At 40.9% G+C, this 133,732-nt stretch overlaps 1 protein-coding gene and 1 long non-coding RNA gene across 3 annotated transcripts; both read right to left on the bottom strand.

The window, feature by feature from the left end:
* Positions 1-21,808: 21,808 nt before the first annotated feature.
* On the bottom strand, positions 21,809-55,197 carry LOC115893183. The gene is made up of 3 exons (XR_004053122.1): positions 55,137-55,197; positions 39,937-40,076; positions 21,809-21,914 (listed from the first exon to the last, which is right to left on the bottom strand). It is a non-coding gene; the product is annotated as an uncharacterized LOC115893183 (long non-coding RNA).
* Positions 55,198-63,104: 7,907 nt separating this feature from the next.
* CTLA4 (cytotoxic T-lymphocyte associated protein 4) lies at positions 63,105-69,757 on the bottom strand. Of its 2 annotated transcripts, XM_010352634.2 has the most exons (4): positions 68,985-69,753; positions 66,062-66,409; positions 65,508-65,617; positions 63,105-64,298 (listed from the first exon to the last, which is right to left on the bottom strand). In XM_010352634.2, the coding sequence occupies exons 1-4, from the start codon at positions 69,091-69,093 to the stop codon at positions 64,194-64,196; spliced, it is 672 nt and encodes a 223-aa protein (XP_010350936.1). In that variant the 5' UTR covers positions 69,094-69,753; the 3' UTR covers positions 63,105-64,193. The 2 variants fall into 2 exon arrangements, with proteins under 2 accessions (XP_010350936.1, XP_010350938.1); XM_010352636.2 differs by lacking the exon at positions 65,508-65,617 and having other exon boundaries at positions 68,985-69,757.
* Positions 69,758-133,732: the final 63,975 nt, after the last annotated feature.

Raw genomic sequence — 133,732 nt, 5'->3', positions numbered from 1 at the left:
TCACCATACTTCTCTGAATCAATAGTTATTGGGGATAACAGGACCCACAGATACCCATATGATGAATAAAACATACATTTTGACACATTTCTATCTTATGCTAGGTGCTCCAGAGATAAGAAAGCCTTTGAAATAGGATCAGAAACAAACAAAATTATTATAGAAATTGAAATGAAAAGATCTGAAAGAAGAGCATCATAGGAATCTGAGAGATGGTATTTATGTGGCATTCATTGTAGATTGCAATGTTTCAAATGATGCGGTCAGTTTTAAACTAACTTACACCCTGCTCCTCATATTACAGCAGTCTGTAGGAACCAGGGATTCCTCACCTAGGGCTCAGTGAGACCAAGAACGTTTAAAAGCCTGCCGTGGTCTCTCTATCCCTGCAGGGAGGTAAAGTAGACAATAACAACAACAAAAGTAATAATTACATAAATAATGATATGTATATGTACTTAAATGTTTTATATGAAATAATATATCTTAATCCAAAATGTAAAAAATTAAATGTAAAATAATATATTTATATATAAAATATTCATATATACATATTTTTATATATGAATACAGCTAATATTACATTTATATTATGTTTTACATGCATGCAAATGGTTACTGTTTATATACATATTTACATTATAACTATAGTTTATACATATATTAACTTATTTAATCTTCTTAATCATCCCAATGGTGACCACTAACCTCCCATTTTACAGATGAGGAAAACTGAGGCACAGAGAGGAAAAGAACCTGGCCCAAGTCATACAGTAAGTGTCAGTGCTAGGATTTGGAGAGTCTGGCCCTTAACCAAAGCAGGTAGAACCATCCATACCACGGCATGCTGATCCCTCCATCCGGAGATCTGAATGGGCTTCCAGGATGCTAGATCCAGACTGGACTTCCCTTAGCCTGGAGAGATGACATTTAGATGAGAAGCTCAAATCAGCTGGCCAGGGAAAACAAGGTGTGAGTCCAAAAGGTCCAGGCTGTGAAACAGATTCCAGGTTTGGCACTAGGAATGCCAGACCACAGCCAAGGGGTCTGCAAGGTAAGGAGGAGGCTGATCCTGCCGGGATCCCCCTTGCTGCTGAAGTTTCCCCTAGCTACCTTCTACAGGGCTCCTGGGTCTCAGCAGTTGGTGTGAAGGAAGCTGTTTGAGGGACTGAGCTAGCCTGAGCAGTAAAGCCTGGGCTGCCAGGACCCCTGGGACCTTGCTACCCCAATCTCCTCCCTTTTCACTGAACTCCCCGTGGCATCATGAGGAGAGGCTTCCAGCCCCACCGGCACTGTACTGGAGCCCTTTTCCAGCACACAGGCAGGCAGTGGAGAACAATTGACTTCTTCCAACCTAGTTGAGGCCTAGCTCTGGAACTGAGTATGGGGAGCTTAAACTTCACTTGAGCAAAGCTGTCATAAGTTCTAGAGCTCAGGGTTGCACAGAGAAAAATACAAGGCAGGAACCTAATAATAAACGTGCAGTGAGGACATAGTGTGTGCCAGACACCGGGCTCCACGTGCATTGTCTGATTCTGTTCTCAAACAACTCAATGAGGGAGAGTCTGCTATTACTTTCATTTCATAGATGAGGAAACTGAGAGTTAGAAAGATTCAGTCATTTGCCCGGGGTCACAGAGCTGATGAGCAACGGAGCCTGTTCAAATCCAGACGGTGAAACTCTGGATTCCAAACTCTTAACTACCCCACCACACTCACATGCTTATCCTCATTTATTTGGCTAGAAATTACTGCAAGCATTACTTTTTTTGGTCTCCTATTTTCACGGTGGAAGGATGCTTAGGTCCTAAAGGAAATTTCGAGATAATTTGAATGCAAAAAAAAGATGTCCTGGTCAATTGGAGGTATAACGTTTCTACCTCAAGGGGAGAAAAGTCGCACAAGTTATGGTTAAATTCAGCTTTAGTTCAACTGGATATGTGCGGTTTTGTATGATATGAATCTGTTTGCTTTTTCCCAACCCTCTCGCTTCTCAGTTTGTCAGACACTGGGTGGTAAACTGATCCCACAGTGGAGCAGAGCTCGCTTCTATGTAAACGATGTTTTATGTCAAAGTCCTGTTTCAATGATCCTCCCCATGCCTCGCCTTCTCAAAAATCTTGGTTAAGAATACAAGTACTTGTAGTTTTAAATATTCAGAACTGCTTTCACGTGCCTGGAAAATTAACCAGGCAAAAATTTCCATTCACCTCACAGGAAGTGCTTTTTGTTTGCTTTTAAAATTTTTTTCATTCCATGACTTAAGAGGGTTTTGATTTGTGTATGCAGATGCCTGGGGTGAGGGTGGGGCATGGAAAGTTGGTTACATAAAAGTGTTTTTTATTTCTTGCCTCCTGGGCACCAGAGTTCATCACGCAGCATGCTTGCTCTTCTGAACGGCTGTAGGTGAATGTCTTTCTTTTGCTTTGCTTGAAACTTACCGAAAGCAACATTTGTCTGAGCAAAGAAGCTCAGACACCAGCATGATTGAGTCCAAGCAATAGGGTTAGAAAGCACCCCCTAAATGTCTGTGCTTCATCTAAGTTTGGTTTGCCATTCTGAAAGGGACAAGCATCAAAAGTGAGAGGTCCTTCGTAATCACAATTGCTTCTCCTCCTACCTTGCTATATTGTTGGGTGGTACCACCAACCAGACTTCTCCTTTTTCCTGCTGATTCACCAATAAACCCCAATTACTCTACTTCTTAACTGTCTCTCAAGTATTTTTTCCTCCTCACTTGCCAAGGTCACTGACTTCGAGTCTGTCATTTCTGTTCCCACTCTTGTCCCATTTCAGTCCATCTTCATGCTACAACCAGAGTAATCTTTGTAAAATTTAAATAGAATTCATATGTGTCCCCACCCCTCCCAGGATCCTCCACTGGCTTCCTCTCTTAGATAAGGCCCACAGCCCTTCAAGACTCCTTATGAAGGGCAGCTCCTTCTCCAATTCAGCCTCATCTCTTGCCACATTTGTTCTTTCTTCCTTCTGTACCAAATGTTTCCGTCACATTGAATGACATGAAGCTCTCCAAATTCCCCCAAACTAACTCTTCCTTCGACTACCAGGAGCCATAATTTTGTCTGTACTTCCCCTCCTCACCACCCTAGCCTACCTTCTTTGGCAGATATTCCACCATCCTTCAGGCCTTTGCTTCCATACCCATCAATTCATCAAAGAAATCTTCCCTGACCAATGTCATTCACTCCCAACCACCCCCATAACTAGTGTCCATTTAGTGGCTTTTCTGCATCCTCCCAACGCTCCTCTGTGTCCCCCATCCTAGAAATCATTATGTTACGGGTGGAAAGTATCCGAGTTATCGGCAGAAAATCCGTACAGGAACCTCATTTCTTGCCTCTTCAGAAAAAAGAATTCGACTGAGAAGCATAAGGCGGAAAAAGAGACCGAGGCAAGTTTCAGAGCAGGAATGGAAGTTTATTTTAAAAAGCTTTAGAACAGAGAAAAAAGGAGAATATGCTTGGAAGAGGCCCAAGGTCAAGTGCGGTGTTTAACCTTGATTTGAGGACTTTATAGGCTGGCCCCTTTCACAGGATTCTTCCCTTAGGGTGGGCTGCGCGCATGTGCAGTGCCCTCCTTACCCTTAGGAGGTGAGCACGTGCAGTGTGTTTAGGAAACTGTAGTCCTGCTCACCTGAGGCTTTCTTCCCTTTTCTGGTGGTGTGCCTCTGCAAAGGTCATACTCTGCCATTTTGTCTCTTAATGCATAGGCCCAGGAAGTTGCTTCTACCTGGTACCTGCATTCAATGAACACTTCAGTGCAATAGGTGTGGACCATCAAGAAATGACCGCTCCCTGGCACCAGCTGCCAATCTGTCACTTTTAGAGAGGCGATGTGATCATTGCCAAACCACCACCCAGCATTCCTATGAGTGGGGGAATTGCCCTCTCCTGCCCAGCTCATGCTTGTCTAACTACCTGTAACAATTGTTAACAATTATACCACTGTAACGGCCTGTTTGCTTTCTGACAGCTTCTACTCAACTGTGAGAAACATCAGAACAAGAACTGAAGATGCCTTCGGGTTTTTATTGTTGTTGTTTTTGTTTGTTTGTTTGTTTGTTTGAGACGGAGTCTCACTCTGTCACCAGGCTGGAGTACAGTGGCACCGTCTCGGCTCACTGCAACCTCCGCCTCCCCGGTTCAAGCGATTCTCCTGCCTCAGCCTCCTGAGTAGCTGGGGCTACAGGTGTGCACCATCACGCCTGGCTAACTTTTGTATTTTTAGTAGAGACGGGGTTTCACCATGTGGGCCAGGATAGTCTTGATCTCTTGACCTCATGATCTGCCCACCTCAGCCTAAAGATGCCTTCTTTGCAAGTTTGTTTGCAATGCTCCACAACTATTTATTGAATGAACAAGTGTTTGAAGAATCCTTGACTTTTGGAGGAACCATATGACCTTGGGAATTCTCACCAATGACAATTCTTCACTCTGAATCATAATGTGAGAGCAGAAAATTATCAAAATGTGTTTGTATTTCACATTGAAATTAATTGAATAAATATATAATTCATCATCCTGATTCATCTCTCATCTGATCACTTGCCCATCTCTAATCATAAAACAAAAGTATATTCCATTTTGACAGCCAAATATTTTCTCATTTAAAGTTATTAATTAATCCATAAAGCCCAGAAAACTAATTATATATTTCCATGAGGGGTGAAAAAAAATCAGCATGAGATGTGACCGCTAAATGATATGATTGATATTTTTAACAAATATACTGCAACTTATTCATGTTGGCCTTCATTCCAATGATAATATGATTCCTCAAAACATCAGCAAGGCACCTCTCTGGATCCCGTTCCTTCCAGCCTCTGCAGAGTTCAGACTCCATTAGTTCTGTCTTTGGCTCCTGAATCACCATTCTACAGCTCTGTATTCATCTGTTCTCACGCTGCTATGAAGAAATACCTGAGACTGGGTAATTTACAAAGATAAGACATTTACTTGACTCACAGTTTCGCATGGCTGGGGAGGTCTAAGAAAACTTACCTCATGGCAGAAGGTACCTCTTCATAGGGCAGCAGGAGAGAGAATGAGTGCCAGCAAGGGAAATGCCAGATGCTTTTAAAACCATCAGATCTCATGAGAACTCACTCACTATCATAAGAACAACATGGGGGAAACCGCCCTCATGATTCAATTACCTCCCATCAGGTCCTTCCCATGACACACAGGGATTCTGGGGATTACAATTCAAGATGAGATTTGGGTGGGGATACAGCCAAACCATACAGCCAAAGCTGCCCCTGCCTCCTCCCAAATCTCACGTCCTCACATTTCAAAACACCGTCATGTCTTCCCAACAGTCCCCCAAAGACTTAGCTCATTCCGGCATTAACCCAAAGTCCAAGTCCAAAGTCTCACCTGAAACAAGGCAAGGCCCTTCCACCTATGAGCTGTAAAGTCAAAAGCAAGTTACTTACTTCCTACATACAATGGAAGTGGTATGGTTTGGGTGTGTCCCCACCCAAATCTCACCTTGAATTGTAATAATTCCCATATGTCAAGGGCAGGGCCAGGTCGAGATAACCGAATCGTGGAGGTGGTTTCCCCCATACTGTTCTCATGGTAGTGAATAAGTCTCATGAGATCTGATGGTTTTACAAACAGGAGTTCCCCTGCACAAGCCCTCTTGCCACCAGGTAAGACATGACTTCACTTCTCCTTTGCCTTCCGCCATGATTGTGAGGCCTTCCCAGCCATGTGGAACTGTGAGTCCATCAAACCTGTTTCCTTTATAAATTACCCAGTCTCAGGTATGTCTTTAGTAGCAGTGTGAGAACAGACAAATGCAGGGGGTACAGGCATTAGGTAAATACACCCATTCCAAATGGCAGAAATTGGCCAAAATGAAGGGGATACAGGCCCCATGCAAGTCCGAAATCCAATAAAGCAGTCATTAAACCTTAAAGTTCTGAAATGATCTCCTTTGACTCCATGTCTCACATCCAGGGTCTGCTGATGCAAGAGGTGGGCTTATAAAACCATTAGATCTCATGAGAATTCATTTACTATCATGAGAACAGCATGGGGGAAACTGCCCCCACGATTCAATTATCTCCCACTGGGTCCTTCCCATGACACATGGGATTATGGAGATTAAAATTCAAGATGAGATTTGCGTGGGGCACAGCCACACCATGTCAAGTTCCTTCCTTACAGTTTATAACCAGCTAGAATCTCTCCAATCATTCACACACACTCTCTCTCTCTTCCTCAGACTCTGCAAACCCTGCCATCTACTTCTCTCTCTTCTTTCTTAGTAAAGAGAAGTCCATAGTCAGCCTCTATTCTTTGTTTTTTCTAGTTCTTCCTCAACCCACTGTAGATTGGTTTCTGTCTCTGAAGCTGTTTTTCCTAAGCTCACCATTAGCTCCACACTGCAAAACTCCAATGAACACTCTCGATCCTTACCATCCTTGACCTGTCTGAATTGTTTGATGCTATACTTCATGTTTGATGTTACACTTATACTTGACCTTGAAATGGTACCACCCATTCCTGGTTAGTTATCAGAACTAAGCTATCCTGTTAATCGCAGGTTAATCTTCATGCTTCTACTCTAATTTATTCTGTATTAAATTTAAAGTCTAACTCTCTGAAGGAAACCTTATCCTCCTAATTTCACACAACACCTCATTGAAGCCCCTGCATGATCCCCAGAAAAGGTCAGAATCATTGTTCTCCTTTTCTTTTTTTCCATCTCTCAGACCCCTCTCTCCTCTTGGGCTCCTTTGATGGTTCTCTAATTCCTTTCTCCTCTGACATGTTGATGTTGCTGTTCCCCAGATCTCGAGCTTCAGTTCTCTGCTCTCCTCATTCTATGTACTCCTCCCAAGTACTCAAGTAGATGATGCCACTTGTTAACTAAACAATTAAATAGGCTAAAATATTGACACCACTTTTCTGGTGTGACTCTTAACGCTATCCAAAAGTGTTTTGAGCCATAATAGCATAATTGAAACGAGTATATAACCATTCCCCCAAAAAACTGCAACCCCAAAGACTCACAAACTTATATGCACACAGGGCCAGGTACATAGAACAAGTGGATGACATGGACCAAGTGTAAGGCAGTAAGGAGCAGTGGACAGTGGGGCCAAATGGATAGCATACAGGAGACTCCACCAAGAAGCTCCAGCTATACATCGCCGCTAGGGAATATGAATCCAGCGTAACCATCTCTTCTGATTTTTTCCAAAGATACACGAAATTCTAGTCTTTGTGGGAAATATCCCCATTTTTAAATTTAGGAGCTTATTCAAAAAATTTAAAATACATTGTGAGCCAACATTATGGGAAGCAAACAAAACATATCTAAAGACCCAGTTTGGCCCATGGACTATTCATTTTTAACTTCTGCTTTAAAGGATGACACTCAATTGGCAGTACATACATATATATATATGCACATAAAATTCAAATACCTTTGTTTTAGACCTAACTCTGTCACTTACCAAATGTGTGGTCTTGAAAAAGATGCCTAACCTCTCTGAGCGAAAGTTCACTCATTTGTAATCACAGAGAATCCTTGTGAGGACCAAAAGGTAATGTATATGAAAGTTCTTAAAAACTATTACATAATGCCAAAAATATAGTTATTATGATTTTAAATTTTCATGACTTTTTAACCATCATTTGATTTTTTAAAATATTTTATTATGTTTGGACTCATCTCAACTTTTTGTACACAGGATTATGACTGGTGACCCTCTTTCAGAAAATCATGAAAATAGTAACATTGGTCTTCTTTGAGTGGCTATTCAGAGTAGTATTTTAAGATTTTAAAAACCTCCTTCCAGTAATTGATGTATTTTTACAATATAAAATGATAACTTCAAACTATGCAATGCATTCCATTTCGAAACTGCTCTCTTTTTTTCTTTCTTTGCAAGCACCTTAAATGGCAAAAATAACCTTTTCTCCAAATTCAATTGAAAGCTAAATGGCCTTCACCCAAGGAGCTTAGATAGGCTGGAACACTATACTAGAATTTGGTAGAAATTATAGAGATTAAGTCCAATTATATTAGGTTTCTTGGGTTATGCTTTGTGTGAATGGATGACACCTACTGGTATAAACTGAAAATTGGCTTTCTCTTTTCAAAAAGAAAAATGACTGCTCATCGCTCAGATCAAGAAGGGAAAAAAATCACCTCCAGCAGAGTCCAACACTGTTAAAAGTGTAATCACCAGATGTACAAGCCAAGGATTTTGTGAAATCATGAGAAAACGTTCATAGTACAGTATATTAAAAAAGCAAGCTACATGTACAACCTATATATAAGCTTAATGTTTAAAATTTTATATAAAAATCTATAAAGAAAAATACATAAAAACAATACGTAGAAAAAGGGACAGGATAGGCACCAGAATGTTAATTTTTATTACATTACATTACATATTACTAATTAATATGCTAAGTATAACTAATGATTATTTTTCCTTTATGTTTTCTGCACTTTCAAAACCTTCTCCTATGCCCATGTAGCAATTCAGCAAACAAAAGTCACATGTAATTTTGTTTCCATCAACCAGATGTGCCAATACCTCACTTGCTTGTGGAACTGCATTAATGGCAGAGAAGTGGTAGACATCTATTTTGCTAGCACAAATGGTCACAACAGGATAGTCTTATAGCCAGTTGATTCGAGACATGGCAGCCTCTAACAGTGGTCATGACAGCTTTTATGATTATGACAAAAACCATGTAAGTCTGGGGGCTGGGAATTATTTCTAAAAGCTAAGACCAAGAATCTGCTTCTCTAGGCCTTCCAAATATTTTGTAATATCTGGTAACAAATCCTTTTCTGGTTAAACTAGAGAGAATGGTTTTAGGTTTCTTGGGTTTTGTATTAATTTATTATAACAGCAATAAACATATACTCTATGTGTGAGTGTGTGTGTGTGTGATTGTTTTCTCTTCCATAAAGTTTTACAAAATTACCTTATGTATGAGGAAGCAGAATACCTAAAGCACAGAGAATGAAAGTGATAAAATAACTCAATAAATTATAGCCAGGCAATGCCCTTGTTGGTGGTGTTTTTTAAAAAATATCTATTGTCACCTAATTTTTTTTCCAAATGAACATGAAAATCATGTTTAAATTTTCACAAGTTCTCCCTGCCCAATCTTTCTGCTCTCCGCATCCCACTGGAATTTTGATTCCATACAGTGCTGAGTGCCTAGACCTCTACATTACGACTTGGAGATCCCAACAGCATCCCACAGCCTAGTAATTCATAGCATTTACAAGCCATTTTATTTTAAAAGTTAGATGAAGGTTTAACAGATGCCATTATGAGTGCTATGAGAATGTGCATATGTGAAACTAACCTCATACATTTTATCAGTGTCCACCTTTATTTCTTAATCACTAGTTCATATCTTGAATAGACTTTGGTGTCTTTAAGAAATTAACATATAACAAGAATTGTCCCAGCCGGGCGCGGTGGCTCACGCCTGTAGTTACAGCACTTTGGGAGGCCAAGGCAGGAAGATCACTTGAGGTCAGGAGTTTGAGATCAGCCTGGACAACATGGTGAAACCCTGTCTCTACTAAAAATACAGAAACTATCCGGGCATGGTGGCAAGCGCCTGTAATCCCAGTTACTCGGGAGGCTGAGGCAGGAGAATCACTTGAATCTGGGAGGCAGAGGTTGCAGTGAGCCAAGATTGCATCACTGCACTCCAGCCTGAGCAACAGAGCAAGAGACTCCATCCCCCCCTCCCCCACAAAAAAAAGAATTGTCCCCATTCTTAAGATTGAACCACTTGAGAAGAGGGGCAAGGATCTCACAGACACTAGCAGGGTTTGATAGGGAATTATAAGAAATGACGACTGAGGTAAGTAACTGTCCAAAAAAAATAGAAATGGTTGAAAAGTTTAATGGAGAAGATGGAGTGACAGATCACAGTGGCTTGGTGATTAAGGCAGGTAAAAGAGATAATAAAGACAGAAAATATATTAACTCACATTTGTATGGGATGGTACAGTGTGCCTAACACCTATACACATTATATGTTTAAAACCAATGACTTGCACAGAATGGATATTATCACCTGCATCTTGTTGGAATGGAAACCTAAGTCTCAAAGAAGTTAAATCGTTTGCCCAAATTAGCTAAGCCAGGACCAGAACTCATATATACTCACTTCTAGATCAGTGCTGTTACAAGTGTCCAGAAAGAAAAAGAGAAACAAAGGTGTTAGATTTGCTGAAGTTTATCCTGGAGGCTTGGTTCTATCTCAGACATGTAAAAACTACTAGACACAGTCTCCCGTCTGTTGGTCATTGATCATTTCCCAAATTAGAGATGCACTGAAGTGTCCAGACCTCTCTTATTTTACCTTTTAATAAGTCATTTGATATAAAAAATAAAAACAGTTTTGGTAGATGTGGTTATAAAGCCATGAAAATTAACATCACACTCTATTATCCAAACCCCCACCTTAAATCTCTAGAATTATTTTATGACAGGTACACTAGATTTACTATCAAGACAGTGTACACCCAATCTGGACCTCTAGCCCAGAGGATGAGCAGTTTCCTCATACAGCATACTGAATCAAAATCTCCAAGGGACACAGGTCGAGTGAGAATCGTCAGAGTGAAATTAAAGTTCATCCAAAAGAGAACTTTTTTTTAGGAAAAAGGAGTAAAGACGATTACTAGGTCTGCCACACATTAAACCATATTATAAAGTTATAATAATTCAGTCATTTTAGGCTGGAATAAAGACAGACAATTCAACAGAATAGACTATATATCCAGAACTAGGTATTTGTGTATATAAGAATTTAATGTTTGATACCATCATTGCACTGGATGGGGTTCAGTTGCAGATAACAGAAACCATTCTCTCCAGTTTAACCAGAAAAGGATTTGTTACCAGATATTACAAAATATTTGGAAGGCCTAGAGAAGCAGATTCTTGGGCTGAGCCTCTAGAAATAACTCCCAGCCCCCAGACTTACATGGTTTTTGTCATAATCATAAAAGCTGTCATGACCACTATTAGAGGCTGCCATGTCTCAAATCAACTGGCTGTAAGACTATCCTGCTGTGACCATTTGTGCTAGCAAAATAGATGTCTACCACTTCTCTGCCATTAATGCAGTTCCACAAGCAAGTGAGGTATTGGCACATCTGATTAGTGGAAAAAAAATTACATCTGAAACATAGCTGCAAGGAACCCCAGGAAGGGTCGTTTTCAAATTTTCAGCCTCTATAATATAGAAAGGCTCACTTGGACGTTAGAGTGGAATTTGAGCAAGCGAATTCCAGTATCTACCAAAAATAGCATTTCACATCAGCTAGAAGAGTTATTTAATAAATGATGACAAAGCATTTGGGTAGCTAGTTGAAAAAAGATGTATTTAGATCTATACCTTACACTCTACATCAAAATTAATTGCATATAAATTAAAAAGTTAAATTATAAAAATTCACATTAATAAATGAAAGAACATAAAGAAATATGTTCTATGTACAAAAGAAACCTTGTAGAGAAATGTTAATAGACTGGATCCAAAAGGAATTTTGTACACAACACACAATGATTATAATCAAGACATTCAAGACAATACTTACAGGAAAGAGGCAAAGGATTAATATTTGTCATATTTTAAATCCTCATGCAAATTGACTTTCAAATATTAAGACCCCATAGATAAATATGCAAAGCACTTGAATGTTACATTGACAAAAAAGGGAAAAATGTAAAAAGATGTACATGAATATAATAGTTAAAAATAGAAAGAAAAATGGGTCAAAAGATAATATCAAGGAAAAATTCAAGAAAAAATGATTTTATATTAATAAAAAGCATAATTCACAATGAAGCTTTACTAGCTTCATTTATATTTGTATAATACATCATTGAAATCTCTGAAGTAAAACTACCAGAAATATATGTAAAACTGATGGAAACACAATCATTATGAGAGATTGCATTAAGTCTGATAATTTGCATAAGCAAAATGTACAGAGAATTTGAATAAAAACGCAAAAATTTGATTTATTAGATACATATTAAAATTCTAGTTTATTAGAAAATATATCTGCTTTTCCAATACATGGAACATTTATGGAAAGCAATTATGTATTAGAACTCAAAGAAACCCTCAATATGAATTCAAAGGCAGGAAATTTATATCTTTATTGATCACTATGCAATAAACCTAAATGTTAGGAAGAAACATTTAAGTGTTAAAACATAGCTACTTGAAAATTTCAAATATCCCTCTTTAACTCTGTGATCAAGAGTAAATTGGCTGGGAGTGGTGGTGCACACCTGTAATCCCAGCACTTTGGGAGGCTGAGGCGGGCATATCACTTAAGGTCAGGAGTTCGACACCAGCCTGGCCAACATAGTGAAACCCCATCTCTACTAAAAATACAAAAATTAGCTGGGCTTGGTGGGGCACGCTTGTAATTCAAGCTACTTGGAAGGCTGAGGCAGGAGCATCAACTGAACCTGGGAGGTGGCGCTTGCAGTGAGCCAAAATAGGGCCACCACACTCCAGCCTGGAAAACAGTGACACTCCACCTCAAAAAAAAAAAAAAAAAAAAAAAAAAAAAAAAAAAAAAAAATAGTAAATTGCAATTACAGACTACTTGGAGAAAGTAGGATAGTGAAATATAACTTACCAAAACAAATTAGATGTGGCCAGTCCAAGTTATAATTGGGAAAAAAATGTATTCATACACCTTTGGTTCTTTATATTATTTAACAAGAATGAAATGACACTCATGAGCCAATCATTTAAATCAAGAGATACAAAAAAAAAAAAAAAAAACTAAGTAAGCCTTTAAAAAGTAGAAACATAGAATTAATATATATTCAGAAATGGAAAAAATACTGAGTTAGGAAATAGAAAAAATGTAACTAATAAACCAAAATTCCTGTTTTCACTTTTAAAAACATTAATTTGAACAAGACTCTCTTAGCATGAGGAAAAGGAAAATATATATGTGCAATATTAAAAGAGAAGGAAATAATACAGATACTGATGAGATTTTTAAAATTTTAAAGAAAATACAACACAAAATACCATGTAACTTTTAAAAACATGGTTGAAACGGCCAATGCTTTGGGACACAGGAAACTGACACAAAAATAAAAAACTGAACAGAGTCATAACCTTGGAAGAAAATAGGAATAGAACTAAGAAACTAACTCATACAAAAGGGCTGAACCCTGACTATTCTACAAGTGAGTTATTTAATGACTCAAAAAGTAGAAAATTCCTGTGCTATTTAGACTAGTCTGGAGCACTAGAGGTAAAAATGGAAATTCTTCAGGTTATTGTGCGAAGTTAATATAATGTCAATGACAAAATCTAACAAGTTTAACTCAAAAAAGATTAACAAAAAAACTCACTTATTAATATAGATACATTCTAAATTAAATACTAAAAAACTAGTCCAGTGGTTTCTTAAGGAAATAATTCACTGATAGGATTTACTCCCAACATGCAAGGATTGCTTAAAAATAAAATGTCTATATCTCAGTAACTTTGCATGATTTTTAAGAAGAAAAATCTGTGAATACATCAGAACTAGAAGGATATTTCCTAGCCTGATGAAAAGTCATACCACACATCACCAGACATTGTCATGTTTACTTATGAAACACTGAAGGGATCCCCTGAAGTTAGAAGGAAGGCACTACCCCTGTTGTTTTTCAAGATCCAGAAAGATATTTAAAAGAAATAATTGTTATACCTTTTTAAAAAGAGAAGAGACAATTATCAGATGTTTGCTCTGATGTCACTGATTACCAAGAAAATCCAAGAGAATGAACTGGAAGGGGGTTAATAAGAAAGTTTAGTAAGGCAGCCAAGGACAAAGTAAATATAAGAAAAGCCACAGCTTTTTATATGTCAGGGGGAAAATGAATGGTTAGAAAATTATAAGGGGGAAAATAACAATAAACAGGCACAGTTTATATCAAGAAAGCTATGAAACTTTCAGAGGGACATTAACAGAAGATTTCAATAAATGTAAAGGCATACAATGCTTCTCAATGAGAAGATGCAATGTTATAAAAATATTAATTCTCTCCAAATTATTTTATAAATATAATATTTTTAAAACCAAAATTCCAGTTGTATTTATCACATTTGGGAGTCTGACAAAATGATCCAGGAATTCTTCAGAAGAATGAAGTTGAGAATCACCAAGACAATTAATGGGCTAGAAGAAGAAGTGATGAGTGGTTGAGCCTACGAATAGGCATAAGAATTAGACTGAACACAAAATCCAAAACCAAATCCTAATAATATTCAGTATTCAGTAAAATGACAGATGCATAGAATTTCAAGTCTGTGGGAAAAATATGTATTTCTCATTAAACAAAGTGTTAGGAATAATTAGCTAACCTTTTGGGGAAAAATGGAATTAGATCTCTACCTCATATAATTCAGCAAAATAAATTCATGAATCAAGATGTAAAAAACTGAAATCCTAAATAAATTTGAAGAAAATTTAGATTAGAAAGTATTCCCTAGCTGCTTGGAATGATGAACTCCTTCCTCGCTATTTCTCAACATTTTCCTTACCTGTATTGATAGCATCTTTTTTTTTAAGCCATAATCATGTGCCCAAAAAAGGCATATTTAAGAAAATATATTGATAAATACTTCATCTATATATTTAGAAAGGTATTTTGAAACCTAAAAACAAAGGAAATTTGAAAGAAAAACCTTGATATACTTACTTCCTAAAAACTCTCACATTTTCCTGCATCAAAAAAATTAAAACTAAAAGTAAAATGGTGAAGGGAGAAAAAATATTTGCAACTTATATGATGGCCAAAGACCAATGTGATCAATACTTAAAAATTCTTACAAATTATTAATAAGATGAAAAAATTTTTTAAATTAAAGTCTAAATAGGCAATTCACCCACATGCATAAAAAGCCTAAGTCAGCCATTCACAAAAACAGAAAGGCAGAAGTCCAGAATATACATTAAGACAAAGAAATTTCAAGCTCACTAGTCAGCAAAAATGAATGAGATACATGAAACTACAAGGTTCATTTTTTCCTACCAATTTTGGAAAAAATTAGACATTTAAATGACATTTAAAAGATATTCAATGATATTCCAAGGATAGTAAATAAAATCTAATGTTCCGTTTTAGTAAGGAGATAAGTAATGGACATTTTTATCCATAGCTAGCAGGAGTGAACATTGATGCAACCTTCTAAACAGCCATTTGGTAACAAATATCAGAAGTCTTAAATCACATCGCCTGATCTCCTGACCAAGCAGCACCCTCCCAGGATGCCTGATCCATCACTTCTTCAAACATTTCCAAGCAGGCCAGGGTCCCCATTAAAGTTCTAGTTAGGACTCCAACCCCATATACATACATGCATCTATATCTATAGTATAAATTATCTTTACAGACGTTTCCGATTTACAATGCGGTTACACCCAAATAAACCCATTGTAAGTTGAAAATATCCCAAGCTGAAAATACATTTAATACACCTAACCTAACCAGGCATTGTAGCTTAGCCTAGCCTACCTTAAACATGCTCAGAACACTTATATTAAGCCTACAGTTGAGCAAAGCTGTCCAGCACAAAGCCTGTTTTATAATAAAGTGTTGACTATCTCATTAAATTTGTTGCATACCGCACTGAAAGTGAAAAACAGAATGTTTGTATATAGGTACGCACCATTAACATACACAGCTGCAAGCACACTGGGACCTGAAGGAGATTTGAGGCACTGAACTAGTTAATTGCTGGATGGTAAGGATGCTACAGGGACAGGTTATCAATTCCTCTCTCTTCTGCTGAGCCTCTGTAGAAGGCAGTGGGGCATTGACACTTGTTGATGGTTTAGTAGGCACAGTGTTTTTCAGAAAGGTGTCAAGAATCGGCTGCTTATCCTTGAGACAGCGTGGCTGACTGGGAGTTGAGAACTGCAGCCTCTGCAAAGCATCACGAAAGAGTATCGTACCACATGTGGCTGGCTCCAGAAAAGATCAAAATTCAAAATTTGAAGTTTCTACTAAATGAGTATGGGTTTTGCACCATCATAAAGTCAAAAAATCCTAAGTCAAACCATCCTGAGTCAGGGACCATCTGTGTAAACATCAGACATCCATATGTTGTCTTACCTCCCTCACAGCCATGTGGAAGGTACCTTCCAAATGACTGAATAATTTTTTTTTTTTTTTTTTTTTTTTTTTTTTTTTTTTTTTTTTTTTGGAGACAGTCTTGCTCTATCCCCTAGGCTGGAGTGCAGTGGCATGATCTCGGCTCACCGCAACCTCCACCTCCCAGGTTCAAGTGATTCTCATGCCTCAGCCTCCCAAGTAGTTGGGATTACAGGTGTGTACCACCACGCCTGGCTAATTTTTGTATTTTTAGTAGAGACAGGGTTTCACCATGTTGACCAGGCTGGTCTCGAACTCCTGACCTCAAGCGATCCACCAGCCTCAGCTTCCCAAAGTGCTGAGATTACAGGCATGAGCCACTGCACCCGGCTAAATTTTATTTTTGTTAAGTGTTTCGTGTCAGATGGACAAAGCCTGAACAGTATGTGCCAGAGTACATACCTATTCCAGCTTTGAACATTTGTCCTGGAAGTACCCTTAGAAACATATTGATAACCTGAAAGAGAATAACAGAAAAACAAACAGAAAATGTAATTGGAACTATTCTACCTATCCTTCCTAGACTGAGGTAAAGAGATCCTGAAATATATTTAAAATAAAGATGTATAAGAAACAATAGGAACTTCTAAATGTGCTATATTTGTCATTGCTCTAGTAGCTTTGTTGCTATTATATAAAAACTAAAAAATTAATGTTGTGTGTTCCTATGGATGGGGATGGCCTGTGTCTGCATTTTGCATTATTTTATCAAACGAGTGATTTTTTTCTAATTTTTTTTTGACACAAGATTTCACTCTGTTGACCAGGCTGGAGTAAAGTGGCACAATCTTGGCTCACTGCAACCTCTGCCCCTGGGGCTCAGGCAATCCTCCCACCTCAGTCTCCCAAGTAGCTGGGACTACAGGCATATACCACCACACTCGGTGAATTTTTTTTTTTTTTTTTTTTTTTTTTTTTGGTAGAGACAGGGTTTGGCCATGTTGTCCAGGCTGGTCTTGAACTCCTGGGCTCAAGCAATTTGTGCACCTTGGCCTCCCACAGTACTGGGATTTCAGGCATGAGCCACTGAACCTGGCCAACAAGTCATGTTCTTTACAATTGATAGATGGCTTCAATTCCCTCCTAAAAGATGCCAGTTGACAGCTTAGAAAGCATTTTATTTTTCTGCTAATGAATGTATTTTCAATGATGCTAATTCTCATCATGCAACACAAAAGCACCTACTGAATCAAGGCTACATAATGATAAACAAGATGTGTAGAACCCAACATAAAGCAATACTGACTTTAAGATCACAGAGAATATATTAGTTACAGATTTCCATTGTAAGTGATCAAAACCCAACTGGCTTAAGAAAATGAATTATTTACTCATGAAACTTAAACTCAGGAAAATCTATCTTCAGGTACAGCTAGATCCAGAAATCTATCTTTCCTTGTATCTCTTTTTTGCTGTTTTTTGTGTTGACTTCATTCTGAAGCAGGTTCTTCCAAGAATCTCTATGCTTCTCTCCTCCCAGCTTTGCAAGCTCAACAGCTAATAAAGAGTATAGCATGCCGGGCACGGTGGCTCATGCCTGTAATCCCAGCACATTGGTAGGCCAAGGTAGGCAGATCAAATGAGGTCAGGAGTTCAAGACCAGCTTGGTAAACATGGCAAAACCCTGTCTCTACTAAAATTGCAAAAATTAGCCAGGCATGGTAACAGGTACTTGTAATCCCACGTACTCAGGAGGCTGAGGCAGGGGAATCACTCGAACCCGGGAGGCGCAGGTTGCTGTGAGCCAAGATTATGTCACTGCACTCCAGTCCGGGTGACAGAGTGAGACTCAGTCTCAAAAAAAAAAAAAAAACAGTATAGCATTGGCTAAAGGCCTAGGTGTGATGCATTGGACAGACACAGTTCACATGCCTGTTTTTGAAATAATTATAGTAGCAAAAGAGATGCAGAGCTCTGTTCAGCTAGGCCTGTCCCTGGAGCCCAGGAGTGAGGTCTGCTCTAAGCCAACCACATGAACTAAGAGATGGGAATAGTGGCCCCTAAAGGAAAATCTAGGTGCTATTACCAGAAAAGAAGGAAAGAAATGTTGAGCAGACAAAAACAGCAGAGGTCTGCACAGATGGGAAGATGCTTTCTTTATGTTGACACTGAGGATAAAATAAATGCTCAAAGAAGGCACGGTACAAAAACTTACTGAGGTAGGATATATAGTGAAGGTTTTAGACTAAGTCACGCCAGTGACTAACATAAGCTTTCTCTTAGTCATTTCATCTTTCAAAATAGAGGGGAAACGGAGTCTGGAATGAGCACTCATTGTTTGACTGTTCAAAGGCCTGGTATAGTGCGATGCTCAGGTGCCTCATATTCAACAAGAAATGAAAACCTTGGGGTAAGAAGGACCCTCTTTCACCCTCCTCTGTGCTGTGGGATGCCGAGGCTTACAGAGCACCTCAACTCCCCCAGCCTCTGGCTTCCGCTTGCTCTCAGCTGCTGGAGTTCTGGCTGGAAACAGGAGGGCAGGAGGAAAGTGAGGCTGGAGTGTTTGTTCCCAAGGCGACCTCCCTGCAAAACCACAGCTCCTCTCAGGGGCCTTCTCGCACAGCTACGGTGACCCTTGCAGCTCTGCCTGGGTTCTGGTAAGCATTCTCTCCCCCACCTTCAGATCTAGAGGTGGGAATGGCTTCCTGCTGTTGCTTGCCCTGGGATGCTTCTGCACCTTCTGTTGATTTTCTTTAGCCCTGCTCACACCTTGGTTAATCATCATTGATTATACTCTCCTCAGTCACCCGAACTTGAGTTTACTGCCTGTTTCCTTGGAGGGGGAGAGTGGCCCAACTGAGTCATAGACCAATTTTGTAAAGATAAATATAGTAAGTGCCTGCCTATCTATTGTTATTTCAGGGATGAGGCAAGACAAAGGTCTTAGCTCACTGGCCTTCTCACCTATTGATCTACTCACTAATACGTGAATTTCCTTTAAGTGGAAACAAAGCCTTTCATTACACTGCATTTACATAGAGTGTAAATTTTCCTGACTTCAAATTGCTGCACTATAGAAATGACTGATAACGGATTCTTTCTTGAGGAATAGCATTCACCATAAAGGGAGATAGAACAGTGAGGCTCAGAGTCTGATAATGACAAACAAGATGGTGATGACCAGGCACGGTGGCTTACTCCTGTAATCCCAGCACTTTGGGAGGCCGAGGCAGGAGGGTTGCTAGAGCCCAGGAGTTTGAGACAAGTCTGGGCAACATAGGGAGACTCTGTCCTTACCAAAAATCTAAAAATTAGCTGGGTATGGTGAGGTGCTCCTGTGGTTCCGGCTACGTGGGAGGCTGAAGTGGGAGGATTGCTTGAACCTGAGAGCCATGCTTACACCACTGCACCCAGCCTAGGTGACAAAGCAAGAGCCTGTCTAAAAAAAAAAAAAAAAAAAAAAAGATAGTGACAACACAGTGAAGAAAGGACCCAGAAAAAAACCTACAAGACTATGCATACCAAAGAAAGACTATGTGTACCAAAGACAGACTTTTTCAACTCCTAAGTTTGAAGGCTGGCTCTAAAGCTAAGCATCTCTTCTTTACCAACCTAGAACAAATTAGGTTACCCAAGATATGGGCTGAATCCTGTCCCCCTCAAAATTCCTATGCTGAAATTACAAGTCCCAGTACCTCAGAATGTGACTGTATTTGGAGATAAGGCCTTTAAAGAGATAATGAAGGTAAAATGTGATCATATGGGTGGGATCTAGTCCAATATGACTGGCGTCCTTATAAGAAAAAATTAGTACACACACACACACACACACACACACACACAGAGACCATGTAAAGAACACAGAGAGAAGACGACCATGTATAGCCAAGAAGAAAGGCCTAGAACAAATCTTTCCCTCCTGACCCTCAGAAAATCCAACCTGACAACACCTTGATCTTCAACTTCTAGGCTCCAGCATTGTGAGAACTTTCTGTCGTTTAAGACACCCAGTCTGTAATACTTTGTTGTGGCAGCCTAACAAATTAATACACCCACTCCCAAAGTTCCCAAGATAAAGACTTACTCAAAGAGAAAGAAAAAGCTGAATTTCTCCGCCAGACCAAGAAAACCAAAGCAATTCACTGTGTCAGCATCCTGAAGCTGCAACTTGTGTATATCAACCTAAGGTGAAGTCATGGCCACTTTCTTTGCCCATCCATCAATAGATGCCATCAGATGCATCTTTTGGGACAACAAAATAATTAGCACATTTATTTGTCAGCCATATGGGGGAACTGACATATGGTTGGACCACTGACTCTTCTACCAACTATTGGGACAAAGCTTCGTTTATAAGCAAGGACTTGGCATTTTAGAACTCGATATGTCATCTCATCTTGCACAATGATACTGTATTAAGGTCTACTTACTGGGTAAAGAGGTATGGAAAGTCACTAATAAACTCAACTGATTGTAAAAGAATAAGAACTCAAATTACAACATAAGGTAAGACAAGATCCCTGAATCACAGAGGTCAGTTCCTTACCTGACTACTAGGTGTTACTATGCCAACAAAAGTTATTGCTAGATCCTTACTAGGGACAGCTGGGTTTCTTTGAAGCCGTAGCCTGACCTAACCCAACCACTTTAATTTGCAGGATCTGCCCACTAAGGTTTAGCCTATTCAGTTTGTTGTTGGTCACTGCCCTATAGGAACAGGGGAAGTTTAAAAAGTAGTGGAGAGCAAAGCAAAGAAAGAGCCCCAGACAATCATATTTATTATTTTTCTCTCCATAGGAATAAATACTATCCAGATATTCCCTGTTTCCATTGCAATTACTAAAAGGTAGTGGAATCTTTTGTGAAATTTGTGCTTGGGAACCCACTGCCTTAGAATAAAAGCATCGAGTAGGCTTGGGAGTAAATCTAAAAAATAAACTTAAGAAGGAAAATCACGCCGGGTGCAGTGGCTCACGCCCACAATTCCAAAACTTTGGGAGGCCGAGGCGGCCGGATCACCCAAGGTCAGGAGTTGGAGACCAACCTGGTCAACATGGTGAAACCCCGTCTCTACTAAAAATACAAAACTTAGCCAGGCGTGGTGACGGGCACCTGTGTCCCAGCTACTTGGGAGGCTGAGGCAGGAGAACTGCTTGAACCCAAGAGGTGGAGGTTTCGGTGGCCAGGATCATGCCGCTGCACTCCAGCCGGGGTGACAGAGCAAGACTCAGTCTCAAAAAAAAAAAAAAAAAAAAAAAATCAAAACCAAAATTGTTGAAGTTCTAGAGATCTCAGACTCAACAATAAAAAGTCCTGGGTAATAAAAGCCCTGTTAATGGAGTCATTTGTTTTATATTGTCTCATTTTAGTTTCAAGTTCCAAAGATGTTCATTTTTACTTAACTCACTGAGGAACTGTGTTCCTAACCATTATGGATACAAAGGAGTTTTTCCTTCAACTATATAAACTGAGAAGTTTTCCTGCATCCTTACATGTGATTTTTATTAGACCCAGTGCCCAGGAATTCTTCCAGTGAAATCCAACTTGATTTCAAAATAGAAAAACTGGATTCCCTTCACAGACTCTTGCTTGGCTACAAACTGTTGAAGCAGCTGTGCTTCCTTCAGAAAGGCCGGCTGTCCAGTGCAGAGATGAAGAGCTGGCTGCAGAGACAGGCCTTTCAGGTTTGAATCAGGCTTTGCAGTCCCTCGAGCTGCAGGTTCGTGGGCAAGTGAGGGAACCGCTCAGGGTTCAACGTTCTCATCTGTAAAATGAAGATCATGACAGTCCCTATCTCCTGTTAGTCTGTTGTGGGAACTGTGTTAAATAAGTTAACATAGTAAAGCATTTCAACTAATGTGCTAACATAAACCTAGTATGACATAAAAGCTAATGTTTTATGTTCCAATAAGTACTAGCTGCTGCTGCTGCTGTTGTTGTAATAGAAAAATAACACCTAATTTCTCGCCTCTTATCCAGCAAAGATGCCTCAGCTCTGTTGTCTACGCCATTCAAACAAACAATGGACTTGTAATCAAAGTGTGAATCAAAGGGTGGCCTGTGTGGTTAGTTGGTAAACAGCTCGAGCTGTCTGTCAGGGTCCCTGAGCTGGGGCTGTGGTGGTAGTGAGGTTTTGTGGCACAAGTTTTCTCAGTGGGTTTTGCTCTGAAGATGCAGAGGTTGTTTACCTTTAAAAAAAAAAAAAAATCTTTTTCTTGCTCTACTTGTAACATTTAGTAAAAACTTGAAACTATTTGTGACTTTGTGTGCTCCAAAAGCTAAATATAGAAAGAAGACAACTAATATTATGAAATGTGAGGACGGAGAAGAGGTGTGATGAAGCTTAATGCAGAACTTGCCATTATTTTCAGGTTTGAGGTCAAAAAAGTTTGCTTATATTATCTCCTAGTGAGCTAAACTCCCCTAAACCTTTCCTTCCTATCAAACTCCATCCGTAACGATGGTGGGAGAGAAGGAAACCGAGTAATTACTTTCCCTCAAATCGTTTCCAAATTGCTGTGTTGGATATATTTATTTAGAGTTTCAGTGGCAGTGTTTTTCCTAAATGCCCTCAGAATTTAATGCAATAATATCAGCCTTTCAAAGGCATAAATTACTCAAGCCAGATTTTGGAAGTTTCATTTACTGCCTCATCAGTGCATAAAATAGCGAGAACCGTAGGCACCTGGAACTCCACCTATCTGGTCCAAGAGAGTCAAGGGTAGAATGACATGGGAAAGTTTCCTTCAATAGAGAATAGTACCCTCCAATTGCCCAGAATTTGACCCAAAAATTGTTAAAGAAATCGTGAAGGGATTCCAAAATATCCAGGCAAATGTCCTGTGTGTACATGGGTCCTGTGAAAACAGCCGCAAGCCCAGGAGGTGTCAGATGCTGCACTCTGATTGGTCAGACGCAGAATGCCCAAAGTTAGAGGCCAGCAGTGATTGGTGAGTGAGGAGAGCCGAATGTTGGCCAGAGGTAGGGAGGTGAAAGAGGAAATAGTGAAAGGAAGCAGAGAAAGGACAAGAGGGACAAAAATAAAGTAAAAGGAGAAGAGAGACAAAGGAAGGAGAAGGAAGGACTGTGAGAAGAAATGCAGTCTTACTAGGGAAAGATTTAACGAGGGAGAATAGGTGTATTGAGAACACCCAGGCTTGTTTTCTTAGAGGCTTCTGTAAGGGGACATTTCTGAAACTGAGAATTGATCTCCCCAAGTTGCAAACACTGTCATAGTCCCTGAATGATTTTACTTTCTTTGTTTTTTGGTGTTATTTGTTTTTCCTATTTTCCAGTGCCACTTGGACTATGATTATCTTAATAATTATATTTTTAATAAATGTGTCCTTATATTTATATTTTATTTTAAATAAATTTTAAAACTTTCATATCAGTAATTGAATGGAAAGCCAATATTATTTGCCATGAATAAAAGGTGATGACAACAAAAAATTAGAAACAAACAATACCTTAAATTCTATCCAGATCCTAATTACAGACAGAGAAGAGACAGATATATATCTATATATAGATATATATATATAGATATATCCTAGTGTGTTAGGGAGGCATTAAATGAGTCTTGGTCTTTAATATAATCAAAAGGAAAAAAAGAGAATCTAAATGAGAAAAAAATATTTTCACTTGGTAAGTGAATGTTATTTAATGCCCATCCCAGTAACACCTGAAGTCATTTTTCTTCGACCTCCAAAACAGGTGTTATCCATTTCACATTTTAGAAACTGTTGGGTCTGTGAGCATTTTATTTCATAGAAAACACCATGCTCTTAATAAATTAAGCCATTTTTTTCATAGACCAGTCACCAGTGTTACTGGAATTTAGTTAATCTAAGCACCCCCTCCAAGAGGATAATCCCCTCTGGGCACACTAAGGCTTTGTGGGGGGAGGACCAGAACCAGAGCCAGGAAAGGAGTCAACCCAGAAAAATGCTGTCAAAGAGTCACTGGGTCCCTGGATGAGATCCTCACCACTGCATCTGCCCCTGGGACACACGTGGCTTCTGGGTACTTGCAAGTGGCTAGTTCAAACTGAGATGCACAATGTAAAATATGCACCAGATTTTTGAAGACAGTACAAAAATTTTAAATCTCTTATTAATAATTTATGCTGATTTTATATTAAAACAATTTTTAGATATATTGCATTAAATATTAAAATTAAATTCACATTTCATTTTACCTTTCAAATTATTTTATTTTGAACCAATTTTCAACTTAAAGAAAAAATGCAAAATTGTATAAGTTCCCATATAGTCTTCACCTAGCTTCCCCTTAAGTTAATATCTTACATAACTGCAGTACAATGACCAAAACCAATAAATTAACATTGATACATTAGTATAAACTACAAAGTGTACTCAAATTTCACCAATTTTTCCACTGATGTCCTTTTTTCCCCAGGATCCAACACAAGATACCACGTTTTATGTAGTTGTCATGTCCCCTTAGTTTTTTCCAATCTATGATTGTTCCTCAGTCTTTCCTTGCATTCACGACCTTGACCCTTTTGAAGAGCACTGATCTGTTATCTTGTAACATGTCCCTCAGTTTAGGTTTGTGTAGTGTTTTCTCATGATTGGAATGAGTGTGTGTGTTTTTGGCAACAGAAATCACAGACAGAAGTGCCCTTCTCAGTGCATTCTAGCAAAGGGCTCATGATGTCAATGTGTCTTGTTACTAGTGATTTTTACTTTTATTTAATGTGGCTACTACAAAAATTTTAATTACATGTGTGCCTCACATTGTAATTCAATTGGACAGTGTTGGTTGACACCATACACAGGTAAAATAATAAGTATGTGACTTAAAAGAACATATTCATAACAAAATATATGGGTTTAATCATCAATATTTTCCAGACCCTTTTCATGTATTTCAAAACCTTTTAATACTAATGACACCAAATGTTTACTGAGAACTTACTCTATGTCAGACTCTTGTCTAAACACTTTGCATGTGCTGGGTCATTTAATCCTCACACAACCTGATAAAGTAGATGTTCCTATCATCCCTGCTTTGCAGCTGGGGAACCTGAGATGCTAAAGAGGGTTTAAGTGGCATAAGGCCCTCACACAGCTTGCTAAATGGCAGATCTAGAATTTAAACACAGGAGGAGAATTCCAGAGCCCAGGCTTATAACCACTACATTTTTAAAAGGTACAGCATCGGTTAATTCAGGGGACCCCAACTCCAGGTACCATTCTGAGACCTATTAGGAACCGGGCACACAGCAGGAGGTGAGCAGCCTTGCACTCTGCCTGCTGTCAGATCATCAGCAGCATTAGATTCTCATAAGAGCAGCAACCCTATTGGGAACTGCACATGCAAGGAATCTAGGTTGTGCGCTCCTTAGGAGAATCCAGTGCTTGATGATCTGAGGCAGAACAGTTTCTTCCTAAAACTATCCCTCCCCCAACCTCTTACATTCGTGGAAAATTTGTCTTCCATGAAAACTGGTCCCTGGTGCCAAAAAGATTGGGGACTGCTGAGTTAATTCGAATTCCACAGCTCAAGCTTTGTAATTCAAATTCCACAACTCGAGCTTTGTCAACTGTAAACTCTCTGTTTCAACTTTTCTCTCTTTTCCTGCATTACACAGAGGGGGAGAACTGATGTTTATTAAGTAAGCTTCTATACACTGTACTAAGAATTTAACATACATCATGTCATTTAATCCTCATAGCAGTTCCATTTTACAGATAAGAAATCTAAGGCTTAAAAAGTAGCGAGTGGCAGAGGCTGAAATCCATTTATTTGACTCCCTAGTTTTCCATTATATGCACGTGCTCTCCAATTGTCCCAACTGCATAAGTGTTTTTAATGTTTACTAATTTTGAAAAATCAGTGTTCTGCTCTGGGGATTCCATCAATCAGCAACACTTCGGCCCATTATAGAAAAACATTATCAGTTTTCCTAAAGAAATTGATAATGACCCCGATGTGCCTTTTCAGACACCAAAGGAAGAAAACAATATCACCTTAGTACAAATTACAAAATTGGTTAGGTTCCAGGTATGGGAAGCCCGGTCATTTATGTAAGGGACATAAGATAACACTTAATTACTCAGAATATCTGATAGAGAAAACAGAGCATTTGACCTCCTTGAAGTTAGCCAACTTAATTCCTTTCACACGTACTACAAATGCTTAGTATCCATAGCCTGGAAAAACTGCCTGTGGTTGAACGCAGAACCAGTTCTGTTAATCGATACTCACTCCAGTCGATAAATGACAGAATCTTCTTCAATAAAAGAGTAGAACTGGGCACCACTTCCTGGAATTGTGCCACCTAAATGCCCCGGATGGAATATTCCAATGACTCCGGAGACCATGCTCAGAAATGCAGTTGTTTATTTGTTCACTTGGGTTGCCAAAATTGTTTTTAAAAAGTAATGGGATGATTACAATTTATTGAAATATGGAGAAATGTTCCATGAAACTAAACATCCTTGAATAAGGTAGGAGTGAGATATCTCATATTATTATGGATTACAAAGAAAAGAAACCAATTATTTCTAAGGGTTTCCTGCTCTGAAATCCCGATTCCTTCGCCTCAGAGCTTTCTACAGTTCCCAAACATGCCAGCAGAGGGTGCTGCTGAATCATACTTAATTCCCCAAACCCACAGCTGTACAAATGCTTTTGCTTCTTTTCTGAAAAAATAAAAATAAATCATGAACTGGTCCCATAGGCATGCGTGCAATGCACTGTAAGGGACAAGGTTTTTTTAAATTCTTTTTTTTAACAGTTTTATGCACAGGCTTAGAGCAAACGTAGTAAACGTAGTAAATTACTGTATTGCCAACAGTAGCAAGTAAGTCTCAGCAAGAAGAGATGGACAAATTGTCTGATGTGATGATGTCTGCCCCATGAATTGTTCTCTTGAGAGAATTTTGTGTTTGCATTGAAGGAGGCGCCTGCCTGGAAAGCTGCATTTTTATTTTTTAACGTGCATGTGTGTGTGTAGCTTTGCTTTAGAAGGAAGGAAGTGAGAGAGTTTCCATGCAGAGATTTGAAAAGGAAACCGATGTCCTTGGAGGATTGCAATATCCTGGAGAGGGCAAGAAAGTCAGCTGGAATTGATATACATCATCTCATCTTGGTCCCATTCCCACTTCCTAACTGTAAACACACATCACAGTCATCCTACAAAGCCTACTGAACTAGCAATAGATCCACGCCCCAGGGAGCAAGATGAGTAACTTTTAAATAAAATATGCATTCCCCTTTACAGGAAAGAAACAAAATGAGGTGGCAATGGCTGTTGACAGCAAAGCATGACCGACCCCAGCACCTGAAGAGAATGGACAGACAAGATGCAGGCATGTTCCAATTCACAGCGAACTTGGGTTCTGAACATTTGTTGGCAGGCCCATGTTTGGAATTGAGAGAATTATGAAGGCTGGGTACAGTCCTGGGACAGCCAAGCACATTCAGTCCATTGGCTGGACTATAACCCTGGCAGGGAAGCAGCCTGCTCTGAGCACCACCCTCATTCACTCTCAAAGGAGTGCTTGAAAGTGGAGATTAACCCCATTTCACCCATGAAGACTGGGATCTAGTCAGTTTGTGGGATGTTGGTGCAAAAGTAGTTGCGGTTTTTGCAATTACTTTTGATGGCAATAATAACTTGCTCAAAGTCCAACACCCAGCAAATGGTGGCACTCAGTCAATTGATTTCAGAACTTGTGCCCTGTCACTTCACTCACGTATACTCACTGAGGGCTTTCAGTGTATCAGGCACTGCACCAAGTGTGTCACATGCATCATTTCATTACACCCACAATAGAAGTAACAGACAGGTACTCTTACTCCCATTTTACAGATGAGGAAGCGGAAGCACAGAGAGGTTTAGGAAGTTGTCCATGCTAGGAAGTGATGACGCATGGTTTAAAAACCAGGTCATGGGGCTCCAAAACTGTTGCTCTGAACCAAACCAACACCCAGGGGATCCTCCCAGACCCTCCACAGGTGCTCAGGCATTTACAGAGTTACAAATCTTCAGCCCGGAGGCCATAACTGCCAAAGGGGAAAGGACAAAGGTTTACCCTCCCTGTACTGAACATGAGATTGGGTAACACTTGCTTAGAGCCTACGATTCGCCAGGTTCCATGTTTAGTGCTTTATATATATGATATAATTTGGTTCTCACAGTTGTCCTGGGAGAAAGGAATAGTTGTCCTCGTGTTTAAGTAGAGAAACTTGTGCTAGAAGTTACTTAACCTACCCAAGGACATGCAGTTAATAAATAGCAGGGTGGGACTAAAATGTAACATCTGTTTAACTTGGAGGTATTTCCATGAAATATTGTGGGTTTTTTTGTGTTTTTTTTTTTTTGTTTTTTTTTTGTTTTTTGAGACGGAGTCTTGCTCTGCCGCCCAGGCTGGAGTGCAGTGGCCGGCTCTCAGCTCATCGCAAACTCCGCCTCCCGGGTTCACGCCATTCTCCTGTCTCAGCCTCCCGAGTAGCTGGGACTACAGGCGCCCGCCTCGTCGCCCGGCTAGTTTTTTTTGTATTTTTTAGTAGAGACGGGGTTTCACCGTATTAGCCAGGATGGTCTCGATCTCCTGACCTCGTGATCCGCCCGTCTCGGCCTCCCAAAGTGCTGGGATTACAGGCTCGAGCCACCGCGCCCGGCCTCTATGAAATATTGTTAAAGGAGAAAAGCAAAATGCAAAAATGTGCATACAATATACATATATATAAAGAAATACATTATTATCAGAAAGGTACAGAAGGATACATTTAAGGCTGTTAATCAGGGATATGGGAGAAGGTGGGGTAAAGATGTAAAAAGTACATACATCACACATTTATGCATCTGTGAAAACTATGCATGTGTGTAATTATATGTACATATAAAAAGTTATGAAATTTATGCAAAAGTTATAATAAATAGAAATAAATTAATTTTGACTAATTAATAAACATTTGATGAAATTCAATAGCCATTTCTAATAAAAGTTCTTAGTATACTTTATTGTTATGGGTGTGTTGTTCTAATCCTGGATTATTAACAGAAATCAAAAGTAAGCATTATATTTAACATTAAAACTCTGGGCATGTTCACCTTAAAATCAGTACAAGGCTAGGAATCCAACTATGATTCTCTGTTATTCAACATTACTGTAGAAGTTCTGGTTCATACAATACAAGAAAAGGAAGTATGAGGTGAAAACTTTAGAAAGGAAGACACAAAATTACCCATGTGAATAATAATGTTATTAAAAACATATCTATACACACAGTTACATATATCAGCACAGTGCTGCTTTCATACAACATAGGACCAACCGTGGGTGTGTCAGTTAGGGTTCCCTGGAGAAACAAAACCAATAGGATATACGTAGATATACAAAAGGAGATTTATAATAGGAATTGGCTCACACAATTATGAAGGCTGCAAAATCTCAGTATGCCATCTGCAAGCTGGAAAACCAGGAGAGCTGAAGGTATATTTCCAGCTCAAACCTGGAGGCCTGAGGGCCAGGGGAACCAATGGTATAAGTCCCAGTCTAAGTACACAAAGGCTGAAGAACCAGGAGCACTGATGTCTAAGGGCAGAAGAACATAGATGCCCCAGCTCAGAGAGAGCAAATTTGCCTTTCCTTGTTCTCCTCCTGCCCTCAATGGATTGAATGACACCTACCTGCACTGGTGAGGGTGACCTTTCCTATTCAGTCTACCAATCCAAATGCTAATCTCTTCTAGAAACATCCTACAGAGACACCTAGAAATAATGGTTTACCAGCTATCTGGCCATCCCTTAACCCAATCAAGTAGACACGTAAAATTAACCAGTACACTTGGATATCATTTTTAAACTGGCAAAAATTATTGGTACCGTTTTACCTTCTTTACTATCCACCACCTACTAGTTTCTACCTCCCCAAGTTTAGTGCTATTACATTCCCTGAAACACTAAAATTACCATATTCCTCTTTTTTCTACCTGTAATCAAAGCTATTTTCCCTCTAGGTAAAGAAAAAATGACCCATCCAAACTTTTGCACAAGAAAGTGTGAATAGCCATTAAGATCTTCTTACTTTCCTAAATGTTTCTGTATATTTGGTTTTTTATTAATAATAAGTTTTATTTTTAGAGCAGTTTTAGGTTCACAGTAATATTGAGTGAAAAGTACAGACAGTGGCCAAATACCCCTGTCCCCACACATACACAACCTACCCTACTATCAAGATTCCCCACCAAAGTGGTACATTTGTTACAATCAATGCACCTTTATTTGACACATCATTATCACTCAGAGTTCATGGTTTACATTAGGGTTCACTTGGTTTACATTCGATGGGTTGGGACAAGTGTATAATGACATATCTCTACCACTGCAGTTTTATGCAGAATAGTTTAACCGCCCTAAAAAGTATCTATGCTCTCCCTATCCATCTCTCCCTCCTCCAACCCCTGGAGACTACTCATCTTTTTACTGTCTCTATAATTTTGCCTTTTCCAGGATGTCACATAGTTGGAAGCACACAGTAGGTAGACTTTTCAGATTGTCTTCTTCCATTTAGTCATATGCATTAACTTTTCCACCATGTCTTTTCATAGCTTGATAGCTCATTTATTGTTAGCACTGAATAATATTCTACTGTCTGTTTCCCAATAAGAGCAAAAAAATAAAAACATCTCATTGTCTGAATGTACTATAGTTTATTTATCCATTCATGTAAAGAAAATCTGGTTGCTTCCGAGTTTTGGCAATTATGAAGTAAGCTGCTATAAACATTCATGTGCATGTTTTTGTGTGAACGTAAGTTTTCAATTCATTTGGTAAATACTAAGGAGCATGATTGCTGGATCATATGGTGAAAGTGTGTGTAGTTTTGTAAGAAACCTCCAAAATGTCTTCCAAAGTGGCTGTACGCATTTTGCATTCCTACCAGCAATGAATGAGAATTCCTGGTGTTCTACATTCTCACAGCATTTGGTGTTAGCAATGTTTTGGATTTTGGCCATTCTAGTAGGGATGTCACGGTACCTCATTGTTGTTTTAATTTGCTGCTTCCTAACAACAGATAATGTTAAATATCTTTTCACATGCTTACTTACCATCCATGTACGGTCTTTTGTGAGATACTGTTCAAGTATTTCATACAATTTTAATTGGGTTGTTTATTTTCTCATTGTCACATTTTAAGAGCTCTTTTGGATAACAGTCCTTTATCACATGTGTCTTTTGTCAATATTTCTCCCAGTCTGTGGCTTGTCTTCTCATGCTCGTAACATTTTTTTTTCCACAGATAAGTTTTGAATTTTAATGAAGTTCAGCTTTTCAATTATTTCTTTCATAGATTGTGCCTTTGGTGTTGTATCTTAAAAAGCCATAGTCATACCCAAGGTCGTCTAAATTTTCTCCAGTGTTATCTTCTAAGAGTTTTATAGTTTGTGTTTTGCATTTAGGTCTATTATCCATTTGAAGTTAATTTTTGTGATGGGGGAGACCTGTGTCTGGCTTCAGTTTTTGGTGTTTGGTTCTTGTTTTTTGCATGTGGATGTCCAGTCTTTCCAGCACTATTTATTGAGAAGACCATCTTTGATTTGTTAGATTATCTTTGCTCCTGTTAAAAGAAGAACTTTGACAACTTAAACTTAACAGAGTTAATCGGGCAAAGGATGATTTGTGAACAAGAGAATAAAAGAACACTTCAGACTCTATAAAACTTTTACTGGCTTGCCTGGTGAATGTTTACCAGCTTTTATCATTATGAACAAGATAATCATGAAGTAAGTGAAGTCAACAGAGCATTGAAAATAAACACTTGTCCAAACTCATAGAATATATAACACCAAAAGTGAATTACCTTAATATAAACTATGAACTTTGGGAGTTAATGATATATCAATGTAGGTTCATCAATGGTAACAAATGTACCCCTCTGGTGGGGGATGTGGATTGTGGGTAGGAGATTGTATGCATAGGAACAAGGGGAATACGGAAACTCTCTGTACTTCCCACTCCATTTTTCTGTGAACATAAAACTGCTCTAAAAAATACAGTTTATTAGGAGTATATATATATATATATATATTTTTTTTTTTTTTGAGACAGTGTCTCACACTGTCTCCCAGGCTGGAGTGCAGTGGTGCAATCTCAGCTCTCTGCAACCTCTGCCTCCCAGGTTCAAGCAATTCTCATGCCTCAGCCTCCAGAGTAGCTGGGACTACAGGTGCCCACCACCACACCCAGCTAATTTTTTGTATTTTTAGTAGAGATGGGGTTTCACCATGTTAGCCAGGATGGTCTCAATCTCCTGACCTTGTGATCTCCCCACCTCAGCCTCCCAAAGTGCTGGGATTACAGGCGTGAGCCCCCACTCCCGGCCAGGAATAATATTTTAAAGTGGCACATAGAAGGAATGGTAAAATAAAATAAAATAATTTTTTAAATGAAGTTGTTTAAACTATGAGCATTGTTCTTTCTTGTCACATTTTTGTTGGTTGAAGCACATTTTTCAGGCCTATGGGTCAGTACTGATTTATAGACCTTACTTGATAACTTGGAACATTTAAGAGCACACACACAGTGATGTAAAAATCACAGGAGACTTGTGGGTAGGTCATCAAAATGTTTTGTAATCAGATAGCTGGAATGACTACACAAAGATTACCAGGTCCAGCCTCAAAACTTGGGCAGATGTGCGTTGACATGGCCAGCATTCTATGGGGATGGAAACTCCAAGCTGGATCTGGGTAGACTGTTCCAAGGTTAATAACTGCTCCATTTTATGAATTCTTTATTGTTGCTCAACCAAATGCTCAGCAGCTATAACCCAATTCTTTCTATTTTGACAACTAAAAGTATTTATGGTTCATGCTCTTCACATTACAACCTCTCGATTTTTGAGGAATGATATCAGGGCTCCAAGTAAAGCAATCCAAATCATGCAAACTATTTTCTAGTTCTTCCCCACCACAACATTTTTCTAGTTCATAACAAATAAAAGAGTTAAGGACACAAGCTGAAAAGAAAACGAGAAAAAGGAAGATAAGACTAGGAAGTAGTAAAGATATAGGTAAGGTGACTCTGCAGAGCCCTAAAGGTGTAGTAAACACAGCTAACATAGCTTCTACTTGTACTTCCTAGACTCTTGAATTTCACAAAGTAAACTTTCAAAAATAAATAAATCCATCAGTAGAAAGCTTTGTTAGCTTTTCACTTTACCAAGTAATGGCATTAAAATAAGTAAATTTTTAAAAATAACAGAGATCTTAATATAAACTACCATGATAAATTTATAGAAAGAAGGAACATGTTTAATATCAAAAAGTAGGATGAATCTATTCTCAAAAGAATGATTGTTCTTTACATTGAATTAAAAGGGCACCACATCCACTTTCATCACTACATTAAAATGTTTTTCTCATTTTACTACAGATGAATGAAGCACTGTCAAAGAAAAGCACTTCTCCTCCAGGGTCTGGTATTTAAATGCCCCTAGGCTACTCCATTACAAGCATGAAATGAAACAGAAAAGACCAAGGTGTTACAAGCAGGAGATGGTTTCATAATGCTATGCAGGAAACGTTCTGGCATGTGTAGCTCTGCACTGTGGGCAGACTCTTCTTCATTTAAACTCCCATCAGAAAGTCAAACTACCAACCTTCGCCAAGCTTTGAGTAGACACAACTGATTTTTGTATATTGTTCTTGTATCCTGCAACCTTGCAAAACTCATCTCTTAGTGCTAACAGTTTTGTGTGTGGATTTTTTTTTTTTAAGACAGAGTCTTGCTCTTGTCTCCCAGGCTGGAGAGCAATGGCACAATCTTTGCTTCCTGCAACCTCAGCCTCCCGAGTAGCTGGGATTACAGGCATCTGCCACCACATCCAGCTAATTTTTGTATTTTTTTAGTAGAGACGGGTTTTCACCATGTCAGCTAGGCTGGTCTTGAACTCCTGACCTCATGATCCACCCTGCCTTGGCCCCCCCAATGTGTGTGGATTCTTTTGGGTTCTCTGTATATACTATCATGTCCTCTGCAAATAGAAAGTTTTATTTCTTCCTTTCTAATCTGGATGCCTTTATTTCTTTTTCTTGCCCTGGCTAAAACCTTCAGTACCATGTTGATTAGAAATGGCAAAAAGACATATCCTTGTATTGTTCCTATTTTTAGAGGAAAAGCTTTTATACTTTCACAATTATTAGCTATAAATTTTTTATATATGACCTTCATCATATTCAGAAAGTTCCATTCTATTCCTAGTTTGTTGAGGGTTTTTAATAATGAAAAATGTTAAATTCTATCAAATATTTTTTTCTGCACCTATTGAGATGATCTTTTATTTTATTAATATGGTGCATTACATTGACTGACTTTCGTACATTGAACCAACCTTGCATTCCTGGGATAAATCTCATTTGGTCCTGTATAATCCTTCTTAATGTGTATAATCCTTCTTATATGCTGCTGGATTTAGTTTAGTATTTTACTGAAGATTTTTGCACCTATATTCACAGGGGATATTGACTTGTAGTTTTCTTTTCTTGTGATATTTTTGTCTGCTTTTGGTGTAGGGTAACACTGGCCTAACAGAATGAGTTAGAAAGTGTTCTTTGGGGAGAAACCACAGCACAAAACAGTGAATAAACAACAGAAAGCTCTCAAAATGAGTCAGAAAAATCAAGAGAAGTTGTGTCTTGTTTAAAAAGTAACAGCATCGGCATTTTGTAGGCTATATTGTAAACAGATGCATTTGCAGGCAATAAGAATTTTACTCAATTGTTAGATACAAGATATAAGCTAGACACAAGGAAATGACCATAGTAACACAGAAAACAACCAGTATGGCCCGAAAGCTAATTCCTAATGGGGAAAACTGAAGTTCAATTTAAAAACCTCACTGTAGATTATTCATTATTTGTTTAATGTAATTATCCTTGGAGTAAAGCATAATTATAAAAATGTATAACATTTTTATTTCATAGTCACAGTTTAGTTGTTCTCAATGAAACTTTGTGACAGAAATTGTGAACTGCTTCTCCATTGTCTCCTCTCTTTTTCTTCTTTAGTAATAGGAAGACTTAGCTGGACACATAACTATTCAGTCAAAGACTACATTTCTCAGTCACCCTTGCAGATATGTGTGAGTAGGTTCTGGCCAGTAGGAAGTGGGAAAACATTATATGCAACTTTCAGGTCATGTCCTTAAAGGACAGGAATTTGCTCTTCCCTCTGCCCAGTCCCTGCTTGTGAGAATGTGGAAGTCATAGTGGAAGTTAGAGCAGCCATCTTAGATCACAAGATGGAAGCCATGTGTTGAGCATGGCAGAGCAAAAAGGATCCAAACCCCCAACGTCACTAGTCTCCTTCAATCCTTTCACTCAAGTAGTCACTAAGTAAGACAGAAATAAATTTCCATCTTGTTGACTGCCAATTTGGCCTTTGTTACAGCAGCAAAATTATTAATAGCATCATAACTAACACAACCTCTGTCTAAAATTGCAGGTTAAAAAAATAAAACCTGGAGATACTGTTGAAGTCTAATATTTTTTATATAACAGGCTGTAGCTTTCAACTATAGTCACAATTTTGTATTGTAAAACAAATGAGCAAAAACATTAGATAATTAATATTCTTTTTCTGTAATTTATTTTTCTCTTCTCAATCTTTCTTGAACATACTTTAGTCAAGTCTCTTCTTCACAGCCCTCCACCAAAATTACTCTTGTCAGGATCAACAGTGACCTCCAAATTATGAAATTCAATCATTAACTCTCAACCCAGTTTATATTTGACCTGTCAGCGTGGACACATGTGTATTCTCTCCTCTTTGAAACACTTAATTTTGTTTGCAGAGCACCTTGCTTTCCTGGACTCCCTCCATCCTCACTAACTGTTCCTTTTTAGCCTCTTCCTCATCCCCGCTTCTGCACAGAGTGCTTCTCAGCTCCTAGAACTCTCTTTCCTATCTGCATTCACTTCCTTGGTGATCATATATAGTCTCATATCTTTAAATATCATATAGACTGTGCAACTCCAAAACTTTATGTTCCACCTACTACAGTGTAAACCCTCTGAGGACAGGGATCCTTGTCTGCTTCTTCCCAGAGATAGCTTGTATCTTCAGTGCCTAGAACTGGGCCTGCCACAGACAGGTGCAGCAAGTAAGCTAATTGTGGAATGAATGAATAAGTAACTAGAATCTGGTTTGCTTCCTAACTAATCTCTTTAAAGTGCTTAATATTTACTTTCCCCCTTGAAAGTTTTACTAGACGGCAAGGAAATCCCATATCCTTGCTTGGCATATTGAACATATGCAGCATAAATTTCAACTCTGAATTCCTGGGGGCACAGACAAGCTGTGTATCACTCTCACTGCTCTTACCAGCTATGCAGAGAGGGTGATGACGATGTTCTGTGTTGGTTTGAAGAATTTATAGCACTGCAGAATATGGAAAGATATGCCAAAGTCAATAACAGGCTTAAAGAAAATGAGTGCTTATTAGTATTCAGTTCTTCACGTCTGTGAATTCTAATCCTCAATACAGATTCTTTTAGGATCATAAACAAACCTCAAAGACGAGCACTTTTAAAGGGCGTTTACAGGGTCTGCTTTGTTTCTGGCTGTAGTTAACCACCAATTATACTCAGTGAGATACTAGGGCACTCAGAAAAGAGCACGTGTGTCTAATTAGAAGTATTATCAGTTAAATGCAGGCTCAGTTAGTCCCAGTACAACCTGTGCTTACCCAAAACTGAGCCCAGGGACTGCAACAAGCTCTTCCCTTTAAAAGCCATGCTAATAGCATGCACAAGTTTAATCTCTTGGATTCTGAGGGGTCTCTGGGTGAGCAGCTTGGTGTAGGTGTCTCTCCGTCTATGTGTCCGTGTGCTTATTTGTGTATTTAAGTCTGTGCCCAAGAAAGTATGTCTGTGTCTATGTTCTGAAAATATTCTGCTCAGGTCTCCTGGGTAAAAAAGAAGAGCTATTAGCTGAAAATCTGTCTGTGAATAGATAAAGCAGAATGCTCAGGAGAAAAAAATATTTCCCCTCTGGGAACCTAGATTCTCAGAAAAGGTATCCTCGAGCTTATACTTGACAGATCATTGCCAATGTTTCGATTTGGCAAAGTAGACCTACCTCCTATATCTTAGAGAAATGGAGAAGGTAAGAAGAGGTAGTGTTGTGTGCCATGGTAGTTTGCTGCACCTGTCAACCCATCACCTAGCTATTAAGGTCCACATGCATTAGCTATTTCTCCTGATGCTCTCCCTCCCCTGCCCCACCAACAGACCCCAGTGTGTGTTGTTCCTCTCCATGTGTCCATGTGTTCTCGTTGTTCAGCTCCCACTTATAAGTGAGAACATGCAGCATTTGGTTTTCAGTTCCTGTGTTAGTTTGCTGAGGATAATGGCTTCCAGCTCCATCCATGTCCCTGCAAAGGACATGATCTCATTCTTACTTAAAAAATTTAAATCCCTAGGATTTTAGAAGTGCAAAAAACCACTGGGGATAATCTACTGTGATCCTTCTCATAGGGATGAGAAAATGGAGCACAGAGAGGGGAAGTAATTTGTCCCTAATCACATAGCCACCTGGTAACAGAAATGGGATTAGAAACTGGGTCTCGGGTTCAAGTCTATACACTAGACCACGTGATCCAAAAAGATCTATAGATGAAGATTCATGGTCTCTCAAAGTGCTTATTATGAAAACGTGGAAATCAAGATCTCCCTTTCAACATCAAGAGATTTTGTGATGTTCAAGTGTAAAATTATTATATCCATGTATTAGTCAGGGTTCTTTGGGGAAACAGAACCGAGAGAGAGGGATTGAGAGACAGATTTATTATACAGAATTGGCTCATGCACTTATAGAGGCTGAAAATTTCCCAGATCTACAACTGAAAAAACTGCAGACCCAGGAAAGCCAATGGTATAATTCTAATCTTAGAGTCCAAAGGCCTGAGAATCAGGAGAGCCAACGGTGTAATTTCTGTCTGAAGACCGGCAGGCTGAAGACACAGGAAGAGGTGATGTTTCATTTTGAATCCAGAAGCAGGAAAACAGAAACAAAAACAAAAACCTATCCCCAATTCGAAGACAGTCAGCCTTTGAATTGAAATAGTCCCCTTTGACTCATTGAAAGGGCCATGTTTTTGTTCTATTCAGGCCTTTAACTGATGGGTTGAGGCCCACCCAAGTTTAGAGAGGGCCATCTGCTTTATTCAGTCTACTGATTTAAATGTTAATCTCATCCAGAACCTCACAGACACACTTAGATTAATGTTTGACCAAATATCTGTGCACCTTATGGCCCAAACTGACACATAAATCTAACCATCACAAATTGTTATCATGAGATTCCTGGGTCTCAGTAACATCAGAGAAGCAGAGTTGCACACACAGCCTCCAATACAGCTATCTTTGATAATCACTCTGCCCAGCCACTAGGGAAGGTTGTGACGCTGGGGAAAAAGAGGTATCAAGACCTCCTTGCTGAACCTGTTCTTTTGGAGTTGGGCAAGAAGGCGGATAAATTAGAGCTACATATGATAATTAATAGTAGTACTTGAAATGTAAATCCTGATATTTTAGAATCAAATGGAAAAAAGAATAAAAAGGTAACATATAGCTTAGACATTTTTACTCTTAAACTATAACGAGGATTTTGAAAAGAACAGAAAGGTTTATGAGAATGGCACTATCTCTTGAGGTTTCTCTAGAAAGCAGGGGTCCTCAAGTTTTGGTGACAAGCAACCACTTTTCATTCCCCCAAAGCTTTATGCTCACAAATGTAGTAGAGCAAGGAGAGAAAAGATCACAATAAAAACAGTGTGGAGGGGGCTACTCTTCCTTATAATTGGAATTTTGGCAAATCACAGAGCTCTTTGTTGGTAGTTATAAAGATTTTGGAGCCCCACCATGAAAAGATTAAAGACTATAGTTGGGGTTCATCGTCATTGACAGCTAACACCCTGTAAATGTTCAAAAGTAAAAATAACAGGAAGAAAAAATAAGAAGGAGCTCTATAGAAGTCACATAGAGTAATAAGATTACAGAAAATCAGAATGTCAGCACTTTCTAATGGGAAGTGAAAGACAGATAAGGAACTCACTATTTCAAGAAATTAAAAAGAAAGAAAGAAAGAAAGAAATTAAGAGAGTCCACATGAAAATGATGGCTCTATTCATTGACTTAAATACCATTTTATCTGGACCTTTGAGGGGACAAAACATAATTAGTTTTACATAAAGCACGTTTTGCAATTTCATTGCCCTGGCTGCATATTTAGTACATTTTCAGGCCATCAACTGGATTACAGAGCCTTGAAAGTCCAATCAGAGGCAGGAAGGAGGCTTAGCTACTATTTGAGAATGTGATTCTATGGCTCATGCTGGCACCAATATCAAGGAGAATACCCCAAAATATCACAGGTGTAACATATCTGGGCAACAATATCCTGTTTTTTAAAAAATCAAAGTCAGTTAATCACCACCATTCTTGGTAGATCAAATCTGGTTACATCCATCTAGGCTGGCAATCCTCCTCCTACCACCTGGAAACCTTCCTACAGCATGCATATAACCCCCATCCTACCTGAGAATTTATCCCTTCATCTTCTGCCAGATTAAAGAAAGGGGAACCAGGATCTGATTCTCAAGGTCACAAAAATGGCATCTTTTTTGTTGACCCCCTTCAGAACTGGGGCAAGGAGTAGAAAGATTGAAAGCAAAATATTTGGAATTGGGCTATAAATCAAATGAAAGAAACAAAAATTCTAAAAATGTTCAATATCTGCTTACTGTCCAGGCCATCATCAAGGAACTTAATTATGATCAGCTCAGCAGGCTTCCTCTCTCAAGCTCCTTCCTCTGGAGTACCTTCTCTCCACCTGCATAACTGGCACACGCTTCTAGGGACCACCAGGAACAATCCATAGGCCCTAAGGAAAGGAGATAACGGAAAGGGAGATCAGGAAGCTTGGCTGATGGCTTTCCAAGCCAGGTTATTACATGAAACTAGATATACTATAGATTTTAACCTCAGAGAATAAGGTTTTTGTTTTGGGGGGTTGGGTTATTTTTTTTCCAAGAAGAATTAAATGTTACAGAATTTGGAGGCATGATTGTACAGATACTATATGAGGAAAAAAATCTTTTATGCCACAACTGCTTAAAATTCTTTAAATTGCTAAGCCCAAAGATACTGAAACCTCACAGCAATATTGAGTGACAGATACACTAATCTTCTTTCTATCCTTTTTATAAGAAAAGAAGGTGGGACTCACAGAAATAAAGCAGAGTGGGTGACAGCAATTTAGAAGCCTGGCTGGGAGCTATGCCTGTCCTTCTGACTTCAGAATGTTTGTCTTTTTTTTTTTTTTTTTTTTTTTTTTTTAACTTTAAGTTCTGGGATACATGTGCAGAAAGTTCTGGGATACATGTGCAGAATGTGCAGGTTTGTTACATAGATATACATGTGCCATGGTGGTTTGCTGCACCTGTCAACCCATCATCTAGGTTTTAAGCCCTGCATGCATTAGGTGTTTGTCCTAGTGCTCTCCCTCCCCTTGTCCCCGTGACAGGTCCCAGTGTGTGATGTTCCCCTCCCTGTGTCCATGTGTTCTCATTGTTCAGCTTCCACTTATGAGTGGGAACATGTGGTGTTTGGTTTTCTGTTCCTGTGTTAGTTTGCTGACAATGATGGACTCCAACTTCATCCATGTCCCTGCAAAGGACATGAACTCATTCTTTTTTATGGCTGCATAGTATTCCATGGTGTATATGTGCCACATTTTCTTTATCCAGCCTATCATTGAAGGGCATTTGGGTTGGTCCCAAGTCTTCACTATTGTAAATAGTGCTGCAATAAACATACATGTGCGTATGTTAAAATGTTTTTTCCAGTGACCATAATACTTTCCTTCAGCATTCAAAAAGGGGAGAGGAGAGAGAGAAAAAAAAGATAGAAAAACATAAAAAGTCTTTTTATTCTTTTTTTCTGTTTTCTCTCTCTCTTTTTTTTTTTTTTTTTTTTTTTTTTCTGAATCACCTTGAAGCACCTGAGTACCTGAGTACCTGAGTTTTCTTTCCTGGCTCACTGTCATCAGACTTCCCCTAACCAATATAACCAATAAATTTTTTTTCTTGGGCTTCCCCTGAATCCAAGTGTTCATTCCTTATACTCTGCATCCCTCTTTGATAGGTCCCATTTGTAAAGCCTGGGAAACTGGAACTGTAATGTCCCATTCCACCAGATCACATCATAATAGAATTCCTAAAGAAGTCCTTGTGCCCAGAGTTCCTAGTACTCTGAAGATAATAATGAGATTATTATCTTCTTTTATTATTATCATTTTTTTAGAGACAGAGTCTCATTCTGTCACCCAGGCTGTAGTGCAGTGACACAATTATAGCTCACTGTAGCCTCGAACTCCTGGGCTCAAGCAATCCACCTGCCTCAGCCTCCCAAGTAGCTGGGACTACAGGCACATGTCACTACAACCGGCTCATTTTTTGCTTTAAAATTCACCAAGTTCATCGGCCAGAACCAACAGGTCAAAGAAAAACCACTTGCCAAGTTCAAATTCTAAATTCTAATGAATTACTTTAAGAGGGATTCTTGAAACATGAAGGGGGAAAACAGAAGTGTTTCCCTTTCCTAGTTTTATCCCAGTTGGCAATGACAAGAAGGGTTCAATTGTACATAAAACTTGTTCTGATGTAGCACTTTATCTGCAATTGGTAACTCTGGCTGCACATTAGAATCACCTGGGGAGTTTTTTTAAAAATAAAGTCTAAGTCCCAGCACTGGTGGTTCTAATTCAATTGGTCCTTGTTGGGACCCAAGCAGCAGTTTTTTGTGTTGTTGTTGCAGGTGTGTGTGTGTGTGTGTGTGTGTGTGTGTGTGTGTGTGTGTGTTTTGAGACAGGGTCTCACTCTGTCACCCAGACAAGAGTGCAGTGATGCAATTATAGCTCATTGCACCCTCGAACTCCCAGACTCAAGCAATCCTCCTGCCTCAGACTCCTGCGTAGCTGGGACTACAGGTGCGCACCACAACACCCAGCTAATTTTTAACTTTTTTGTAGAGACAGGTCTCACTTTCTTGCCCAGGCTAGTCTTGAACTCCTGGGCTCAAGCAGTCCTCTGCTTCAGACTCTCAAAGTGCTGGAATTACAGGTGTGAGCCCCCGTACCCACCCCTAAGCAAGGGTAATTTTAAGAAGATTCCCCAGGTATTTGTAATGAACACCTCAGGTGGGGAACCACTGCTAACTTCATAAATAGGGCCTCCCTGTATCCATTTGTAAAATTAGAATCCTGCGCTCATCTCCAAGGAAAGTGGCTCAGAGGTGTTTCCTGCTCTTGCATGTCATGTACATATTCTTCGTAGTTAACTTAGAATGGTCCAATGACTCATTTCACAAGTCAAAAAGCCCAAATTCCATTTTAGGTAGATCTGAACAATGACAATTATCAGCCCCTTGCATTTGAAAAGTGCATTATGTCATTTTGCTGATGAAGTATCTCATTTGATCCTCACCACAGCCCTGCAACAAGCAAGTCAGATATTTTTCCCATTTTAAAGATGAGGAAATCAGTGCTTCAAGACGGGGGGTGATTTCCCAGGGTCACACAAACGGAAGTGGTAGAATTGGGTCTAGAACCCAGGTCTCCTATCTCAATCTGGTCTTCTTGGCATCACCCAATGCTGGCCACCACTGAGTTTTCCATCCAATCCTATTGGCCCAGTCCTATGCCCTGTCATGGTGTGCTTTCCACTCTGCTTCTCCACTGTAAGGTGCATGCAAATCGCCCAGGGATCTTGTTAAAATGCAGAAGCTGAGTCACTGGGTTTGAAGTGGGTCCCAAGATTCTGCATTTCTAACCTGCTGTGAGTGACGCTGATGCCGCTGGTACACAAATCACACTTGGAGTAGCAAAAGCATAACAAAATCACAAAATATATTCTTCAAATAATACTGAAGAAAAAAATTAAACTGAGCTTCATCCATCTTCTGAATGCTCACGAGACAATACACATGTATGGAAGCAAACCATCATCAGATCCTTGGCAGTTCTCCCTGGCTAGAATATGTGTTATTCTTTTGGCAGCCAGATCATCATTGTGCTCATGTCTGGAATAGGATCAACAGCTGGAGTTGCAGCAGCCACTGGCTATAATTTCTATCTCTGTCTCACTGCTTTGCTTCTCTTTCTCTCAAGCCAGAAGGATAGGGTCTGTGGGGCCACTGGGCCATCTGGCCATGCAGCTGGCCTGAGCTTCTGAGTCTGAGAACACAATGGTGATTCACTTTGTGCAATCCAAGTCCTGAGATGACATCTCCAGTTCCTGGAAATAAACTGCCAGGGAATAGTTACATAGACAAAGGGTGTTTGTCTTTGAAACCTGTTAAAATTTATCAGTGAGCCAGGCACGGTGGCTTATGCCTGTAATCCCAGTACTTTGGGAGGCGGAGGTGGGCAGATCACTTGAGGCCAGGAGTTCAAGACCAGCCTGGCCAATATGGCAAAACCCCGTCTCTACTAAAAATACAAAAATTAGCCAGGTGTGGTGGTGCACTCCTGTAATTCCAGCTACTGAGGAGGCTGAGGCATGAGAATCATTTGAACCCAGAAGGCAGAGGTTACAGTGAGCCTAGATCGTGCCACTGTACTCCAGACTGGGCAACAGATCATAGACCTTGTCACAGAAACAAAAAAAAAAAAAAAATATGTTAATGTATTACCATCGATAAAGATGATCTTTTTCAGTTTGTTTTTATTCTTAAAATAATCAAATTGCTGAATATGTTTGCAGTATACAGAACATCCTAGAGAGCACAAGGGACAGGGACCCCCAAAATGGGTTTAGCTCCACTCTCACCATGGACTAGACAATTTGAGACAAAGCATTTCATCTTTCTGTCCTTTAGAAAATGAGATGGGCCAGGCGTGGTAGTTCATGCCTGTAATCCCAGCAGTTTGGGAGACCGAAGCAGGTGGATCACCTAGGGTCAAGAGTTTGAGACCAGCCTGGCCAGAATGGTGAAACCCCATCTCTACTAAAAATACAAAAATTAGCCGGGTGTGGTGGTGCATGCCTGTAATCCCAGCTACTCAGGAGGCTGAGGCAGGAGAATCACTTGAACCCGGGAGGTGGAGGTTGCAGTGAGCTGAGATTGTGCCATTGCACTCCAGCCTGGGAGTCAAGAGAGAAACTCATCTCATATGAAAAAAAAAAAAAAAGAAAAGAAAAGATGGTGAGACTCTATGCTCTGACAATCTTTCCTAAAACCAATATCCAGAGTCAGTGGTTCTATCTTTACAAAGTAGAAGAAATTCTTGCGGAGAAACTTTATCTCTTTCTTCTAATACCCCTTCCCCCCATCACAAATAGTCCACATTCCAACTGCTCCACAGGACATTTGATCACTGCTCACTCTACCTTGGGGCCATTCAATCCTAGCCAGTCATTTATGAGAGCTGCCCACTTGTATGCCATCCAATCTTCAGGAGGCACCATTGAGAATGCACAGCTATGTCCTGACACACCAGAGACCCTCTCAGTCCCATATGAGTCAGATTCACCCTTCCTTCTAGTTACCTTGACCCTCTCCCCTTGCTGCCATTTTGATGAGCACATATGTTTATATCCATTACGGTTGTTGAGGGTTAATATTTTGAAATAGTTATTGAAATAGTTTATTTCCTAGTATTACCTCTTTTCACTTCTCTGTCACCATCCCTCCCATATTCTCATAACTTGCCTCTATTCTTCATTGGCTCAGGGGAAGAATGTGTCAAAGAAAATGGTTCAACTACCCCCACTAGTCTTTCAGCCATTTGTTTAACGAAAGTCTTCAGGATAAGGAAGGATTTCAAAAAAACCTGAACAGAGAATAATTTCCCTCAGGCCCTAAAGAGAGTCCCCCTGAGGTCAGAGGGAGAGAGAGGTAAGTCAAGGAGCAGAGAGGACCTATATCTCAATCCCTAGGGTCACCACCTGGAAGACAGCAATTCAGAGAAAGAAGTGAATTGGCTATAGGGTGCTCACAGATCAACAGGACCAGAGACACCTCACCCAAGATCTCCTGGCCCCAAGTGGAACACAGGAATAGCTGAGAGTCACCATTCCTGAAGAGTGACAAAGAGAGAAACAACGTAAGTAGACGGGCATGAGAGGACCTGACCAGCACCCTACCCCAGTGTCTTCACATTGCACAAGATCCAGAGTGTGACACAATCCCGGGGAGACATGGGGAAACCCCAGAAAGAACTGAGGTTAAGATTTCTTTCCACTAACCTAGCAGAATGAAGCTTGCAGTCAGAAATTCAAACCTCAAGTTGAGTTACCAAAATGAAGAAAATTGTTAAATGCATAATTCCTCCCTAAGACTCATGTCTGCTCTACATCCATAGGTGTTGTATTGGCATTACTCTGCATGAGCAATTCCAGTTGGACTTTACTTCAAAATATGAGGGAATCCAGTGGTTGTTCATTAAGTATTCCTTGCAAGCCGAGTATCCACGAAGCACCTAGAGCAATGCATGGCATATAGCAGCCTCTTTGAACACTGCTGGCTGGTTGGCTGGCTAGTTGGCTGGCTAGTTGGTTGCTGAATGACCAATATACTTGATGAAGCACTAAAACAACTCCATTCCTTTATTTTACTGTGCTAGTTTGAATACAGAAAGATAGAAACTACTCAAATCAGTAAAATGTGAACTAAGAGTGAGCCCTTAATAATAACTTCTTCCAGATCTATCTTCTTGGATCACTCCAAAGATACAGCCTGAAAATGTTCAATCCTCTTCACCAGAGAGTTTACACTGGAAGGCAGACAGCTGCTATATGTGATTTTACAAGGACTGTAAAGGTGTGAACAGCCTTGAAGCCCTAGGACCACTGTGAAATCTGGGATGCTATGTTTTGAAGCAAGAAATTTGTCTTGGCAACTGTGCTGTAATCGGGCATGCCTGGGTGTTAACTGAAATTGAAAAGAGCCTTTCAACAGCCCTAGGTCCTCAATTACTTTTTCATATTATAGTTCAGGTTGCTAAAAATATTCCTAAACCTCTGCCTTTTGATAATTCAGCAGGGGAGGTCTTACATGGAGAAGTAGCTGAATAATAACCACCTCCCTACTAGAAGTTCAGGATAAATCTAGAGAAGGCATTGGACTTCATCAGAGAAGCAGCCATATTGGATCCTGTCTGTTGCTGCAAGGTCTCTCTCCTCCCCACTAAGACACACTTCAAATAAAAGCTTCTACATCTCTTCTTGTGTGAAACTGAGATAATTTCACGTTTCAGATTGTTAGCAGTCACTGCTTAAAAGTACTAAGTCACTACCCACCTACAAATCCTGTTTTATCGCTTTCTCTTAAAAAATATTTTTAATGGGGCTTAAGATTTGGGATATAAAGCAAGAACACAGGAAAGAGATATGATTTCAATACTCAATTGCAAATGGTAGAATTTTGATACTGGAGCTTACTTCAGTGTCAATCCTCATGTCTTATGGGAATTCCTTCCTTTCTGATGTTTCAAATTCTACCTATATTTAGTGAACTGAATAGATAACTTTACTGGTTACTATATACATTAAACACAAAGCAAAAAGAATAAAGGAGTGAGATTAATTTTTACTATGCACTCCTAGTAGAATGCCAAGGGCTCTGCAGACATTAAGTGACAAATAAGAATCTCATGTTTCTATTTTTCAAAGACAGCAACTAGAAAAGGAGGAGCTTTTCTAGGTTTTCTAACAAGTTAGAAACATGCAGATATATTATGGGGCAAGGATAGAAATGCTCTCAGCCTACCCAACCTAGATACTCTTCCATAAGCTTAGTTAAGTCACTTGAAATTAAATTGTCTTGTCTCTGAAATACTCCCTTTTCCCGGAATGGTTAGAGAGTCACACAAGTCTTAGCTGCCTGTATGAGACCTATCCCCAATTCTGAACTTGATTTGAAAAAAAAAAAAAAAATCCTTCCATACCTTTTTGTCTTGCCCAATATGTTTATCTGACCTAGAATCACTTCTACCATGGAACCAATCTACCTAGTTGTTCTTCTTCTTAGCCAGTTGGCAGTTCCTATGGTTTGAATGTGATCATGTGTTGGAAACTTAATATGCAGCAGTATTAGAGGTAGGACTTTTAAGACATGATTAGGTCATGAGGGCTCTGTCATTAGAACAGGAGTGGGTTTGTTATCACAAGAGTGGGTTTGGTATAAAAGTGGGTTTGGGCTTTTCTTGCTCTCTCTTGCCCTATCTTTGTCCTTCCACCATGAGAGGACATAGTAAGAAGATCCTCACCAGATATCGGTTCTTCCATCTTGGACTTCTTAGTCTTCCAAATTGTGATCCAATAGATTTCTGTTCATTATAAATTACTCAGTCTCAAATATTCTGCTACGCCAGCATAAAACAGACTAAGACAATAATGGGCAAATTATTTAATCATTCTGTGCCTCAATTTTTTCATCTTACAACTGAAGGTAATTGTTTCTACCTCATAATATTCTTACAAAGACAGATGAAAATTCTATTTTAAGGGTTTAAGACAGTTTGAGGGCATATCAAGCACTAAAGTTTGTAATTATCATTCCTGGAGACTCTGAAGCTCTTTTCTTATGCACACACACACACACACACACACACACACACACACACTGTAGAAATACGCCCTTTTTTTTTGAGATAGGGTCTTTCTGTGTCACCAGGCTAACATGCAGTGGCTCAAACATAGCTCAGTGAAGTCTTGACTTCCTGGGGTTATGCCATCCTCCCACCTCAGCTTCCCAAGTAGCTGGGACTACAGGCATGTGCCACCATTACCATTCCCAGCTACTTTTTTCTTTTTTTTTTTTCATAGCAATGGTGTTTCACTATGTTGCACAGGCTGTCCTCAAACTTCTGGCCTCCAGCTATCCTCCCATCTTGAGCTCCCAAAGTGCTGAGAGTATAGGCATGAGCCACCGTGCTCAGCCAGAAATGTAATTTTTTAATGGATATATCATGACTATTCTAGAGCCAGTAGGCTAATTACATGTATTTTGTCCATGTCTTCTCTTAGTCTGGTGAGCCCACCATCATTTTCCCCTGAATTCCTTGGACAGAGCAAACTCTGTGAGCCACCCACCTCATTTACAGTTTCAGAAAAGTTCACCTTCTAGCTCTGACCTTGCACTAAATACAGTCCTTCAGGGCTGTAATCATTTGCTTTATTCTGACCTCTTCTTGAACAGCCACAAATTACCAAGTGATCTCCCCTTGCTTATTCCTTTCAACATTCCTCACCTTACTATCCCCTGTCTTGGTTCTTCTCTTCCTCATCACAACGTCTCATGCCTTTGCTTTTTCTCCATGCTTCCCAGTCCCAAACTTGCCATTACTTGACGGCTATGTGGAGGTAGATGATCAGATTCTGTGCAAGCTTCTTCAGGGGAAGATGTTACCAAGAATATGGTTGTGCAACATGTTATTATTAAGCATACTGAAGTGCTTGCTCTGTTGGTACTGTGCTACATTCTGTAGGAAATACAGCAGAATATAAGGCAGAGACTTGACCTCAGGGAGTTTATAATTATTCAAAATTATTTCTAATGTACAAGCAGCACCCACTCCACCATGTTCTAAGAAAGTAGTTAGGAAATCCCAGGCAAGGAGAATAATGTTATGTGTACTATGGTGGTAAGAAGTGGATGATTACTAAATTTTCAATTTTCTCAAACCCCGTCCAGCAAAAGCATTAAGTATCTCCAATAATAAGTGGGTCTTTGCATGAGAAAAGCCATGAAATCATATGACAGGATCATCAAATGCATGTATATACATAAATCAGTTAGTGACTATTCTCTAAATCATGAATCTAAGTCCTTTTGCAAATCCGTGATAAATGGACCACATTCAGGCTATGCGTCCTTTTAAACAACTTACATCTGTTTCTTATAATTCATTAAGTGGCAAAATGCCATTCTACCAGTTCTATGCACCTATTGTTTAACTTGGCTCTGTTTTCAGCAGTCTGAATAGTGTTCTTTCAGCTGGACAATGTGTTTATTCATGTAGCTGTAGCTATTCTGTTACTAGGAGTGTGTGTTTGAAACAGACATAATGTCTGGAAGGAAAGAAAACACACAAAAGAAAAAAAATTAAATACATATCATTTTTTTCTCAATGACCTTTGCCCCCTCACATATATTAAACACATCGTACTCCTCAAAACATCTTTATAGAAGAAGACATCTATAGAGATTTTACAGAAGAAGACTTCAAAGAGTAGAAGACTATCTCAAGGTTAAATGTAAGTGGATGAGCTTCAACTCTACATTGCTCAAACACTGATAGACCTCCATGAGACGTCTCTTCCCTTACAGAAGACAGAGTGATACCTCTGTCCATCTTACAATGCTAAAAATGGCTAAATATACCCTGTCACTTAAATGGAGCTTCTTGGTTATAATTTTTAGTACAACATCTTCTGATTCAAGGCATCATTTTGTAGTGTGGGGAGCCTATGATTTTGAATGGCAGCATAGAATAAAATTGAGAAGAATCTTTTGTAAAATATTTCAACAGAGATGAAGAGAAGGGTTCTTGGGCCTACCTGATAAGGGTTCAACACGGGGAAACTGAATGGCTGCTCTTGGGAAAAGGGACTCTTTGAGTCCCAACAGGCTCTAGTGTTGAATGATTTCATACTAATAATGTGACTGTGTTTTTTAAAAAGTATTGTGGTGACCAGATTTGCCAAGGAGATAGGAAATCTGAGTAATGAGTGAAGTTGCCTGTCAATCATAAGGTAATTCAATAGGTGAAACAGAAAGAGATCTGTTGAGAAATGGTTGGCCACAGGGCGCGACACCTCATGAAATTTCTTGCTGGTGAAACTCTCTTCCTTTGCTGAGAAGGTCTCATTTGCTGAGCTTTCACAGATGTAGAAATATGGACTCAGCAGGTTGCAAAGCCAATTGACAGTTTCAATCGTGTCACTTACAAGAAGAATTTGATAACCAATTCAGAAATGAATTGTGCTCCTTTCCTCTTTTGATTAGCATACCTCACCAAACCCATTCTGACTGTTCCAAGTGTGCATCTCAAGTCTTACTTGTTGTGGAGCTTATATATTGAGTTCTTTCCAGAGAGCAAGGCTCTGCGGTTTATGTGGAGTGGAGAAGGAAGGGCATCTATTACGAAATCAAATGATTTGCCTTTCATTCAGTAATAAAAATTAACATTCTAGCAAGAAAGACCCAGGAACACAGGCTGTGTTGAATAATTTTACTTGCTCATTTCAAAACTTACAGGTCAATAATTCTATTAACATTTATGTTCCTTACTAAATATATCACAGAGATACTATCACAATAAAACGAAGCTGAAAATAGATTGAGTGAGTAAAAATGTCCTAATACAACTTTATTTCTTAACGAAGTTAATTAACATCCCTAAGCCCTGACCCTCTTATCTATAAATCCTGATCAGCCTGGCACTCCATAGTTCCAGAACAGTTATGATGGCCAAAGGAACCATCATTTCCTTTGACTACTACATTTCAGCACTACATATGAACATGCTTTTAAAAGAGAAATGTGTTCCTCAAATGAAAGATAATGAGAAAATTCAAACCCAGGTGATTAAATGACTTGCATGAAACTGGCAATTAATTGGTGATGGGACTGGGACACAGAGCTAGCCATTTTTATTTGCTAGCCAGATGTATTTCTTCTCCAGACCTTGTTACTTTTACCATTTCTTCTTGTGAAACCAACATAGCCACTTTAAAAGGCACGCTTTAGAAATAAGCACCGTACCCAAGCCTTTATGACCTAAAAGCAATCGAAAGAGTTTATCAAAAAGGAGAACAGCTATTCAAATGGCCATCTTTTAACTAATCAGGTACTCTTTCCACTAGAGACACTCAGTGAAAACCAGTTCTATGTCAGTCATTCCTCAGTGTCTAAGCCATCACAGTGGAAAAAATGGGCAAAGTAAAAAGAAAATATTTTCAAGACCTTTCAATACTGCCAGTGACAAACCTATTAACAACACACAAATTACTGATCATTGTAATTTATGTCCACAATTACATGTATGATTAACTAAGATGCAACTTGCTCAACATAGTTCATTTCCAAGACACAGGGACTTGAGATATTCCTTCATATGAATGAGGACTGCTTAATTCTGTTTTCAGGCTCTTAATGAAAGGAGAAGAGAAAAGAAAGAAGAAATTGATCTTTCTAAAAGCCATGTTCCAATTCCAATCTAACTTTATGTTTCTTTTCCCACCTTTTAAGTTATTGAACTGAATCAAATCGCAGCATCCAGGCCTGGTGTGCACAGTCATAAGCATTTCCAGGGGATTGCCTTGTACTTCCTACAGATCACATCTTGCTTAGTATACCCAGATGTACCCACTCCAAGCAACATCATGCACTGCTTATTCATCCCTGGGTCTTTTGCTGATGTACTTGCACACAGCCAGGCATTTATCACCTGGTATTTCTGTAATTTGCTTTTCTTCACAAATAGCACTTCTCTACACTTGTTCTTGATTGGAATTCACCTTGTTCATAACTGAAAACCTCTGCAGTTTATCATAAAGTCACCCTAAATTCTAATGATAGCCCAGTAGCCTCTCAGGCCTAGAAAAAACCTTGCAGACGTGATTCTGACCAACCACCTTCTGCTCTAGGGGAGGAAATGGAGACCCAGAGGCATAAAGGACATTTCCAGGAATATGGAATGTCTCGTTTAAGATTTCGGCACAAAATGGAATTCGTCTCAGATGATTTGACTGAGGAAATGTGAATTTAAAAAAAAAAACAAAACTACTTATAAAGGAGTGGACAGGATTAAGGCAAAACAGTGGATGCTGAGACCCGCCCCCCTCCCAGCAACCTGCACCAGCAGAAACTCCTACTTCTACAAAGTCTAAGATGAAACGGGGAAATAGCCACCGAATCCCAGTGAGGACAGGAAGATAGGAGGGGCTGCCAGACCACTCGAGGTGTAATCAAGGAAGGACACAACTACTGTCCTGGATGCTGTGTCAAAGCAGGGATGAATGGAAGAAATAGCCCAACCACTCTTCTGCCCACTCTCCCATCTCCTGCTGTGTCTTCTGGGGGTGGATTTCCATAGGGCAGGGCTGGCAGGGGGCGTGGCCCATTCAGGTCAGCTCCCCTAGGCATAGAACTGAGCAGGGATAGAATAGAGAACCAATCTGGAGGAGCAAAGGGAGAACAACCAACAGATATAGTGAATTCAACCACCCAACCTCCATTTTCACCAGGATCCATTTCATTACAAAGGCTCTTATTTGCCTAACTAATATTTACTGAAGGGAAAATAAAGAAAAGGTAAAAGAAACGCAGACAAGTAGGAAAAATGTAGAACAACCCTATGCCAGGCACTGAACCAAATACTACGAGGGGTCAAAAAGAAATAATAAAAGTATACTATAGTAATATACTTACCACATGTGTCAACTTAATATAGCATTTACCCTGTGTCAGGCCCATTCTGAGCACTTCATATATAGTAGCTCATTTAACCTGCAGCCTCATTTAACAGATGAGGAAACTGAGGCATAGTGCATTGAGAAGGATAGGCCCTAATCCTTTTGCTGAAAGGTCATGCTTTTGCCACTACTCTACACTGCCTCTCTAAAGTAAAAAAGTCCCTTGGGGAATTCATTAGATATTTAGGGAGATAGTGCCATTAATGTACAAAAACTTAATTGTCAGAATTAAACAATCACAATTTGCATCATTACAAGACAGCATGCGAATGAGTCCAAAGTGGGGAGTTCAGCTTGGACTGGAACAATCCGAGAAGAGACCAAGGTGATTATTAAACAGCACTTAACCCAGAAACAGCTCCAGCCAATGGCAGGCCTGCTGGGGCAGAGCCAAGAACAGAACCCAGGACTCCTAGTTCTCCAGGGAAGGATTACTAGTTCCCTTGCCCTTGACAATTGTCTTTGCAGGGCTTCACAGAAGTGTTCTCAGGGACAGAGTTCTAATTCACAGATCTGGCACCTCATCCAACAGGATCCCAGAGGGTCACCTTGCCCAGCCTTCTTCCCTCAGCCCAGGAAATATTATATGCTCTTTTGTCAAATGAAGCTCTTGTCAAACTCTTCTGCTCTCATTTTCTAGGTTCTGCGGGAAGGCCAGTGACCAGCAATTTTTAAATAACTAAACATAAGCTGGGCACGGTGGCTCACACCTGTAATCCCAGCACTTTGGGAGGCTGAGGCAGGCAGATCACTTGAGGTCAGTGACCAGTTTGAGACCAACCTTGCCAACATAGTGAAAACCTGTCTCTACCAAAAATACAAAAATTATTCTGGCATACAAAAATTATCCTGGTGTGGTGGCACACTCTTGTAATCCCAGCTACTTGGGAGGTGAGGCAAGAGAATCACTTGAACCCAGGAAGTGGAGGTTGCACTCCAGCCTGGGCGACTGAGCAAGACTCTGTCTCAAAAACAAACAAACAAACAAAAACATAGACTTGTAAATCTATGCACAGGAAAACATTCAAACAGCAGAATATAAGCAAAGTAAGATTAACCTTGTATGCTAAACATTTGTCCTTATTACAATCACTCTTGAATATAATTTAGACTCTGAGACAGATGCTTACATTTACTTTCTTAACTATCTCCCTCTTAGAAATTTACAGTATTTAATAAAAATATTAATGGAGGTATTTTTGTTTAAGGACCAAAGTAATTGTCTTCATGTGTGGATGCATTTTGATGCTGAAAGGAATAGACATCGCATTTGGTTTTATGATGTTGCTATGTGGTTTTCAATTAGGTTTCTGTTACGTTCTACAAACACAAAAACCAGCCTGTATCTAATTTAATACCTATAAATTTCCACAGATGACTGCAGAATACTGTAGGCTAGTGGATAAAGATTTTGCCGCATGTTTTCCAATTAGTAACTTAAAATTCTGTTTCTATCACATTCTTTTTTATTAAAATTTTCCATTCACTATTTTTTTTCCAGAGTGTGATTATAAAATAATTCTCTCAGTTTCACTAGACAAAAAAGACATCTGATTTGAAACAGTTTGTAGGTTAGGCAGCCAAGTTAGACAGAAATAGTTCAGCTGCAACTGAATAAAGCCAATAGTGTTAGGATGGCTGTCAAAAGTCAGATTCATCAAGACCAGTTTGATCCCAGTGTACATAATACACCACAGAAGATGGAATTTTTTTATTTTTTTGAGACAGGGTCTCACTCTGTCACCCAGACTGGAGTGCAGTAGCACAATCGTGGCTCACTGCAGCCCCAACATCCTGGGCTCCCAAGTTGCTGGAACACACCCCCACACCTGGCTAGTTTTTGTATTTTTCATGCCATGTTGTCCAGGTTGGTCTCAATGTCCTGAGCTCAAGTGATCTTCCTGCCTCGGTCTCCCAAAGTGCTGGGATTACAGGCATGAGCCACTATACGCAGCCTAGAAGATGGAAATTTCTGAGGGTATAGCAGGAGAATTTTACTTCTAGAGCAGCCACGAAATTCCTTCTATGTCTGTCTATGCTCAAAAATGCAGCTTTGTTCTCCTGCCACCAGAGCTCATGCCAATGTGCTGAAGGGTACAAGGTTGAGTGCAAGATTTAAGGAAAAGAGCACAGAGTTTGAAATCAGACTGACTTGAATTCAAATCTGTCTCTACCACTTACTATGATGAGATCTGGGGCAAATTATTTGACAAAAATAGAAATAATATCTTCCTCTTTAAAGGTTTGGGTAGACAAATATGGTAGGCACTCTCTCATCGCCCACATGAGCTCAATCTCGAGAAGAGGCAAGGTCATAAACAAAGGTTGATACTGCAGAGTGGTAAGAGCCAAAAGATTAAAGGACCAAATAAAGTGAGAGCAACCATGTGTGAGGGTTTAGAAAGGCATTACAGAAAACGGACATATGAGGTGGGTCTTAGAAAAGGCAGGAAGTAGCTTACAATCTCTGGAGTTCTCAATGATATCTTGAGTGCCAACTGTGATGATGATCCATGGTTCCCTAGAGAACTGCATTGAAAAGAATTTTTAGGACGCAACCGGGATCAGTGACCCAGCCTATGGCAGTATCTCCAGACAAGGTGTCTGTATTAGTATTCTCTGGAGGGACAGAACGAATGGAATAGATAGATAGATAGATGACAGATGATTGATAGATAGATAGATAGATAGATAGATAGATAGATAGATAGATAGATAGATACATAGATACATAGATACATAGATACATAGATAGATACATAGATAGATACATAGATACATAGAAAGGGGAGTTTATTAAGTATTAGCCCACACGATCAAAACGTCCCACGATAGGCCATCTGCAGGCTGAGGAGCAAAGAGAGCCAGCCTGAGTTCCAAAACTGAAGAACTTCCGGTCCAGTCGAGGGTAGGAAGCATCCACATGGGAAAATGATGCAGGCTGGGAGGCTAGACCAGTCTCTCTTTTCACATTTTTCTGCCACACTGGCAGCTGATGAGATGGTGCCCACCCAGATCCAGTGTGGGTCTGCCTTTCCCAGTCCACTGACTCAAATGTTAATCTCCTTTGGCAACACCCTCACAGACAAGCCCAGGATCAATACTTTGTATCCTTCAATCCAATCAAGTTGACACTCAGTATTAACCATCTCAGTCTCCAAAAGGTAGTACTCCCCAGTTTATGGGGTTTAACTAGTTGTTGGCCTCAGTTTACTGGCCCAGTATTCCAATTCTCCATGATACCCTGCCTAGCCTCACCTTAAGTGTGGGATCCTATTCTCAGTACTTCCAAATGTTGGCAGGTATCCTAATGTGAACTGATTGACCCACCAGAAGGTCAACAACCATCTGACTTTGGGCATTTCCTACCACATCCTTTCCTGCCGTGGCACCCCTCCTGCTAAGGTAGATCTCTGTGGACAGTGACGCCTGCCTGAATGGAGCCTGAACCCATAACAAGTCTCAGATGCAAGTAGTAGGAGGAGCTAGGCCAGCAGGAGCTAGTCATTCAAGCAGGCCCACTTCCCCAGCCCCCTGCCCAACTAGGTCCTCTGATGCCTCTCTTTACCTACCAGCTGCTGTTAGTGAGGATCCAACAGGCCTGCCCTGGCCAGTCTGCAGTATGACAGCGTCCAGCGCACTCTCTCTGACTCTGAATCCAAGCCGAATACAGAAAGAAAAATAATGCCAACCCCCTCTTTGGTCATGTGCTTCTGTGGAACACCAGCACCGAGTGCTCCAGGAAGCCCACAAAGAAAATCTAATCTCTCATTCATGTGACAGCCTTTCTTTCACACCTTACACACAGCTTTCATGCCATCCTTGAATCATGTCTTCTCAGGCACAAATTACAAACACTATCAACACTCCAACTAGCACAAGTGCAGTCCGTGCTACTCAGCTCCGCCTAGGTTTAAAGTACTCAGGGGTTCCTTCGTGATGTTTCCTGACGCCGCTCCTCCATAATCAGCTTTCACCCCTGCTTAGTGCCACCTGCCTCCACCCGCAGTGACCCAGAGTGGAATAATTACTTTTAACTCCCATTCCCGGCAGGGAAAGTCTTTTTCTGCTTTGACCCCAGATATTCCTACACTTCAACTTCTGGTAGAAATTACTTCTGCATAGCTACCTCCATCACAGTCTCGGCTGACTAGCTCCCTGCTTCTGCCTAGAGTCTCTCGCAATCTTCTATGTGGCCTGTGGCATTGGACCCAGCTCTATAACTTTATTCACCATATACCAGTTCACTTAATTTGCCATTTGGGGGCATCTTCAGGCCCTGGAGTCTGCTTTTGCCCTCTATTTTTTTTTTTCTCAAAGGGATGCATTGTCTTTTCTCAGCATCCCTCAGCCTCAACTCAGAGACCCTCCCTCCTCTTCACCCTCAACACCCCACCCTCAGCTTCTGCTCCAGGCTGGTTACTACCCTTTTAGAAACTAGCCCCATTCCAAAGTTCACAGATATGAATGCAAGGTAACTCCCACTGACTTCCATGTTCATTACATCCTGTGTCTCTAGCCTGTTTCAAATGGAGAATCACCCTCTTTGCCAGGAGCGTGCTACAGGTATCATGAAGATCAGAGCTTCTCACTGGCTGTGTTAATGATTTCCATTTTCCCCCATCTCTGAGCCAAGCATCAGTGTAAGAGAACCTATGAGACCTTAGGGCCAGAAAGGCATGCAAGCCAGCAATATTGCAGCACTGACTCCAGCGCCAGGAAATGGGAAAGCAGCTAGTTACTGCGAAAACTGTGAATTGGAGCCAGTGGTCCGTCTTTAAATGTCTTCAACTTCCTGTTTTCCTCACTGGTTACAGGAGAGAGCTGCTGCTGGTGACAATCTCAAAATAAGCACCTTCAGAAAGCTTTTTAAAACGTTCGTCCAAAAGAATATTGGCTGATGTCAACACCCATTTGTAACCCCTGTAATACATGCATTACTTCTCCAATACTTCAATCCCCTTTCACCTTCCAGTTTGCTCTTTTCCTTTTGCCAGTAACCCCCAGAAGTCAGATTTGGTCATTCGAAAAGAACATGGGCTTTGGAATTAAACATGTATCCTAATCCTGATTCTGCTACTTACTAGCTGTATGGCTTTGGGCAAGTAATTAAACCTTTCTGAACTTAGTTTTTTCATTTGTAAAATGGAGATGATGGCAGAACCTCTTCCACAGGGTTACTGTGGGAATTGCTTTAGCTAATGCACATCCATTTGTGCAGTATTGGAGGCTTCATAAGCTGGTTTCCTTTCCCTGTTCATTCAGGACAAGGAATTCACGAACGATATCTTAGTGAATCAGCTTCCTCAATAGGAAAGGAATACAGGGCTAGTCTTCATTTACAAATCCATGTTTCCTGTCCTTAACATACTGCTATGGTTTACCATAATGAAAAGGTGCTCACAGGAGACTAGAGACTATGTTTGAGTTGCAAGCTAACTACAAAGAAGGAAAGAAAAACTCTTTTTTTTTTTTTTGAGACAGAGTCTCACTCTGTTGCCCAGGTGGGAGTCCAGTGGCATGATCTTGGCTCACCGCAACCTCTGCCTCCCAGGTTCAAGAGATTCTGCTGCCTCAGCCTCCCACGTAGCTGGGATTACAGGAGCACACCACCATGCTCAGCTCTTTTTTTTTTTTTTTTTTTTTTTTTTTTAGTAGAGACAGGATTTCGCCATGTTGGCCAGGCTGGTCTCGAACTCCTGACCTCAAGAGATATGCCCACCTCGGCCTCCCAAAGTTCTGGGATTACAGGCATGAGCCACCGTACCTGGCCAGAAAAACTCATTTTCAACAAGGTGAAGAAAAAAGCTACCAGTGGGATGCATGCTGCATGGCTAACATGAAAAAGTGGAAGCAGGAAGAAAATGACAAACAGGAAGAAAAAGGTGATGATGTCCTTCAGGAAAGTGCTGCTCATGAGAAGTCATCTGTGTTATCTTCTAAAATTTGCAATCGTACCCTGAAATATATTTTTTACAATTCCTCTCAGAAAAAGCTTCTTCTTTTTGTTCAAATAGGTAGTATTACTTTGTGTGATGAATAAACATGTTTCTGAAACACTGTTGGTTGCTATGGTAACTTTACTGTGTGTGATGAAAAGAGCATGTATCATCTCAATGGGTTGTTCCACGACTTCCAGCGGCAATAGGAGCTTTTTCGGTGTACTGCAGGCTTTGCTGACAGACTGTTTATTGGCAGTGTTTTGCTTTGTGTTGTCCCCCTGCAGTATTCTTCTGTAGGATTGCTAAGAACAGGCTGGGTCACCTGAGATGCTTTTCCTAAGTCCCCTGCAAGGTTACAGAAGAAAGAGAAAAGATGGAGCCAACACTGGAGCAGCAACAGTGGTGATAATCACACCAAGGTGTAACAAGAGCACTTGAGATGGAGGTGGATGGAAAAGCGGGTTTTCTGTGGGTAGCCTGGAGTGGTAGCCGGGAGGTCTCAGAAGCAGCCTGGAAAGCACAGCTCCTGGCCAGAAAGGTGCACAGTGCCATCCACTGCAAAGCCCTGATGTGAAAACCTGGAGGTCTGACTTCTTAGCCTAGTTCAAATCTTGCCTCACCCTAGAACCTTGGACAAGGTCCCTAATGTCTTCGAGCCTTATGTTCTTCTAAAATCTGAGGATCATTTCCAATATCCTTTCCTAATCATCTGTGATGGTAGAATCCTGAGTTAAACCAGGGCTTCTGAAAGTATGGCCTAAAGGCTCTCTGAAGAATTAAAATCCCCAGACCCTGCCTCAGACCTTATAAGTGAGAAGTTTTGGGTCAGAGGCACCTCAATCTACACTTTTTCCAAATGCTTCAGATGATTATTGTACGAAATAAATGTAAGCACAAAGAGTGCACCCATGAAGGCAGATTTCCAAGAAGGGTCTGAATGTCAGATTCCTTGCAATATGCACCAGGATGGGTTAACTTCCTCTAAGAAAATTGCTTAGAAGAGAAATAGCTACCTCTTCTGCAGGTCTCATTAGCTTCCAGTGACATAGCATCAATCCCAGATGTGCCTGGGAGTGAGAACAGGAGATTGTGTTACAGTTGGAACAGTGGTCGCAGTCTCAGGTTGTTCTTGCACAGAAACTTCTGAAGAGGGGTCTCTAGTACACTTTTTTTTTGGGGGGCGGCAGGGACGGAGCCTCACTCTGTCACCCGGGCTGGAGTGCAGTGGTATGATCTTTCTCACTGCAACCTCTGCCTCCCGGTTCAAGCGATTCTCCTGCCTCAGCCTCCCAAGTAGCTGGGACTACAGGCACCCGCCACTGTATCTGGTTAATTTTTGTATTTTTAGTAGAGACAGGGTTTCACCATATTGGCCAGGCTGGTCTCGAACTCCTGACCTCAAGTGATTTGCCCACCTCAGCTCCTAAAGTGCTGGGATTACAGGTGTGAGCCACTGTACCCAGTCTCCAGTACACTTTTTACTCACACTGCCTTAGAAGCATAAGCTTTCCTGCTGATAGCGTTGTCAGATAAAATACAGGGCAGACTGTTTACTTGTTTTTGTGGGGTTTTTTGGTTGAATCTGGCAAACTTACTTCGAGTCCCTATCCCAGCATGAAGGCAAGGAAACATGAAAGAGGAAAGAATAAACTTTTCCTCCCTTTTTACCAATAGGGTGTGTCATGTTTCTGGACTGAACAGAAAAAATTGACCTGAGATGAGAAAAAAATATATCTATATGAAATAAAACAAGGTCTCTACAGAGCCTGAGTCATGGCTCTAACCAGGTGCAAACAACAAGTGAGGCAATGGGAATAACTTTCCAGAGAAAGCCATGTTCTCCTTTGCTTTGAGACCTCCCAAAAAAATAACTTAATTTATAAAGTCTTGAACTTCTCAACTGGCTTTGCTCTAGTTAACAACACAGTGACATCAACATTTCACAAGCTCAGTCCCAACTACGTTGAACAAACTCTCTATTAACTGGGGATATGGAAGAAGGCTCAGACTGGGTATAAAAATATAGTCAATTTTGGCAACAACCAACAATTCAAAAGAGAAAAAGAATAAAAATAAGAATTCACTAAAGAAAGAAAAAGATTGGAAGTAAGAGTGGATTAAGATAAAAGTAGAATGAATGAGACACAGTAGGCAGCTGTAGCTCACAGTCCAGAGTCTTTAAGGTTTAAGACAAAATATGAGTAGACCTGCACAAAGTTCTGCTGATCAAATAGGATAGAGATTAAGCTGGGACTGCCTAAGAAAACACTGATGGGTTCTGTATGGAAAATGGTCCTGGAGGTCCTAGTTCTCCAACTCATCAATCCATTTATTTGAGCATCTACTGTGTGCCTAAAGTTGTGATATCCCTGTCTTGGAGAAGTTCCTGATCTAACTAGGCAGAAAAGATATGCATGCTTGAAATTATTAGAGATGAAACCACGTATAGTTATGAAACAAAAGGGGAGAAATCCACATGAGCTTAAAGTGTCAGCAAATCTGATGGTGGAGGCAAAATTTGGGATTAGTCTTGATGGGTGTGAGAATGAAGGATTATAATATTTGGAGGTGAGAAATGAGGAAATGGGAAGTAGCAGGAATGCAAGTACCACGCTGAAGAAAGAGACATGAGCAGAGGCATCTGCTAGGAGCCATGTTGGAGGAGGAGCTGAATCTGTAGCCCCTGGGCACTCTATCCGGCTCCCTTGTCATCCACATTCCTGCCAGGGACAAGTGGTTCCAAGGAGGAGGGTTGCAGTGCCCAGGCTCCCCCTGCATGGTAGTCCAAGCCCCATTTAAGTTCATGGATTATTTGGGCTTGGAGCTGCCCCAGGAGGACCCTGATCCCAGAAATGCAGATGGTGATGAAGGCTGGAATCCCATGTGATGGTTGGTCCTCTGATTTGGGGACAGTTCACCTCTCTGAGTACTGTAGACATAGGATCTTCTCTCATAAATGACATGGGGATTAGCAGAGGCTTTCATTTGGTGCCCAGATGCACTCCCTTATCCTCATGTTTGCTTTCTCCCCTTTCAGCGGGAGAAAGTCTTTCAGCACATCATAGTCTTTCTTGTACAATTCTTCTGCCATAGGGGAAGCTTTTTTGAGCTAAAGGGTATTTTATTTTTATAAGATTGAGACTGAACGGAGGGGGCAAGGCTTACCTCAGTTTACAACAAATGGTAGAATTTTAGGCAATAGCAGAGGAAATATTAAGCTTATATAAAGTAGTCCATTATTAAGGGTGTCTGAAAGATACCTGGAGGGCATGACTTGTGTAAGGCACTCTCTGTCACTTAGATCTGCCTATCAACTATGAAAAAGGGTAATCTCTCTAAAGATGTTTAGAGGAGTAGAAATGATATACTATCCACTGAGGTTCCTGATTGGTGTTTTTCTTCATGGCTACCATCCAAAGGCCTAGAGAGCAAGAAGCACAGTCTTCCACAGAAAAGGAGCTCATTCTAGGTAATAATCATTACCTTACTTTGAAAGACCTATTCATTTTTATTTAACAACCCCTTATGAAATGCTTACTGTGTGCTGTCTTGTGTGTTTGTTAGTACTTGCTGGGGAAAGAAAGAGAGAGAGAGAGAGAAAGAGAGCAAGAGCAAGCAAGAGAATGAGCAAGGGGGAGAGACAGAGGAAGAGACACAGAGTTGCCTAAGCAGTGATTCTCAAAACTTGATGGGTATAAGAAGCACTGGGAAGATTTTTGGAAATACAAACTCCTGGCCCCACCACTCAAAGATTCTGATTCAACGCATCTGGGAATAAGTGTGAATCGGTGTTTTTAGTAAGTGACCCAGTGGATTCGGTTACAGGTGGTCCCTGACCACATTGAGAATCATTGCAAAAGACAATAACAGGATGTGGAGGTCAAAAATAGGAAACCTTAAGTGGAAACCAAACGTGCTGAGACTATACATTGGTTAAGCAAGAATCACAGAGGGCTTAGTGTGCCAGGCCCAGGTGTGCCAGCTAACAGCAACATAGGACCACAGGTGTGTGTTTTCCCCACATTTGCAAAATAGTTCATTTGGAAGCCACAAGGAAAAGCTCTATTTGTCAGGAAGGCAGATCAAAATGGCTGCAAGGGACTTGGTTGCCAACATTGGAGTTGCTATGACAACTGTAATGCCTGTGAGAGTTGAGCTGAGAAAGCAAGGGGTAAGAAAGAGGAGGTGAAGAATCTGTGTTAAACAGCATGCTGATTGATTTATAAAGGACTGCTATGTCCGTGTTAACCCACGTTATATCCCAAATAGTGGTGAAGAAATCAAAAGGAAAGAGGATGGATACCTTCCAAGAATTACTTGCAGGTAATGGGCTGGTGCAAACCTGACTCATGAAGCATTATTTGTCCTTCTGTGATTTTTCAATTTGTTTCCAGTATTTCAAATATTGGAGACTCCACAGCTACTGAATGAATGAATCAAAAATTTAAACACAATACTCAAATGCAAGGATGATAAAGACAACTCCGGAAAATGACCACCACAGATTTTTATTTAATTAAAAATATTATACATGTTGTTGCATTTTCATGGAAAATATTGAGTTAAAAACACCAGCAGTGTTAATTTTTAGAAACCTTCATGTACCCCATTTTGCCACCTGCTGCCTTCTTTTGTCCATGGCATTAACCACATATTTGTAAGAATTGGACCCATCGAATTGGAGCTTCTTAGAAGGTCATACCTATGGGTTTCCTGGAGTAAGCCATTGTCTTCAAGACAGTGTTCTGTCAAGTCAACTCAGATACCACCAGCTGTGGCTTCCTTGCAAACCATTGAAAGGAACTGGTGTAAAAGCCCCAAAGCACATGTCAACACCAACTCAGCACAATTCCGTGCAATCAAGCACTGCTATGACCTTATCCAGTTTCCAAGCCAGTTAGCAAATGACCTTGTGTTCTACCTGGTGTATTAGTGTCCTGAGCTCCTCCACAAAACTTCTCTGGGACCCATGGTGGAAAGACACTGCCATATAGTGTTTATATTCAAACCATAAACAAATACACAAAAACATATGTGGCTCCTTGCACAATACTATCAAATTAAAATATATATATGCAATACAACCTTTAGCATCACTGGCTAAAACATAGCCATGTGAGTATTTTTGAAGCCTTGATGTAATTATACATTTGTTTCAGAAATAAAAGGCATAAAATTTAACTTGAAAAGATCATTTCGGCTATAAACGTCTCATACATAAATACAAGATGTGTACAATATAGTCCTCTCTCTCTTTCCCTGCCTTTTCTTTCTTTGGACTGTGCCATTCCTTAATTCCTTGACCCACATCATAATGCTGCATCCCCATATTATTCCCAAGTGATGCTTTCACTAAAAATGGAGCTGATGTGACAGAAACATCCCAGCTCTGTCTTTCTGCTCCTTTGCTTTAAATTGTAGTACACGTAATTTGGGTTCTGCATCCAACTTTATATTAAAGAGAGATGAATTCCTCCCAAATGCACAAACAAATAAAAATAGCTGGATAGCAAAAAAGTTAGAATTGCCTCAGCTCTTGGAAATTGAAATATGGACTCTCTTCTTCATAATGGTTTCTCAATTGATGGGAATAAAATAAGGCTGAAATTGCTTTTCACATTCTGGCTCTGTTGGGGGCATTTTCACATAGACCCCTGTTGTAAGAGGGCTTCTTTTCTTTAGCTGTCAAACACAAAAAGAAACAGTAATTACTACTGAGGAATACAGAAGCCACTTCTAACCATAATAGAACTCAACACATATTGGGTCCCTACCTGGTTAAAAATGAATGTTCACAGCACACAGAATTATAAACCTCAGGAGATTTTCTTGATTCAACTATTAAAATTTATTTTACATAAATAACTGTGATTTTGATGTTAAATGGCAATCATTTGCCTTGAATGGAAGATAGGAGAAAGAGACTTTGAGAAAGCTTCACAAAGAACACCCAGAAAGCCTATGATAATTGATCGATCTTGTCTGCAAGAGAATAAGCTTGATAAGGTAATAAGCTTTAGTTATCCTGTTTGAGAGCTGTATTTCTCATCTCCACTGCTGAACCTATAGCAAGGGACATCTCTCTCAGGTTGGGTGGAGGATGTTGGAATAGAGTGTATCTTTGTGTATGTGTATAAGAGACAGAGAGTGAGAAAGAGAGAGAGAGAGAGAGAGAGAGAGAGAGAGAGAAAGGGAGAGAAGATGGCAGAGGAAGAGAAGAAGGGAGGGAGGGAGAAGGGTGAGTCTGTAATGGCAAAGCCAGCCTTAGGCAGAGGTGTCTGAGAGGGACTGTCAAAAAGAAATCCTGACAGGAGGCCTGATTCCATACTTCTACCTCTTCTACCACTAACACCTGTAATAAATAAAAACTGGGACTTTCATTTCCCAGTAAAGCAAACTGGATAATAGGGATAGGTTTTATGTGAGCAGCTACAGCTTGGACAAGGAAGGTACCAGAGTGGCACAAAGAGGTGAATTCCAGGTGATGAAGAGGGACATGGAGAAGGAGAATAAAGACCATCTAGATGGTCCTCTCTAGCAGCATTCTGCCCAGCCTAATCTCATGTTTTCAGGGTTGTTAGCTTAAGTACAATTGTCATGAAGACAAAGAGCAAAACAGCTGCCCCATGTTATTGCAACAGTTACTCAAATTGAAACCCTGCTCAGAAGCACACGAACATTCAATATCAAACAAATTCATCTAAAATATTAGTCATTCTGAAACCTCAAATGCCAATGCCTACGGTTCTAGTGTGTTCTTTACCACTGTCCTTCTTTCTCTTCATTTATTGCCTCATCTCAAGAACACTAAACTCAACACCATCTTTTGGGCAGTTGATACCACTAAAGGTATCCCCATCAGACATGGTGCACCATCAGCACCACACTCACCATTTTGCTCAAAGAAACAGCTGTGAGGAGAAAGCTATAAAAAAACAACCCCGAACTAACTGCTGCAAGGATCCAGAGGAGGAAGTCAGAATCTGGGCACGGTTCTGGATCTGCAACAGAAAACAAAGCAGAGCCTCCCTGAGACGGTTTTAAACTCTAGGGCTCTACTCTCCAACATTGGTGGAAAAAGGACATTAGAGCTTCCAGGCCTTGAGGTCCACCCCTAAATTGCATGGGTAGCCCACCAATAGGTTTGGCTATTTGGGACTACTTCCCCAGGAACATCATATCATATCAAAAGCATGGGTCAAGCGTCATGATGATTAGCACTCCAGAGCAAGTGCCCCAACTTCCCCCAATCATTTTATTTTATAGTCAGAATGCTATGAAGGTTGCCACCCATCATAAGCAAGGCTACCATGTGGTAGAGAACTCTTAAAGAGAATTTCCACAGTCCTAAAAATAAACAACCTGAAATTAAGGGACAAAATTGTTTTTATGCATAGAAGACTGCAATGCAACAGGTGTCAACTCAGTGAAATGGCTTTGCTCACCAATTACATAAATCTGGGTTCCGTTGCCTATTCCCATGTAGTATGGTGGTGGGTACATGAGCTCCACCTTGCAGATGTAGAGTCCTGTGTCCATAGCCCTCAGTCCTTGGATAGTGAGGTTCACTTGATTTCCACTGGAGGTGCCCATGCAGATGGAATCATCTAGGAAGGTCAACTCATTCCCCATCATGTACGTTGCCGCACAGACTTCAGTCACCTGGCTGTCAGCCTGCCGAAGCACTGTCACCCGGACCTCAGTGGCTTTGCCTGGAGACGCATACTCACACACAAAGCTGGCGATCCCTCGGCTGTTGGCCAGCACCACAGCAGGCTGGGCCACGTGCATTGCTAGCATGGAAAAGCCAGAGGGAACTCAGTGAACTCATGCTCCTTCACGACCAAGCCCAGGCAAGCCCTTCTGCCTTCTAGCTTCATCCCCATGGCCTTCTCTCCCCCGTCAACAAATCCATCACTTACCCCTTCCCCTCTCCACACCCCCAGCCTCCCCTCCATCTCTCAACTGTTTTCCAGCTACTCTCCATATAGATGTTTTCTTACTGAGAAATAGATTCTTCAAGGTGCTTGTGACAGGAAGGACACTGATATGACAAACAGAAGACCTGGCTCTCCCATGAAATATGTGATTTGGAGCAAGTCACACTTCCGCCATGTCCTTCATTTTTCTCATGTATAGTAAGAGAGAATTAGATGAGATGGTATCTTCTCTGGTATTCTAAGGTTATGATAGAACAATAGGAGCTATATAGTTCCGGAACTAAAATGAGTGGTAGGGGAAATTCTGAAGGCTGAGGTACAGAATCTTGCTTTATCTCTCAAAGCCTATGTCAACTTATTGAGCTTGCCCTGAACCTCTATCACCCAGCAGTAGCTGTGTCTTGATGCACTGTACCAGCCTCCGCCTTCGCTGGCATTGTTGTAGAGTGGAAGATGTTGTTAGATGAAGGAAGCCACAGAGCCGAGGGCACCAGGTCGTTTCCTCTCTAGGTTGAGGCAACCCTCCTGTTAACTCCTGTGGGCTTCCCCTGACACCACGCCGCCTCTCTGCCCTTTCTTTCTCCTTCTCTTGAACACTCCCGTGCTCCTCTGTTTTCTCTTTTCCCACAGGATAAAGGAGATAAAGCTCTCCATACAGAGAGGCTTGCATCAACTCAAAAATAGTGGCTGCATGCCAAATTACTTTCCTGTAACTAATCTGGCCCCTCTCCAGTCAGTTTAGTGGGTCAAGTGAAACCCAAAACTTGTGTTACATGATGTCACTCATCTGCTCAATCCCTTTGACTCTTTACTAACACCAATTGCAAAAACAAATAAAATAAATAACATTCAATGAGTCCCCCATGATCCAATTCCAATCTATCACTCCAGTCTGAATTTCTAGGACACACTTTCCTGCTTATAAATCATCCTATATTAGAGACACTAGTCCCTTCCGCCAAGCCACCTGTACTGGACATCTGTCCTCAGAAGAGAAAACAGTTTGGCAGCAGCCACTGTCATGTCTATTCCAGCAGCTCTAGCTAGCTAGACTATAGTTTCCTTCCCTAACCCTCGCCTCTGCCTATCAGAGATGCCCTCTGAGCATCCTTAGCACTGTGATAACTCCATTGCAGTACTTCATTACATTCTGCCCTGTATTAAAGTTATTCGTGAGTTAATCACATCTCTCCACTCTTTTACTTGTGGTTCATGAACTCCTGTGAGCAGTGATTATATGCCACCCAAGTGAGCACTCAATAATCTTTATTGTATTGACTCTAAGCTTAAGAAATCCTAAATGTCCTGCCCTCTCCCCAAGCAAGCTCACACTTATCACCACTAAATGTGGTCACACTCAACTTTCCAGTATCTGTCATAGGAGGGTCCTGCCTGGTTACTGGTTGAGATAAATTTACTTTAGGAAATTTAAATACTTCTAAGAGCATTTATTTAATCTTTACATATTTAAAACATGTAAAAATAAGAAAATATATGTGAATATTTCTTCTCCAGTAAAAATTAAACCATCAAATATCTTTTGAGCACCTACTTCATGCAAACTACATGGTTTCTTAACCAAGAAGGTCTAGAGAGAGATAAGGTTGAGATTCAATGGAAATACTCATCATTTTAAGCCATGTAACAAACCTGGTGTCAGTCTCTGAAGAGATGAAAACTGAGGATCTGCATCTGAAACCCACATGTAGGTCAGGCAACAATTAAGTATTGTATGCCAAACAGACTGGTGGCTTGCTTTCTTTCCTTTTTCTTGTGTTTTTTTGTTTCTTTGTTTGTTTTGTTTTTGCAATTTCAAGCTTTTATTTTTAAATAATTGGCTAATTAGCTTGTAGAATTGATTAAGAGAACCTTAAAACCTTGAATTAAGTAAAGAAGGCATTCTTCCCATGATTTCCCTACATTTTAAACAAGCTGGCTAATTCGTTTATAAAGCATATGAATCCGAGGACCTTAAAACCTTGAATTGTATGGCAAAGAAACTCTTCCCAGGATTTGCTTAAATTAATTAAAAAAAAAAAAGAAAGAAAGAAAGAAAGAAACTTGTGAGCTCATCCTGAAACCCAGCTCAAATGTATTCAGGACTATGGATATCCTTTCCCTCTTAAATTACTTCCAGTCTCATAGAAGGGTCTGAAATTGCCTGTGTCTCTCTCCTAAACCAACTCACATGCATTCATGAAGCCCCTACTAAATACCTGGCACTCTGTTCTGAGCTATCTCTTTGCTTATTTGCTGCCGCCCAACTGTTCCCTGCTGACCCTGGAATACAGAGCCAGCCAAGCCAGATTGGAGTTTTACCTTTAACTTCTGGCTTTGCTGTAAATCACTGCCCTTGACTGCTGAAAGAAATGAAACCCAGGTGGGAGAAACACCTCCTCCATCTTCATACTCCAAAAGTCTCACTCACCTTCGGAGAAGACAGGGATGAAGAGAAGAGAAAACAGGAGAGTGTAGGGCCGGGTCCTGGTAGCCAGGTTCAGCCGAGCCTTGTGCCGCTGAAATCCAAGGCAAGCCATGGCTTTATGGGAGCGGTGTTCAGGTCTTCAGGAAGTAGAGCGAAACCTTTCAGGATCCTGAAGCTTTGAAATGTGTTTGAACCCACACAGAATCAAGGACTTTATATAGATAGCTTTGATCCCAGGTATGTATTACACATGTGCACACACAGAAGGCACTTGAATAGAAAGCCTTTTTGTTTTGGTTTTACGAGAAAGGAAGCCGTGGGTTTAGCTGTTACGTCGAAAAGACAACCTCAAGCACTCAACTGAACAAAACAAGCCAATCCATGGATGGAAAATGTATTCAATTTGAAACTGAAGCTTCATGTTCACTTTGAGGATCTGGACAACTAAGTGGAGATTTGGAGAATTTCCTGGAGTACAAGGGTCCTCCTAATTTTATTCAATCTCCTGGGCATCCTTAACCATCCAGTCCAATTCATTTCGTTGACATCTCCAAAACTGCTAGGCTGCTAACTTTCTGATCCCTTGGGCTAATGGCAGGATTTGTCTGCAGGCATCATTAATAAAAACTGTATTCTATCTGTGAAGCACCATCCTTCTAATCGTTCCTTGACATGCTTTACAAATAAGTGTATTTCTCCTAATTCCATTTAGCATTTGGTTAAGAGAAAATACCAAAATCACAAGAAATAAACTGAAAACAGGCAGAAAAAAAAGCTGCCTCTGGTTTTGCAGAAGGAAAGAATTCAGATGTTCTTAAAAGCCTTAACTCAACAGAGACAAAACAGAGTTAAAGAAGGTCCAAAGAAAAGCCAATCCACATGATTCAAGAGATTAGAGCCTTCCATAAAAGGATAGACTTTTTTTTTTCTAATACAAGTTTTTCAAGCAGAAAATTCAAAAGTGAAGGTTAAATATAACCAGAGTCCTTAAATTTGTGACCGCTGTAGAGAGGACCAACGATCTAACAAAAAGAGTTTGAAACATTGAGGACCTTTCTTAAATCTGGAGAATTTTCATACATTTTAATAAAGAAAGAAACATTTATAGGGAGCCTGTAATATGCCAGGAGTTGTGTGCACTTAGGATTGAATGATGACAAAACAAAAACATAGCTGATACCTTAAGGGGCTTCTAGAAGGCTGACATGCAAACAGACAGTTGCAACAGGGAATATGGCATTTGCCTACTCCAGTCTGTCCATGGTTTCCCATTGTCCACACCTCAGCACAGCAGAGGAGGCTCTGCAGAATACTCACCACATGCTTCCCTCTTTGACCTGTCCCCCAGCATTCCCTCCCATTCCCCTTTCCTGCATTTGTCTTTCCTTCCGCATGCCTCTTTCAGGCCTCATCACTTTTACCCATGCTGTTCCTACTGCCTTTTTTCTCCTATTATCTTATTTTATACTCCTTCTCATCTTCCAGGACTTAGCTCAGCTGTCACCTCCTCCAGGAAGCCCCTTCTGACCTGCCTGTTTTCTATACTCCACTACACCTTATAGAAATCTTCAAGCCACAGCTCAAATACCAACTAGCAATAGCAACCTAATGGGCACTTACTAATCCCAGACTGGGCACCGGAGGTTTTCTAAAAAGTGAAAAACAAATGTTCCTGCCTTCAAGAGGAACACACAGCAGTGGCAAGGACAGATAGCTAAACCCATGATCATGATAGAGTGAGATCAATGCTGGAATTGAAGTATTATGTAGAGGAGCAGAAGCCAGTGGTTCAGCCTGTGGAAATCAGAAAGGGCTTCTCAGAGGAAGAAAAGCCTGAACTTATTATTGAGAACAGGGAAAAGGGTGGATATTCAGACAAGAAGAACAGCATGGGCTAAAGCTGGAAATGGTATGAAGAGCTCATTATGGTCAGAGGACAAAGCTTGTCTGGGGATGAGCAGAAGGTACAAGCTGATCCTCTTAGCAGCAAGGACCAATGAAACATATGGAGCAAATTGGTATGACTGAGTTCACATTTGGGGGAAATTTTAGGGATGGGGAGGATGGGTTCAGGGAGAAATGTAACCAGGAAAACTGGGAAGAAGACTATTGGAATACGCCAGGCACCAGGATTTGGAAAGCTTTCTGTAGGGGGTAAAATAGTAAATACATTATGATTTGCCAACCATATGGTCTCTGTTGCCACTACTCAACTATGTCATTTTAGAATGAAAGAAGCCATATATTATATGTAAACAAATGGGTGTGTGTGCATTCCAATAAAACTTTATTTACAAAAATAGGTGAAGTCTGGATTTGGCCTGTGGGCCATGGTTTGCCAACCCGTGGTCTAAACTAAGGTAATGACAGCGGTGAAGACAAGGTCCCTACGGGATTAGTCCACAATCAGTGAGTGCAGGGAGAAGTTTAGAATGAATGACACCAAAATTACAGTTTGAAAAGTACTGTGGTGCTGCAGAAATTGTTCAAATGTTAAGTTTTCTTTCTTTCTTTTCGTTTTTTTGGGGAACAGAGTTTCGCTCTTGTTGCCCAGGCTGGAGTGCAATGGTGCAATCTTGGCTCACTGCAACGTCTGCCTCCTGGGTTCGAGCGATTCTCCTGCCTCAGCCTCCCAAGTAGCTGAGATTACAGGCACCCGCCACCACACCCAGCTAATTTTTTGTATTATTTTAGTAGAGACAGGGTTTCGCCATGTTGACCAGGCTAGTCTCGAATTCCTGACCTCAGGTGATCTACCCGCCTCGGCCTCCCAAAGTGCTGGGATTACAGGCGTGAGCCACTGCACCCAGCAAGTTTTGCTTCTTTCAAGTCTCAGAACAACCCTACAAGACAAGAGTTATCATTTTTCCCATTTCATAAAGAAGGAAACCAAGGCATTGAAAGTTAAGGTGACTTATCCAATAACCTGTAGGAAGTGGCAGAGACAGGATTTGAAGCCGGTGATACTCTTTATCACTATGCTAAAGCAAAGATTTTGAAGTCCAAGATAACTGGATTTGCCTCCTAGCAAGAGGACTTGCTTACTGTTTACCTGGGGCTCAAAGCCCAATGTCCTCCAGATAATGGCATCTTCTTCTCAAGATTATTGAAAGGATTAAATGAGATAATGCATGTAACATGTATATAAGGCCTATTGTAACAGAATGTCACTCAATAAATAGTCCTTTCTAATTATATAGGGTCACTGAGAAGACAGAGGTGCAATTTACTGGAATAAATAACAGGAAGAGCAGGTAAGAAAGTGAAATGACAGCTTTCATTTGGGTATGTTGAGTTTATGGCATCCATGGAAAGCAGTTGCCAATAGGATTATGGAGCACAGGAAGAGACATTAGTTTAGGCAACTGTGAAGCCACTGATGAAAATGTCACAGGCCAAGTCACAAAAGGAGCATTCTCTAAACATTTGTTAAATGAGTGGTAAATGAATGAAAGCAGTTTAACCTAAGAAGAGATGAGGGTTGTAATTAGAACCTTCAAAGACATCTTACTAGATACCTTAATTATGCTTTTATGAAACTAATTCTGTCATAGCAAGAAAATTCAAATGGTTGTTAAAAAAAAAAAAACTGGGTAAAAGAATCTTGGTGAGAAGATATATTCACATATACCACCCCACAGATTACTTGATAATTATAATAGGGAAAAGATAATTGATAAATCTAGCAGATACTGCCTTAACCAAGTGATCCCAACTGAAGATTACCGTGATGGAGTGTTTTGACATAGGTACCTCCAGATACAATACACTGAGAAGGACACAACAACTTTGTGTAGTTATTGCCAAAATTGTTTTAACTGAATCTAAGCATGAAGAAATAATCAGACAAATCCATATTCTGCAAAATAACTAGCCTAGATTCTTCAAAAATGTTAGTATCACAAAAGATTAAAAAGAGAAAAGCCTGGAAAACCACTCTAGATTGAAGGAGAAAATAGAGACATGACAACAGAATTTAATGTAGGATTCTTGCTTGAAAAAAATAATACAAAGCAGATTACTGAGACACTGGGGGAAATTTGAATATAGCCTATATTTCATAATAGCATTGCCTTAATGTTAAATTTCCTGAATGTGATCATTGTACTGGGGTTATGTAGGGAACCATCCTTGTTTATAGATAATACTCAGGTATTCGAGGTTTAAGTGTCAGAATGTCAGCAAGTACTCTCAGATGGTTCAGCAAAAATATGCACCTGTGTTAGCAGAGAAAGGTAAAAAGAATTAAACAACAGTGATGAAATGTTAACAATTGGTGAATCTAGGTGAAGAATACGTGTGTGTTCATGGTACTATTCTTACAAATTCTTTGTAAATTTGAGGTTTTTCAAAAAAAAAAAGGAAGTAAAAATTATAAGGCCAACTATTTATATTATTAATAATATGGTAGGCAATAAACCATAGATGAGCAAACTGAAATGTAGAGAGGAAAAGTGACTTGCTGAAGGTGATTCTCCATCTGCTTTCCTCAGATCCAAGCTCCACCTGGGACAGACCCCTGTAGACAACGTCTCTCCTTAGTTCCCTGTCAGGGTGTCTTCTGAGGGCTTAGCATTGGAAGTTCCCAGCAGATCAGAAAGTACAAGGTGGAAGTCCAGGTCTTTCTTCCCTGCCCTCTTCCAGATTCAGGGCCATGTATCTGGTAGTAACAGTACCTCTCCACAAGTATAGTTCCTGTTTGGTGGCCCCTGTTCTATGATGCCAGTTCTCACTCTTACCTCCCCTGGTCCTTTCTATCCTAGGGGTGCTGTCAGCTTCCACTGTTGTTAGTGTTTGGGTGCATTACCAACCTCCACTCCTGATGCTTTTTAATATTTCTCAAAGTAGTTCTTTCATTGAATCTCTTATTTGAACCCTGTGTTTCCTGTTGAGACCCTCATCGATCCAGTGTTACATTTGGTATGTGGCAAAAACTGGATTGAAATCTTCGTCTTCTCATTCCCATTCAGTACTTATTTTTCCCCAGTTATCTTATGTACAGTAATAACATGTTGTATCATATAGGTTTGTATTTATTATAGTCAATCATGTGCAATTCTGTCTTCCTCCAAATTCTATTTCCACAGCACTTACATCCTCAACACACACAAAGCACCTAATCAAGGCCTCCTTTGTACCTAATAGATAATAGAGAATTTCTGCATTTCAGTTTAGATCTCAAGCGTTTTTATTTCTCCAGCATCTCGTTTCCAGCTCTGGGGAAAGTGCTAATCAATAAGCACACAATCATAGGCCTGATAGGCACTAATGAGCCCAGCAGAGTGATTAAAAGCATGGCCGGAATCAGACAGACATGAGTTCAAGTCCTGGCTCTGCTGCTTCCGGATATGTGATCTTGGATGACATTTTTTAACTTCTCTGATCCTCAGCTTCCTCATCTGTAAAATATGGGTAATTTACAGGAACTATCTTATATCATTATTGTGATGATTCATTGAGCCTATACCAAGAAGTTATTGAACACTGTGCCTATAATATACCATGTTCTCAGGAAAAATTAGCTTACACATTCAACACAGAGAAAGCTATGGAATTTAAATTTCAGCTGTTATATAGATCCTCTTTCATTATCATTTCTACTGAATAGATGGTATTTTAGATTACAATCAGATACTAATTATTCTAATACTCACATATTTAATTTCTGCCCTGTCAGTATTTCCATGAGTATCTGGAACCAAACAGCTTATTATTTTTTACCTGATTGAGTCTAAAACCTCACAACTCTACACATAATGTAAGAATTGTGTATTATAAGCTCCCAATTATTCAGTGGCCGAATATTCAAATACCTAAGGGTAGACATCCTTGGATATTTTCATTTCAGGTTAGGAAGGGGAAAGTCAATTTGCTAATTATTTTTACCACTCCAATTATGAAAGAAAAAAAAGTGGGGGGGGTTGGTGGTAAAGGAAACGAAAATAATCGGCTAAAATTAGGACTCGGGGATTCACTGTGATTTCATTTATACTCACTATCTTCTTATATCCTAATAGCTTGAGTAAACCCCAGATTGGTTTTGTAGTACTCTTAGTGGTTACTGGGTTTGAAAGATCTCTCAAGATTTGCATAATTCACAGTGGTGCCTATGGTGAAGTATCTTCAGAATTCCAAATGGGGTAGAGTTTGAAGAGTAACTGGGTTGTTTACTTAATTGTAAAATTCCTCAGTTGGTACAGCTCATTCTGAACTTAATTCAACTTTTCAGATTTTTGAACCTTTTTTTCCCTAAACTTCCTCCAATTATCCTTTACCCAACTAGTACACCAAAAAAAGATCAACTTTTTATTGAAAGATTTGCACCTGGCATTGACTGTGGTACCTACTGCAAAACATCCTTTGCTTGACGGTTTCGGATGTAATGGGAAGAATGAAAAGTCTAATATTTGCATAGTGTGCAGTTTCAGGACATCCCATTACGTTGAACCTATAATCATGCCTAATTAAGGTTATATACTCTGTGTGTTTGTGCTAATTAGCTCATCACACAGAGCTCCTTTCAAAATCGACTTCAAAGGAAAAAGAAAATCATCTACCAAAGTAAGTGACTGCTGAAGAAGAATCTATCAATCATCGCACTTGAAAGAGAATTAAAGAGAAAGGAAATGATATGCAAAGTGACTGGAAAGAAATTTTAGCTTCATTACCATTAAAGGGTGAAAATATGGGCTGGGCAAGAACCCACTTAAATAAATGTGGCAGATTAATTTTCAGTCCCTAGGAAACTATAATCCATTTCATAAAATTAGGTAAAAAATGGATGCTTCTGAGCTGTGGACTTTGTCAGTCCTTTTGTGGGGAAACAGAGTAGGTTCCTGCTGGCTTTTCAGTTTACATTGTGAACAGGGTTGTCAGGGAAGCAAAGTTTTATTTGCTGATTTGGATGACAATGAAATGCAGAGCCTGCTTCAGTTGAAGGGTAATCTTCACCTGTCACAGATTTAATTATATAGAGATGAAAACAAATATTTTTGAATGAATAAATTTTTTTTATTATTATTTTTTTGAGACGGAGTCTTGCTCTGTCGCCCAGGCTGGAGTGCAGTGGCGCGATCTCGGCTCACTGCAAGCTCTGCCTCCTGGGTTCACTCCATTCTCCTGCCTCAACCTCCTGAGTAGCTGGGACTACAGGCACCTGCCACCACGCACGGCTAATTTTTTTTTTTTTTTTTTTTTTTTTTTTTTTTTTTTTTTTTTTTTTTTTTTGTATTTTTAGTAGAGATAGGGTTTCACCGTGTTAGCCAGGATGGTCTCAATCTCCTGACCTCATGATCCACCTGCCTCGGCCTCCCAAAGCGCTGGGATTACAGGCGTGAGCCACCGCGCCCAGCCTGAATGAATAAATAATAAGTTGGCTGGGCATGGTGGCTCATGCCTGTAATCCCAACACTTTGGGAGGCTGAGGCGGGTGGATCACTTGAGGTCTGGAGTTTGAGACCAGCCTGCCCAACATGGTGAAACCTCATCACTAGTAAAAATACAAAAATTAGCTGGGCATGGTGGTGCGTGCCTGTAGTCCTAGCTACTCGGGAGGCTGAGGCATGAGAATTGCTGAACCCAGGAGGCAGAGGTTGCAGTGAGCTGAGATCATAACACTGCACTCCAGCCTGGGCAACAGAGCGAGACTGTCTCAAAAAATAATATTAATAATACGTTAACTGTGGTCACAAAGCAATTTGTACAGGGAATCTGTGTTCTAATTGCCTAAGCTCCTTACTTTATATGATTACATCTTTTGAATATCTTATCTCCACTCATGGATAATGTTGTTATTATATTTTGAATTTTAGACATTATCATCTCTGATTGTCTGTCTGTCAACGTCCTTAGCGTCTCACTCCTAAAAGTAAAATTAAAGTTGGATGTTGTCTTTTTTCTTAATCCCTCAACCCTGTTGCAACACAGCCAGCCATAAATAAATTTAGGTAAGCGGCTTTATCAAAAGGCAAAAATAGATGTTTTCAAAAATAGGTAACCTTCTTATTTTACAGAGCAGGAAAATGATATTGAGAAGGTAACTGACTTGCCCAGGGTCACATATTCAGATCTTATTCTTTCATTGTCAAGGAGAAATAAACAGAAAGGGAAGGGTAAATAGTCTCATATTTGACCCACGACACCCTCCCCGCAACGTACCCCACCTGAATGGTACATTCAGGAGTGTACCTGATTTCTATTTAGAACAAGCTGAGATTACCCAGTACCATTTCCATTTTACAAAAGAAGAAACTTCACAAATCACTAATGTTTTCTTGCCTTAGTGCAAGGAGAGGGAAATCTTGGACTTGGACTACCAATCGTCTTTAATGCTGAATGAACCACCCACCTACACCCCAAAAGTTGCTAGTTATCTGTAAATAGTAACATTGGAAGTACCAAACATTTGATGGAACCCATTTCTTGTATGATATTTGTGGCTGATAAAATCTCAACCTCGAGCACTTATTTCAGTTTCTTGGTTACAGAGACATTGCTTTCATATTTTGAGCTGTGTTATTTTGGGCCCTGCTTGCGACTGCCACATTTCAATGATGCCAGGCCTTGACCCTCTTCATACTTCCAGTTCATAGGAAATGGTTATGCCCAAACCTTGAGTACAGAACATATAGAAAAAGAGTACCTCTACTGTTTACAGTGTGAGTGACAGCAGCTGTGATGGTGGAAAAGGGTGTGTTAGGTGACAAAAAATACAGGGTGTTTGCACAGCCTGTGGCAGGCATTGACTCCTGGAGCTAGAAGAAATGTTAGTGAGTTCTGCTGTCTCGTTTTAAAGAGAGAACATGAAGGCCCAGGAAGGTGAAATGATTTACCCAAATCACTCACACAGCCTGCTGGTGGTGGAACCAAGATGAGAATCCAAGGGCTCTTGACGCTAATGTGATTTTCTTTTTTTTTTTTTTTTTTTTTTTGAGACGGAGTCTCGCTCTGTCGCCCAGGCTGGAGTACAGTGGCCGGATCTCAGCTCACTGCAAGCTCCGCCTCCCAGGTTTACGCCATTCTCCTGCCTCAGCCTCCTGAGTAGCTGGGACTACAGGCGCCCGCCACCTCACCCGGCTAGTTTTTTTGTATTTTTTAGTAGAGACGGGGTTTCACCGGGTTAGCCAGGATGGTCTCGATCTCCTGACCTCGTGATCCGCCCGTCTCGGCCTCCCAAAGTGCTGGGATTACAGGCTTGAGCCACCGCGCCCGGCCGCTAATGTGATTTTCTTCTCACTGCCTTTACCATCATTCATCATCTTCCCCAGAACCTCTCGAACTGACATGGCTTCTGGCTCTAGTTTTCTGCTCAGTTTGCAACTTCAAACCCAGCCCCACCAAACTTCCTGCTAGGTCTTGGGTACCCACAAACACAAATCAGCAAATCATTTAAGTAAAAAAGCATATACATATGGTCTCATAGCAGCATTAATCACAACAGCCAAAGTGGAAACATCCCAAGTGTCCATCAACTGATGAACGGATAAACAAAGTGTGCTCTCTCTACACCACGGAATATTATTCAGCCATAGAAAGGAATGAAGGTGCATGCTACAACACAGGTAAACTTTGAAAACATTATGCTGAGTGAAAGAAGACAGACACAAAAGGACACGTATTGTACGATTCCACTTATATGAAATATCCAGAATAAGCAAGCCTGTAGAGCCAGAAAACAGATTATTGATTGCTAGGGGATGTGAGAGGGGAGAATGGGGAATGACTGCTTGATGGTGTGAGATTTCCTTTTTGGGTAATGAAAACACTCTGGAGCAGCACGGTAGTAACTGTTACATGATGTCGTGAATATACTAAATGCCACTGAATTGTACACTTTGAAATGGTTAAAACAGTAAATTTTATGTTATGTGCACTTTACCACACACACAAAAAAAATACAGTCATACTGACAGATTCTATAGGCATTCACCATCTCAGAAAGCACACCATTGGTCTTACAGTATTATTGGCCATATGTTTTGTTCTTCTCTGAATGTAATCTGGCCAAATCTGAAGCCACCTTCCACTTCTTTCCAAGTGTCAAAAGAATGAACTGATGGACACATCCTTCATGAGCTGAGGCAAGGAGAAAAGATTCTGGTTATTTCTCATTATCTGCAATTCTGATCCCACATCACACTGAACCGTCATCAGCCAGAATCTGAGATGTGGATCACTGGCTTTGCCCTCTCCTGGGCACAATTTTCTAACAGGTTACTCAGCTGTGGACTATCTAAATGAGATGGAGGGAAGCCATGTTAGAAAACGTTGGCCCAATGAACTGTATTATTCCAGTGTGCTTTAGGAGAATATGATTTAGAAGGAGCTGGTTACATTAAGCAGCTTTCCTTAGCAGGCCCCATTTCATAGATTATGTTCTAAGAGGAAAATCTCTGGCCCAACACTTCAGCCATGAGGAAGAAACTAAATAATTGCATTTACATGGTCACATCAGGACCTGTTGAGGGCAATAAGAGTAATGCACTGTAATTAAAACCAAAGCTCTTTGGTTTTTGTCTGGCACATGCATAGAGCTCAGTTTCTGTATGCACCTGATAGGACCATGTCATGGCAATGACATTGTCTGCTTAGAAATCCATTGCTTATATTTTTGTCATTTCTCAACATTATTTACATTCAGTCTGATCACATAAAGTTCTTGCCACATGCAAAGTTTGAACTTTGTAGTTCTGGACATTTCTGTTCCATTGGTTAAGAAATGCTGACAAGTAGAAAGCACCAGAAACATGTGTTTCCTGTGCTCTTAAAATATAAGCAGTACACCAACATGGCACAAGTATACATACGTAACAAACCTGCACATTATGCACATGTACCCTAGAACTTAAAGTATAATAATAATAATAATAATAATAATAAATATATAAGCAGGTCAAGAAGCTTCCATCAAATGCATCTCCTGCATTTCATCCTTTGGATAAGATAGACAGTTGTGAGCATAAGAACAAGTAAGTTTATCTGGAATTTTAAGCTAACAAAAAAAAAGAGCTAAAGGAAGTTATGATATTTAAAAATTAAATGTTTGTCACTGGAATTTATTATCCAGATTCATAGGATAAATTCGGTAAGCAAGTTTATGATCATGTTGCCAAATAAATGCAGTTCTTTTTCTCATCATTTGTAATCACTATTTCCATTTGAGAAAATAGATCACTTTCAGAAATTATCTGAATCTCTCTCCAAATAACCAGGCTTTTTTTTTTTTAACAACATAAAATATCTATGTCAGTGAATGACATTTGTATAATCTGAATATACTCACTGACTTCAGTATCTCCTGTAGCAAAGAAAAACTGAAAAAAAATAAATGATATCCTTAAGATTTTTATTTTGGGTACCCACAAACACAATGGGAATGAAGAATGGGAATAAAGAAGAAAATGAGAAGAATAAGAGAAATGAGAAACAAATGAAACAAAGGAAGAAAGACAAAACAGAAACTTTAAATGAAGGATAATTTGCATGTATTCAAAGAAGCATCGATTCTGACCCATCTGATAGAATTAATCAGCAATAAGAGAACGTTGGTTTTTATTGTGGGTGGAACTTTCCTAAAATTCCAAAAACCTCTTGATATCACAAAACCCCCAAAAATTGCTCTGCTAGATGTTTTTATACAAAGAATGTACAGATAATGTCATTCTAGTACTAAATTTAGCAAACAAAATTGATTGTGATTGATAAGACTCATTGACTCTTTTTTAGAGTCTTTAACTCAAATTTCTTCAGCATAAATGGTTTTTTGAAGTCACAAACCTGAAAGGAAATTCTTACTTAGATTTAATCATGTTTCTGTTGACACTGAGTTAGATAACTTTTTAGAGATTTATGGCAGTTTGAGATGTTACTGAGATTCAATGCCTCAAATCCTGTTGTTCCTGCAGAGAGATCTCAATTTGAAACTTTAAAGTTTGAAAACCTGTCACAAAATGTACAAATTATTTCTATAAAATATTTTCAATAAATTCTGTGTTCATTGATCCTACCAACTGTTTTCCAGCAAACATTTAGCCAAGCTAAAGAACATAAGAGGAAGATAAGAATTTCCCATGTTCTCTAATACCAGTTAATCACTCTGGATTTAGTTATAGCATATGAAAAGTAAGAAAGGACACTTGTAAAATGCATAAAGTAGTTACCCAAGATTTAAGAGGTTTTAGTTATAGGCCTGGCTCTGATGCTGCCTAAATGTGAATTATTTTAGTTACACAATTGCATCAGAGTTTTTCTCACCTGAGAGATAAGGAGGCACTATGAGGAAGGAAGGGTCTCTTACTTCAACAATTTTTAATTAAAAGTGTATTTTCCCTTCATGATATATAAATTTTAAAATCAGATTATAAAATCATATTTAGAGTATGATCTGCTTTGTAAAATTAAAGCAAAAATACATGCAGAATTATTTATAGTAACATGTTAGTGATGCTTACATAATTTTTACATAAAATTTTTATTTTCATATTTTACCTATCTGTATTTTCCATTTTTATGAATGTATATGTGTTATTTTGTGGTTAGAAAAAGAGGATATTGCAAATAACAAAAATTAAGTCTTTTTAATGTTTATATAACACTAAGTATATATCAGGTCATCAGAACTTTGGCATTCCAGGTTTTGGAGAAGTTGAAAGGAGGTAAGATATGGATTTAGCTTCTTCTCTTTCATGCAGAGCTTTAAAATCCAAGATTAGTCTATATGAGAACTCCAGTTTCTAGAATATACACCAAAGAAGGAATTTCTCTGGCACAATGTATTACACCATCGGCTTCTCCACTTTGTTACTCCACCATCATCACAATAAGCTTAAAGCACTTCTTGTGTTAACTTTCCTGAAATGCTATAAAAGATACTGTACACATTAAGAAACACATTCTTTTCCCCAAAGATAAATTACATTATTAGATATGGTCCATTGGACATGCAAATAAGTGGATTATGTGACCTATATAAGAGTGAGACTGTAGTGGAGCAAAATTTTTTTAGCTTTTGAAACCACAACCAAGGTATTAAAGATATCCATCATAGTGGGGCAGATTTTAGAAGGAGGTAAATTTGTTTAATATAATCTGAGCTATCTGGGCCCAAACTCATTGAGACCTTGAATATGGGAATCAGAACTTTAAGGTTCATCTCTTTTTGGTTGTGACAAGGAAAAGCTGACCCTCAAAGGCAGAGGGCTAAGCCTGGCTCCACATCAACTGCTGACTTTGCATTGTCTGAGTGCATGTCCTCAGTTTCTAACTTTACAGAAATCATATAAGATACACCAAGCAGGTCAGGCAGATTACCTTCAGTTTAAGGTGGATTCAGATGTCAAGGGTTAAAACTGTCAGAATCAGGTATCAGATAATTCCCAGATATTCCACATTCAGTATAATAAAATAGACATGACCTTCAGCATACCATGGACAGAAAATTGAGGGACCAATCTTATGCAATTTTAGAATAATTCTCTGGCTGATTCCTCTCTGTCAGAATAATATTCCTACTTAAAGATACTTTTCTGTCTGAGTTATAGGAGTATAGTCCAAGACTCCCGACCATGTCAGCCTCTTCTCTGGTAGAAGGAGGCAAAAGAAGGAAAAGAGGCTCACCTTTCTTTAGCACGTGGAGCCCTTTGATTTACCTAAGTTTAAGACAATAGTATAATATTTAAGGAGACATCTCCACCAGTAACAAGGAGAATCCCAGGGAAATGTAAGGATGGCTGGCTCCCCACAGCTCATCATAGCTTCAAGAAACTCTCAATAATGAAAGGTCAATTGTTTTATCTTTACAGGAAGGTGAATATAAAACTGCAAATCCAAGTGACTGTAACCCTTCAAATATGTCAGTTTAGAAGGCTATAATTTTCCAGCAATGCTGTCCTTGTTGAGAACATCTCTGGGATACCTCTTGGAATTATTCTCACGTTTATGGGGGAGAAAAAATTGCAGTGTGTTACTACTTTGTGATCCTGTCTTGGTTTTGCTACAAAGTGGAAAACACCTGGTTTGATCACCAACTGTCCTTAGTTAATGAGAAAATTGTTGGGGGAAAAATCAAATTCACATTCAAACAATAAATGAGTGCTGCCTTTGAAGATATTGCAAAGATTGTGCTACAGGTCTTTGAATACCAGAAACATTTTCAGTTATGGCAGTGTACCACTAGAAAAAGAAATCACTATTACATTATGATAATTGAGGAGAGACATGTTCCTGCCTCACAACCGTTCAAGGCAAGTAGAGATGGAGAGGAAGGAGATTTTCTCCTTACCTACCACTTGTGCAGGACTGCAGCCGAGTATCAGGCCCCTCTGGGGGATCAGAGCAGGTGTGATGACAAATTTTCACCAGGCATAATTTGAGTAACTGCACTAGAACCTAAAGAAAAGATATCGCATGCGGGCAGGTATGTAGAGCACGAGGAAGAAACCAGGCAGGCAGCAGCCGGATATGTCTTCATTGGGAAGGTGGGCCCACAGATGGGTGAGCCCCAGCTCCCAGGATAGAAAGATAGAGTTCAGGACAGGGCTTCTGGCCCCAGGGAAAAGAACTGTTCAGAGCAAGGCAGCCAAGAGAGTCCAAGCAGAAACTCAGTCCTCTCAGATCCAAGCAAAAGGGACCAGGGAAAAGCTGGGCCTTACCTGATTACGGAGGCAGTCCAGTGGCCATTTCCAAGACCAGGAGCCACGTGAGAGCTCAGCGATGTGAAATTCACTGAACCCAAGTCTTAGATAATTACTGGGGCTAAGGCTCTTTCAGTGAAGGACTGAGACGTAAAACCTTTATAACTTCAATTAGGACTGAGGTGAAACAGAGCCCAGAGTGAGGTGAGACGGATGGGGGAGCTGAGATATTAGGAACACAGATGAAAGAAATTGATCAAGAAATAGATAAAAGACATAAATAAAGTCAGCTTAGATGCCCAAGCATCTAAGGAGCATCAGAAGGAGCCCCAAGGTTTCTCTCCGAAGAGACAAAAACTAATTTAAATTCTGGTAAGATTGTTTTACTCTACTGGCAAATCTTACATGAAAAATTCCGTGTTTCCTTTCCCTTCTGAGTTTATTGTCCTTCAAAAGATGCTGTTGTATTCCATGGATTGCTGGGATTTGTCGCTTACTTTTTTTCTTTTTTTAATTCAACTATCCAAGGTTAGTAGGGTTGAAACTAGACCGTGGTTTTCAAACAGCAGACGAATTGAGACCAGACTACATTCTAAACTCTCCCACGTTCTGGTTTCATTACGCTCTTGAAACCCAACTCAATTTTATAAAAAGAGTTGATAAAACTGGTCTTACTTCTTAGCAAACCTGACCCAGTTAGAACTTGAAGTTGGAGTGAATTCAGTTTTAATTTGGGGTGCAGTGCTGACAGTAGAAGTGAAACTAAATTTGTGCAAATGTGTAAGAACCGAAGAGGAGGAAAAAATTATTATTAAATGATGAATATTTTAACCCAAATCTCTGAGCAAGGAGTGGACAACTGGTAAAAATAAATATATATATATATTTCCAAATCTAAAAACCCAGAAATTACTCTAAGATCATAATTCTAAAATAATGTTTCTGATTAAGTTCAAACTTTCCAAGAACATTCACCCTTGATCTGAAACTGAACCTTGAGAAATTTCAAACTAAAAGTCATCATAAACTCCTGGCATGAGAATTATGTTTTCATGATGGAACTATAGTGTAATCATTGTCAGTTACTAACTACAATCTTGAGACAGAGTCAATGGGGTCAAAAAAGAAAGAAAGGGAGAGGAGAGAGAGAGAGAGAGAGAGGAGGGAAGAGGGAGGGAGGGAGAGAAAGAAGGGAGGAAGGAAGGAAGGAAGGAAGGAAGGAAGGAAGGAAGGAAGGAAGGAAGGGAGGGAGGGAGGGAGGGAGGGAGGGAGGGAGGGAGGGAGGCAGGGAGGGAGGGAGGGAGGGAGGGAGGGAGGGAGGAAGGAAGGAAGGAAGGACAAGAAGGAAAGAAGGAAGGGCAAGGATTAAGTTCATGCATTCTCAGAGCAAGTTACTTTGACCCTTGGAAATAAGACACTATTAGTCTTATTCTGAACACTTCTCAGAAACATCATTTTTCTTGGTGTAACATCTGACATTTGAATCAATCCCAGAGAGCTCTATCTCTAGTGAATCACAAAATAATGGGATTGATACTGATATCCAACTTCCACTGTCATCATTTCTCTAAGCCAAAATTTCCTAACCTCAGAACTGTTTACATTTCGGACCAAAGTTGGATTAAACAAGCACAAATTTCGTTAGAGGAATGTCTCTAAAAAAATATGGGGAAGGAGATGAAAAAATCTGGAAGAACCATCAGATCATGATGCAAATTTGACCCCTAAGTGAAGGATAGAAGGAAGAGAAGTTGGGTGGAATGGGTCTAGAACCTAGTGAAATCTAAATGGCTCCTGACAAGACTGTCAGGGCATCTTGATCTGAGGTGAGCATCTGGAACAGGCTTGCTTTAGCATTCCCACCCTGCTCAGTCACTGGCTAGAAGCAGTTCATAGGAAGCAAGACCTCAGCAAAAACAGAGCACCATAGACTGAATGTTTCTGTCCCACAAATTTCAGATTTTAAATCCTAATCAATTGGATAGTATTTGGAGGTGGGGTCTTTGGGTGATTAGATCATGAGAGCAAAGCTCTCGTGAATGGGATTAGTGCCTTCATAACAGAGACCCCGGAGAATTTCTTCTCTCTTTCTCCCACCATGTGAACACAAAGAGAGAAGATAGCTGTTATGAACCAGGAAGTTATCTTCTCTCATCAGACACTAAATTGACCATTGCCTTGCTCTTGAACTTCCCAGGCTCTAGAAACAGAAGAAATGAATTGTAGTTTATAAACCACTCCGTTTATGGTATTGTTATAACAGCCTGAATGGACTAAGACAAAGGGCAATGGATGCCAGAGTGCAGCGGCTTGGGCCTTTGGTCCGTTACATTACTTACAGGAGAGAGTCTGTAAGTCTTATTCTCATGGATGCCATAGTCCATCCCTTATGCCATGTTGATCCGCTTGTCCACAAAGGTTCAGGCAGCTCTTCTTTAGTGATTTCTGTGAGCCTTTCTTCTTCAAAAAAACTCAGAAGAGGGAGATTAATGGGATGAACAACTCTCATCACTGCAATTGATCAAGGCCACAACTGGTCCTCCTCTCTCCCTCCTCCCCAAACCATTCTAAATGCCTTTCCCTCATTCTCAACTATCATCTCAGCAGGTCTTGGTGGTTTACCTGGTCATGTGATCCAAGCCTTAATACCTGAGAAGTTTGAACCCTTAATAATCATACCCTTCACTGTTCGGAGTTGTTACACATTTGTTCACAGTTATAATGGGACAAGAATACCAGGAAACACCTAAGTGGATCACCTGTGTTCCACCTGTATTCTTCCCTGTCACCATTGTGTAGAACCAGCCTTGGTCTCCTTGATCAGGACCAATTATCCCTGCCTGTATGATGACTCTGATTCCTGCCTGTTTACCTTGGAAATGGGACTCCAACGTGTCCTAGTGGTCTCTGTAACATGTAATTCAGTGGGACACTTGTTGTGTCTTCAAGCAAGAATGTGCACCCTTGGGGAACCAAAGTAGCAAAGGCAGGAAGCACAAAATCCCCAAATGGGTTATTGGAAGCTATGGCAAATGGACCCACTCTGCTTCCACCTCTTCATTCCTGAACTCGAGTTCTCTTCTTACTGAGGATATGGTATTACATAGGAGTCTCTGATTTAATAAATGCATTGTATCCTTAAGGATAATAGCCCATTCTTTCAAAGTGCTTCCTCCATAAACATTTTAGCTATAACTTTTGAAGGCCATTGCAGAATCCTATGAGGCCAGCTGCCTCTTGGGTACACAATGTGATATGACCAGTGGATCCCATGGGCATGAGTCCATTTCAAACTTCCTTTGATGTAAAGTGGGTCCGTTGGTCAGATGCTATTGAGAGTGGAATTCTATGTACATGGACCAGGCATTCAATAAGTCCCAGAATAATAGTGTTGATGTGATGCTCTGAAGGCAGAAAAAGCAAATCCATCCTCAAAATAGGTATTGTTCCCTGTGAAGATGAACAACTGGCCCTTTCAGAATGGAAAGGTCTCAATGTAATCAACTTGTCACCTAATTGTGCTGTATGAGAAGCTTGGTGTTGCTAACAATTTGGACGCTCATTAAAAGAAGTCACTAAACCTACTTTGGTAAGTGAAAATTCATACTACTGAGACAAAATGTCATTTCCATCTCTTCTACTCTATTCACATGTCCAGCATATCAGTTCTGGGGTGACTAGTGATGAAGGCTGGCTAATGCCAAATCATTTTGTTCATTTGGTTGTTCAGTGCCTTTTCCATGGTGGATGCTTTCTGGTGGGCATTAATGTAAGATACAAAATCTTTGCACTTTTGTGCCCGGTTCCATATGTCTAGCCATAAGACTCCAAAGACCTTCTTTTCTCTAACCTTCCTTCCAGGTTCTTGACCAGATGGCCAGGCCATTGGTCACCTTCCAGGATCTATATTCTCATTTCAGGCCACTTCTCCTTCCACACAAGTGGATGATCGGATACATGGCTCGTGTCTATGTTCATTGGGAAGACTTTTCCACCTGACTGCCTTCAGGGCCGCCCCTGAATGAGGCTATGATGCAGCTACTGTCAATATTCAGTGTGTACCCACGTACCAAGTCAAGCCACCTGTAAACAAAACTCCGGCTTTTTCCTCCTCTTTCAGTTGGTCAGCTGAAACCAATTATAATCCCAAATTTAGCCACAGGCGCAAGCTGAGGGAGGGGCCCTGGTGCAACTGTGGTGGGTGATGTGGGAGTCTGGGCCACCTGTTTGTTTAGCTTTCTCATATCCTCTCATTCTTCTTGGGATCCATCTCAGATTTAGTATTTCCATCTTATGATAGACTGCTTCTGGGTCCATATGACTTTATGGCTTGGTAAAGCCAACAGAACCCAGTTTATAATGAGAAGTCCCAGACACACAGTCACTTGGAGTCCGACAGCCAAGGGTTCTACCTCTATCATGGTCCAGTAACAAATCAAGAGCTTTTTCTCCAAGGACATATTATTCCTTGTTGAAAAGGGCCTGGCTCCAGAATCCCAAAGGTCTGCATTAAGATTCTCCTGCTGGAGTTTACCATATACTCCACACTGCATCTTTTCTACCACTGATGCCTTTGACACAATAGGATCTGCTAGATCACATGACCCAAATAGTAGGGGGTGCTGCACCACAGCCTGGACCTGCTGTGGCGCCCTTTCCTGCTCTGAACAGTACTCAAAGCTGGCAGCTGGCAGCTGGCAGCCTTCCATATCATCTGGTGCATGGGTGGAAGCAATATCCCTAGATGTGGGATGTGTTGCCTTCAGAACTCAAAGAGGCCTACCAGATGCTGTTTCATTTGTGATAGGGGATATAAGATGCAGCAATTTGTCTTTTGTTTTGGAGAGGATATCCCAGCATGCCCATAACTACCAAACCTCTAAAAGTCTTCACTGAAACTTCCCAACCATTAGAGCACATATGTTTTCCCAAGACACCTCACACTAGTCACTTCTTGTTCAACTTGTCCAATTATCATGATGTTGTCAATGTAATAGATCAGAGTGATGTTCTATGGGGTGTCCAGGCAGTCCAGATCCTTCAGACTACACCATCACAGAGGGTGGCAGAAACACAGATCTGAGACAAAATTGTGAATGAATATTGTTGTCCCTCCCACATGAATACAAACTGTTTCTGATCCTCTTTTCTAATGGGAATGAAAAAGAACACATTAACCAAATCAGTGTCTTCATACCATGAACTTGAGGACTTAATAAAACGCTCTAGGAACAATACCACATCTGGGATAGCAAGTGCTGTTTGGGCTGATACTTGATTAAGTCTATGGCAGTGTAGAGGACTGCCAGAATCTGTTCAGTTTCTAAGGAACCAGATTTGTGAATTAAACAGAGATAAAGTAGGAACCACCATCCCTGCATCCTTTAAACCTTTAATGATGGCATTCATCTTCACCATCCTCTCACTCCAAAATATATGATATTTGGATTTATTATCTTGAATGAAGTGAGAAAGGTGTTGGACAATTTGAAAAGTTTCAATTTGGCCTACTTTAATAGCTCATATTCTACAGATCAGGAAACCTACATGGGGAGTTACTACAATTTCCAAATACATCAACTCCAATTGTACATTTAGGGACTGGGAAAACCACCACCTCTGGATGGGTTCTTAGGATTCTATCTATTACGTGACACCCACAGGCTCTCATTCTAACAAGGGGTACCATGGCGACACTTTAGGTCTCTAAGTACCGATGTCAGCTCAGACCGTGTGTCTATTATTCCAAATAATGAGTGGTGGTTCCCCTCTTTCACATCCATGTAAGCACTCATAAGTCCCTTGGGGAAGGACTCGGGGAATGATCTCAGTACATTCTTGCCATAGTGCTGAAAGGTCTTTCCTCCTAGTACCAGGCCACCTCTTCAGTCAATGGGTTACAAATCTGAAAATTGGCTCAAGTTCAGGAACTGCACAAAGGATTGTGACTTTTTAATGGAGTAGTTGTTCTCTGCTCTTACCCAGATTTATTTATTTATTTATTTATTTATTTTATTTTATTTTATTTTATTTTATTTTATTTTATTTTATTTTTTTTTTTTGCAGTCAGCCTCCTGGCTTCCCAGAGCTCCATCATCCTCACGGATGTCAACAAACTCAACTCTGTGACTACCTCTCTTGCCATAATCCCTTACATGCAAAGGAGGAAACAACCGTGGTGCTGGTGCCCCTCTCACCAGCATATTCCTTATAACCCTAGTGAATGATTTGTCCTCTGGTCCCTGTCATGAAACATCAACCTCCTCTGGTGGGTCTTCTGGTCTCACATAATATATCCATTCCAGAGTGTCTACCTCTTCTGTCCCTTTATTCATCTACCATCTGCCACGGTAACTCAGGCGCTTCTACTTCATGACAGTAGGCTATTTTTTATCCAGCTTTCTAAGAGCCACCCAGCAATGAGTTTGTCCTATCATCTAACAACTTTTCTAGGGTGTTAAATATCAGGTCTCAAGAAAGTGTCCTTAGGTCCATGAATTCTTGCTTATCTAGTCTTACCTTTTAGCCCCCTTGATCAAGCACCCTCAAAATCAAATCCTAGGAGTATTCCCCTGGCTTCTGCCAATTAATGCTGGCTAACCATTGCAATTCCTTAGGCATAGAGTCTCTTTCTTAACTTACCAGGCCCAGCATGACCTCAATCCTAGTCATTGGCTTGGTAGGCAAAAGAGGAGGTGGGGGCAGATCCTGGATCTTGAAGGTGGCACCTGTTGCAGGGGTGAGATTTCTGCAGCATCTTCCAGCACTGTAGAACTGCTAGCCTTTACTGTGGAAGGTGAGCCACCTCTGTAAGCCCAGAGGATCTGAGAGGGTTGAAGAATGAACATCCTCAGGGTGCCATCCAGATGTCCCCATCCCATGTTGCAGGTCCCTGACCTTTGCATAATTTACCTGCTTTAGTTGAGGATTCAAACACCTCTGGAGCTCTGTGACTCTAACAATTGAGTCTTCAGTCTGCCCCTCAGCTACATCTGTCCTACTGCAGGGGATCTGGGCCACTTTGAGGGTGATCACAGAGGTTCTCTGGCTCACAAACTTAGCAATAAACTGCCTCCACTCCTTAGTCTGCCAACATCCTTTTTGTGGGGCATTGATGCAACTGTCTCTGTATGCATTATTCCCTCCATATTTTTTAATATCTTGGATCACTGCACCTTACTCACTACTACCCTCCACCTGAACATGTTCACAGGCCACCACTGGTGAAACCTTTCGCAGCTTGTGCCAGGGACAATCTGTAGTTGCCCGCTAGCCAAGACTGTGTCCTTTTCACCTGCTGTTTGGTGGAAAAGCCAGGCTGTAAGCTGGGAATTTGTGCCAAATTGGGAGGCTGAGGCAGGAGAATGGCATGAACCTGGAGGTGGAGCTAGCAGTGAGCTGAGATTGTGCCACTGCACTCCAGCCTGGGCGACAGAGTAAGACTCCGTCTCAAAAAAGTAGTCTTTATCTGGTAAAACACATAGTGCTCCAACAGAAGCACTATGGGAAAAACAATTGGGAAAAACAAGTGCCAAAATGGGATTAAACATGCAAGGATTATAGTAGGGGAAATGTCTGTGAGATAAAATGAGAAGGGAACTGAAAAAGGCTGGGAGAGAGCCATCAGACTGTTATGCGAGTCTACGCCTGATTGAGAGAGAGAAGGAAGGCTGGGTGGAACCACCCCCAACTGCTACATAGTCGAGGAAGGTTCAGAAAAGCCTCAAGAGAATTCTCATGCTAAAAACGGCTATCCATGGAGTCCTGCCTCTCCCAGGAAGGGGCTGCTTCAGTGGCCCTGCCGCATTCAGTCATTGACTGGGAACAGCCCATGCAAGCTTGAAAGTTTTTAACTGCACCACAACTACAGGGATGGACGTCAGAACACAGCATCTGGGGGCTTTGGTCAGTTATGCTCCTTGTAGTTGGAGGTCCGGAAGCCTGGAAGCTTGTGACTTTTTTTACTGTGAGCTCATCTTCACTGCAATTGTTTACTGTTGACATTCCAGGACATTTGGGTATGGAGATGTTCTTAACAGGCAGTTTCCAGTTTGCTTCTATCGGAGCACTGTGTGTTTTACCAGATAAAGACTTTTTTTTGTTTGTTTGTTTGTTTTTTTGAGACGGAATCTCACTCTGTCCCCCAGGCTGGAGTGCAGTGGCGTGATCTCGGCTCACTGCAAGCTCCACCTTCCGGTTCACGCCATTCTCCTGCCTCAGCCTTCTCAGTAGCTGGGACTACAGGTGCCCGCCACCAGGCCCAGCTAATTTTCTGTATTTTTAGTAGAGATGGGGTTTCACCGTGTTAGCCAGAATGGTCTCCATCTCCTGACCTCGTGATCCACCTGCCTCGGCCTCCCAAAGCACTGGGATTATAGGTGTGAGCCACCACGCCCGGCCGATAGAGACTACTTTTAATGTGATTTTTTTGGTTTGGCTTACCTACTCCATGCAGGGAGTTCTAATTCAAATCCCACGAACTTTTGTAGTAGGCTTCCTTGCAGCCTCCCAAAACAAAAAGACAGAGTTTTTCTAATCTCTGCTTCATGGGTAGGTACCACAGTCATTCATGGTTTCTATGTGTGTGCAAGAAACGAAATTTCATATTTCCAAATAACCAGAAGAGTGAAACTGGAATGTTCCTAACAAAAGAAATGATAAATTATTGAGGTAATGAGTATCCCAATTACTCTGATTTGATCATTACATGTCATATGCTTCTATCAAAATATCACATGTACCACTAACTATGTAAAACTAGTAGGTATCCATCACAATCAAAAAATTTTAAATTGTAAAAAAGAATCTGGTCCCAGGTTTTATCTTAAAATTAATTTTCAGGCCAGCCTTGGTGGCTCATGTCTGTAATCTCAGTACTTTGAGAGGCCGAGGTGGGAGGATTCCTTGAGGCCTAGAGTTCGAGACCATGCTGGGCAACAAAGCAAGACCCTGGCTGGGAGCAGTAGCTCACACCTGTAATCCCAGCTCTTTGGGAGACTGAGGCGTGTGGATCACCTGAAGTCGGGAGTTCAAGACCAGCCTGATCAACATGGAGAAACCCTGACTCTACTAAAAATACAAAATTAGCCGGGTATGGTGGCACATGCCTGTGATCCCAGCTACTTAGGAGGCTGAGCTAGGTGAATCGCTTGAACCCGGGAGGCAGAGATTACTGTGAGCCGAGATAGCACCATTGCACTCAGCCCGGGCAACAAGAGTGAAACTCTGTCTCAAAAACAAAACAAAACAAAGCAAGATCCCATTTCTACTAAATAAATAAATAAATATTTAAAAGATTAATTTCCAGCAGTGGGACCATGAGTCAAAGAATTTTATGGCTTTTAATATATATGTAGAAAGTATTAGGCAAAATGCATCAGGTTCCATGCCCATCAGCAGCCTATAGATTTTGCAACTTTTCTAACTTACCTATCTTTTAAAAAAAATCTGTTAATTCAATAAATGTGAAAGTTTTCTCATTATTGTATTCTGTTTTTATTCATTGATTTTGGGTCATAAAACTGAGCATTACCTGACCAAAGAGCAACAGCAACCTGAGGTACTGACCTGAGAACTGTTTAATAATAGTCCACAGAATGGTCAGGATGAAGACCCAGTTTCTCTGGAGGTTGCTATCCGCCTCTTGAATCTTCCATCCACTTGCACCCTGCTCTTTGGCCAGATCAATCCTGTGAACCTACCAGGCTCTCTGAAACTTTGATTTTCTCCTTCTGCCTGAGCTACCCTATTTTTCATTAACCTGATGAAGATCTACTTTTTCCATGCAGTCTTTCCCCTCTTCCTTTTCCCTCATCTCCACCCTGGTAGATTACCAACCACTCTTCTGCCATGACTGTATCTTATAGTTACTTCTATCAACATCAACAACACTCCATTGCCCTTGTTAATTTGCAAATCTTCTCCCCATATTCTTTTCCTTAAAGTCAGGAACCACATTGGTTTTATTGTTATGCCATCAGGATTTTGAACAGTAAGTTTGCACAATAGATACAATAAATAAAGTGTTTCAGAATTATCTACGAGAGGGGAAAAAAGTGGCATAGCTTTACATTCATGTTTTTTTTTTTTTTTTTTTTTTTCTGTGTCTGCCCTCTTTGCATTTCTTTTCCTCGGCCAATCAGTACATTCAAGTGTCTACCCATCTTATAGTGGATTCTCTAAGGCAACAACAAAACCTTCCTAAAATGTTAAACAGTCTAAGCCTAAAAGGTTTCCTAAAAGCCTAAATAGTCCGAGTTCACATGTTTTCGAGGTTCCAGGCAGGTATCAAAAAATCACAATGAAAACCCAAATAATCAGGCACCAAAATGCAGTTTTTTTAAATGCAGATATACAGTGTTAGATTGAAAAACACATAGATGTCAAATCAGAACTTTCCATTTTAGTCTAGACACACAGCCCTACTTTTACTAGGATGCTAGCAGGAATGCTGCTAAGACTCAAAGCTGCTCTTATGAATCTGTAACTTCTAAATTGCATTAGAGTTGACAGCACTTGCGGAGCCTCTGGTATGCATAAAGAGCAGGCTTTAAATGGTTTCCTGATGTCCATGGAACAGAGACTTTCAATGGGATTGAAATTGATTAAACAACAATAGAATGCCATTTTTAAGATTCATACATCACAGCCTTTTTAGCTTTAGGTGAAGTGAAGTTATAACTTCCATGAACATGGGCATAACCCCGGCCATCCCCAGCAGACAGTGCAGCAATGCTCTTTCTCTCTCATTCCCAGAGTAGTAGCAACTTAACAGAGAGCATGGAGTATAAAAGGGAAGTCCTAAGGAGAAGGCCTTCATCCCTTTTACCACCTCTATTCTCCACAGTTCTAAGCCCTCACATTGGTCCAGAAGAAAACTAAGGCTTGTCATGTACTTGAATGTGGACCATTACTTTAACCCTAAAATTGCATGAGGAATTGGATCTGCTTGGAGGAAATCACATAAAAATATTTGTAAGCTGAAAATAAGTTTAAAACATTTTAAAACATAATAACCTAGAGTTTCTGTGGCTTTGCTAAGTCAAAAAAGGGGGAAAAAAGGAAAGAAAACATACTTCTCATTTCTAGATTTGCATCATCTGGAGTAACTGAATATATGTCCAAGAGACTTCCTTGGGTCTCAGGCTCCAGTAAAGTTGAATTTAAAAGAATTTGCACCTGCTCACTTTTCCTACAGCTTATAAAGTTATGAGGGTGAGTGGAATTACATCTATAAAACAGAGGAGACTCTTGAAGCCAAGTCTGGTCAGGAGAGAAAAGGAAGCCAGAAAGGCTGCCTAATAAAATCTCTGCTTCTCTCCTTTCAACCTACAGCCCCTCAATCAGCAGGTACAGTTGAGTTCAACGCACCTCCTTATGTAAGTTACTTGAGTTCCTGTTCAGCTTTGTTTGGTCCTGGAAGATGGACTAATCAGAATCGAACATAAAATCACAAGGAGGACTCACAGACTCTAGACCTACCTAAAACACACTGAGAAGTGTTGTCACTGACTCCTACTTTCTTTACCAGGAATTATTACTCACTTGTGCACCATGTAGTCTGAACTAGAGAAAAGTACCATAATGGAAGACATTACCCATAAAGTTTACAAGAGGAAACAATAGGAAAGATGATTGTGAACAAAACTTATGGAAGCAGATATTTATATGCCCATACTTAGTATATGCATAATGATTTAAATGAATTTGATTTTCATTCACACAAAGATAGTGGAATAAGACTGATGATTTGGATGTAGAAAAGAAAGATTAGATCATGATCAAAAGAAACCAGTATAAAAGAAGATGAGGGCAGGAAAACACTCTGTTACAAAGTTATGTACCCGCAAGGAATGTGACTCATAAAACCAAATGGATACATGAGGAGAGTATTTATATTTTGCTATTTTTACTACAAAATCCATGCATGTTAAGTACAGAAAAATTTTTAAAAACTCATATAAGCAAGAGAATTCCTATACCCATAAATAATGTGTTAGCAATGATATATGTATGCATACTAGACCATGAGCAAAGGACCCTATCAGTCTTGTTCACAGCTGATAACTCAGTGGGTATCCTTTGGATGAATGAATTTAAGATGTTTTCCTATGCATATATACATATAAAATGGAGTTATCCTATACACACTCTTTTGCACTTGACGGCATATGACAGACATAGTTCCATGTCGATATATCTCCATGTCAGTATATTTCCATCTACAGTATTTGATTGCTGTATTTTATGACATGGATGTACCATAATTTACACGACTGCTTCCTTTTCTGTCTGAGCCCATTGGTTGGAGGCATTTCCTCCTTTTTGTTGTTCATTTCTGTCCCTCCTTTTCTGTGAGCTCTAATAGTAGTCTCACGCTTTCATGAGCGTTTTGGTTTCCTGAAGAACTTGTTAAAAATTCAGACTCCTGAGCCCCATCCTTGGAAATCTGAATTCATTTGACTAAAGGGGGTCATGGGAAACTGTACTTTTTTAGAAGATCCTAAGTGATCGGTCCACAAAGGGGTGGGAAGACCACACTGTGAGAATCACCATTTGGTCAAGCTACAGAAAACTATAGGCATATTTCCACTCCTTTTCATTGTTTGCAACCCTCTACCCTCTGGAAGGCCTGATCCTATTTTGAGAGAAATATGTAAAAATCTGCTTCCAGATCCCAGAGATGCAAAATAAAGGATTTGATGCTTATGGATTCTTAACCATAGAACAGGCCAACGTATATAGTCAGTCAGAAGCATGCAGGTCTCAACACATCTGCTGCTTCTGAAAACAAGCAAGCATTTGAGATAAATCAGTGACAGAGGGACACCTCCCAGATTGTGATAAAATTTTATCTGCTGATAAAATTCTAACCTCATTACAATTTTACAGAGGCTTTTGGATATGTGTGTGTTCGGTTAATTAAACCTTTCCTTCAGTTAGCCCACAAAAAAGTCCAGAAAGATCAGAAAGCATACTGGGAACCTCCTTTATCGTTTGGCTCCCAGACTTGTCCTCCTACCTTCCTGCCCCTCCACCACTGCCTCTCACCCTGGTCTATGGCTTTGTGCTGGGAAGGGCTGCCACAGGAAGGGGGATGGTAAAGTGTCACTTACAAAGTGTTTCAGTTGAGTAAGCTCCTTTTCCACAGTCAGACTTGGAACCCCAAGGCTTATTGGAAGCCAAATAATAAATCTTGTGACCAATAAATCATCGTGTTACCGGCCGGGCGCGGTGGCTCAAGCCTGTAATCCCAGCACTTTGGGAGGCCGAGACGGGCGGATCATGAGGTCAGGAGATCGAGACCATCCTGGCTAACACGGTGAAACCCCGTCTCTACTAAAAAAATACAAAAAACTACCCGGGCGAGGTGGCGGGCGCCTGTAGTCCCAGCTACTCGGAAGGCTGAGGCAGGAGAATGGCGTGAACCCGGGAGGCAGAGCTTGCAGTGAGCTGAGATCTGGCCACTGCACTCCAGCCTGGGCGACAGAGCGAAACTCAGTCTCAAAAAAAAAAAAAAAAAAAATCTTCGTGTTAATTGACAAGCATGGGTAGGAACCGTAATAGCAGTGGGAAATGAGGTCTGATCCCTGTAATGAGGAACGCAATGGAGCTGGAATCATGTTCTAGCAGAAGCAGAAATCAGCCAGCTCTGGCTGCCACCATCTCTCCCCAGAGTGGCTGCAGCAGCCCTCTGATTGATGTCTTTGCCTCCTATGAGTCCCCTCACCTCTTCTCCAGAGGCTGGTACAAATCTGAGCACGTAAGGTATCTTCTTAAAACCCTTCCATGACTCTCCATGACATCTGGCATAGAATCCAAACACTTTAGCAAGGCTATCAAAGTCCCTCAAGATCTAGCCAGTGTTTTTCTCTCTCCAGACTCACCTCCTGCCTGTCCTCCCACAGCCCTCCCCTCACGCATCCACACACACGCCTACTATGTGCTCCAGCCATAACCACACTCTGTGCAGATTCTCTGATTCACCACACTCCCTCAACTCAGGGCCTTTGCCACACACTGATTTCTCTGCTTGGAATATTCTCTATCACTCTTGCTGCTTCTCCTCCTGACAAAATTCTGCCTAAATTTTTAGGTCCTGTTTTATACATTGTTCCCCCAGGAAACCTTCTTTCATCCTTATCCCTTGTAGTAGTAGTAGGTTGAATAATGGCTACACAGAGACATTATGCCCAAATCCCTGGAACTTGAAAATGTTACCTTACTTGGAGAAAGTGTCTTTGTAGATGTAACTGGGTTAAGGATCTTGAGACGAAAGGATTACCCTGTGTTATTTGGGTGGATCCTGGATACCATCATAAATGTCCTTACAAAAAAGAGGAAATTGAAGATTTTATAGAAACATACAGGGCAGATGGTGACGCAAAGTCAGAGGCAGAGACAGGAATGATGCAGCCACAAACCCAGAAATGCCAGGGAGCCACCAGAAGCTAGAAGAAGCAAGGCACTGATTCTCCCCTAGAGTCCCCAAAGGGAGTGTGGTCCTGCCAGATTTCTAGCCTCCAGGACCTTGAGAGAATAAACTTTTGTCGCTTTAAGCCACCAAGTTTGCAGTAATTGGTTACAACAGCCTCAAGAAACTAATATGCCCTCCAACCTGGACGAGTTCTCTCTTTCCCTCTTTTCCCAGGGTACTTACAGCACTGAACTGTTATCACCTATTTACTTGACTTCAGACTCCATGAGATTAGAATCAGGAACCCTGTCTGCTCTGTTCCCCACAGTATCCTCAGTGCCCAGCACAGGGCCTTTCACACAGGAGAGGATCAATAAGTAACTGTAGAATCAATAGATGGATGAATGAATAGTGGAATGAATGCATGCATGCACAGGGAAAGCTTTGCTTAAGAGCGATAAAACAGAGATACCTAATAACTATTATTTGAAAGGCTGTTATTTAGACAGGAAGAGGAAACACAAATGTATTGAATGTCTACTGTAGCAGCCACTATGGCAGATGACTAATGTCCATTATCTCATTAATACAACAATTTATTTATTTTTTTTTTTGAGACGGACTTTCACTCTTGTCACCCAGGCTGGAGTGCAATGGCACAATCTCTTGGCTTACTGCAATCCCTGCCTCCGGGGTTCAAGTGATTCTCCCACCTCAGCCTCCTGTGTAGCTGGGACTACAGGCACCTGCAACCACACTTGGCTAATTTTGTATTTTTAGTGGAGATGTGGTTTCACCATATTGGCAAAGCTGGTCTCGAACTCCTGACCTCAAGTGATCCACCTGCCTCAGCCTCCCAAAGTGCTGGGATTACAGGCGTGAGCCACCGTGCCTGGCCAATACTCACAACATTCTTAAGGAGTAGGTATTACTGCCCTGGTTTTACAGAAGAAGAAGAAGTAGGCTCAAGAAATTAGGTTATTTACTCATGGTCACATAGGAAGAAACAGACATCTGTGAGGACCCTGGGGTTGTAATGAGACCCACAGGGTAGAAGGCACAGGAGAGGCAGAGTGCAATTTAGAAAGATTCTCTTTGTATTAATAACTAGAGCTATCCAACAATGAAATGAGTTGTAGAAATCTAGCAGAGGATTAGTAACCTACAGCCCATGTACCAAAACACAAGTGGAAGTTGGCAAAGAGCACGGGCTTTTCGGGGACCCTCTCTCCTGTCGATGGGCCGGCAATCCACCGGCCCTTTCCCTCTCCTGAAGCCTCACTCTTGCAAGGACCAATACTCAGCATTATCCTAAACTTCCTCCCCATCTCCTGACACTAGACCAGGAATCAAACCTTCAGAAAACCACTTTTGAGAGTTCTCTGAGCCCTGCACAACATTTCCCAAAGTGTGCTTAAGTCTATCAGGTATTCCATGAAAAACGATCTTCCCTGGAAAAGGGATTTACTCCATAAGGACTCCAAGACAATGTATGAATGATCCTGTTTTACTTTTTTTTTTTTTTTTTTATACTTTAAGTTCTAGGGTACATGTGCATAACGTGCAGGTTTGTTACATATGTATACTTATGCCATGTTGGTGTGCTGCACCCATCAACTCGTCAGCACCCATCAATTCATCATTTATATCATGTATAACTCCCAATGCAATCCCTCCCCCCTCCCCGCTCCCCCCTCCCCACGATAGGCCCCAGTGTGTGATGTTGTGAGAACATGCGGTGTTTGGGCAAGGACTTCATGTCTAAAACACCAAAAGCAACGGCAGCAAAAGCCAAAATTAACAAATGGGATCTAATTAAACTAAAGAGCTTTTGCACAGCAAAAGAAACTACCATCAGAGTGAACAGGCAACCTACAGAATGGGAGAAAATTTTTGCAACCTACTCATCTGACAAAGGGCTAATATCCAGAATCTACAAAGAACTCAAACAAATATACAAGAAAAAAACAAACAACCCCATCAAAAAGTGGGCAAAGGATATGAACAGACATTTCTCAAAAGAAGACATTCATACAGCCGACAGACACATGAAAAAATGCTCATCATCACTCGCCATCAGAGAAATGCAAATCAAAACCGCAATGAGATACCATCTCACACCAGTTAGAATGGCAATCATTAAGAAGTCAGGAAACAACAGGTGTTGGAGAGGATGTGGAGAAATAGGAACACTTTTACACTGTTGGTGGGATTGTAAACTAGTTCAACCATTATGGAAAACAGTATGGCAATTCCTCAAGGATCTAGAACTAGATGTACCATATGACCCAGCCATCCCACTACTGGGTATATACCCAAAGGATTATAAATTAGTCTACTACAAAGACACATGTACACGTATGTTTATTGCGGCACTATTCACAATAGCAAAGACTTGGAATCAACCCAAATGTCCATCTGTGACAGACTGGATTAAGAAAATGTGGCACATATACACCATGGAATACTATGCAGCCATAAAAAAGGATGAGTTTGCGTCCTTTGTAGGGACATGGATGCAGCTGGAAACCATCATTCTTAGCAAACTATCACAAGAAGAGAAAACCAAACACCGCATGTTCTCACTCATAGGTGGGAACTGAACAATGAGATCACTTGGACTCGGGAAGGGGAACATCACACACTGGGGTCTATCATGGGGAGGGGGGAGGGGGGAGGAGGGAGGGATTGCATTGGGGAGTTATACATGATATAAATGATGAATTGATGGGTGCTGACGAGTTGATGGGTGCAGCACACCAACATGGCATAAGTTTACATATGTAACAAACCTGCACGTTATGCACATGTACCCTAGAACTTAAAGTATAATAAAAAAAAAAAAAAAAAAAAAAAAAGAAGAAGTCAGGAAACAACAGGTGTTGGAGAGGATGTGGAGAAATAGGAACACTTTTACACTGTTGGTGGGATTGTAAACTAGTTCAACCATTATGGAAAACAGTATGGCAATTCCTCAAGGATCTAGAACTAGATGTACCATATGACCCAGCGATCCTGTTTTACTTTTTAATAAAATTTCTGAAATAACTTGTTTTCTCCTCTTTTATCTCTTCCTCTCAAAAGCCGGCTGCCAAAGATCAGATCAGGAAGTCAAGAGTGCAGCTGGACTTGTGACCCTCCATCCGATAGGACCTCTCTCCTTCCTCTCCACATGCAGAGATATGTGAGCATCTCTTAGCATTTTTATGTAATCACTTTTCTTGACTGTTTGGTATTATTGTTGCTTTTCTCCTTCTCTTATCCTTCCTATGAGATTGTAAGCTCCTTAGGAGCCAAAGACAATATCTTGTTTTTCATTCCTTGCAGCACTGCCTTCATTTCATAGCATGTGGCAGTCAATTGTTCAGAGAAGTTTGACTGTATTACATATATATTTTTTAATTTATATGAATCTCATTATATTCTACTAATGGGTTAGAATTTCTTGGTGACAGAGTAATTAGTACTTTCTGAATTCATATTCAACGTGACAACCTCTCAGTTTGGAAAGATTCAACTTACTACATGCAGAAATCACAACCAAAAATTTAAGACTTTTCTTTATTGTTTATCAATTTAAACAGTTCCTTTTTATCTTCAGACATACCAATATATTTCTTGATTGTTGTTGGGTTTTAGCTTTAATTTTTAAATTAACACACTGCAAAATTGACTTTTAAAAATGAGTATACAGTTCTATGAATTTTAACACATGTATAGATTCATATAACTATCACTATCAGAATACTGAACAATTCCATCATTCCCAAAACCTCTCTCATACTATCCTTTTTTAGTCACACTTGCTCCCAGCCCTAGCCACTGTCCCCATGTCTTTCCCCGTCATTATAGTTTTGTCTTCTGGAGAATGCCAAATAAATGGTATCATATACTATGTGGACTTTTAATACGGGCTTCTTTCACTTAGCATAATGCTTCTGAGATTCATCCAAGTTATGTGCATCAGTAGTTTCTTCCTTTTGGCTGATGAGTAGTATTCCACTGGATGGATGTCTCATAGTTTATCCATTCAGCTGTTGAAGGGCATTTAAGTTGCTTCTGGTTTTGGTGATTATGAATAGAGCTTCTACAAATATTTATGTACAAGTTTTGCGTGAACTTAAGTTTTCATTTCTCTAAGGTAAATGTGCAGAAGTGGGATTGCTGGGTCTTATGGTATGTCTAGCTTCATAAGAAACCGTCAAAGTGGCTATACCATTTTTGCTTTCCCACCAGCACTATCTAAGAGTTCTGGTTGTTTTGACTCTTCACCAGCACTTGATATTATCAGTATATTTTACTTTAGCCATCATAATAGGTATGTAGTGATATCTCATTGCTATTTAGGTTTTTACAACATTTATAAGTGGAGAAACTCAGTCAAAGTTAGGGAGGGTGTTATCTAGCAAAACATATGACCCCACATTTTATTTGATTTTCCAACATCCTTAAGAATATAATGTAGCAGTTGCTTTATAAAATATCCAAGGATAAGCTCATCTTTGTATCTTTTTCTCCATCTATATTTGAAGTTTACCTGTTGGTGTATCATAGTAGAGCAACTGAATGCTCCAACAGAACCTAAGCAGAAATTGCACACGGACGTAACAAAATGCAATTTGCCCCTACATACAGAAAAGGCAACATGGTACAGAGCATGAAAGAGGTAGGTCACTCTTCTATGCATTGTCTCAGAGCTGGGTTCCTCTTCCCAGCTCCCTTGCTCCCTATACCCCAGCCACACTTGTCCAAATTCATCCCCACTCCAAAGCTTTGGCACAATTTGTCCCCTCTGTCTGAAATGTTCTTTCCCCATATCTTAGTAAGACGGGTCCCTTCTGGCCATTCAGATTTCTGCTTAAATGTTGTCTTATCAGTCACATCAATGATCACCCATCCAAACAGTAGCCCCACAAGTCACTCCCTATTGTCATCATGCCGCTTATCATTGCCTGAAATTATCTTGTTAACTATGATCTGTCTTTCTCCGCCAACTCAATAACTCCAGTGCCGGGAACAACACTTCATACATAGTAAACACTCAGTAAATGTGAACTAAAGGGGTGGATGACGGAATGGATAAACACAAGTGTAAGAAACTCTCTTTTCGCAGACACTGCTGGGGGGATGTTACTCATGGTACTTGAAGCATAAGCCCTGACCAGAACTTGGTCTTCACATCTTTGAAGCATTGATGGGAAGGGTAAAAACTGGAACCATCGTTTTGAGGCTGTAAGCACTTTTCTGGCTTGTAAGGCAGAGACTCAAACAAACCTTTGGTATAGACTAATCTGTCGTTCTGGGAAAATCGCTGGAGCAGGCCTTTTATTCATAGAGCAGAGACCCTAATCATAAATACAGATGCCTGAGACGACGTCACAGCAGGAAGCGAACTGCTCTTCTGAGAATGTAAAAGGTTGTCTGTAGGGAGGGCAGACTACACTTCCTCTGAAGAAATACTTCTTTTCTAAGAATGAACTTGGATGGTGCTGTGTCTGCCCACTTGCTCTGGTTCTCATGGAGCACTGTTTTCTGCACTCATGGGCAGATCTGTTGCTGAGGCATTGAAAATGTAGGATGTACAGATTTTATTTCACTTCATGTAAAAGCGGACTGACCTGGGCTGAGTGGTGCACGATCAGGACTCTGCTATGATACCCCAATCTGTGTTACTATTGAAGCCAGAGCAACAAAACTTTGAGAAAGGTTTAAATAAACAAATACATACAGCTGCTCTCACTGTCTTGGATCTGGACCCTGAAAAATTGACATGTTTTCAGAGTGCTCCTTACCAACTGCTTTTCTTCATAATAAAATGACAGTACTAACAACCAACAACAGCATCCTAAATTATGGTAATAAACCCTTCCTCTTACAAAATAATTTGGTTTGGTTCTTTAGTAACATGATAAATATTTGTTGAGTGCCTATTATATGCCACACACCTTGTAGGCACTGAGAAAACAATGGTGAGCAAAACAGACGTTATTCCTACACTCATGTATCTCATAATAGTGGGGAAACAAGTATCAAATACAACAATCCAATTACAAACCATGAAGAGTGCACAAAAGCCATGGAAACCTTTAACAGAGAGGCATCGCCTCATCTAAGGCATGAAGGAGGCCGTCCTGAAGAAGTCATTTTTCTTGAGCTGAAATCTCAACAACAAATGGAACTAAACTAGGCAAAGAGGAGGGGAAGAACATTCCAGGCACAGGGAGTAGTATGTATGGAAGTCTTGAAGGAGAAGAGAACATGATATCCTCAAGGACTGGAGGCCAGCCAGGCTATGGAGGGAGACTGAGGATCCAAGATGAGGATGGAAATGTGCAGAGGTCAAATCACATAGGCCCGTGGGTCATGTTAAGGATCTTTGCCCTTATTCTGAGAGCCATGAGAAATTTTGAAGGGATTTGGGAAGATCACTCTGGTTCAGGGCAGAGTTCCTATTCGAGAAGGCAAGAGATAATCCAGAAGAAGTATTTAGGAGGTATACCAATTAGCAAGTTATTGTCCCTCAGCTCACATCGACACTACTATGATTTGTGATGCTGAGGCTGGGAGTCCGCAAACTACATCTCTGCTTTTTTTTTCCTTCAACTTTTATTTTAAGTTCTGGGGTACATGTGCAGGAGGTACAGGTTTGTTACATTGGTAAATGTGTGCCATGGTGATTTGCTGCACAGATTAACCCATCACCTAGGTATTAAGCCCAGCATTCATTAACTATTCTTCTTGATGCTCTCCCTCCTGCCTCCACCATGCGACAGGCCCCAGTGTGTATTGTTCCTGTGCTCCTTGTGTCCATGTGTTCTAATTATTCAGCTCCCACTTATAAGTGAGAACATATGGTGGTTAGTTTTCTGTTTCTGTGTTAGTTTGCTGAGAGTAACGGGTTTCAGCTCCATCCATGTCCCTGCAAAGGACATGATCTCATTCCTTTCTATGGCAGCATAGTATTCTGGATCTGTGTTAGACTGTCAGTAGAAGGTGTTAGAGGGAGAACGGCAAGACTGAAGCAGGAAGCAGGGACTTGCTCCATGTTTGTGTGGATGTCACCCCAGGCTCACTTCTTCACCCCAGCAACAGCAGAAGGGGTGTCCACTAGCAGCAGCTGAATCCACTTTGCAGTTTTCTTAAGACTTGCAGAACCAGCTTCACTGCCCCTTATGCTACTCCCCAGAGACATCAACACTAGCCAGCTGGAGACCTCCCCCAGAGGTCTGGGTCCCAGGTTACAAGACTCCTTCTGTAAATTTCTAAGTTTTAGTAATTCTAACCTTTTCCTCTTGTTCCTCCAACCCTAGGAGTAGTAGCTGCAGCTGCTTCCTCTGAGATACATTAGCATTCTCCTTCTGCTTCTCAATTACCTAGTTAACCGCATTATGCCTGGTTAACAACTCTTTTTTTTTTCTGAGACGGAGTCTCACTCTGTCACCAGGCTGGAGTGCAATGGCATGATCTCGGCTCAGTGCAACCTCTGCCTCCTGGGTTCAAGCGATTCTCATGTCTCAGCCTCCCGAGTAACTGAGATGACAGGCATGTGCCACCACACCCAGCTAATTTTTGTATTTTTAGTAGAGATGGGATTTCACCAGGTTGGCCAGGATGGTCTTGATCTCCTAACCTTGTGAGCCGCCCGCCTCGGCCTCCTAAAGTGCTGGAATTACAGGCGTGAGCCACCCATGCCCAGCCAACAACTCTTTATGTAAGATTCTCTCTGTTCAAATAGTTGATGTGATTTCTGTCTTCTGCCTGGACCCTAGCGGATACAGGTCACTACTGCAGCACTGAAACCAACAGGGATAAAGTTGTCAGGTAAAATGGGGAAATATCATTTTTTACCTGAAGTTTCCATCCCAACTTGATTACTGCATAATTGATTTGTTCTTTAAGATTATGAGGAGAGGGACTTTCTTTCAAGCTATTGGTAAAAAACTGGGTCCATAATAGATACCTAATAAATATTTACTGAATAAATTAGAATGGACTTTATAAAAGTTTAAAGGGTCTCAAGAGACATATTTACAATTTCTGATTTATTCTACCATCTTGAAATATATACCCATATATGTTTAGAAATAGGTATATCTAGACATCAAAGTCATAAGATATAATGGCCCATGCTAAATGTATTTTAGCACAGTAAAATACTCCCATGCTATTTTAGCACAATAAAATACTATATACAGTATAGGTACCCTGTGCATATAAAATACAGTAAAATACTCCCATGCTATTTTATTGTGCTAAAATAGCATGGGGGTAACATCAAATAATTTTAATGCAGAATTTTGTAAAACATCCTTCAACCCTACTGGTTGACATGAGGCAAAAGTTATTCTGCCCAGCTTGATAAAAGATTCATTTTAATATACTATTTTCTAAGCAAAAATGAAACACACAGCTATTGTCTGATTTTAGGACACAACTTTAAATGTTTTAGGAGAATAAAAGTTATGAGCTTTCATTTATCTGGGTTATGAAAAGGCAGACTTATATCCTCAATGCTATTAATAACGTATTTAAAATGCTCAATACATCTACAAAAATGTTAACTATTTTTCAAGAATGTAACTTTTATTAAATTTTTAGTTTAATTTAAACTTGCAATAATGTCTTTCAATGTTCATTTGACTGTACTAATCAAGATTCTCAATTCACAGAACCACTACTCTGTGTTCAGTTCACCCATTTTTTTCCCTTGAAATACATAAATTTTCTGTTAGAAAATTAGCCTGTTAGATCCTGGCTCCTCTTTCCACATTATGGTGTCTAAAGCCACATCATTTTCCCTTATCAGTTGCCAAGTCTGATCAATTTTACCTTCTCAATTCTTTCACATCCATACTCTCCTATCAATTTCCTCTTCCACCACCCCAGTTAGTCCTTTGTTACCTCTTACTTGGACTACTATAGTAGCCTCCTAAATAGAGTTGCCAGTTGCCAGTTTTAGCAAATAAAAATACAAGATACTCAATTAAATATGAATTTATTGCAGATAAACTACAAATACTTTTCTAGTATAAGCATATTCCAAATAGTTTCCAAATATTGCATGGAACATATTTATACTAAAAAAAATTCTTATTTATCTGAAATTCAGTTTAACGTGGCTTCCTATATTTTATCTTGCAATCCTAACTCCTAACTCTTGTCTTTATCCTCTCCTTGTTTCAATCCACCTTTCATATGTTTCTACATATATCTAAAATACAAACTTATGATCATACCACACCATCACTACCACCCTGTCCATGCTTTTAATTTTTCAGGCAAAGGGAAATTATTGAAGACTTTAAAATTTAAGCACCTTACCTTAGTATTTAAGGCTATCATAATGTCCTCTTAAAATGCCATCTTGGCATTTTAACTTAATTATATCTTGTCAACATGTGCCAACTTCTAGAATATATTTTCATCCTTAAAGGTCCACATCAGAAACAGAGAGTAATACTGCCTATACAGAAAGCGGTCTATAAATGTTTGCTTTTATTGTAACTTTATCATTATAATTATCAACAGTGTGAAGACTTCATGCAAAGAAAGAAAGTGAACAAGAGAAAAATTGGAGAAAATAATTGAACTGATTCTTATTGCACATTTTCTGCATGGAACCCAACAGCTCCAAGCTGGAAAATGATATATTAGTCTATAATAAATGTAAAAGTTATTGCAGAAACCAGCTAACAATGCTAAATCTTGGACACATGAGAAATTAACTAGAGTTGTCCAGAATAGAAAAACTTAGAAACAAGCCACCAGTCACCTATGCACTAGTGAAATGAAATCCCTCTTCACCCATACCCATACTGGCTCCAAAACTAAACTGCAGTTGTCTTTCTATTATCCTTGAGCGTTAATTTGTTCTATTTTTATCGTAGGGCCATTTTGAAATTCTGAGAGTCTGTCCTTTATTCCAAAGCTTGGGTATATAGCTTGACTTTAATGTTAAATACATATTTTAATTTTCCAAATGTGGTTTTAAAAATGAATAAATAAAATAATCTCAACCTTCCCAAATAAATTTTATAAGTTTATTCACCAAAAAAAAAATTTCCACTGAGGTCCCAGTTTTTATATTAAATTCCAGTTGGATACAATATTAAGCAGGGTAGATATTAATTTTATTTTTAATGGCCCTTTTTAAACACCAGTAACCACAGTGCTTGCATCATGCTTTTTTTTACCCTTAATATCACCTTACGTGGAAACTTACCCTGAGAAAAGAGATTGCCTTCTGAGAAATGATATAAAGCAACTTACAGTATGGGTGTTCAGTGACTCAAGAGAGTGAGAGAGAGAGAGAGAGGCAACCTACATCTCCGTGCACTTTATATTTACCAGTTCACACATTTCCAAGTACTCTGCATAGATGTTTTCAACCCGCTTCATTCTAAAACCTTCCAAAAACAGTTTTCCTACTTCGAGAACAGTGAGATTGCTTTCCTATTAAGAATACCAGATGTCAGTCATAATGGAATCCCCATCATCGAAGTGCTCTGGGACAGTGAAGCGTGGGCATGGACAGGGCATGTGAGCTCATACAACTGGGAAATGACTATTGTTCTCACCGGGTCATTCAGTCCCCATGATCGTGAATGGATGAGCCAGCACCCTCCCCTCCTAGTGTTGTCGAGTGGGCCTCCAGGAAATGAAATATCTCCACCAACACCAAACCCCAAACCAATGAGAGGAGCAGCATTTCTGGCCTTATTCATACCCAACTCAGCTCTATGGAAACAGCACTGCTGGCTTGCCAAGAAGCCAGAAATAACATTTCCTCTACTGGTTGAGGCAAATGCTGAGAGACACCTTAAGAGGTTACTGAGTTCATGCTTTTCTACCTAGAACTACATCTTATTTGCAAAATATTCTGGAGGCTCATACTTTGGGTTGGGGGAAAAATAGCACAGAGAAGAGAACCACTTATAAGCTTCATGCAAATTTGTCACTGTATCTCCATCACTAAACACCGTGCCTGTCAGGAGAGCCGACTGTCAGCTCTTCCCAACCCCAAATCCACTGACAACAGATTGGTTGTTTGAAATGAGCCATTGGGAGTGTGTACACCATGAAAATCAGCAAACACAAGTTGCCCTCCTCTCCTCTCCTCTCCTGGAGAACCTGTGATTTCACATTTATCAGCCTGACATTGGGCTCAATCACTGTTTACAGTTGAAGTGTATGGTGTGCCTATTGTATTCCAGGTGATTTATGCCATCTTTAAGTGAAATATGCCATCTCACTTGATTATCACAACATTGAAAGGTGGAAATAATAACCGGCAGATATGAATATAAAATGTCTATGATGTATCTCCTCCCTTTCAGGGTCAGGGTTCATTGTTATTGTCTTCATTTTGTCATACAGTTGAAGAGACTGAGGCTCCACAAGGTTAAGTAACTTGTCCAAGATCATCCAGCTAATATGGGGAATGTCCAGGACTTGTATAAAGCTTATGGAGAATATCCAGGACTTGTATCAAGGCTGGCTGGAGTGAAACCTCACACCCTACCCCACAATGCCAACTGGACCCTACAGAGACATTGCATGAAAATTAAAATAGCTCCTACCAGCTTAGTTGCTGGAAGCAGTACCACCTTGCCCTTAGACCCAGGCAAGCAGGGCTGCAATTCGGACCCCTCAGGGGACCTCTGCTAGTGGAATGTCTTCTTTGAGTCCCTCTCCCATGCCTGGAAACACCCAGAATCAGCAATTCCATCCAAGCAGGAGCCTAGACAGGGACCTACGTTGGCCTCAGTTCCTGTTTCTTCCTTTAGGGATGTTCTTAAACCCTATACTACTTGTAGAGTGGACCACATTGCCTAAGGGATTCTGGGATTCATGCCCATATGGGAGTCCCAGGCATCCTGGTCAGATCTCATTCCAAGAGGGTGGTCTGGCAAGTAGATTGCTCTTGCTGACCAGTGGGATTTTTCTTTCATGGATTCATGCAGTATTGGGCTACCAGAATAGTGCCAACATGCTGTTTGAGGGTGAACTTCACTCATATCCGACCCAGGATGAGTTCAGGGCTTAGAACAACCAGCAATCCTTGTGGTAGGCAGAATAATGACCCTTCAAAGATATTCATGCTCTAATCCCTGCAACTTCTGAATATGTTACATTTCACAGCGAAGGGATTTTGCAGATGTAAATAAGGTACAGATTTTTTTTTTTTTTTTTTTTTTTTTTTTTTTTTTTTTTTTTTTTTTTTTGAGACTGAGTCTTGCTCTGTCGCCCAGGCTGGAGTGCAGTAGTGCCATCTTGGCTCACTGCAACATCCACCACCTGAGTTCAAGCAACTCTGCCTCAACCTCCTGAGTAGCTGGGATTATAGGCGCGCACCACCACACCCGGCTAATTTTTGTATTTTTAGTAGCGATGGGGTTTCACCATGTTGGCCAGGCTGTTCTCAAACTCCTGACTTCAAGCCATCTGCCCGCCTCAGCCTCCCAAAGTGCTGGGATTACAAGTGTGAGCCACCTCGCCAGACCAGTATGACTTTAAATCAGGAGATAAGCCTAGATTATCCAGGTGGGCCCAATCTAATCACATGAGCTGTTAAAAGCAGAGAACACTCTTCAACTGGAAACAGAAGAGAAATGAGGCAGAAGGGAAAGTCAGAGAGATTCAGGGTATGAGATCCATTGCTGGCTTTGAAAATGGAGAAAGGGGGATCCAAGGCAGACAGCCAACAAGGACATGGGAACTTTATTTCTCCAACAGCATGGAGCTGAATTCTGCCAACAACTGGAATGATCTTCAAAGCAGATTCATCCCCTCAAGAAAGGAACACAGCCCTGCCCACACCTAGATTTTGCCTTATGAAACCTGGGGCAGAGAACCAGCTGAGTCATGTGTGCCTGGACTTGCAACCTACAAGACTGTGAGATAATAAAATGGATGGCCAGCCTGGGCAACATGGCGAGACTCTGTCTCTACAAAAAATAAAAAATAAAAATAAAAATTTTAATTAGCTGGGCATGGTGGCAAGCATCTATAGTCCTAGTTACTTGGGAGACTGAAGCAGGAGGATCACTTGAGCCCAGGAGGTTGAGGCTGCAGTAAGCTGAGATTGCACCACTGCACTCCAGCCTGGGTGACAGAACAAGACCCAGTCTCGAAAAATAATAATAAAATAAAAAATAAAATGGATGGGAGCAAAGAAACAGCCAAGCCATGTGTGTCCAGACTTCTGACCTACATGACTATGAGAAAATAAAATAGATTGTATTAGTGCCATTTCATGCTGCTAATAAAGACATACCCGAGACCGGACAATTTACAAAACAAAGCAGTTGAATGGGCTCACAGTTCCACATGGCAGGGGAGGCCTCACAATCATGGTGGAAGGTGAAAGGCACGTCTCACATGGTGGCAGACAAGAGAAAAGAACTTGTGCAGGGAAACTGTCCTTTATAAAACCATCAGATCTCGTGAGACTTATTCACTATCACAAGAATAGCACGGGAAAGACCTGCCCCCATGATTCAATTACCTCCCACCGGGTCCCTCCCACAACATATGGGAATTGTGGGAGCTACAATTCAAGATGAGATTTGAGTAGGGACATAGCCAAACCATACCATGGATGTTGTTTTAAGCTGCTAACTGTGTGGTAATTTGTTATGGCAGCAATAGAACACTAAGAGTCCACCGTGACCTTAGGGCTTGAGCCACACGAGCAAGCCCATGCATGGGCTCTAACCTGACTGTGTTCTGCCCTCAGTGCCACCTCCGGTTACAACACTCAGGGAGGCAGGAATGAAAGCAGGTACCCAACCTCTTTCATTGTTTCATTTCATTGTTGAACCCCTCCCCCATTGTAGTGCCCCTCCCACCAGGCTCTTCCAAATGATGTTCTTGCTTGCTTTCAATTGATGTGGTGATACCATACTCTCCAGGGACAGTGTTAAGTTGTACCTGACATGGGCCACACTTTCCTTATGTGAATGAGACCTCTCTTCTATTCTGCCCATGAGACCCTCATCTCTCCTTGCCACTCATGGCAGTGTATGAAAGGCAGGCATGCAATCATTATTGAAGGAGGTCACATTCTGGGAATACAGTAATTACTACCTAAAAAGTTCAAAAGAAGACATGGTTGGAAGATGAGTTATTCCACATTATGCTATAAAATTCTGAACATGACCAGAAAACAGATTATCATTCACACATTTCTACACATTAAGTAAGACTTGCATTTGTGGTCATTCTCAGCGAAGCACAATAACAATTTTGGAGATGGTCCAATACTCACAGGCAGCCTGATGGATGATGCTGTATCATGAAGAATGCTGCATCAGCATTAAATAAATAAAATCAGGGAACCACAGAGGCTGGAAGATCTATATTGCTTCAATACAAACTGGTTCTGAAGAGCTTTAGGGTTGTGAGTAAGAACAGCATTGCTACCTTTTCCTCATGGTGGTAGATGCTAACTTAGCCAGGAACAGCATATTTGATGGTAAAGATTACAAAGAAATGGTTCCCAGACCCAAACAGAAACCTTCATGTGCACTGATTAGACAAAAAGTAAATTCAAAAGTACCATTTTTCTACACATTGTTCTAAACTTTCATTGACACGTCATATGGGCCTTACATGGGTCGATAAATTTTTGTGATACAATTTGTGATAATTTTTAATCAAATTGTTTATATAGAGAGAGGGCCCACAAAACAGTCTTGCCCAGGACCCTGCATACCCAGAAGCAGCCTTTGTTAAACCCTTCAACAGCGGTGGTAGTGGCCAACTGTAGTTCATTGATTCTCCTCAATAAACTTACTTGGCCAACCTTCAACCAGAACCCTCCTCACATCCTAGCCAATGAGGAGAAGCCATACAGGATGCAGAAGTAGTGGCTTCTCCCAAGCCCACCTCCACCTTACCTAGGTGGGGGTAGTTGGAGATGCAGGTGTGGAACTCAAGCTTCCCAGTGTCCCTTCGTACATCCTCAGAGGTTCCGTTCTCCGCCAACTGCTGGCTGGGGTCCCCCAAGTTCCCTGCCTGCATAAATCAAGAGTGGCAACTTCTGGTTGACTTTTCTGTATGAATTAGCGCCACATCACATAAACGGAGTGTAACTGAGTCCAGACCATCAGATCATAGAATGGTAGAGCCAGAAAGCACCTGAGAAACTCATCTACTCCAAATACCACATTTTGCAAGTTGGTATACTGAGGCCCAGAAACTCAAGTCAGTTCCCCAGAAGTCTCACATGGCAGATCCAGGTATCTGCACCTGGATGGGGATAAAGGGGGTACAGAAGCCATAGAGATTTCAGTTAGGAGACTGAGTCCTGGAGTCAGATTGTCTATATTTGAACCTCTATCTCAGTTTTTCCATAAGAAAAAATAGCATAACAATAATAGTACCTAATTCATAATGCAAATTACATGATAAGATATACGTAAAGAGTTTAGCCCAATGCTGGGCACCTAAAACGCACTAAATGAAAGTTGTTCCTATCACTACATAAGGCTAATTCACTAGTCAAGTAATGTTGATCTAACTCTACACCTAAGCCTGTACTAAGCAGAGCGAGGCCATTCTGCAGGCATTACTGAGAACCTGCTATACGCCACGTACATTGCTGGACCCTGGGGGAGTCGGCACAAAGGGGTTTACTGGGATGACAGACATAGATGGTAGGAGATGCCGAACTCCAACCTAGAGGCCATGTTTGCATGTGAAACCTGCAATCCCTCCTACTCATCCAACCCTGAAACTCACTGAAGTTTGGCTTCTAGCCTTCGCACTTCCTTGCTCTTGCTAGGGTTACAGGATTGTCAAATTCAGAGGACAAATGCCTACTCGTCTTTGTTGACTATTTGCCTTTGTTTAAACAGTCCTTGAAACCCTCTCATCTTGGTGTATTTGTCTGCTCAGGCTGCCATAACAAGACATCACAGACTGGGTGGCTTAAAAACAGACATGTATTTTCTCACAGATCTGGAGGCTGGAAGTTCAAGATCAAGATGTTGGCAAGGATGATTTCTGGTGAGGCCTCTATTCCTGGCTTGCAGATGGTGCCTCTTTGCTATGTCCTTACTTGGCCTTTTCTCTCAGAGAGAGAGAGATCTGGTATCTCTTCCTTTTCTTATAAGGACACCAGTCCTATCAGATTAGGACCTACCCGTATAACTTCATTTAACCTTAATTACCTTCTTAAAGTTCCTTAACTCCATATATAGTCAGATTGGAAATAAAGGCTTCAACACATGAATTTGGGGGGTGGGGGAGGCAGGCCATAACACTTTGCTTTCATGACATGGCTCTCTCGTGGTCCTCCCCTAGCCCTGTAACCACTCCTTCACAGTTTCTCTGCCTCTAAAGGCTGGATTTCCCCAGTTCCATTGTCTTCACCCTGCTACACATTTCCTGAGCAATCACGCCACACACCCACATGCACGGTTTTTACTTCCGCATCCATGTGGATGGCACCTGAATCTATATCACCGACTTAGATTTCTCTCCTAGCTCCACATCTGTATATCCCATTACCTGTTGGCCACCTTGTATGATGTCCCACAGAAATGCCTGAGCCTCTTCCCACATCAACCTAGTGCTTTTCTAAGTTTTTGTGTCTCTATCATCTAAACTAGAAATCTGGAGTTATCTTTGATTCTTTCCTCTTTGCACACTGTACAGCCCATGAGCAGGGATGCCAGCTCTTCTGTCCCCTTTATTTCCAGCATTTACTATAGTGCCTGGTTTAAAGTAGGCATTCATTAACTATCATGAATAAAATAAAGAAAAATGCATCCCTCATTCCCTACATCTAATCACCAAGTTATGGCGAATCTACTCCCCAAGTAGCTCTCAAATCTGCACCGTTTTCTTCATCCACTGTGCCCCTGGGTATCTTTCCAGGCTTGTTTTGGTCTCCCTGCCCCCCTCACTCTCTCTCCTCTACACACACTCATCCTACACACCAGTCATGCCACCATATTCTCACACCTCCACAACTGTACACATGCTCTTCCTGTGGAAACATCTTGGTCACTCTCTTCACTTAACTCAAGTTTTCCCTCCTACGAGAAGCTTCCTGAACCACCCTCTCATCCAGACCTCAGGTCAGACTCCTGTATATATTACTACTATAGGATGGATCACACTATATGCTAACATCTCTCTTCTTCTCTGATGTCCAGCCATCACTGAGGATAGAAACTGTCCACTAGCCACCTCAATAGACAAGGCACTAAAAATCACGAGAAACAGTGGCCAGAATCACAGACTTTGCAGTCAAAGCGATGTGGATTCAGTCCTAATTCCACCTCTTAAGCTCTCTGAGCTTTCATCTTTTTATCTCTCAAACGTTGGGGGCAGGAGGGAATTAGATCTGCTTCACAGGATAAGATTGTTAGAAGGATTATTAAATGCGGTAACACATGCAAAGCACTTACTGCATGGCTTAGTACATAATAGGATCTTGGTAAATGGTTACCAAATGAACTAATTCATTAATGCTGTGAGTTAAGTATATAAGATGAGTAATTTTTTTCTATCTCACATATCTACTCCCTACGCTCCCTTGACCAAGATGAGCTATTGTCAATGGGAAGGTGTGAAACTTATTAGAATGATCCCCAATTCATTTGGTGCAATGATGTTGGACTATGTTAAACTACCACCTGGAATAACTGGACCCACATCACTAGGGTTTAGGCTGGGGGATGCTCTCTGGAGGGTAAAATGGCTTGTACAACACTGTTCGGGAAGCTTTATTCCCTGGCTTGTCACTCTCCCTGCCACATCCTCTCTCTTTTTCTCACCAATATGCCACATGCCCTGTACTCTGGGACTGCACCTCTACATAAGAGTGAATTGGAAACCTTGGGTGACAAAGTGACACAGTACAAATCTAGTGAATGATGACACCTTTTTTCATCTTAGCAGAAATGGCTCATTTGGCTCTACTTCAGGTTTTTAAATAAAATCCAAGGAGATGTTGGCTAAATTGGGTTGAGGAAAACCTAATTATCTCCACAGAAGTTTTAAGAACTAAAGCTCAGTTGGTTAAGAACAAACATCTCCAGTTTGGATGTTTCCAGACACATAGTCGCTATAGTATTCGATTGGAATGGGTTATTTTCCATGAATATTTTCCATTTGCCATTGTTTCTCATGGAAAATAATATTTTATTTAATAAATTTAATTAATAAATTAATGAAAAACAATGGAAAATATTCATGGAAAGTAATCCATTCCAATCCAGTACCATAGCATACCAGTAACATAGGCTTGGGGTGGGGACAGCGAGGGTGAGTGCAGAGCTAATATCCCTTAGAGGGATTTGGATGAAGCTGAAACTCCTAGTCTAGCAAAACTTGAACAATTACATATGAAGCAATTCTCACAGTATTGAGGATTTTCAAAAATAGGCAATAAAGGAATAAAGTGTCTCTTTGCTATTATGGTTACCATTGTCAGTTTTTCTTTTGGTTTGGCTGGGATTTTAATGATCTGTGTACAGCGAGGCTTTTGTCCTCTTTCTGGTAGCAGGGGAGTTGGTATAGTTTAGTCCACATCATGGACAGTTGCTCTTCCTTTCAGCTGCCTACCATTTGAGTCTCCTGCCTCTATTTGGAGCTCTGCCTTTCTTATAAGTCTTCATGGGAGGCACAGTCCCCTTTCCAGTATAAAAACTGAGATGTGGTACTACCTTTCTCAGCATCCTTTGCAGGTGGTTATGGGCACAAGATCCAGGATCCACCAATCAGAAGCACCCACTCTGGAGTCTGAATCAGATGCTAGTGACACAAAGAAATAGCGATTCAGACCCTTTCTAGAGGTGGCGGCAGTGGCAGCAAGATTGGGTTTCCACGGCAGCAGTGGCTGCAGTGCTATCCCCAGCCTGCACCTGGAGCAGACATTCTACTGTGACAGCAGCAGAATACAGCATCTGGACAGGCTAGTGAGAATGACATCTTCACCAGAACACCCTGTGGCATGATTTTGGGTAGGCTGTCCTGCTACTGTGGCTCCAAGCCTGGTTTTCCAACTCTCCTAGAACCCAGTAAATGAGTTTAAATCAGTTGGAGTCTGTGTTGCCTACAACTAAAAATTCTGACAACACCTATAATCCCAGCACTCTGGGAGGCCAAGGTCAGAGAATTGCTTGAGGCCAGGAGTTCAAGACCAGCCTGGGCAATACAGTGAGACCCAGTCTCTACAAAAAATTTAAAAGTTAGCTGGTCATGGTGGTGTGTGCCTATAGTCCCAGCTGCTCAGGAGGCTGAGGCAGGAGGATTGCTTGAACCTAGGAGTCTGAGGCTGCAGTGAGCTATGATTGCGCCACTACACTTCAGACTAGTGACAGAGCAAGACCCTGTCTCAAAAAAAAAAAAAGAAAGAAAGAAAGAAAGAATTCTGACAGATTCCGAGAGCCTAAGGGTGTGGTTGGGGGTGGAGTACGTTCATGAAGCTGGAACTGGGAGTTTCCATCTCTGGGAAGTACAGAGTTAGTGGTGATACATTCTTCTGATCAGACCCACCACAGGAGAGATGGCCACATATGAGGGGCTTTTAACATCCCTGCCCCCAGACAAGCCAGCTGGAGCACAGTGGGCAATTAGCCAATGCCAATGGGTGCATACAGCTACATGCTGAGTGTAGCATAAAAGAAAAGAGATCGGGCTGGGCGCGATGGCTCACACTTGTAATCTCAGCACTTTGGGAGGTCAAGGCGGGTGGATCACGAGGTCAGGAAATCGAGACCATTCTGGCTAACACGGTGAAACCCTGTCTCTAATAAAAATACAAAAAATTAGCCAGGCATGGTGGCGGGCGCCTGTAGTCCCAGCTACTCGGGAGGCTAAGGCAGGAGAATGGTGTGAACCTGGGAGGCAGAGGTTCCAGTGAGCTGAGATCGCACCACTGCACTCCAGCCTGGGTGACAGAGCAAGACTCCGTCTCAAAAAAAAAAAAAAAGAAAGAAAGAAAGAAAGAAAAGAGATTGAAGCAACTAACTGCACTATACTGAACATGGAAGTGTCGGGAGAGCAGGCAGCAGGTGCCCATGAACGGTGAATATCTCAAACCACAAATTGAAAATCTGTAATCCCTTGGGTCTGTTTCTCAGTCTGTTTTGAATACAGTTCTTATTTTTACTAGCACAACTCTAGAGGTATTCAAATAAGTGGCTCCAACTATTTACTTTTGAGAAATTAATTCAACAGAATTTTAGCAAGAATGTATCACCTATAGAGTAGCAAGCGGGATTTCTTTTAAGGATTCAGATATGAATTAGATGCAGGCCTCATTATCTATACATTTACAAAAATGTCCTATTACATGCTCAAACAGTACTTCAAATAATTCCAAGTGTTACATTCTTTTGATACTTCTCACAATAAATATTTTTATTAGCAATGTAATTTTGTTCTTAAAAAAAATGCTTCCAAGGTATATGAAAAGGGTTTATTTTCTTTTTTGAATTTTTTTTTTTTTTTTTTTTTTTTTGAGACAGAGTCTCACTCTTTCACCCAGGCTGGAGTGCAGTAGCGCCATCTTGGCTCTCTGAAACCTCCATCTCCCAGGTTCAAGCGATTCTCCTGCCTCAGCCTCTCGAGTAGCTGGGATTGCAGGTGTGCATCATCATACCCGGCCAATTTTTGTATTTTAGTGGTGACAGGGTTTCATCGTGTTGGCCAGGCAGGTCTTGAACTCCTAACCTCAGGTAATCTGCACCCCTCTGCCTCTTAAAGTGCTGAGATTATAGGCGTGAGCCATTGTGCCCAGCCTAGAGTTTATTTACATGCATAAAATATATCCATGCATTCTTGTAAATTCCCAATCTAAAACAATCAACTATTCTAGATACAGAAAATCTGTATCTGGCCCATAGATTACAAACTTTCAAAAACAGAAGATAAGATGTGCCTATTCTTTAAAAATCTGTTTCTTGGAAAATTCAGAAAAACTCTGCACCTTCAAGATTTCTCAGCAAGTGCCTTTGGAGTGACATTATGAACTCTGATGTAGATGTCCCAGTGCCAGGTAAAAGAGAAGAAAATCCTTTATGCCGATTTGCTTAACACACACCTTTGAGGGGACAATAGAAGTCAGAGTTCAATGTGGTCTCTTTCCAAATTAGACATACTTCTAATGATGAGAATGAGAATACATTCGGTTTCACCACAGACCCTGGGAGTGTGGATGGCGGGGCCTGGAGCCAGCCTGGCACACACACGTGACCCTCTCAGCAGGGCCAGGCACAGTGTGTTTGCAGGCACTGACAGCTGTCTTTGACCCCACCTTCTCCACCCCATTGTGTAATGTTAATATCTTGTTCCACCAAGAAATCCTGGACAAGCTCTGCTGTGGCCTCACAGGAAGCTCAGAGTCCAGTTCAAGTCCTTTGATCCTCATGTTTGCTGTTACTCTGGGCCTGCAGGTCCCTCAGACTCCCCACAGGAACCCCTATGTTTGGTATCCAGCTCTTCTGCAGCTTGCTTGCTTGCTCCTCCTCCACGGGTCCTTCGACCAGTTATTAGCATGAGACCACTTCCTGTCCAAGCACTGCCAAGTCCCAGACAGGCAACTGTCAAGGAAGAGACAGAGAAGCTCAATGCTCTACAAAGTCCTGTGACCTGGGACTTTAGGGTGACAGTGTAGACCTTCCCTTCTGGAAAGCAGTGGCCGCCATCTACTTGCGCCACAGCTGCCCACATCTACACAGGGATCTGCGACCAAGATATTCTGGCAGAAGTCTCTGAAAACTTCTTTAGTCCATACCGATGTATTTTTAAGGTTTCCAAGCCCAGTTTTTGCTCAGAAAGTAACCCCACAGGCTTCTCCACACTGGTGCAAGATGACCACCTCAAGATTGGGCATGATCCGGAGAAGGGGTGGCGGGACTAGGGATTGGGTTATAGAAACTATTGAACCACAAGGTTTGGAGAGCTTTCTGGGCGGGTGAACACATCAAGGTGCTGTGAGGATGGAGCACCGTGGGAGGGCATGGACGCTCCACTCCACACATACCCTAGCCTTGCCCTATGCATCTCTTCCATTTGGCTGTTCCCGAATTGTAAACAATCAACTAAACACAAATAAAATGTTTTCCTGAGTCCTGTAAGCCATTCCAGCAAATCACCAAACTTGAGGAGGAAGTCAAGGGAACCTCCAGTTTATAGCCAGTCAGTCAGAAGTATGCGTGAGCTGGGATTTGCAGCTGGTATCTGAGATGGGGGCAGTCTTGTGGGACCAAGCCCTTTAACTTTGGGAGCTGATAGTAACATCAGGTAGACAGGCTCAGAATTGAATTGAACTGTTGGACACCAAACTCATGTTAGAAAATTGGTTAGAGTTAGACAAAACACCTCAGAAACACCCATGACTCCACTCCATAAATTCCAAAGCAGTAGAGTGCCTGTTTTTCCAGAAGCTAATTTACTTTGCCATTCCTTTGCCAATGGAAAAAGTTAAATGCAAACACCCCCAAAGGCCACAGACCAATAAGTCATAGTCCAGTGCTTGAGGGATGAGGAGGTATATTAGTTTCCTCAAGCTGCCTAACAGAATGTCACAGGCTGACTGGCTTAAACAACAGAAATGTATCTTCTCACAGTTATAGAGACTAGAAATCCAAGGTCAATTTGCCACTGGGTTGCTGTCTGGTGAGGGGTTTCTCCTTGGATTGCAGATGGCCACCTCCTCACTATGTCTTCCCATATCCTTTCCTCTGTGTGCCTGTGGAAAGAAAGAGAGAGAGGTCTCTTTCTTTTCTTTTCTTTTTTTGAGACGAAGTTTCACTCTTATCGCCCAGGCTGGAGTGCAGTGGCATGATCTTAGCTCACAGCAATATCCTCCTCCCTGGTTCAAGCAATTCTCTTGCCTTAGCCTCCCAAGTAGCTGGGATTACAGTTGTCTGCCACCTTGCCTGGCTAATTTTTGTATTTTTAGTAGAGATGGGGTTTCACCGTGTTGAAGACTGGTCTCGAACTCCTGACCTCAGGTGATCCGCCCATCTCAGCCTTCCAAAGTCTTTCTCTTCTTACAAGGACAGCAGTCCTACTGGATTAGGCTTCCACATTTAGAACCTCATTTAACCTTAATTACTTCTCTGAAGGCCCTGTCTCCAAATAGAGACACGTTGGGGCTTAGGGTTTCAACATATGGATTTGAGGGATGGGGAGGACACAACTCACTTCATAACAGGAGGAATGCCTCTATTTGTTCTCCAGCACCAAGCTGCGCCACTGCTTCCAGTTACTGGATCAGAGAATTACAGAACATTAGAGGTGGGAGGAACATTAGCTGCTTCATCTAATAGTGAGGAACTTGGGTTCCAGATGGGTGAAGTGGCTTGCTCATGGATATAGCTACTGAGTGGTAAGTTTGAGAATGGAACCCAGACTCCCTCCTGCCGGGTCAGCACTACTCTCCACTGACTTGCACAGGCTCCCAAAGGGGGCTCCTAAGAGAAGACATCAAGGGTTCAAATCTTGAGTTACTAGTAAGGGAGGGCTTTAGAATATTACCTGCTACCTTATCATGAAAGGTTTTCCTCAAGGGAGTCATGAAATATATGGTCAGTAAAAACTCAATATATATTCCTAAATACAAATGCGTGGGATTTTCTCCCATCAAACTGATGATCATGGTGTTAGCCAAACTGGATTCAAAGATTTTAGCCAACTCTGTATGTATAGCATGAGCAGCTCCCCCTGAGCCTATGAAGGTTTTCTCAAACTTACAGGTGTCAGCGACCCCTCTTACTCCTTGACCTCATTCCCCAGGAAACCTGCTATTACCATGTTACAGCCAGAAAGACCTAGTGTCCTCCCCTCCCCTGGGTCATTCTCAAATCTTTTTGGTGAATCAGGAGTCAAATGACCAGGCTGGCCTATACACCAGTTCCTATTTTTGTCCCACTTTGCAAAACCAGGTGCTTCTTGCTGGCAATCAAAAGCAATTCTCTCGTGAACCTCAAATCGTGTTGACAAGACACTCACATGGCCCAGGCCTATGTGAGGCAACAGTTCTCTGTAAAACTCTTGAGTGGTTTTTCAGGACCATCTTGACACCAATAGCTGAGCCAGGTGTCCCCTGATAGCTGTGCTACCCCACCTTAGCACACCGCAGATGCTGAAACCCAGGACCTCCTTCCAGACTCCACTTTGTGCACTCTGTATCAGCCCTGACCCTTACCCATCTCTCCAGGACTCATCTTCTCTAATTCTCCCCAAATACTGCAGCCCATTTAGCCTCTTGGATTACCTTTTATATTTCTCATCTTCAAAATTAAAAAAAAAAAAAGAAGTTGAAGGGTTGTACTGCGGCCATAATTAATCTTTCCAATTCGTCCTAGCACTCTGGGAAATAGCTTATCTCAAGTAATGGAAGGAGAAAATTCTCCTTCTCTTTTTCCTGAGTTTAGTGGTCTTGTCATGCTCCAGCCAGAGGCCTCTCTGCACAATCACCATCCTACTCCACCCTTAGGGGTAAGAGGAAAGACAGAGCTTGCAACCCAGAGTGCTGCCCCTCCTGTCGCCACAAGACCAGGGAGGAATCAGAAAACAGGGTCCGACTCCATTACTGTACTGGGAAAATGATGCCCACAGTATTCTCTCCCTCAACTCTGCCATGAGTTGGTGGTTGGCACATTTGGTCATCTTTAGCCTAGCTTCTAAAATAAACCTCCAAAGAAAACTTAATAATGGAATAAGTGCAGTTTTGTTACTGTTTTCCCCTCTTGACTCCTCCATATGCCTCTTCCTGGATAAGGAGGATGCAGGCACAGCGCCATAGTTGCACTAGAAAGAAGGTTGATGTTGGACACAGAATCTGAGCTTCTGAAAAGTATGAATATGATGCATGGCACGTAGAGCCAATCCGAGGGACTGGGCAAGGCATCCTTGAGGAAGTGAGTTTTAAGCTGAGATATAAGGAATGGAGATGAGTTCCCAGGGCACAGGGAGTTTCTAGCAGAGCAGGCAATAGATGCAAATGCCCCTAGTAATGGAGACCACAGTGCTTTCCAGAAACTGAAAGAGACTCATGTGGTTGAACCAGAGAAAAGGAGAGGGAGCTCAGCATGGCAACAGGCAGGTGAAATAGACATGGAGATCCAAAGAAAAGAAGCTAGATATGAGGCAGCCATGTGGGAAACTTGTGTCCTCTTTCTGCATGAAGCTCTCTTGAACTGCAGACACAGAACATAAGGTGCAGGTGGTCCTTTCCACCAGCCTATCCCCTCTTCCTACGACTTTCATTTCTTTTCAAACCCAGAGCCCACCTCATGCCCTCTAAAAAATCCTCCCTGATTTCCCATGTCCACTGCCCACCTACTTGTCCTGGCCTTCATGGCACTTCCCCGTTTCCTTTGTCACAATCAGTGGCTTTCCCTACCCCAGTTGATGCTAAAAATAAAGCATTAGAACAATAGAAAGCAGAAATCGCTCCAACTCCTGGTCCCCTTTTCCTGTAACCTGGGGGAAAATGCAAGCCTCACAGGATTTTTCAAAATGATGGCTTTTAATGCAGAGGGAAGAATTTCCTGGCTATTAAAAACACATTAACAAATGGTATCCAGGCATCCAGGTCTCTCCTCATGCATGTCTCAATACAAATTTCCTCCCTTGTTCCAAAGAAATAATTATTTATCATCACAAAAAAAGTTTTATCTACCAAAAATGAAAACAAACATACTGAAAAAATGAAAAATGGCTTTTGTGGACAAAAAGGAGGTGTGACTCGTTTAACAAAAACATCAACTTTGTGTCTGATGGTATCACAGCCTACTCCCCTGTAACTGCAATGAAACATATGAACCCATAGATGGCAGAAGGTGACTGCTAAATAAATACCTAGTTCCAGACCTCTCAGAATCAGTCAGGTCTAAACAGCTCTAGGCGGGAGCTTGGGGTCCGTCCATCTTTGCAACAACCACCGTACTGGTGGTGTAGCTTCCACTTCCCTGTTACAGTTGGATAATCAATCATAGAGGAGGACTCAGATTTTGCCATTTTCAAAAACACTTGCTGGCATTTTAAATTCCATGCTATATGAAAATTAGCCCAATTCTTCAAATCCTGGTGCAATCATCCCAGCCCCATCTTCAGTGAGCAACATCTGGTACACATGCACTACATTAGAATCCCAACTGGCGAGGCACCGTGGCTCATACCTGTCATCCCAGTACTTTGGGAGTCCAAGGCAAGAGATTCACTTGAGAGCAGGAGTTCAAGTCCCGCCTGGTCAACATAGCAAGACCCCATCTCTACAAAAAATAAAAATAAAAAAATTAGCCGGGCATGGTGGCACACACCTGTGGTCCCAGCTACTCAGGAGGCTAAGGCAGGAAGCTTGTTTGAGCCCAAGAGGTCGAAGCTGCAGTAAGCTATGATCACACTATTGCACTCCAGCGTGGGCCACAGAGTGAGACCCTATCTCTAAATAAATAAATAAGAATTCCAACTCTTCCTCATGTCTGCCCTTGGCCTCTGAACTCCCTCCATGTTTTTCACAATCTTCCTCAGTTTTAGTGCCAAGACCTGGCCGCAAACACCAAATCAGTCTGGGGCAGTGACTATCAGAGCTTCAGGGCTTACTTCAGGTTATAACTCTAAGTCTTGACATATTTGTTTAGTGATAAGAGTTTATCAAGCCTGATCTTTGCTTTAATAAATCCTCACAATGGTGCCATGCACTCAGTTCAGAAGGGACAAACAAATTTATATACCAAGTGGCTAGCATTTTCTAGCCTGTGACATTGGGCCAAAATGGTCCAATGAATTTTCAACCCATTCAGCTGTGCTTCTCCATGTATTCATATGTGTCCTCCTAAACTGGTTCTTTTTTTTTTTTTTTTTTTGTAATTTCCAAAGTTTCAGTGGTGATCCATGGTCAGTGTGCTATAAACTATTATTGTTAAGATAATTTTAGTCAGGTATGGTGGCACGTGCCTGTAGTCCGAGCTACTCGGGAGGCTGAGGCAGGAGAATCGATTGAACCCAAGAGGCAGAGGTTGCAGTGAGCTGAGATTGTGCCACTGCACTCCAGTCTGGGTGACAGAGTGAGACTCTGTCTCAAAGAAAAAAAAAGAGAGAGAGAGAAAGAGAGAGAATTTCCGTTTCTTAGGTATAATCATAATGTCAACACCACTACCTTGACCTCCCGTTGCAGAGCACTTCCAGGGTGCAGGTACCTTCCTAAAGTACTTGCTTCTACACATTAATTCAGGTGAACCTCACAACAACCATATGAAGTAAGCAAAAGCATTGTTATTAATCCTCAATTTACAGATGAGGAAGCTGAGCACAGAGAAGTTTAATAATTTCAATGAAGGTCACATAGAAAACAGTAGAGTTGGGATTTGAGCTCAAGCCACCTGGCTCTGTCTGCCATGTTCTTCACCACTATGATAAGGCTCACTTTGAACTATCACAGGGCACAAAATGAACACAGTTCATCTTCTCTCTCCCTATTGAATTTGTGACAGATTGGTTTGAGGGTGAGCAAGGGAGTGGAAATAGCTCCTGCCTGGAACCTTATGGTGTGGTCTTTACAAGTCCAGACTGATCAAAGAAATCCACTATAGACCCAATAAGGCTGCCCACGAGCACTCGGTGAAGCTTCCTAAGGGCAGAGCCAGAAGTTTGATTAGAGGAGCTCAGGTTATCAGTGGAAGAGTGGGTTATATCGCTGGCTTAGCCTCCTACTTTTGTTTCTCATTTCTAAAATGGGGATAATTCCATCTAGCTCACTTCAGCATACATTGAACAGAAATCCCCGAACAGATACAGTGGGCAGCAGCAACCAGCTGGAGAGTCACCTGGATCCAGAGGAGGCAGCCCCTCTAGATCAGGTCCAACGTTGGTTTCAACAACCATAAGTCTGTAAAAACAACATAAAATACAAAATGCAAAGGGCATCTGGCAGCCCCTCAAAAGGTTAAACACAGAATTACCACATGATCTAGTAATTCCACTTCTAGGTATATACACAAAACACTTGAAAGCATGGACTCAAACAGATACTTGTACACCAGCGTTCCTGGCAGCGTATCCACAAGAGCCAAAAGCTGGAAATAACCCAAATGTCTACCGACAGGTGAATAGGTAGATAAAATGTGATATATCTACAAAATAGAATGTAATGCACCCATTAAAAGCAATGAAGTTCTGATACATGCTTCAACCTGGATGAACCTTGGAAATACTATGCTAAACAAGATAAGCCAGATGCAAAAGGACACACACTGTATGATTTCACGTACATAAGGTACTAACTTCACAGAGACAGAAAGTAGAGGAGAAATTCCCAGTGTCTGAGAGCCAGGGTGGTGGGGAAGGAATTACTGTTTACCAGGTACAGTGTTACTGTTTGAGATTGAAAGATGAAGCCAGCTGGACTTCTGGGTCATGTGGTGACTTGGAGAACTCTTCTGTCTTACAAGAGGATTTGGTAAAATGCACCAATCAGCATTCTGTAGTTAGGATTGTAAAACGCACCAATCAGCACTCTGTGGTTAGCTAGAGGTTTGTAAAATGGACCAATCAGCACACTGTAAAATGGGCCAATCAGTGTTCTGTATAATGGACCAATCAGCACTCTGTAAAATTGACCAATCAGCAGGACAGGGGCGGGGACAAATAAGAGAATAAAAGCAGGCCACCCAAGCCAGCAGGGGCAACCCACTTGGGTCCCTTTCAAGTCTGTGGAAGCTTTGTTCTTTTGCTTTTAAGAATAAATCTTGTTGCTGCCCACTGTTTGGGTCTGTGCCGCTTGTAAGAGTTGTAACACTAACTGCAAAGGTCTGCAGCTTCATTCTTGAAGTCAGCGAGACCAAGAACCCACTGCAGGGAATCAACTCCAGACCGAAGATGAGGGAAATGTTCTGGAAATGGATAATGGTGATGGTTGCACGACGTTGTGAGTATATGTAATGCCAATGAACTACACACTTTAAAATGGTTACAACGGTTTTATGTTACATATGTTTTACCACAGTAAAAAATAAAATACAACTTTTCAAAAATGTGGAGTGCCTGGGACATCTGGGAGACACTGCCAGTTACCTAACCAATATCCGTTCTCCTCTATTACTTTATTAACAGAACCTTGATTTGGTGGCGACAGCAATGAGCACAGCTAAAAATCTGTTTCCCAGGCTCCCTGCAGATAGGGATGGCCACATGACTATAAGCTGTCCAGTGAGAAGTCAGCTTCCAGTGGTTGAGTGGGGCTTCTGGGACAGTTCATTAAAAGGTAGGAGCAGAAGATGTCAATTCATCTGTCATGCTCCCTTTCATCTTTGACCCCTACGTCATTCTTCCAGCGTGAAACAGACACAATGGCTAGGACTCCAGCCACCGTCTGGGAGGATGGAAGTCAGCAGTCGAGAGGCAGAGCAGAAACAGAGGCTCCTGACCCAAAAGGCAGTGCGGAGCTGCTATACCTTTACATGGGATGCTTATCCCTGAACTTCATGGTACCTGAGGGAAATGAGAACTCATGTGTGGTTTAAACCAGTGTTTTTCAGGTCTCTGCTACCTGCCGCTGAACACAACCCCTAACTGATTCAGCATGTTAACCGCTACTGGTGTCATTGTTTTTATTGGTTTTATTATCAAGAAAGAAGTGCCCCAGGCCAGGGGTGTTTTGACAATGTCAGAAATACTTAGAGGACCCGAGATGTGAAATGAGTTGTCCACAAGCATAATTCATTTGAAGCTGGAGGATCTGCAGAAATAGCCATGCCTGTCCCGGTCCACAGATGCCATCATAAAAAATGGAGACATCATGGCGGGTCCCCTGAGGCAGTCATTTTGATTGATGCGCCTTTCTCCTCAGAGAGTGCAAGTGTGAAGAGTTTTTTCTCTGCTCCTCAGGGTAGACAACGGACTGGGAGGCATCTGGCGCTTCCCTGCTAGGTTTAAAGGGAAGCTGAAGGTTTCTCTAACCGCATTTCTCCAGTTCTGATGAAGAGCTCATCAGCATGGACTGGCTGACATCACCGGTGTGAGTCACCCACCACTTCATAGCTCTTTAACTTCCTCTGCTTCACTGACCTTCGCCTGCACTGTGCCCCATGCCACCCACTTCCTGGTGCGGGCACACCCTGGACCTTGTCCTCAGCAGGAACTGTGCCACCAGAATCTTGATGTCTAATATTCCAAGCCTCTGCCCCACACTCCTCTTCTACTCCCTACCCCTCCACTTCCGTTCTTTGGCCTCCTAATGGGAGTGTACGTTGGGTCCAGGAAATTCTGCGCTATCTATCAATATTTCAGATGCGTGTGTCATTCGACCCAGGAATTCTATTCCCACACACTTACCCTACAGATTCCTGGAATGTTCTCAGTAACACATGTACAAAAATACTTAGTTCAGAAGAAAACAATTTTTAAACAACTTAAAAGATGTGTTAAATAAATTGTGGTGCATCCATAAAATTGAGTGCTATGCAGCCATTTTAAAAACTGAGGCAAAGCTACATGCAGTAATATGAAAAGTTCCCCAATATACATTTGTAAAAGGAGCACAATATATTATATGCCACTGCTTGTGTAGGGCAATTTATGTAAAAACGTAAATAACATATATGTGTACACACATATATACACATATATATTAACTGTACCTGTAATATGCATACATATATAATTACCTACCTGTATAATACGTACACACACGCACGCACAACACCGTTGTACTATCTCTGAAAGGATATATGAGAAAGTGCAGCAGAAGACAGAGGTGGGTGGTGAGAAAAGGAGACTTACACTTGTCACTGTGTACTTCTATACTTGAATTTTATACCATGTGGAGTATTATCTATTCAAAATAATTTTCAAAAGGATGTTCATCAAGTAATTTTCCTTGGCCGGGCGCCGTAGCTCATGCCTGTAATCCCAGCACTTTGGGAGGCCGAGACGGGCAGATCACTAGGTCAGGAGTTCCAGACCAGCCTGACCAATACGGTGAAACCCCATCTCTACTAAACACACACAAAAAAAATTAGCAGGGCATGGTGGTGCATCCCTGTAATCCCAGCTACTCAGGAGACTGAGGCAGGAGAATTGCTTGAATCCAGGAGGCGGAGGTTGCGGTGAGCCGAGATCGTGCCATTGCACTCCAGCCTGAGCAACAGAGGGAGAGTCCATCTCACAAAAAAAAAAAAAAAAAAAAGAACTTTTCCTCTACTTGCTAGGGGAGAAAGTAGGGAAAATTTTTCCTCATAGCTTCACTGCCTCTCTACCCTAGCCACACACCCATGGTCAATCAGCAGCAGACACAGTCGCTGCCCTGTCTTTACTCCTTCAGGCCTTATCTTTCAGTGGGCACTGGTGGACTGGATTTCCAGCAGCCACCAGCTCTTTGTCTGTGGTCTTTCTCTCGCCACCAGAGTCATGAGCAGCTCTCCGCCCATGAGCACCCCGGAGCAGACCAACCATGGCTGATGGGAATTGGGTACACCGGTGAACACGGGTGCCTGTCGGGGGAGATGACTCGGGTGTATTCCACACTGGCTCCCAGAGGGCCTCAGCAGGATTAAGCTCCAGTTGTCCACAGTGCACACCCTTTGTTGGCTTCTTTCCCTCCTCTGCCTCACCCCTCCCCTCCTCTACCAGGATCACCTCTCAGTAAACTTCTTATTTGGACCCAGACACACTCATAAAGAAAAGACGGTGTAACAAGCTATAGGGAGAGATGCTGGGACAGAGTCTCCCTCATAGCCATAGGAAGGAACCAAACCTGCTGATACCTTGATCTCAGACTTCCAGCCTCCAGAACTGTGAAACAATCAATTTCTGTTGTTTAAGTCACTCAGTCTGTGGTACTTTGTTAGGCAACCCTAGCAGACTGATACAGATTAGGTATCCTGTATCCAAAATGCCTGAGACCAGAATTACTTCAGAATTCAATAATTTTTCAGATACGGGGATATTTGCATTATACTTACCCATGCAGGGCATCCCTAATCCAAAAATCAAACATCCAGAATGTTCCAATGAGCATTTCCTTTGAGCATCATGTCAGCACTCAAAAAGTTCCAGATTTTGGAACTTTTTGGATTTGAGACTTTCTAATTATGGATGTGCAAGCTATATAGTGGGTATCTGCTAATTAGATGGAAGGTCAGGGAAGGCCTCTCTGAGGAGGTAGTATGTAAGCTGAGGCCTGACTAAAGGAAAGAGCCAGCCATGCATAAGTCTAGGGCAGACCATTTTAAACAGAAGGCACAGCAAAGGCAAAGGCCCTAAGCTGGGAATGGACTTAGAAAGTTCAGAGAACAGAAGGAAGGCCAGTGTGGCTAGATTTAGTGAGTAAAGGGGAGAACAGTACAGGAGGAGGTTGGAGAGCTGAGCTAATGACTCAACCATCCTTCTGGCCTCCTTATTCTCACCTCCTCCTGCTTCCACTCTGCATTTTTCTCCAAGTCCCACAATCGTTAGATATAGTTACGACAACTGTCACTGTGGAGAATAAAAAAAGGAGAGCACTAGGAATTAGGATTTTAAGTGGCATTAATGATGTAGTTAAACTAGAAGACACTACTCTTATGTTATGCGAAATAGTTGGTGGATGGCATATTTGCTTGATGAAACACTAATTTCCTAGTGGAGAACAGACCAAAAATCCCTGGGCCGGAAATCAAACACTTGTTTGCCATTCGTTCTTGGATAATGTCATTTACTATCTCTGTGTTTCAGTTTTCTAATCTATCAAATGATTATGAAACTAACACTGTCCCTACCCAACTCCCTATATACAAAAGAAGATTATCCTCAAAAGTATCAGAAGGGAAAAAAATGAAATCAAATAGAATATTGAAAGAATACCCAATCATGATCAAATAGTACTGATCCCAGAAGTAAAAAGATATCTGAACATTTAGGTATCTATTAACATTCACTATGTTAACAGATCAAAGGAAAGAAGTTGAACAATCATCAAGAAAGATGCCCAAAAGTCATTTGGAAAAATTCAACATTATTTATGATTTTTAAAAAAAAAAAAACTGTTATCAAGTTAAAGAATTTTTCTTTTAATTTCTGGCTTGCTCAATTAGTAACATATCCTATGTGTTTCTTATAAGCATAGTTGTAGGGTGAAGCATTTCAAAAGCCCTTGCTTTTAATGCTTTGTAATTTTTGTAAAAGCTACAAAAAATGGTTTTCAGTGATAACAAGCACGAAGGAATAAAATTTCATTATTTAACATTATTTTAAAGGCTTATACTTATGTCACTATTTTTGTGCATGTCATGGCCTTAATTTACTAATGCACAGTCTTAAATCAGAAATGCCATCTCCAATAACTATGTGAAAGAGCACCTGCTCTGGAAGTAGGAATGAGGTTAGCAATAGAGACCCGGGGGCACAAAATGAGTTTGGATGTATCTTTTTTTTTTTTTTTAAGGAATTGGCTGCAGACATTCCTATCTCTTTCTAACAACTCAAGCTGACTGTATCTAATTGGAACACAAAGGCCAGTCATTCAGCGCTCCCACCCCTGGCTTTTCCCGCTGCTTACACACCATGGAATGAATGCTGGCAGCCCTGAATCATTTCCAAGTCACTGGGAATGCACTGAGGTCAGCAGAGCTTGTACTTATGCCAACTTTCTTCAGTGCAAAAGTGATTTGCCTGTGCTTCAAGCTATAGAATCACAGCGCATTCTTATTGAAAGGGGTCTGAGCAACTCAGTCTAGACCAGTGGTTTTCAACCCTAGCAGCACATTAGAATAACTAGGGGCCTTTTGAAAAACTTAGTGATGCCCAGACTTCCCCCTCAAAGTGTCTGATTTAGTTGGTTTGGTAAGAGACCCTTTGTTTTGTATTTTTGAAAAGCTCCCCCGGGTGATTCTAACATATAGTCACAATTAAAAACCACTAGTCTAGTTTTGTCTTTTCATTAAATGAGCAAATGTAGACCCAGGGTGGCCAGCTACGTAATGGCAGATAGCATCGACTTACAGGTAATTCTTGTGATTATATATATAAAAAAAGTGTCCATAAAAAAAAAAGTGTCCGAAACCTTTTTTCCCAAAACTTAGAAATAAGGCAAAAAGATGACTTGTGTCCATTCAATCCTTTATTAAAACATTGCTTTTAGCCCATCCAAGGATCATCTGACCCTCTAGTGAAAAGTAACTTTTACCATTACTACTATTAAAGATCTGGACAGTTTTAAGTCTGTAAAGGATTTGATGTTAATTTGTGGAAAACAAATATGATGCAAATGAGTTTTTTATCATAGAGATAAAAATAGAGATAAAAATTATTTCTGTTCAGCTGAGATGATAACTCTAAAGGTTATGATTTTATTGCCCTATGGGACATTAACCAGTTTTGTATGTAATTTAGCAATTTTATTCCAGCATATTTTTCCATTCTCTTTCCCCATCTCTCTCCCTTTCTCTCTCTCTCTGCCTCCCTCCCTCCCTCTAATATGTCATTCGCCTGTCCCTCCCTGCCTTTTTTTTTGAGACAGAGTCTTGCTCTGTCACCCAGGCTGGAGTGCAATGGTGCCATCTCGGCTCACTGCAACCTCCGCTTCCCAGATTCAAGCGATTCTCATGCCTCAGCCTCCCAAGTAGTTGAGATTACAGGTGTGTGCCACCACGCCTGACTAATTTTTGTATTTGTAGTAAAGATGGGGTTTCACCATGTTGCCCAGGCTGGTCTCAGACTCCTGGCCTCAAGTGATCCACGCACTTCAGCCTCCCAAAGTGATGGGATTTCAGGCATGAACCACCGCGCCTGGCCATTTGCCTTCTCTTTGTGTCACTTTCCTAACTGGCTTTATCATTCTTCTGGTTACCTCATTAATGAGAAATGAAACTTTGACACTTACCCACTAAGGGGTTATATGAAAACTAGGAGTATAAATTTATAATTGTTTTGACACTTATAGGTGATGTAAATTTTAGTAAACTGTCTTAAACCATTCAGAAAGCTTTAAATGATCATTCAAGGTTACTTTATTTTGTCTGTAAAAATATTACTCATCAACCACATTCAGAAGCCATAATGTTCAAGACTTCCACTTCAGGCAAAGTGGAGTACAAAAGACCTAGATCATCCTGTCTTGAAAAGTGCTAAAAAGTAAATGGGCAAAATATCAGAAAGTATAGTTTTTAGACACTGAACATCAGACAACACAGGACAGTGATCCCTAAAAGCGGGAAAGCAAATAAGGTGAGCTCTATGATTGTTCCAGTTCACAGCCTGGAAAATTTCCAAGACAGTGCAGAGAGGAGGTCTCAGTTGAGAAGATGGAGCTGGGAGTCTGGAATCAGTAGTGAGAAAAATCAGCCTTAGACCAAAGGCAGCTCTCATCCCACCTCACAGAGCTTAAAAGCAAACTTCAAATTGTTTTCAACTAATTTACATGTATCTCAGAACAAACATTAAAAATATTTATGAGAATATAAAAAAAACCAATACCCAACAAGGTAAAATTTACAATGTCTGGCATCCAATCCAAATTACTGGGTATGCAAAGAAGCAGGAAAATATGTCATAATTAAAAGAAAAATTGTTCAGTAGAAACAGACCCAGAAATGATAAAGATGTTAGAATTAGTAGAGAAAGACATTAAGACATGTAGTTATGGTTAGGCTCAGTGGCTCACACCTATAATCCTAACACTTTGGGAGACCAAGGTGGGCAGATCACTTAAGCTCAGGCATTCCATACCAGCCTGGGCAACATGGTGAAACCCCAGCTCT

This window comes from Rhinopithecus roxellana, chromosome 14 (assembly GCF_007565055.1).
Source record: "Rhinopithecus roxellana isolate Shanxi Qingling chromosome 14, ASM756505v1, whole genome shotgun sequence".
Classification (NCBI taxonomy): domain Eukaryota; kingdom Metazoa; phylum Chordata; class Mammalia; order Primates; family Cercopithecidae; genus Rhinopithecus; species Rhinopithecus roxellana.
This window is presented reverse-complemented; position numbering and strand designations above follow the sequence as displayed.

What these genes read in the sequence shown, in the direction of transcription:
- CTLA4 (XM_010352634.2), bottom strand. Translation starts at nt 69,093, where the DNA reads ATGGCTTGCCTTGGATTTCAGCGGCACAAGGCTCGGCTGAACCTGGCT. An exon ending in CATCCCTGTCTTCTCCGAAG is followed by an intron (nt 66,410 to 68,984) that starts GTGAGTGAGACT and finishes TTTCCATGCTAG; the next exon opens with CAATGCACGTGGCCCAGCCT. An exon ending in AACCCAGATTTATGTAATTG is followed by an intron (nt 65,618 to 66,061) that starts GTGAGCAAAGCC and finishes TTTCTGTTGCAG; the next exon opens with ATCCAGAACCGTGCCCAGAT.